Consider the following 121896-nt stretch of genomic DNA (forward strand, 5'->3'; position numbering starts at 1 on the left):
CGTCTCTTTCCTCCCCCCCCCCCCCCCCCTCCCAAAAAAAAAAATTCGGCTGGGGGTCAATTGAAAATGTCAAAACTGAGATTGATATTTGTTAGACAAAGGGTGTTAATGATGATGGAACCAAGGCAGATGGAGTTGAGATACAGATCAGCCATGATCTCATTGAATGATCATCTTCTGTTCCTATGTTCCAGTTCGAGTATTTCGCAGATAAGATTTTTTTTAAATGCTCCAGGTCCCTCCTTTTTTGAGATCCCTGTGGTGCCTCCCAACTAATTTGACACATCTGATAAATATTTATGTGCAGGGGAAGCTTTCCAGGATTGTTGTATTTGAGTAAAGATTAAAAGTTTCCATGTGGGAGGTATTGGTTAAATTACCTGATTGCAGCATAATTCTGTCCCTTTATCTAATGCTGCAAGTATTTGGCAGTGATGTGCATTGGCTGATAGCTCTCACCTGGAACTTTTTTTTCTTGGTGCACAGCCGAAGCAGCGAGCAAAAAAGCTTTCCTTGTGCTCCGAGCTAGAATTGGACATTGTGCCAGGAGTAGGTGACTGTAGAATTCAGAGTGACCAAAAGGGAGAAAGCTGAGAAGTTTAAACTTGTTCTTTTTTTGCACGAAGAAATTCAATCTGCACTTTCTTGGGAGCTAAAATTTGATGGGTAGGTTTTACTCTTGTGTGGAAAAGCTGTGCAGTACTTTGCGGTGCGAGCTGATCTCTCTTTAATAGGGCTGAACAACAGGTCTCAGGACATGTTGCAAACGAGAGGGTTTCTGAGCATCTCCGCTTCCCACTGCAGCGCCAAACGTTTGTCTGAACAATCGCCATTTCCGAAAGCACTTTCCAATTTACATTTTATTATGGGTTTTCAAATTGGTTGAAATAATGCGACCATGACTTAGCATTTCCTAAGCTCCCAAATAATTTGTTGCAATTTTGTTCGCCTTATGGTCCCTTTTCTGTCTTCCTCACAGGCCCCTGCGAACTTTGCTTCCGAGAAAATAGGCAAGACCGTCCAGCCCATAAGTGCCAAATAATTGTGAGCATCTTATCCTTTGATGAAATCTCCTTCAGCCTGGAGCGATTGCTAAAATGCCCCGCTCACCCTAAACCAGGGCACGATCTGACAATGTGATCACATCATTCATCAATTGAATTTACTGGAACAATTCACACATGCAACTTAATTAATCAAAGTACTTAAAAATGAGGCTATAATTGCGAGCATTGATGTGTAAACTTACTTCAGTGTGCGTGTGCAGCACACTAACTATCTGGCATGCCATTTTCCTTATTAACCGTCAGTCGTTAGCAGAACCTTCTTGTGAACTCCCCACTCTGCATCCATGCGGAACCACATCTGGAATGGCATTCCAATCCTGTGCCAGTGCCTTTGGTTCATCACCCTAGAAATTTGGGCCTGCCTGGCCAGGACAGTCCCAGCGTGTGGTCAAACATATCCAATTGCCAAGAACAATTTTTTGATTGTCTTAATTTTGCTGAAAATGCTCCTCCAGCCAAGTCCCCGTGAATTGCCGTAATGCTGATTTGGGACCCTGATTCAGGAAGGGGTTCTGTTGTGACCTGGTGGTCACATCCTGTTCCAATTTTCAACCCTCGTCCGTTCTTTTCGGGATCATCGGTTCCCAAATTTCCAGCTGAGCAGCAATTCTGATTCATGTTATCGGTGAGTTCGGACACTCAGCCTCTCAAAGGATCGTCACCATCCGAGCAAAATTCCTCTGGGAATATTGTTGATGTGTCAGCTTCCAGTACCACTGCCCCATGGGGGCCGTTCCAGACCGAGGATATGATCTGCCAGAGAACTTTGGGGATAACTGATCGGGAACCTGTCTCCAGGCATAATGACCACTGAGGACCATTGTGGCGGATGCTTTCAAACAGCGATGAGTGCCAGCGCCATGGTGGGCTTTGCAAATCCGATGTGAGTATTTCATCTCTCCATGTAATCTTCACAAAAGGATCCATTTTTTGGGTCAATTTAAGACAACAGTCCATACCATCAGCCGTCTGCGCCCAAACCTCTGCAATTCCCTCCCTAAAACCTCTTCCTCTCATTGAAGACCTGACTCTTTGACCAAGCTTTCGGTCACCTGTCCAAATGTCTCCTCCATTGGCTTGGTGTCAAATTTGGTCTGAATATGCAGCTGTGAAGCACCTCGGGACGTTTTACTAAGTTAGCGGTGCTATATGAAGGCAAGCTGATGCTCACAAATTATTTGACATCCTCTCGAACTGTGTTGCAGCCAGAAACTCGCAACGGTCCCGCAGTTGCTCGGAGGTTTGAAAAAAAGACCAGGGATATTGGAAATCTGAAATAAACACACAAGATGCTGAAAATACCAATCAGGATCTGAAAGAGAAAGGGAACTTACTGATTTGGGTGTAACCCTTTAGCTGGCCTCATGATGGGTTCTGGCCATCGTGCACCTAAGGTTATGAATGCCGAAAGGAGCGCATTTATTGGACAGCTACAATAACTCTTCATTATGGGCCGCATCACTCTGTGTATCAATGTCTGGCCAATCCGAGCGCACATTTTTTTGTATTGGAACATTTGGTTTTCCAGCAAGCTGCAACTGAACTTTGTGCGCCTGAGGCAGTAATCACAAGGGAGCAGTGTATCTCGGGGTTATCAGATTGACAGGGGAGATGAGAACAACTCAGTTCTTCTGAGACTCGAAGTGGGTCGATCTGTGAACCGGACGGGATTGGGCGTTAGCTGGGGTTCATCTTCTGGAGTTCGGTTGGGTTTTGTTCGGGTTCTGCCAGACTTTTCACTTTCCATTTCTTGATTTGTGTTAATCTAAGAACCCTTGACCAAGCAAGTTGCACATGACATGGGCCACTGGACAGAGCTGTCTGGGTGGGTTCGGATTGGTTGAACAAGTGCTGTGGATGACTTCCATTCAAAATGAATGTGTAGAGACCCAATTCAGGCGAAACCACCTTCTGCTGAATTGAAATAATGGGCATTAAGCAATAGTGTTAGTGGATATTTAAACCCAAGTTCTCTTGCATTGGCATTTTTGTGCAGATTATAACGAGTCCCGCAGTAGATAATGGATTATTCTGCGAACTCCATATTCAACACTAATATATCCCAACTCATATCCCACTGTGAAAAGTTGCTCCTTCGCTCTCTGTTTTATTTGCTTATCTTTGTATAAAAGTCCAAGTGAAATATTCAAGGAACTTTGTTCTTAGTACTTGGCCAGCCTCAAACTGTACTGTGTAGCTCAGACCTCCGGGTCAGTCACTCAGTGGACTCATTCCCGCACTGTTGCAGACTGGTTCAAGTTTTGTGGTTGACCAAGGCAGCAAAACATGGACTTTAAAAAAAAGGCTACAGAATGGTCAACTTCGCGGGTGGGGGTCTCGCCCCTATCACCGAGACAAAAGTATTGATTTGGCAAGCCGTCAAGTTGCAGAACTGGCCTGCTGTTTTACTTAATACTTGGATGAAGGGTTTATGACCAGGGGGAGGGAAGAAAAGAGAATATCCAGGGTGTTCTGCGTCTTTCAAAGAAATCAAACAATTCCGAGTAACGGGGGTTCAATCTGTCACATATTCAATCATGGTTTGAAATAAAGTGGATTCCTGAAAAGATTCCAAAAATTGATGCACGTCAACTGCCAGGATAAAAACATTGGGTTTACCCAAGACCACTGGACTTGAAGAGAGTGCAGATTGGTGCTATGGTCGAATAGAAACTGCCCAGCAATGTATGGGAGATACTGCAAGAAACCCAGATGTGGAGCAATTTGCCTTTTTTAATCATCATTTTCCCTCCAAACAGTACAGGTTGGCTCATGGGAGTTGACACAAGGTTTCTCGAACTGTTAACTGCAATTAAAACTCCACCGGATGTTTCAGAACCCAAGCGTTGTGTTCGAATTCTGAATTTTTGGTGATTTGAAGTTTGCTTTTACCTGTCACTATTCTTGTGTGTTTCGCCGAACTGGTGACGTTCGGAAATAACGCTTGGTCTTGGTGCAGTGAGAAGGATGATTTCAGCGGCCGAGCAATTCCATTGCTCAGAATGATCATTCTGTCTCTGTCCCACTATCCGCCGTGCATCATCCCCCAGATAAAAGAGCAGGCGGGTGATTTTGCTCAGAGGCACCTTCAGCATTCAAAGATGCCGAAAGACCGTGCCATGAATGCTTTCCCCGCTGCCAGGTCCCGCTGCGATCAACCCAGTGGCCGAGCCCCAGCTTTATGGAAGGCAGAGAGTGGGGACAGTCCTGTATCCGAGACCTGTCCTCCTGAGGCAGTGAAATCAGGTAGCACCACGGGGCTGCCCAATTCTAGCCAATGCTTCGATATCCAGATGTATCTCCTTGTTTCTGTGAACGCTAAGTCCTTTTTTTTGGAGGACAAGTGAGCTTGATCGATTTTAAAACCCTGTAGGTGGTGGGAGGAAGACAAGACTGAGGAGGGGAAGGGGTTCACAGCCTGACTTTCAACACCGTGAGTTACAGAGAAAAGAGGGATGGGGAGAGGGAGGAAGAAGGGAGAGAAATGGAGAGCGGCAAGGGCCAGTCATACCGCCAACAGAGAGGGACAGTGGTCAGTCATACCGCCAACAGAGAGGGACAATGGTCAGTCATACCGCCAACAGAGAGGGACAATGGTCAGTCATACCGCCAACAGAGAGGGACAATGGTCAGTCATATCACCAACAGAGAGGGTCAATGGTCAGTCATATCACCAACAGAGAGGGACAATGGTCAGTCATATCACCAACAGAGAGGGACAATGGTCAGTCATACCACCAACAGAGAGGGACAATGGTCAGTCATACCGCCAACAGAGAGGGACAATGGTCAGTCATACCGCCAACAGAGAGGGACAATGGTCAGTCATACCGCCAACAGAGAGGGACAATGGTCAGTCATATCACCAACAGAGAGGGTCAATGGTCAGTCATATCACCAACAGAGAGGGACAATGGTCAGTCATATCACCAACAGAGAGGGACAATGGTCAGTCATACCACCAACAGAGAGGGACAATGGTCAGTCATATCAACATCAGAGAGGGACAATGGTCAGTCATATCAACATCAGAGAGGGACAATGGTCAGTCATACCGCCAACAGAGAGGGACAATGGTCAGTCATATCACCAACAGAGAGGGACAATGGTCAGTCATACCGCCAACAGAGAGGGTCAATGGTCAGTCATATCACCAACAGAGAGGGACAATGGTCAGTCATATCACCAACAGAGAGGGTCAATGGTCAGTCATATCACCAACAGAGAGGGACAATGGCCAGTCATATCACCAACAGAGAGGGACAATGGTCAGTCATATCACCAACAGAGAGGGACAATGGTCAGTCATACCGCCAACAGAGAGGGACAATGGTCAGTCATATCACCAACAGAGAGGGTCAATGGTCAGTCATATCACCAACAGAGAGGGACAATGGTCAGTCATATCACCAACAGAGAGGGACAATGGTCAGTCATACCACCAACAGAGAGGGACAATGGTCAGTCATATCAACATCAGAGAGGGACAATGGCCAGTCATATCACCAACAGAGAGGGTCAATGGTCAGTCATATCACCAACAGAGAGGGACAATGGCCAGTCATATCACCAACAGAGAGGGACAATGGTCAGTCATATCACCAACAGAGAGGGACAATGGTCAGTCATACCGCCAACAGAGAGGGACAATGGTCAGTCATATCACCAACAGAGAGGGACAATGGCCAGTCATATCACCAACAGAGAGGGACAATGGCCAGTCATATCACCAACAGAGAGGGACAATGGTCAGTCATATCACCAACAGAGAGGGACAATGATCAGTCATATCACCAACAGAGAGGGACAATGGTCAGTCATACCGCCAACAGAGAGGGACAATGGTCAGTCATACCGCCAACAGAGAGGGACAATGGTCAGTCATATCACCAACAGAGAGGGACAATGGTCAGTCATATCACCAACAGAGAGGGACAATGGTCAGTCATATCAACATCAGAGAGGGACAATGGCCAGTCATACCACCAACAGAGAGGGACAATGGTCAGTCATATCACCAACAGAGAGGGACAATGGTCAGTCATATCACCAACAGAGAGGGACAATGGTCAGTCATATCCCCAACAGAGAGGGACAATGGCCAGTCCTGTCACCAACAGAGAGGGACAATGGCCAGTCGTGTCGCCAACAGAGAGGGACAATGGCCAGTCATATCACCAACAGAGAGGGACAATGGTCAGTCATATCACCAACAGAGAGGGACAATGGTCAGTCATATCACCAACAGAGAGGGACAATGGTCAGTCATATCACCAACAGAGAGGGACAATGGTCAGTCATATCACCAACAGAGAGGGACAATGGTCAGTCATATTACCAACAGAGAGGGACAATGGTCAGTCATATGACCAACAGAGAGGGACAATGGCCAGTCATATCACCAACAGAGAGGGACAATGGTCAGTCATATCACCAACAGAGAGGGACAATGGTCAGTCATATCACCAACAGAGAGGGACAATGGCCAGTCATATCACCAACAGAGAGGGACAATGGTCAGTCATACCACCAACAGAGAGGGACAATGGCCAGTCATATCACCAACAGAGAGGGACAATGGTCAGTCATATCACCAACAGAGAGGGACAATGGTCAGTCATATCACCAACAGAGAGGGACAATGGTCAGTCATATCACCAACAGAGAGGGACAATGGTCAGTCATATTACCAACAGAGAGGGACAATGGTCAGTCATATCACCAACAGAGAGGGACAATGGCCAGTCATATCACCAACAGAGAGGGACAATGGTCAGTCATATCACCAACAGAGAGGGACAATGGTCAGTCATATCACCAACAGAGAGGGACAATGGCCAGTCATATCACCAACAGAGAGGGACAATGGTCAGTCATACCACCAACAGAGAGGGACAATGGCCAGTCATATCACCAACAGAGAGGGACAATGGTCAGTCATATCACCAACAGAGAGGGACAATGGTCAGTCATATCACCAACAGAGAGGGACAATGGCCAGTCATATCACCAACAGAGAGGGACAATGGTCAGTCATATCACCAACAGAGAGGGACAATGGTCAGTCATATCACCAACAGAGAGGGACAATGGTCAGTCATACCACCAACAGAGAGGGACAATGGTCAGTCATACCGCCAACAGAGAGCGGCAATGGCCAGTCATGTCACTAACAGAGAGGGACAATGGTCAGTCATATCACCAACAGAGAGGGACAATGGCCAGTCATATCACCAACAGAGAGGGACAATGGTCAGTCATACCACCAACAGAGAGGAACAATGGTCAGTCATACCGCCAACAGAGAGCGGCAATGGCCAGTCCTGTCACTAACAGAGAGGGACAATGGTCAGTCATACCACCAACAGAGAGGGACAATGGTCAGTCATACCACCAACAGAGAGGGACAATGGTCAGTCATACCACCAACAGAGAGGGACAATGGTCAGTCATATCACCAACAGAGAGGGACAATGGTCAGTCATATCACCAACAGAGAGGGACAATGGTCAGTCATACCGCCAACAGAGAGGGACAATGGCCAGTCATATCACCAACAGAGAGGGACAATGGTCAGTCATATCACCAACAGAGAGGGACAATGGTCAGTCATATCACCAACAGAGAGGGACAATGGCCAGTCATATCACCAACAGAGAGGGACAATGGTCAGTCATACCACCAACAGAGAGGGACAATGGTCAGTCATACCGCCAACAGAGAGCGGCAATGGCCAGTCCTGTCACTAACAGAGAGGGACAATGGTCAGTCATATCACCAACAGAGAGGGACAATGGCCAGTCATATCACCAACAGAGAGGGACAATGGTCAGTCATACCACCAACAGAGAGGGACAATGGTCAGTCATACCGCCAACAGAGAGCGGCAATGGCCAGTCGTGTCACTAACAGAGAGGGACAATGGCCAGTCCTGTCACCAACAGAGAGGGACAATGGCCAGTCGTGTCGCCAACAGAGAGGGACAATGGCCAGTCATATCACCAACAGAAAGGGACAATGGTCAGTCATACCACCAACAGAGAGGGACAATGGTCAGTCATACGGCCAACAGAGAGCGGCAATGGCCAGTCCTGTCACTAACAGAGAGGGACAATGGTCAGTCATATCACCAACAGAGAGGGACAATGGCCAGTCATATCACCAACAGAGAGGGACAATGGTCAGTCATATCACCAACAGAGAGGGACAATGGTCAGTCATACCACCAACAGAGAGGGACAATGGTCAGTCATATCAACATCAGAGAGGGACAATGGCCAGTCATATCACCAACAGAGAGGGTCAATGGTCAGTCATATCACCAACAGAGAGGGACAATGGCCAGTCATATCACCAACAGAGAGGGACAATGGTCAGTCATATCACCAACAGAGAGGGACAATGGTCAGTCATACCGCCAACAGAGAGGGACAATGGTCAGTCATATCACCAACGGAGAGGGACAATGGCCAGTCATATCACCAACAGAGAGGGACAATGGTCAGTCATATCACCAACAGAGAGGGACAATGATCAGTCATATCACCAACAGAGAGGGACAATGGTCAGTCATACCGCCAACACAGAGGGACAATGGTCAGTCATACCGCCAACAGAGAGGGACAATGGTCAGTCATATCACCAACAGAGAGGGACAATGGTCAGTCATATCACCAACAGAGAGGGACAATGGTCAGTCATACCACCAACAGAGAGGGACAATGGTCAGTCATATCAACATCAGAGAGGGACAATGGCCAGTCATATCACCAACAGAGAGGGACAATGGTCAGTCATATCACCAACAGAGAGGGACAATGGTCAATCATACCACCAACAGAGAGGGACAATGGTCAGTCATATCAACATCAGAGAGGGACAATGGCCAGTCATACCACCAACAGAGAGGGACAATGGTCAGTCATATCACCAACAGAGAGGGACAATGGTCAGTCATATCACCAACAGAGAGGGACAATGGTCAGTCATATCCCCAACAGAGAGGGACAATGGCCAGTCCTGTCACCAACAGAGAGGGACAATGGCCAGTCGTGTCGCCAACAGAGAGGGACAATGGCCAGTCATATCACCAACAGAGAGGGACAATGGTCAGTCATATCACCAACAGAGAGGGACAATGGTCAGTCATATCACCAACAGAGAGGGACAATGGTCAGTCATATCACCAACAGAGAGGGACAATGGTCAGTCATATCACCAACAGAGAGGGACAATGGTCAGTCATATCACCAACAGAGAGGGACAATGGTCAGTCATATTACCAACAGAGAGGGACAATGGTCAGTCATATGACCAACAGAGAGGGACAATGGCCAGTCATATCACCAACAGAGAGGGACAATGGTCAGTCATATCACCAACAGAGAGGGACAATGGTCAGTCATATCACCAACAGAGAGGGACAATGGCCAGTCATATCACCAACAGAGAGGGACAATGGTCAGTCATACCACCAACAGAGAGGGACAATGGCCAGTCATATCACCAACAGAGAGGGACAATGGTCAGTCATATCACCAACAGAGAGGGACAATGGTCAGTCATATCACCAACAGAGAGGGACAATGGTCAGTCATATCACCAACAGAGAGGGACAATGGTCAGTCATATTACCAACAGAGAGGGACAATGGTCAGTCATATCACCAACAGAGAGGGACAATGGCCAGTCATATCACCAACAGAGAGGGACAATGGTCAGTCATATCACCAACAGAGAGGGACAATGGTCAGTCATATCACCAACAGAGAGGGACAATGGCCAGTCATATCACCAACAGAGAGGGACAATGGTCAGTCATACCACCAACAGAGAGGGACAATGGCCAGTCATATCACCAACAGAGAGGGACAATGGTCAGTCATATCACCAACAGAGAGGGACAATGGTCAGTCATATCACCAACAGAGAGGGACAATGGCCAGTCATATCACCAACAGAGAGGGACAATGGTCAGTCATACCACCAACAGAGAGGGACAATGGTCAGTCATACCGCCAACAGAGAGCGGCAATGGCCAGTCATGTCACTAACAGAGAGGGACAATGGTCAGTCATATCACCAACAGAGAGGGACAATGGCCAGTCATATCACCAACAGAGAGGGACAATGGTCAGTCATACCACCAACAGAGAGGAACAATGGTCAGTCATACCGCCAACAGAGAGCGGCAATGGCCAGTCCTGTCACTAACAGAGAGGGACAATGGTCAGTCATACCACCAACAGAGAGGGACAATGGTCAGTCATACCACCAACAGAGAGGGACAATGGTCAGTCATACCACCAACAGAGAGGGACAATGGTCAGTCATATCACCAACAGAGAGGGACAATGGTCAGTCATATCACCAACAGAGAGGGACAATGGTCAGTCATACCGCCAACAGAGAGGGACAATGGTCAGTCATATCACCAACAGAGAGGGACAATGGTCAGTCATATCACCAACAGAGAGGGACAATGGTCAGTCATATCACCAACAGAGAGGGACAATGGCCAGTCATATCACCAACAGAGAGGGACAATGGTCAGTCATACCACCAACAGAGAGGGACAATGGTCAGTCATACCGCCAACAGAGAGCGGCAATGGCCAGTCCTGTCACTAACAGAGAGGGACAATGGTCAGTCATATCACCAACAGAGAGGGACAATGGCCAGTCATATCACCAACAGAGAGGGACAATGGTCAGTCATACCACCAACAGAGAGGGACAATGGTCAGTCATACCGCCAACAGAGAGCGGCAATGGCCAGTCGTGTCACTAACAGAGAGGGACAATGGCCAGTCCTGTCACCAACAGAGAGGGACAATGGCCAGTCGTGTCGCCAACAGAGAGGGACAATGGCCAGTCATACCACCAACAGAAAGGGACAATGGTCAGTCATACCACCAACAGAGAGGGACAATGGTCAGTCATACCGCCAACAGAGAGCGGCAATGGCCAGTCCTGTCACTAACAGAGAGGGACAATGGTCAGTCATATCACCAACAGAGAGGGACAATGGCCAGTCATATCACCAACAGAGAGGGACAATGGTCAGTCATACCACCAACAGAGAGGGACAATGGTCAGTCATACCGCCAACAGAGAGCGGCAATGGCCAGTCCTGTCACTAACAGAGAGGGACAATGGTCAGTCATACCACCAACAGAGAGGGACAATGGTCAGTCATACCGCCAACAGAGACGGACAATGGTCAGTCATACCACCAACAGAGAGGGACAATGGTCAGTCATATCACCAACAGAGAGGGACAATGGTCAGTCATACCGCCAACAGAGAGGGACAATGGTCAGTCATATCACCAACAGAGAGGGACAATGGTCAGTCATATCACCAACAGAGAGGGACAATGGTCAGTCATATCACCAACAGAGAGGGACAATGGCCAGTCATATCACCAACAGAGAGGGACAATGGCCAGTCGTGTCGCCAACAGAGAGGGACAATGGCCAGTCGTACCGCCAACAGAGAGCGGCAATGGCCAGTCCTGTCACTAACAGAGAGGGACAATGGCCAGTCCTGTCACCAACAGAGAGGGACAATGGCCAGTCGTGTCGCCAACAGAGTGGTTCAATGGCCAGTCGTACCGCCAACAGAGAGCGGCAATGGCCAGTCCTGTCACCAACAGAGAGGGAAAATGGCCACTCCTGTCACCAACAGAGAGGGACAATGGCCAGTCGTGTCGCCAACAGAGAGGGACAATGGCCAGTCGTGTCGCCAACAGAGAAGGACAATGGCCAGTCGTACCGCCAACAGAGAGGGACAATGGCCAGTCGTACCGCCAACAGAGAGCGGCAATGGCCAGTCGTACCGCCAACAGAGAGGGGCAATGGCCAGTCGTGTCGCCAACAGAGAGGGACAATGGCCAGTCGTACCGCCAACAGAGAGCGGCAATGGCCAGTCCTGTCACCAACAGAGAGGGACAATGGCCAGTCCTGTCACCAACAGAGAGGGACAATGGCCAGTCCTGTCACCAACAGAGAGGGACAATGGCCAGTCGTGTCGCCAACAGAGAGGGACAATGGCCAGTCGTGTCGCCAACAGAGAGGGACAATGGCCAGTTGTACCGCCAACAGAGAGGGACAATGGCCAGTCGTACCGCCAACAGAGAGCCGCAATGGCCAGTCATACCGCCAACAGAGAGGGACAATGGCCAGTCGTACCGCCAACAGAGAGGGACAATGGCCAGTCGTACCGCCAACAGCGAGGGGCAATGGCCGGTCGTACCGCCAACAGCGAGGGGCAATGGCCAGTCGTATCGCCAACAGAGAGGGTCAATGGCCAGTCGTACCGCCAACAGCGAGGGGCAATGGCCAGTCGTACCGCCAACAGAGAGGTTCAATGGCCAGTCGTACCGCCAACAGAGAGGGGCAATGGCCAGTCGTACCGCCAACAGCGAGGGGCAATGGCCGGTCGTACCGCCAACAGAGAGCGACACCGAGAATTGCAAGTCACTCTTACATTCACTGTATTTGAGGACATTTGAAAAAGGCAGGAATCTAGTTATAATTAGTCACACACGTGGGAGGGCATCGGGCAAAATGCTGATTGGGCTTTAGGAAAAATGAATAATTGATGATCTGAGATATGTTGATAAATTGTGATTTTCTTCTAAGGAGAGGGTGGTTGGTTGGAGCGTGCAGTGTAAACTGAAAGATTCTTTATCTTGGCAATCTTTCTCTTCTCCACTCTCACACACAAGCTTGTCTCTTCATTTTATTGAGAGACGACAATGGTCAGTGCTCTCTGAATCTTCCCCTCTCTCACTTTCTGAGCTCCGATAACATTGTCTTCTTCACCCTTCCCATCGCCCTCCCTCTGTCGGAATCGAAGTCGCGGATTGGAGTTCATTCTTTCCCAAGTCCTCAGCTCTGTGGGTCCCGTCACCTCCCTCGGTCCCTCTTTCCTCCCACACACCGGAGGCTTGCTCGGGCGTATTTCATTCCCTGACTTGATCTGATCTGCTTTCAGTGTTGGTGTTATCCTGCACTTTTGGCTTAGCCCTTCACCCTGGCTTCTCAATTCAAAAAAAAAATCCCCCTCAATGTGCACTGAGCATGCAGGTCCCAGTAATCAATCCACAGGCCAGTGCCTGAAGTCTGGCAAGAGATTAAGAAATGTGAAAAATGGGTTGAAATCTAAACAAAGTCGACCCAGCGACCGCAGACACGAGGGCCACTCAAAGGATCCTGTCATTCTGGGCCAGGGTCCTTCAATCAGCCTGTTGCTTTTAATTTCTGGAGAGCTCTGAACCAAATTCCAAGATCACCACAAGAAAGGCAACGGGACAATTCAAGATGTTCTGGCGATAATCACATGTCATTCATATCCATTTATTATTGGAGACATTTGCGTAGCAAGGCGCAGCCCGAACCTTTATCTCGCGTCCAAAAGTTGAATAAATTGCTGCTTGCTGTGACACGTTCTCATTCCCCTGCACCAGTCTATTTATTTTTCTCCCAAAGTTTTTCCCCTTAATAAAACACAGATGACTTGTGCTCACCACAGAAATGCTGGGAATTTTCTGCTGCTCCATTGTTTTTCTAAGGCTGTGTGTTTTATGTAAAGGTTAAACGTAACAGTCAGGTCCATCAATTTTCTCTGTTTGCCAACAGTGGGGAGGTCAAACTTTCACATAAACATGCGTAACACGAACATTTTTGTTGAGTGGCGCATGAGTATTTATTCTTCAGTCTTCCAGTTGAGGTCCTTGCAAGAGTAAAGGGGAAACAACGAGGGCAGGATGTTAACCGTCCGGCTTCCCTTTCCCGCTGAAGTGAGTTTTATCTCTGCTCATTCCTTGATTGCAAATGCCCCAGAGCTTTGCACCCTGTATTCCAAATGCCAACGATCTGATTTAAACACTCTGAGTTGTAAATTGCTGCCGAAACTGAGCTGGTCAGATGGTCATTTTACAAATTGGACACTCAATACGATGCTCCATTACTGCCCCCAACCCTGCAACTCCCCAGTCCAGTGTAGGGCCCTCTGGTGCCATAAGAGGCAGAAACCCTGAACACATTTAAAAGGGACTTGGATGGGCACTTAAAGTGCCCTAACCTACAGGGCTAGGGACCAAGAGCTGGAAAGTGGGATGAGGCTGGAGAGCTTCTTTCTTTGGCCGGCACAGACACGATGGGCCGAATGTAACTTTCTCTGATTCTGAGAAGGAGAAGTGGTGCCATGGCCTTAATGGTGAGAGACTCTCTTGTCGCAGATGGAATTTGTCTGAATCAAACCACCTGCACTGGGGTGAGAGAGGATCGTGTTGGTAACTGGCCTGCTGCAAAGCCAAGTTTTTAAATGAATTAATTATTGCTCTCTGAAAATAGCCGTGTCTGAAAAGTCGATGTCTTCATGACACACCATGTCTCAGCAAGACCTTGAAAGATGATTGAAGATGCCTCTGGAACGCACTCAAACAGAATGATCGAAACAGCAGCAGCAGCAAAGCATTCCCAAGGCTCAATTCAGTCACTCCATCTGTGATTCCTTATTCTCACAAACACTGGTGAATTTTGCCTCTTACACATCTGAATAAAGACGACCTGATTTTCTCTCACTGTCTTAATAGTTCAGGATTCTCTTGTAAGTTGTATAAAAGGTAAAAGATCCCTTTTTATCTTTTAAGTTCAAAGAATTCAAAAGAATGGGAACTCAGACGGCCATCGTCAAATTTGGTGCTAAAACTGTCCCGGAATGGTGGGCAGGCGGTTTCTGAAAGCCCCTCATGTGCAGTGTCGAAACATTCAACTTGAACCCAGTCTAATAAAGTCTGACTGGTGATCTTGCTCGTGCTGAAGAAAGGCTCACCACGTTTCAACTTCCCAGCAAGTCTCTGGTCGCCCCTGATAGCAGTGCTGGGGCTGCAACGCCCGTGCTCCGCCAATAGATCACAGATAATTGTTCCAATCGATACCAGTCGGGGGGGGTTGACTGGCTGGAGAGGAGGACATGGAAGAGAAAAGAGCCAATCTGCAAGAGCATCAGACAGGACAATGGGCTGTCAATACACCGTGCAGCCCAATGCAAAGCTTGGAGTGCAGGGATGGAGTGAAAGGACACAAAGGAAGATGCCATGTTCTGGTTTGACTCGGATGAGCTGCTTGTGTTTTGTGTCTTGGGTAAAATTAAGTTGCAGTTGGTTGTACTTTTGTTTGAGAAAACTTAGTCAAGGACCAAGGGCCATGGTGTGCGGGACGCCAAGGGTCACGGTGTGGGACGCCAAGGGTCACGGTGCGCGGGAGGCCGAGGGCCACGGTGCACGAGAGGCCGAGGGCCACGGTGTGGGATGCCAAGGGTCACAGTGCGGGACGCCAAGGGTCACGGTGCGCGGGAGGCCGAGGGTCACGGTGCGCGGGAGGCCGAGGGTCACGGTGCACGGGAGGCCGAGGGCCACGGTGCGCGGGAGGCCGAGGGTCACGGTGCGCGGGAGGCCGAGGGCCTCGGTGCGGGGGACGCCGAGGGCCACGGTGCGCGGGACGCCGAGGGCCGCGGTGCGGGGGAGGCCGAGGGCCACGGTGCGCGGGACGCCGAGGGCCACGGTGCGCGGGACGCCGAGGGCCACGGTGCGTGGGAGGCCGAGGGCCACGATGCGCAGGAGGCCGAGGGCCACGATGCGCGAGAGGCCGCGGGCCGCGGTGCGGGACGCCGAGGGCCGAGGTGCGCGGGAGGCCGAGGGCCGCGGTGCGCGGGAGGCCGAGGGCCGCGGTGCGCGGGAGGCCGAGGGCCGCAGTGCGCGGGAGGCCGAGGGCCATGGTGTGGGACGCCGAGGGCCACGGTGCGGGGGAGGCCGAGGGCCGCGGTGCGCGGGACGCCGAGGGCCACGGTGCGCAGGAGGCCGAGGGCCGCGGTGCGGGAGGCCGAGGGCCGCGGTGCGCGGGACGCCGAGGGCCACGGTGCGGGGGAGGCCGAGGGCCACGGTGCGCGGGAGGCCGAGTGCCACGGTGCGGGGGAGGCCGAGGGCCACGGTGCGGGAGGTCGAGGGCCACGGTGCGCGGGAGGCCGAGGGCCACGGTGCGCGGGAGGCCGAGGGCCACGGTGCGGGAGGTCGAGGGCCACGGTGCGCGGGAGGCCGAGGGCCACGGTGCGCGGGAGGCCGAGGGCCACGGTGCGGGAGGTCGAGGGCCACGGTGCGCGGGAGGCCGAGGGCCACGGTGCGGGAGGTCGAGGGCCGCGGTGCATGGGAGGCCGAGGGCCGCGGTGCACGGGAGGCCGAGGGCCGCGGTGCGGGGGAGGCCGAGGCCCACGGTGCGCGGGACACCGAGGGCCGTGGTGTGGGATGCCGAGGGCCACGGTGCGTGGGAGGCCGAGGGCCACGGTGCACGGGAGGCCGAGGGCCGCGGTGCGGGGGAGGCCGAGGGCCGCGGTGCGCGGGAGGCCGAGGGCCGTGGTGTGGGACGCCGAGGGCCACGGTGCGTGGGAGGCCGAGGGCCACGGTGCGCGGGAGGCCGAGGGCCACGGTGCGCGGGACGCCGAGGGCCACGGTGCGGGAGGCCGAGGGCCGCGGTGCGGGGGAGGCCGAGGGCCGCGGTGCGGGGGAGGCCGAGGGCCGCGGTGCGTGGGAGGCCGAGGGCCGCGGTGCGTGGGAGGCCGAGGGCCGCGGTGCTTGGGAGGACGAGGGCCGCGGTGCGCGGGAGGCCGAGGGCCGCGGTGCGCGGGAGGCCGAGGGCCGCGGTGCGCGGGAGGCCGAGGGCCACGGTGCGCGGGACGCCGAGGTTGAAAAGAGGAGTTACATGAGAAAGAAATGATCCAGTGACACCAAGCTTGTTTTTTGAAAACCTGTCGGTTGTGGGAGAAGGAGAAGACAGAGTGGAGTTCGGAGCTCCAATGTTTTGATGTCCAGGTAAAGAATGAATTCGGGTGATAAGTCTCGATTTTAAAGTGGTGAGTATCCCGTCTTTCGAATGAGATGTGAAACCGAGGCCCCGTCTGCCTCTAAGGTGGGTCTGAAAGATCCAATGGCAATATTCAAAGAAGAGCTGGGGGGTTCTCCCCTGTGTCCTGGCCCATATTTATCCCTCCATCAACATCACGAAAACAGATTAACTGCTCATTATCATATTGCTGTTTGTGGGATCTTGCTGTGCACAAATTGGCTGCTGCGTTTCCCACATTACAACAGTGACTGCACGTGAAAAATACTTGATTGGTTGTAAAGCACGTTGGGACATCCTGAGGTGGTGAAAGGTGCGATTGAAATGAAAGGCTTTGTTTTCTATCTTTTTCTTTCCTTCTTTTTATCTTTGTTTTTTTCCTTCCTTCAGAGAAACAATTTACATTTCTCCCTCAGGACGTCCAAGAGCAACTTCACGACCTGTGAGTATGAAGTGCAGTCACTGTTGTTATGTAAGCAAATAATTTGCGCACAGCAAGTCTCTCACACAGCAAATGGATGATCAGATAATGTGTTTTTGGTGGTGTCGTTGAGAGAGGAATGTTGGCCAGGACGCTCCCTGCTTCTCTTCGAATAGCACCGAGGAATGTTTTTTTTATAACTGAACAAGCGGGGACCTCAATTTAATAACACAGCTGAAATGTGCCATCCCCGCGCACTCCCTCAGGACTGCACTGACATGCCAGCCGAGATTACGTGCTTAAATCTAGGAGTCGGGCCTCGAACCCGTGACCTTCAACCTCAGAGCTGAGAGCAGGACCAACCGTCGGAGTTTAGGGGGAGCAGTTATTGTGATTAAATTATCAGAGAAACAATAAAGGTTGAGACCAAGCTATTATTTTTAGTTGTCACTGAACTGACACAGATCAGCAATAAAATTAGTGTCATGTTAAGGGGGAAGAAAGCTTTGATTACAAGGTATTACTGTAACCTAATGCTTATCAGAAGCCTTAACATTGTTATTGTCTGTATATGATGATGTCATCCTGATACAAGAGCACTCTTATGAGTCATTATAAGATCGGACACATTGAGCTGAAAGCAAAATGACAAGGTTTGGTAATTAAATCCGCACCCTCAGTGCAGCAGCACAATCCACAATCAGTCACAAAGTGCAGAATTTCCAAAGTCCAGGGTGTTTTCAGTGGTGCCTTACAGATCAAGACAAAGATAATTTACACCATTGACTTCAATAACTTCGGATCACAACCACTGCTCCCATTTTATCGGTCAGCAGGTGCTGGGAATGGTTCTGCTGCTGCCATTTACAGCTACTCCTGATCAATCGTTCGTTTCTTAACCTGTCTCATTCCCACCTTCCTTGCCTTTTGTCATTTAATCCCTCCTGCCCTCTCCCCTATCACAGACCTTTGTTCTTTCCTCCCCTTCCCTCCTTCCCCCCCACTTTCCCTGGCTCTGGACTTGCTCAAAAACTTTAACTCTTTTAACATCTTCCAGTTCTGACGAAAGGTCTTCGACCTGAGATGTTAACTCTGTTTCTCTCTCCACAGATGCTGCCTGATTTACTGAGCTTCTCCAGCATTTTCTGTTTTGAGTTCAGATTTCCAGCATCCGCAGTATTTTGCTTTTGATTTGTTGAAGCCAAAGTTAATGTTTGATGTACATCAGTTGTTCAAGTGTGATTAATGACAGGGGTGTACAGAAATTAGTCACTGTTGGAAAATGTCAGGGTATCCAGGTTTGCTGACGATACAAAGCTAGGTGGGAAAGTAATCTGTGAGGAGGACACAAAGAGTCTGCAAAGGAATATAGACAGGTTAAGTGAGTGGGCAAGAAGGTGGCAGTTGGAGTATAATGTGGGGAAAAGTGAAATTATCCACTTAGTTCGGAAGAATAGAAAAGCAGAATATTTTTTAAAAGATGAGAAACGAAGAAATGTTGGCAGTCAGAGGTGTTCTCCTCTTTGAACTAAGCCAGTAACCGTAACCGGTGACCTCCGGTCAACAGAGGGATTTGGGTGTCCTTGTACACGAATAACAGAACGTTAACATGCAGGGACAGCAAGCAATTAGGAAGATAAATGGTATGTTAGCCTTTATTGCAAGGGGGTTGGCGTATAAGAGAAAGGAGGTTTTGGTGCAATTATACAGGGTTCTGGTGAGTCCACACCTGGAGTGTTGTGTACAGTTTTGATCTCCTTACCGAAGGAAGGATATACTTGCCTCAGAGGCGGTGCAATGAAGGTTCACTAGATTGATTCCTGGGATGAGAGGGTTGTCCTGTGAGGAGAGATTGATTAGAATGGGCCTATGCTCACTGGAGTTTAGAAGAATGAGAGGTGATCTCATTGAAACAAATAAAATTCTTCGAGGGCTTGACAGGGTAGATGCTGAGAGGTTGTTTCCCCAGGCTGGAGAGTCTAGAACTAGGGGGGCATCGTCTCAGGATAAGAGGTCGGTCATTGAGGACTGAGATGAGGAAAAATTTCTTCACTCAAAGGATTGTGAATCTTTGGAATTCTCTACCCCAGAGGGCTGTGGGTGTTCAGTCGTTGAGTATATTCAAGGCTGAGATCAATAGATTTTTGGACACCAAGGGAATCAAGGGATATGGAGATCGGGCGGGAAAGTGGAGTTGAGGTTGAAGATCAGCCATGATCTTATTGAATGGCGGAGCAGGCTCGAGGGGCCGTATGGCCTACTCCTGCTCCTATTTCTTATGTTCTTATTACCTGGAGTTCTGGAGCAGAAGAACAAGATCACATTTTTTCCGTGGTCCTTCTGGACATTGTAATTCTTCTGTTAATAGAGAGAGCACATTCCAGGTATAGGAGACCGTAGCCCTGAGGCATGGTGACATTCTTGGGCACCGATATGGTTGTGTGTGGGCCCTTCCAGATGTGTTGGTACCAGCCGAGCTTGTAGCCTTGTCTGCAAAGAGCTTGGTGCTCACTCAACAGAAAACATGTCAACTTAAGAGTGACAGGGTCAAGAACCACCCTCTTGAGCACAGGAAACCAACAGCAAGGAGAAAACATTATCTAGTGACTCAATGGGGGGCTGAGTGGGTATTGAGAGTTTGGTTCAGTCTCCAGACATGGTAACTCACGCACCGTGGTTTAGTACAGTGACAATCAGTAGGGGAGAACTAACCTGCCTCATGGTGGTCTGAACACATCTCATCCCCTCTATCAGTGGGCGAACAAGTCAACACTTGGGAGCGGTTCTGCTTCACATCGATGGGCCGAGCCAAGCTCGAATGACCAACAAGAGCATCGCTGTGAATTGGCCGTCACACACCCCCTGTGTCCTGTGGGAACTTTTCCTGACCCCCGTCCTGCTCAAACACAAGAAGTCATCAGAATTATGAGGCTGCACTAAATTTCCACTTGAGCAATGGTCAACCTATCAATACGAATGCTGGACCTTGTGCTCTGTGACTGTGCTCCAGTATTGCGGTTCAGGACACGGTGCTGGCGATGGGCTTTGTGCGCCATCTGCTGTTCGTTTCAGACATTTTGCTGGTGAAGGGTCTTGGATCTGATCAACAAGCAAGATCCTTTGTGTTTCATAACTGTCAATATTTCCAGGAGCAGCGTAAAGAAGTGCCAGTTAAGCTGGTGTGTTTAAGGAACAACATCGGATCAAGAATGATCGGGGAGACAGTGGGACACTGACTTTCGGGGCCAAGATGAGCTGTGCAGGCAGCAGAAGTGAAGTTTACTGTTGACTTGGGTTACAATCACTGCGAAGTCGTGGTGAAACAAGTGGTTATTAACTCTGCCATTGAGCAGTACAGGTGTCACTGGACAGTAGGTGTGTGATGTACAGGTGTATTTGGACAGTCGGTGTGTGATGTACAGGTGTCACTGGACAGTAGGTGTGTGATGTACAGGTGTCACTGGACAGTAGGTGTGTGATGTACAGGTGTATTTGGACAGTCGGTGTGTGATGTACAGGTGTCACTGGACAGTAGGTGTGTGATGTACAGGTGTCACTGGACAGTAGGTGTGTGATGTACAGGTGTCACTGGACAGTAGGTGTGTGATGTACAGGTGACACTGGGCATTAGGTGTGTGATGTCCAGTTCTTACTGGACAGCAGGTTTATGATGCACCGCTGACACTGGGCAATAGTTGTGTGATGTACAGGTGTATTTGGACAGGAGGTGTGTGATGTACCGGTGTCACTGGACAGTAGGTGTGTGATGTGGTGGTGTCACTGGACAGTAGGTGTGTTCTGTACTGGTGTCACTGGACAGTAGGTGTGTGATGTACAGGTGTCACTGGACAGTAGGTGTGTGATGTACAGGTGACACTGGGCATTAGGTGCGTGATGTCCAGTTCTTACTGGACAGTAGGTTTATGATGTACCGCTGACACTGGGTAATAGGTGTGTTCTGTACAGGTGTATTTGGACAGTAGGTGTGTTCTGTACTGGTGTATTTGGACACTAGGTGTGTGATGTACAGGTGACACTGTACAGTATGTGTGTGATGTACCGGTGTCACTGGACAGTAGGTGTGTGATGTACAGGTGTATTTGGACAGTAGGTGTGTGATGTACAGGTGTCACTGGACAGTAGGTGTGTGATGTACAGGTGTATTTGGACAGTAGGTGTGTGATGTACAGGTGTATTTGGACAGTAGGTGTGTGATGTACAGGTGTATTTGGACAGTAGGTGTGTGGTGTACAGGTGTATTTGGACAGTAGGTCTGTGATGCACCGGTGTCACTGGACAGTAGGGGTGTGACATACAGGTGTATTTCGACAGTAGGTGTGTGATGTACAGGTGTATTTGGACAGTAGGTGTGTGATGTACAGGTGTCACTGGACAGTAGGTGTGTGATGTACCGCTGTCACTGGACAGTCGGCGTGTGATGTACAGGTGTCACTGGACAGTAGGTGTGTGATGTCCAGTTCTTACTGGACAGTAGGTTTATGATGCACCGCTGACACTGGGCAATAGTTGTGTTCTGTACAGGTGTATTTGGACAGTAGGTGTGTTCTGTACTGGTGTATTTGGACACTAGGTGTGTGATGTACAGGTGACACTGTACAGTATGTGTGTGATGTACCGGTGTCACTGGACAGTAGGTGTGTGATGTACAGGTGTATTTGGACAGTAGGTGTATGATGCACCGGTGTCACTGGACAGTAGGGGTGTGACGTACAGGTTATTTGGACAGGAGGTGTGTGATGTAAAGGTGTCACTGGACAGTAGGTGTGTGATGTACAGGTGTCACTGGACAGTAGGTGTGTGATGTACAGGTGTCACTGGACAGTAGGTGTGTGATGTACAGGTGTCACTGGACAGTCGGTGTGTGATGTACAGGTGTCACTGGACAGTCGGTGTGTGATGTACAGGTGTCACTGGACAGTAGGTGTGTGATGTACAGGTGACACTGGGCATTAGGTGTGTGATGTCCAGTTCTTACTGGACAGTAGGTTTATGATGCACCGCTGACACTGGGCAATAGTTGTGTTCTGTACAGGTGTATTTGGACAGGAGGTGTGTTCTGTACTGGTGTATTTGGACACTAGGTGTGTGATGTACCGGTGTCACTGGACAGTAGGTGTGTGATGTACCGGTGTCACTGGACAGTAGGTGTGTGATGTACAGGTGTCACTGGACAGTAGGTGTGTGATGTACAGGTGTATTTGGACAGTAGGTGTGTGATGTACCGGTGTATTTGGACAGTGTGTGTGAGATGTACAGGTGTATTTGGACAGTAGTTGTGTGATGTACAGCTCTCACTGCGCAGTAAATGTGTGATGTACAGGTGACACTGGGCATCAGGTGTGTGATGTCCAGTTCTTACTGGACAGTAGGTTTATGATGTACCGCTGACACTAGGCAATAGGTGTGTTCTGTACAGGTGTATTTGGACAGTAGGTATGTTCTGTACTGGTGTATTTGGACACTCGGTGTGTGATGTACAGGTGACACTGTACAGTATGTGTGTGATGTACCGGTGTCACTGGACAGGAGGTGTGTGATGTACAGGTGTATTTGGACAGTAGGTGTGTGATGCACCGGTGTCACTGGACAGTAGGTGTGTGATGTACAGGTGTATTTGGACAGTAGGTGTGTGATGCACCGGTGTCACTGGACAGTAGGGGTGTGACCTACAGGTGTATTTGGACAGTAGGTGTGTGATGTACAGGTGTATTTGGACAGTAGGTGTGTGATGTACAGGTGTATTTGGACACTAGGTGTGTGATGTATAGGTGTCACTGGACAGTAGGGGTGTGACGTACAGGTGTATTTGGACAGTAGGTGTGTGATGTACCAGTGTCACTGGACAGTAGGTGTGTGATGTACCGGTGTCACTGGACAGTAGGTGTGTGATGTACAGGTGTCACTGGACAGTAGGTGTGTGATGTACCGGTGTCACTGGACAGTAGGTGTGTGATGTACATCATGTACAGGTGACACTGGGCATTAGGTGTGTGATGTCCAGTTCTTACTGGACAGTAGGTTTATGATGTACAGCTGACACTGGGTAATAGGTGTGTTCTGTACAGGTGTATTTGGACAGTAGGTGTGTTCTGTACTGGTGTATTTGGACACTAGGTGTGAGATGTACAGGTGACACTGTACAGTATGTGTGTGATGTACCGGTGTCACTGGACAGTAGGTGTGTGATGTACAGGTGTCACTGGACAGTCGGTGTGTGATGTACAGGTGTATTTGGACACTCGGTGTGTGATGTACCGGTGTCACTGGACAGTAGGTGTGTGATGTACAGGTGTATTTGGACAGTAGGTGTGTGATGTACAGGTGTATTTGGACAGTAGGTGTGTGATGTACAGGTGTATTTGGACAGTAGGTGTGTGGTGTACAGGTGTATTTGGACAGTAGGTCTGTGATGCAGCGGTGTCACTGGACAGTAGGGGTGTGACATACAGGTGTATTTGGACAGTAGGTGTGTGATGTACAGGTGTATTTGGACAGTAGGTGTGTGATGTACAGGTGTCACTGGACAGTAGGTGTGTGATGTACAGGTGTATTTGGACAGTAGGTGTGTGATGTACAGGTGTCACTGGACAGTAGGTGTGTGATGTACAGGTGTCACTGGACAGTAGGTGTGTGATGCACAGGTGTCACTGGACAGTAGGTGTGTGATGTACAGGTGTCACTGGACAGTAGGTGTGTGATGTACAGGTGTCACTGGACAGTCGGTGTGTGATGTACAGGTGTCACTGGACAGTAGGTGTGTGATGTACAGGTGTCACTGGACAGTCGGTGTGTGATGTACAGGTGTCACTGGACAGTAGGTGTGTGATGTACAGGTGTCACTGGACAGTAGGTGTGTGATGTACAGGTGTCACTGGACAGTAGGTGTGTGATGTACAGGTGTCACTGGACAGTAGGTGTGTGATGTACAGGTGACACTGGGCATTAGGTGTGTGATGTCCAGTTCTTACTGGACAGTAGGTTTATGATGCACCGCTGACACTGGGCAATAGTTGTGTTCTGTACAGGTGTATTTGGACAGGAGGTGTGTTCTGTACTGGTGTATTTGGACACTGGGTGTGTGATGTACCGGTGTCACTGGACAGTAGGTGTGTGATGTACAGGTGTCACTGGACAGTAGGTGTGTGATGTACAGGTGTATTTGGACAGTAGGTGTGTGATGTACCGGTGTATTTGGACAGTGTGTGTGAGATGTACAGGTGTATTTGGACAGTAGTTGTGTGATGTACAGCTCTCACTGCGCAGTAAATGTGTGATGTACAGGTGACACTGGGCATCAGGTGTGTGATGTCCAGTTCTTACTGGACAGTAGGTTTATGATGTACCGCTGACACTAGGCAATAGGTGTGTTCTGTACAGGTGTATTTGGACAGTAGGTGTGTTCTGTACTGGTGTATTTGGACACTAGGTGTGTGATGTACAGGTGACACTGTACAGTATGTGTGTGATGTACCGGTGTCACTGGACAGGAGGTGTGTGATGTACAGGTGTATTTGGACAGTAGGTGTGTGATGCACCGGTGTCACTGGACAGTAGGGGTGTGACGTACAGGTGTATTTGGACAGTAGGTGTGTGATGTACAGGTGTATTTGGACAGTAGGTGTGTGATGTACAGGTGTATTTGGAAACTAGGTGTGTGATGTATAGGTGTCACTAGACAGTAGGGGTTTGACGTACAGGTGTATTTGGACAGTAGGTGTGTGATGTACCAGTGTCACTGGACAGTAGGTGTGTGATGTACCGGTGTCACTGGACAGTAGGTGTGTGATGTACAGGTGTCACTGGGCATTAGGTGTGTGATGTCCAGTTCTTACTGGACAGTAGGTTTATGATGTACCGCTGACACTGGGTAATAGGTGTGTTCTGTACAGGTGTATTTGGACAGTAGGTGTGTTCTGTACTGGTGTATTTGGACACTAGGTGTGTGATGTACAGGTGACACTGTACAGTATGTGTGTGATGTACCGGTGTCACTGGACAGGAGGTGTGTGATGTACAGGTGTATTTGGACAGTAGGTGTGTGATGTACAGGTGTATTTGGACAGTAGGTGTGTGATGTACAGGTGTATTTGGACAGTAGGTGTGTGATGTACCGGTGTCACTGGACAGTAGGTGTGTGATGTACAGGTGTATTTGGACAGTAGGTGTGTGATGTACAGGTGTATTTGGACAGTAGGTGTGTGGTGTACCGGTGTCACTGGACAGTAGGTGTGTGATGTACTGGTTTCACTGGACAGTAGGTGTGTGATGTGCAGGTGTATTTGGACAGTAGGTGTGTGGTGTACCGGTGTCACTGGACAGTAGGTGTGTGATGTACTGGTTTCACTGGACGGTAGGTGTGTGATGTACAGGTGACACTGGACAGGAGGTGTGTGATGTACAGGTGTATTTGGACAGTAGGTGTGTGATGTACAGGTGTATTTGGACAGTTGGTGTGTGATGTACCGGTGTCACTGGACAGTAGGTGTGTGATGTACAGGTGTCACTGGACAGTAGGTGTGTGATGTACAGGTATATTTGGACACTAGGTGTGTGATGTACCGGTGTCACTGGACAGTAGGTGTGTGATGTACAGGTGTCACTGGACAGTAGGTGTGTGATGTACAGGTGTCACTGGACAGTAGGTGTGTGATGTACACGTGTCACTGGACAGTCGGTGTGTGATGTACAGGTGTATTTGGACAGTAGTTGTGTGATGTACAGCTCTCACTGCACAGTGAATGTGTGATGTACAGGTGACACTGGGCATTAGGTGTGTGATGTCCAGTTCTTACTGGACAGTAGGTTTATGATGTACCGCTGACACTAGGCAATAGGTGTGTTCTGTACAGGTGTATTTGGACAGTAGGTGTGTTCTGTACTGGTGTATTTGGACACTAGGTGTGTGATGTACAGGTGACACTGTACAGTATGTGTGTGATGTACCGGTGTCACTGGACAGGAGGTGTGTGATGTACAGGTGTATTTGGACAGTCGGTGTGTGATGCACCGGTGTCACTGGACAGTCGGTGTGTGATGTACAGGTGTATTTGGACAGTAGGTGTGTGATGCACCGGTGTCACTGGACAGTAGGGGTGTGACGTACAGGTGTATTTGGACAGTAGGTGTGTGATGTCCAGGTGTATTTGGACAGTAGGTGTGTGATGTACAGGTGTATTTGGACAGTAGGTATGTGATGCACCGGTGTCACTGGACAGTAGTGGTGTAACGTACAGGTGTATTTGGATAGTAGGTGTGTGATGTACAGGTGTATCTGGACAGTAGGTGTGTGATGTACAGGTGTATTTTGACAGTAGGTGTGTGATGTACCGGTGTATTTGGACGGTAGGTGTGTGATGTACAGGTGTCACTGGACAGGAGGTGTGTGATGTACAGGCGTCACTGGACAGTAGGTGTGTGGTGTTGGGATATGGGCCAAAGACAAGTATATGGAGTTAGATCACAGATCAGCCATGATCTTATAAAATGGCGGAACAGGCATGAGGGGCTGAATGGCCTACTCCTGTTCCTATGTTCCTGTGCACAGCTCTCACTGGACAGTCGGTGTGTGATGTACCGGTGTCACTGGACAGTAGGTGTGTGATGTACAGGTGTATTTGGACAGTAGGTGTGTGATGTACAGGTTTCACTGGACAGTAGGCGTGTGATGTACAGATGTCACTTGTCAGTCGGTGTGTGATGTACAGGTGTTACTGGACAGTAGGCGTGTGATGTACAGATGTCACTTGTCAGTCGGTGTGTGATGTACAGGTGTTACTGGACGGTAGGTGTGTGATGTACAGGTGTATTTGGACAGTAGGTGTGTGATGTACAGGTGTCACTGGACAGTAGGCGTGTGATGTACAGATGTCACTTGTCAGTCGGTGTGTGATGTACAGGTGTTACTGGACGGTAGGTGTGTGATGTACAGGTGTATTTGGACAGTAGGTGTGTGATGTACAGGTGTCACTGGACAGTAGGTGTGTGATGTACAGGCATCACTGGACAGTAGGTGTGTGATGTACCTTGTCACTGGACAGTAGGTGTGTGATGTACCGGTGTCACTGGACAGTAGGTGTGTGATGTACAGGTATCACTGGACAGTAGGTGTGTGATGTACTGGTGTCACTGGACAGTAGGTGTGTGATGTACAGGTATCACTGGACAGTAGGTGTGTGATGTACTGGTGTCACTGGACAGTAGGTGTGTGATGTACAGGTATCACTGGACAGTAGGTGTGTGATGTACAGGTGTCACTGGACAGTAGGTGTGTGATGTACAGGTATCACTGGACAGTAGGTGTGTGATGTACTGGTGTCACTGGACAGTAGGTGTGTGATGTACCGATTTCACGGGACAGTAGGTGTGTGATGTACCGATTTCACTGTACATTAGTTGTGTAATGTACAGGAGTCACTGGTCAGTCGTTGTGTGATGTACAGGTGTCACTGGTCAGTAGGTGTGTGATGTACCAATGTCACTTGTCAGTAGGTGTGTGATGTACAGGTGTCAATGGACAGCAGGTGTGTGATGTACCGGTGTCACTGGACAGTCGGTGTGTGATGTACAGGTGTCACTTGTCAGTAGGTGTGTGATGTACAGGTGTCACTGGACAGACGGCGTGTGATGTACTGGTGTATTTGGACAGTAGGTGTGTGATGTACCGGTGTATTTGGACAGTAGGTGTGTGATGTACCGGTGTATTTGGACAGTAGGTGTGTGATGTACCGGTGTCACTGGACAGTAGGTGTGTGATGTACAGGTGTATTTGGACAGTAGGTGTGTGATGTACCGGTGTCACTGGACAGTAGGTGTGTGATGTACAGGTGTCACTGAACAGTAGGTGTGTGATGTACAGGTGTATTTGCACAGTAGGTGTGTGATGTACCGGTGTCACTGAACAGTAGGTGTGTGATGTACAGGTGTATTTGGACAGTCGGTGTGTGATGTACAGGTGTATTTGGACAGTAGGTGTGTGATGTACAGATGTCACTGAACAGTAGGTGTGTGATGTACAGGTGTATTTGGACAGTAGGTGTGTGATGTACAGGTGTATTTGGACAGTAGGTGTGTGATGTACATGTGTATTTGGACAGTAGGTGTGTGATGTCCCGGTGTCACTGGACAGTAGGTGTGTGATGCACCGGTGTCACTGGTCAGTAGGTGTGTGATGTACAGGTGTCACTGGACAGTAGGTGTGTGATGTACAGGTGTCACTGGACAGTAGGTGTGTGATGTACATGTGTATTTGGACAGTAGGTGTGTGATGTACCGGTGTCACTGGACAGTAGGTGTGTGATGTACAGGTGTCACTGGACAGTAGGTGTCTGATGTACAGGTGTATTTGGACAGTCGGTGTGTGATGTACCGGTGTCACTGGACAGTAGGTATGTGATGTACAGGTGTATTTGGACAGTAGGTGTGTGATGTACTGGTGTCACTGGACAGTAGGTGTGTGACGTACAGGTGTATTTGGACAGTCGGTGTGTGATGTACAGGTGTATTTGGACAGTAGGTGTGTGATGTACCATTGTCACTGGTCAGTAGTTATGTGATGTACAGGTGTATTTGGACAGTAGGTGTGTGATGCACCAGTGTCACTTGGCAGAAGGTGTGTGATGTACAGATGTATTTGCACAGTAGGTGTGTGATGTACAGGTGCATTTGGACAGTAGGTGTGTGATGTACAGGTGTATTTGCACAGTCGGTGTGTGATGTACAGGTGTCACTGGACAGTAGGTGTGTGATGTACAGGTGTATTTGGACAGTAGGTGTGTGATGCACCAGTGTCACTTGGCAGAAGGTGTGTGATGTATGGTGTATTTGGACAGTAGGTGTGTGATGTACAGGTGTCACTGGACAGTAGGTGTGTGATGTACTGGTTTCACTGGACAGTAGGGGTGTGACGTACAGGTGTCAATGGACAGTAGGTGTGTGATGCACCAGTGTCACTTGGCAGAAGGTGTGTGATGTACAGGTGTCACTGGACAGTAGGTGTGTGATGTACAGGTGTCACTGGACAGTAGGTGTGTGATGTACTGGTTTCACTGGACAGTAGGGGTGTGACGTACAGGTGTATTTGGACACTCGGTGTGTGATGTACCGGTGTCACTGGACAGTAGGTGTGTGATGTACAGGTGTTACTGGTCAGTCGGTGTGTGATGTGCAGGTGTCACTGCGCTGTAGCTGAGTGATGTACAGGTGTCACTGGACAGTAGGTGTGTGATGTACAGGTGTCACTTGGCAGAAGGTGTGTGATATACAGGTGTCACTGGACAGTCGTTGTGTGATGTGCAGGTGTCACTGGACAGTAGGTGTGTGATGTACAGGTGTCACTTGGCAGAAGGTGTGTGATATACAGGTGTCACTGGACAGTCGGTGTGTGATGTACCGGTTTCACTGTATATTAATTGTGTGATGTACAGGAGTCACCGGTCAGTCGGTGTGTGATGTACAGGTGTCACTGCGCTGTAGGTGTGTGATGTACGGGTGTCACGGGACAGTAGGTGTGTGATGTACAGGTGTATTTGGACAGTAGGTGTGTGATGTACAGGTGTCACTGGACAGTAGGTGTGTGATGTACAGGTGTATTTGGACAGTAGGTGTGTGATGTACAGGTGTATTTGGACAGTAGGTGTGTGATGTACAGGTGTCACTGGACAGTAGGTGTGTGATGTACAGGTGTATTTGGACAGTAGGTGTGTGATGTACAGGTGTATTTGGACAGTCGGTGTGTGATGTACAGGTGTCACTGGACAGTAGGTGTGTGATGTACAGGTGTATTTGGACAGTAGGTGTGTGATGTACAGGTGTATTTGGACAGTAGGTGTGTGATGTACAGGTGTATTTGGACAGTAGGTGTGTGATGTACATGTGTATTTGGACAGTCGGTGTGTGATGTACCGGTGTATTCGGACAGTAGTTGTGTGATGTACCGGTGTATTTGGACAGTGTGTGTGAGATGTACAGGTGTATTCGGACAGTAGTTGTGTGATGTACAGCTCTCACTGCGCAGTAAATGTGTGATGCACAGGTGACACTGGGCATTAGGTGTGTTCTGTACAGGTGTATTTGGACACCAGGTGTGTGATGCACCGGTATCACTGGACAGTAGGTGTGTGATGTACAGATGTCACTGGTCAGTTGATGTGTGATGTACAGGTGTCACTGCGCTGTAGGTGTGTGATGTACAGGTGTCACTGGACAGTAGGTGTGTATTTGGACAGTAGGTTTGTGATGTACCGGTGTATTTGGACAGTAGGTGTGTGATCTACAGGTGTATTTGGACATTAGGTGTGTGATGCAACGGTGTCACTGGACAGTAGGTGTGTGATGTACAGGTGTATTTGGACAGTAGGTGTGTGATGCACCAGTGTCACTTGGCAGAAGGTGTGTGATGTACAGGTGTATTTGGACAGTAGGTGTGTGATGTACAGGTGTATTTGGACAGTCGGTGTGTGATGTACAGGTCTCACTGGACAGTAGGCGTGTGATGTACAGATGTCACTTGTCAGTCGGTGTGTAATGTACAGGTGTCACTGGACAGTAGGTGTGTGATGTACAGGTGTATTTGGACAGTAGGTGTGTGATGTACAGGTGTATTTGGACAGTAGGTGTGTGATGTACAGGTGTATTTGGACAGTAGGTGTGTGATGTACAGGTGTCACTGAACAGTAGGTGTGTGATGTACAGGTGTATTTGGACAGTAGGTGTGTGATGTACAGGTGTATTTGGACAGTAGGTGTGTGATGTACATGTGTATTTGGACAGTAGGTGTGTGATGTACCGGTGTCACTGGACAGTAGGTGTGTGATGCACCGGTGTCACTGGACAGTAGGTGTGTGATGTACAGGTGTATTTGGACAGTCGGTGTGTGATGTACCGGTGTCACTGGACAGTAGGTATGTGATGTACAGGTGTATTTGGACAGTAGGTGTGTGATGTACTGGTGTCACTGGACAGTAGGTGTGTGACGTACAGGTGTATTTGGACAGTCGGTGTGTGATGTACAGGTGTATTTGGACAGTAGGTGTGTGATGTACCATTGTCACTGGTCAGTAGTTATGTGATCTACAGGTGTATTTGGACAGTAGGTGTGTGATGCACCAGTGTCACTTGGCAGAAGGTGTGTGATGTACAGGTGTATTTGCACAGTCGGTGTGTGATGTACAGGTGTATTTGGACAGTAGGTGTGTGATGTACAGGTGTATTTGCACAGTAGGTGTGTGATGTACAGGTTTCACTGGACAGTAGGCGTGTGATGTACAGATGTCACTTGTCAGTCGGTGTGTGATGTACAGGTGTTACTGGACAGTAGGCGTGTGATGTACAGATGTCACTTGTCAGTCGGTGTGTGATGTACAGGTGTTACTGGACGGTAGGTGTGTGATGTACAGGTGTATTTGGACAGTAGGTGTGTGATGTACAGGTGTCACTGGACAGTAGGCGTGTGATGTACAGATGTCACTTGTCAGTCGGTGTGTGATGTACAGGTGTTACTGGACGGTAGGTGTGTGATGTACAGGTGTATTTGGACAGTAGGTGTGTGATGTACAGGTGTCACTGGACAGTAGGTGTGTGATGTACAGGCATCACTGGACAGTAGGTGTGTGATGTACCTTGTCACTGGACAGTAGGTGTGTGATGTACCGGTGTCACTGGACAGTAGGTGTGTGATGTACAGGTATCACTGGACAGTAGGTGTGTGATGTACTGGTGTCACTGGACAGTAGGTGTGTGATGTACAGGTATCACTGGACAGTAGGTGTGTGATGTACTGGTGTCACTGGACAGTAGGTGTGTGATGTACAGGTATCACTGGACAGTAGGTGTGTGATGTACAGGTGTCACTGGACAGTAGGTGTGTGATGTACAGGTATCACTGGACAGTAGGTGTGTGATGTACTGGTGTCACTGGACAGTAGGTGTGTGATGTACCGATTTCACGGGACAGTAGGTGTGTGATGTACCGATTTCACTGTACATTAGTTGTGTAATGTACAGGAGTCACTGGTCAGTCGTTGTGTGATGTACAGGTGTCACTGGTCAGTAGGTGTGTGATGTACCAATGTCACTTGTCAGTAGGTGTGTGATGTACAGGTGTCAATGGACAGCAGGTGTGTGATGTACCGGTGTCACTGGACAGTCGGTGTGTGATGTACAGGTGTCACTTGTCAGTAGGTGTGTGATGTACAGGTGTCACTGGACAGACGGCGTGTGATGTACTGGTGTATTTGGACAGTAGGTGTGTGATGTACCGGTGTATTTGGACAGTAGGTGTGTGATGTACCGGTGTATTTGGACAGTAGGTGTGTGATGTACCGGTGTCACTGGACAGTAGGTGTGTGATGTACAGGTGTATTTGGACAGTAGGTGTGTGATGTACCGGTGTCACTGGACAGTAGGTGTGTGATGTACAGGTGTCACTGAACAGTAGGTGTGTGATGTACAGGTGTATTTGCACAGTAGGTGTGTGATGTACCGGTGTCACTGAACAGTAGGTGTGTGATGTACAGGTGTATTTGGACAGTCGGTGTGTGATGTACAGGTGTATTTGGACAGTAGGTGTGTGATGTACAGATGTCACTGAACAGTAGGTGTGTGATGTACAGGTGTATTTGGACAGTAGGTGTGTGATGTACAGGTGTATTTGGACAGTAGGTGTGTGATGTACATGTGTATTTGGACAGTAGGTGTGTGATGTCCCGGTGTCACTGGACAGTAGGTGTGTGATGCACCGGTGTCACTGGTCAGTAGGTGTGTGATGTACAGGTGTCACTGGACAGTAGGTGTGTGATGTACAGGTGTCACTGGACAGTAGGTGTGTGATGTACATGTGTATTTGGACAGTAGGTGTGTGATGTACCGGTGTCACTGGACAGTAGGTGTGTGATGTACAGGTGTCACTGGACAGTAGGTGTCTGATGTACAGGTGTATTTGGACAGTCGGTGTGTGATGTACCGGTGTCACTGGACAGTAGGTATGTGATGTACAGGTGTATTTGGACAGTAGGTGTGTGATGTACTGGTGTCACTGGACAGTAGGTGTGTGACGTACAGGTGTATTTGGACAGTCGGTGTGTGATGTACAGGTGTATTTGGACAGTAGGTGTGTGATGTACCATTGTCACTGGTCAGTAGTTATGTGATGTACAGGTGTATTTGGACAGTAGGTGTGTGATGCACCAGTGTCACTTGGCAGAAGGTGTGTGATGTACAGATGTATTTGCACAGTAGGTGTGTGATGTACAGGTGCATTTGGACAGTAGGTGTGTGATGTACAGGTGTATTTGCACAGTCGGTGTGTGATGTACAGGTGTCACTGGACAGTAGGTGTGTGATGTACAGGTGTATTTGGACAGTAGGTGTGTGATGCACCAGTGTCACTTGGCAGAAGGTGTGTGATGTATGGTGTATTTGGACAGTAGGTGTGTGATGTACAGGTGTCACTGGACAGTAGGTGTGTGATGTACTGGTTTCACTGGACAGTAGGGGTGTGACGTACAGGTGTCAATGGACAGTAGGTGTGTGATGCACCAGTGTCACTTGGCAGAAGGTGTGTGATGTACAGGTGTCACTGGACAGTAGGTGTGTGATGTACAGGTGTCACTGGACAGTAGGTGTGTGATGTACTGGTTTCACTGGACAGTAGGGGTGTGACGTACAGGTGTATTTGGACACTCGGTGTGTGATGTACCGGTGTCACTGGACAGTAGGTGTGTGATGTACAGGTGTTACTGGTCAGTCGGTGTGTGATGTGCAGGTGTCACTGCGCTGTAGCTGAGTGATGTACAGGTGTCACTGGACAGTAGGTGTGTGATGTACAGGTGTCACTTGGCAGAAGGTGTGTGATATACAGGTGTCACTGGACAGTCGGTGTGTGATGTACCGGTTTCACTGTATATTAATTGTGTGATGTACAGGAGTCACCGGTCAGTCGGTGTGTGATGTACAGGTGTCACTGCGCTGTAGGTGTGTGATGTACGGGTGTCACGGGACAGTAGGTGTGTGATGTACAGGTGTATTTGGACAGTAGGTGTGTGATGTACAGGTGTCACTGGACAGTAGGTGTGTGATGTACAGGTGTATTTGGACAGTAGGTGTGTGATGTACAGGTGTATTTGGACAGTAGGTGTGTGATGTACAGGTGTCACTGGACAGTAGGTGTGTGATGTACAGGTGTATTTGGACAGTAGGTGTGTGATGTACAGGTGTATTTGGACAGTCGGTGTGTGATGTACAGGTGTCACTGGACAGTAGGTGTGTGATGTACAGGTGTATTTGGACAGTAGGTGTGTGATGTACAGGTGTATTTGGACAGTAGGTGTGTGATGTACAGGTGTATTTGGACAGTAGGTGTGTGATGTACATGTGTATTTGGACAGTCGGTGTGTGATGTACCGGTGTATTCGGACAGTAGTTGTGTGATGTACCGGTGTATTTGGACAGTGTGTGTGAGATGTACAGGTGTATTCGGACAGTAGTTGTGTGATGTACAGCTCTCACTGCGCAGTAAATGTGTGATGCACAGGTGACACTGGGCATTAGGTGTGTTCTGTACAGGTGTATTTGGACACCAGGTGTGTGATGCACCGGTATCACTGGACAGTAGGTGTGTGATGTACAGATGTCACTGGTCAGTTGATGTGTGATGTACAGGTGTCACTGCGCTGTAGGTGTGTGATGTACAGGTGTCACTGGACAGTAGGTGTGTATTTGGACAGTAGGTTTGTGATGTACCGGTGTATTTGGACAGTAGGTGTGTGATCTACAGGTGTATTTGGACATTAGGTGTGTGATGCAACGGTGTCACTGGACAGTAGGTGTGTGATGTACAGGTGTATTTGGACAGTAGGTGTGTGATGCACCAGTGTCACTTGGCAGAAGGTGTGTGATGTACAGGTGTATTTGGACAGTAGGTGTGTGATGTACAGGTGTATTTGGACAGTCGGTGTGTGATGTACAGGTCTCACTGGACAGTAGGCGTGTGATGTACAGATGTCACTTGTCAGTCGGTGTGTAATGTACAGGTGTCACTGGACAGTAGGTGTGTGATGTACAGGTGTATTTGGACAGTAGGTGTGTGATGTACAGGTGTATTTGGACAGTAGGTGTGTGATGTACAGGTGTATTTGGACAGTAGGTGTGTGATGTACAGGTGTCACTGAACAGTAGGTGTGTGATGTACAGGTGTATTTGGACAGTAGGTGTGTGATGTACAGGTGTATTTGGACAGTAGGTGTGTGATGTACATGTGTATTTGGACAGTAGGTGTGTGATGTACCGGTGTCACTGGACAGTAGGTGTGTGATGCACCGGTGTCACTGGACAGTAGGTGTGTGATGTACAGGTGTATTTGGACAGTCGGTGTGTGATGTACCGGTGTCACTGGACAGTAGGTATGTGATGTACAGGTGTATTTGGACAGTAGGTGTGTGATGTACTGGTGTCACTGGACAGTAGGTGTGTGACGTACAGGTGTATTTGGACAGTCGGTGTGTGATGTACAGGTGTATTTGGACAGTAGGTGTGTGATGTACCATTGTCACTGGTCAGTAGTTATGTGATCTACAGGTGTATTTGGACAGTAGGTGTGTGATGCACCAGTGTCACTTGGCAGAAGGTGTGTGATGTACAGGTGTATTTGCACAGTAGGTGTGTGATGTACAGGTGTATTTGGACAGTAGGTGTGTGATGTACAGGTGTATTTGCACAGTAGGTGTGTGATGTACAGGTGTCACTGGACAGTAGGTGTGTGATGTACAGGTGTATTTGGACAGTAGGTGTGTGATGCACCAGTGTCACTTGGCAGAAGGTGTGTGATGTACAGGTGTATTTGGACAGTAGGTGTGTGATGTACAGGTGTCACTGGACAGTAGGTGTGTGATGTAGTGGTTTCACTGGACAGTAGGGGTGTGACGTACAGGTGTCAATGGACAGTAGGTGTGTGATGCACCAGTGTCACTTGGCAGAAGGTGTGTGATGTACAGGTGTCACTGGACAGTAGGTGTGTGATGTACAGGTGTCACTGGACAGTAGGTGTGTGATGTACTGGTTTCACTGGACAGTAGGGGTGTGACGTACAGGTGTATTTGGACACTCGGTGTGTGATGTACCGGTGTCACTGGACAGTAGGTGTGTGATGTACAGGTGTCACTGGTCAGTCGGTGTGTGATGTGCAGGTGTCACTGCGCTGTAGCTGAGTGATGTACAGGTGTCACTGGACAGTAGGTGTGTGATGTACAGGTGTCACTTGGCAGAAGGTGTGTGATATACAGGTGTCACTGGACAGTCGTTGTGTGATGTGCAGGTGTCACTGGACAGTAGGTGTGTGATGTACAGGTGTCACTTGGCAGAAGGTGTGTGATATACAGGTGTCACTGGACAGTCGGTGTGTGATGTACCAGTTTCACTGTATATTAGTTGTGTGATGTACAGGAGTCACCGGTCAGTCGGTGTGTGATGTACAGGTGTCACTGCGCTGTAGGTGTGTGATGTACGGGTGTCACGGGACAGTAGGTGTGTGATGTACAGGTGTATTTGGACAGTAGGTGTGTGATGTACAGGTGTATTTGGACAGTAGGTGTGTGATGTACAGGTGTCACTGGACAGTAGGTGTGTGATGTACAGGTGTATTTGGACAGTAGGTGTGTGATGTACAGGTGTATTTGGACAGTAGGTGTGTGATGTACAGGTGTATTTGGACAGTAGGTGTGTGATGTACAGGTGTCACTGGACAGTAGGTGTGTGATGTACAGGTGTATTTGGACAGTAGGTGTGTGATGTACAGGTGTATTTGGACAGTCGGTGTGTGATGTACAGGTGTCACTGGACAGTAGGTGTGTGATGTACAGGTGTATTTGGACAGTAGGTGTGTGATGTACAGGTGTATTTGGACAGTAGGTGTGTGATGTACAGGTGTATTTGGACAGTAGGTGTGTGATGTACATGTGTATTTGGACAGTCGGTGTGTGATGTACCGGTGTATTCGGACAGTAGTTGTGTGATGTACCGGTGTATTTGGACAGTGTGTGTGAGATGTACAGGTGTATTCGGACAGTAGTTGTGTGATGTACAGCTCTCACTGCGCAGTAAATGTGTGATGCACAGGTGACACTGGGCATTAGGTGTGTTCTGTACAGGTGTATTTGGACACCAGGTGTGTGATGCACCGGTATCACTGGACAGTAGGTGTGTGATGTACAGATGTCACTGGTCAGTTGATGTGTGATGTACAGGTGTCACTGCGCTGTAGGTGTGTGATGTACAGGTGTCACTGGACAGTAGGTGTGTATTTGGACAGTAGGTTTGTGATGTACCGGTGTATTTGGACAGTAGGTGTGTGATCTACAGGTGTATTTGGACATTAGGTGTGTGATGCAACGGTGTCACTGGACAGTAGGTGTGTGATGTACAGGTGTATTTGGACAGTAGGTGTGTGATGCACCAGTGTCACTTGGCAGAAGGTGTGTGATGTACAGGTGTATTTGGACAGTAGGTGTGTGATGTACAGGTGTATTTGGACAGTCGGTGTGTGATGTACAGGTCTCACTGGACAGTAGGCGTGTGATGTACAGATGTCACTTGTCAGTCGGTGTGTAATGTACAGGTGTCACTGGACAGTAGGTGTGTGATGTACAGGTGTATTTGGACAGTAGGTGTGTGATGTACAGGTGTATTTGGACAGTAGGTGTGTGATGTACAGGTGTATTTGGACAGTAGGTGTGTGATGTACAGGTGTCACTGAACAGTAGGTGTGTGATGTACAGGTGTATTTGGACAGTAGGTGTGTGATGTACAGGTGTATTTGGACAGTAGGTGTGTGATGTACATGTGTATTTGGACAGTAGGTGTGTGATGTACAGGTGTATTTGGACAGTCGGTGTGTGATGCACCGGTGTCACTGGACAGTAGGTATGTGATGTACAGGTGTATTTGGACAGTAGGTGTGTGATGTACTGGTGTCACTGGACAGTAGGTGTGTGACGTACAGGTGTATTTGGACAGTCGGTGTGTGATGTACAGGTGTATTTGGACAGTAGGTGTGTGATGTACCATTGTCACTGGTCAGTAGTTATGTGATCTACAGGTGTATTTGGACAGTAGGTGTGTGATGCACCAGTGTCACTTGGCAGAAGGTGTGTGATGTACAGGTGTATTTGCACAGTAGGTGTGTGATGTACAGGTGTATTTGGACAGTAGGTGTGTGATGTACAGGTGTATTTGCACAGTAGGTGTGTGATGTACAGGTGTCACTGGACAGTAGGTGTGTGATGTACAGGTGTATTTGGACAGTAGGTGTGTGATGCACCAGTGTCACTTGGCAGAAGGTGTGTGATGTACAGGTGTATTTGGACAGTAGGTGTGTGATGTACAGGTGTCACTGGACAGTAGGTGTGTGATGTACTGGTTTCACTGGACAGTAGGGGTGTGACGTACAGGTGTCAATGGACAGTAGGTGTGTGATGCACCAGTGTCACTTGGCAGAAGGTGTGTGATGTACAGGTGTCACTGGACAGTAGGTGTGTGATGTACAGGTGTCACTGGACAGTAGGTGTGTGATGTACTGGTTTCACTGGACAGTAGGGGTGTGACGTACAGGTGTATTTGGACACTCGGTGTGTGATGTACCGGTGTCACTGGACAGTAGGTGTGTGATGTACAGGTGTCACTGGTCAGTCGGTGTGTGATGTGCAGGTGTCACTGCGCTGTAGCTGAGTGATGTACAGGTGTCACTGGACAGTCGTTGTGTGATGTGCAGGTGTCACTGGACAGTAGGTGTGTGATGTACAGGTGTCACTTGGCAGAAGGTGTGTGATATACAGGTGTCACTGGACAGTCGGTGTGTGATGTACCAGTTTCACTGTATATTAGTTGTGTGATGTACAGGAGTCACCGGTCAGTCGGTGTGTGATGTACAGGTGTCACTGCGCTGTAGGTGTGTGATGTACGGGTGTCACGGGACAGTAGGTGTGTGATGTACAGGTGTATTTGGACAGTAGGTGTGTGATGTACAGGTGTCACTGGACAGTAGGTGTGTGATGTACAGGTGTATTTGGACAGTAGGTGTGTGATGTACAGGTGTATTTGGACAGTAGGTGTGTGATGTACAGGTGTCACTGGACAGTAGGTGTGTGATGTACAGGTGTATTTGGACAGTAGGTGTGTGATGTACAGGTGTATTTGGACAGTAGGTGTGTGATGTACAGGTGTCACTGGACAGTAGGTGTGTGATGTACAGGTGTATTTGGACAGTAAGTGTGTGATGTACAGGTGTATTTGGACAGTAGGTGTGTGATGTACAGGTGTATTTGGACAGTAGGTGTGTGATGTACATGTGTATTTGGACAGTCGGTGTGTGATGTACCGGTGTATTCGGACAGTAGTTGTGTGATGTACCGGTGTATTTGGACAGTGTGTGTGAGATGTACAGGTGTATTCGGACAGTAGTTGTGTGATGTACAGCTCTCACTGCGCAGTAAATGTGTGATGCACAGGTGACACTGGGCATTAGGTGTGTTCTGTACAGGTGTATTTGGACACCAGGTGTGTGATGCACCGGTATCACTGGACAGTAGGTGTGTGATGTACAGATGTCACTGGTCAGTTGATGTGTGATGTACAGGTGTCACTGCGCTGTAGGTGTGTGATGTACAGGTGTCACTGGACAGTAGGTGTGTATTTGGACAGTAGGTTTGTGATGTACCGGTGTATTTGGACAGTAGGTGTGTGATCTACAGGTGTATTTGGACATTAGGTGTGTGATGCAACGGTGTCACTGGACAGTAGGTGTGTGATGTACAGGTGTATTTGGACAGTAGGTGTGTGATGCACCAGTGTCACTTGGCAGAAGGTGTGTGATGTACAGGTGTATTTGGACAGTAGGTGTGTGATGTACAGGTGTATTTGGACAGTAGGTGTGTGATGTACAGGTCTCACTGGACAGTAGGCGTGTGATGTACAGATGTCACTTGTCAGTCGGTGTGTAATGGACAGGTGTCACTGGACAGTAGGTGTGTGATGTACAGGTGTATTTGGACAGTAGGTGTGTGATGTACAGGTGTATTTGGACAGTAGGTGTGTGATGTACAGGTGTATTTGGACAGTAGGTGTGTGATGTACAGGTGTCACTGGACAGTAGATGTGTGATGTACCGGTATCACTGGTCAGTGGGTGTGTGATGTCCCGGTGTCACTGGACAGTAGGTGTGTGATGTACAGGTGTATTTGGACAGAAGGTGTGTGATGTACAGGTGTCACTGGACAGTAGGTGTGTGATGTGCAGGTTTATTTGGACAGTAGGTGTGTGATGTACAGGTATATTTGGACAGTAGGTGTGTGGTGCACCAGTGTCACTGGACAGTAGGTGTGTGATGCACAGGTCTATTTGGACAGTAGGTGTGTGATGTACCGGTGTCACTGGACAGTAGGTGTGTGATGTACAGGTGTATTTGGACAGTAGGTGTGTGATGTACAGGTGTATTTGGACAGTAGGTGTGTGATGTACAGGTGTATTTGGACAGTAGGTGTGTGATGTACAGGTGTCACTGGACAGTAGATGTGTGATGTACCGGTATCACTGGTCAGTGGGTGTGTGATGTCCCGGTGTCACTGGACAGTAGGTGTGTGATGTACAGGTGTATTTGGACAGAAGGTGTGTGATGTACAGGTGTCACTGGACAGTAGGTGTGTGATGTGCAGGTTTATTTGGACAGTAGGTGTGTGATGTACAGGTATATTTGGACAGTAGGTGTGTGGTGCACCAGTGTCACTGGACAGTAGGTGTGTGATGTACAGGTCTATTTGGACAGTAGGTGTGTGATGTACCGGTGTCACTGGACAGTAGGTGTGTGATGTACAGGTGTATTTGGACAGTAGGTTTGTGATGTACAGGTATTTTTGGACAGTAGGTGTGTGATGTACAGGTGTCACTGGACAGTAGGTGTGTGATGTACAGGTATATTTGGACAGTAGGTGTGTGATGTACCGGTATATTTGGACAGTAGGTGTGTGATGTACAGGTGTCACTGGACAGTAGGTGTGTGATGTACAGGTGTATTTGGACAGTCGGTGTGTGATGTACAGGTATATTTGGACAGTAGGTGTGTGATGTACAGGTGTCACTGGACAGTAGGTGTGTGATGTACAGGTGTATTTGGACAGTAGGTGTGTGATGTACAGGTATATTTGGACAGTAGGTGTGTGATGTACAGGTGTCACTGGGCAGTAGGTGTGTGATGTGCAGGTGTCACTGGACAGTAGGTGTGTGATGTGCAGGTGTCACTGGACAGTAGGTGTGTTATGTTCAGGTGTCACTGGACAGTAGGTGTGTGATGTACCGATGTCACTGGTCAGTCGGTGTGTAATGTACAGGTGTCACTGGACAGTAGGTGTGTGATGTACAGGTGTATTTGGACAGTAGGTGTGTGATGTACAGGTGTATTTGGACAGTAGGTGTGTGATGTACAGGTGTATTTGGACAGTAGGTGTGTGATGTACAGGTGTCACTGGACAGTAGATGTGTGATGTACCGGTATCACTGGTCAGTGGGTGTGTGATGTCCCGGTGTCACTGGACAGTAGGTGTGTGATGTACAGGTGTATTTGGACAGAAGGTGTGTGATGTACAGGTGTCACTGGACAGTAGGTGTGTGATGTGCAGGTTTATTTGGACAGTAGGTGTGTGATGTACAGGTATATTTGGACAGTAGGTGTGTGGTGCACCAGTGTCACTGGACAGTAGGTGTGTGATGTACAGGTCTATTTGGACAGTAGGTGTGTGATGTACCGGTGTCACTGGACAGTAGGTGTGTGATGTACAGGTGTATTTGGACAGTAGGTGTGTGATGTACAGGTATATTTGGACAGTAGGTGTGTGATGTACAGGTGTCACTGGACAGTAGGTGTGTGATGTACAGGTATGTTTGGACAGTAGGTGTGTGATGTACCGGTATATTTGGACAGTAGGTGTGTGATGTACAGGTGTCACTGGACAGTAGGTGTGTGATGTACTGGTGTATTTGGACAGTCGGTGTGTGATGTACAGGTATATTTGGACAGTAGGTGTGTGATGTACAGGTGTCACTGGACAGTAGGTGTGTGATGTACAGGTGTATTTGGACAGTAGGTGTGTGATGTACAGGTATATTTGGACAGTAGGTGTGTGATGTACAGGTGTCACTGGGCAGTAGGTGTGTGATGTGCAGGTGTCACTGGACAGTAGGTGTGTGATGTGCAGGTGTCACTGGACAGTAGGTGTGTTATGTTCAGGTGTCACTGGACAGTAGGTGTGTGATGTACCGATGTCACTGGTCAATAGGTGTGTGATGTACAGGTGTCACTTGGCAGAAGATGTGTGAAGTACAGGTGTCAGTGGACAGAAGGTATGTGATGTACCGATGTCACTGGTCAGTAGGTGTGTGATATACAGGTGTCACTTGGCAGAAGGTGTGTGATGTACCGATTTCACTGTACATTAGTTGTGTCATGTACAGGAGTCACTGGTCAGTCGTTGTGTGATGTACAGGAGTCACTGGTCAGTAGGTGTGTGATGTTCAGATTTCACTGGACAGTCGGTGTGTGATGTACTGGTGTCACTGTATAATAGTTGTGTAATGTACAGGAGTCACCGGTCAGTTGGTGTGTGATGTACCGGTGTCACTGGTCAGTCGGTGTGTGATGTACAGGTGTCACTGCGCTGTAGGTGTGTGATGTACAGGTGTCACTGGACAGTAGGTGTGTATTTGGACAGTAGGTGTGTGATGTACCGGTGTATTTGCACAGTAGGTGTGTGATCTACAGGTGTATTTGGACATTAGGTGTGTGATGCAACGGTGTCACTGGACAGTAGGTGTGTGATGTACAGGTGTATTTGGACAGTAGGTGTGTGATGCACCAGTGTCACTGGACAGTAGGTGTGTGATGTACAGGTGTCACTTGGCAGAAGGTGTGTGATGTACAGGTGTCACTGGTCAGTTGGTGTGTAATGTACAGGTGTCACTGGACAGTCGGTGTGTGATGTACAGGTGTCACTGCGCTGTAGCTGAGTGATGTACAGGTGTCACTGGACAGTAGGTGTGTGCTGTACAGGTGTCACTTGGCAGAAGGTGTGTGATGTACCGGTTTCACTGTATATTAGTTGTGTAATGTACAGGAGTCACCGGTCAGTTGGTGTGTGATGTACCGGTGTCACTGGTCAGTCGGTGTGTGATGTACAGGTGTCACTGCGCTGTAGGTGTGTGATGTACAGGTGTCACTGGACAGTAGGTGTGTATTTGGACAGTAGGTTTGTGATGTACCGGTGTATTTGGACAGTAGGTGTGTGATCTACAGGTGTATTTGGACATTAGGTGTGTGATGCAACGGTGTCACTGGACAGTAGGTGTGTGATGTACAGGTGTATTTGGACAGTAGGTGTGTGATGCACCAGTGTCACTTGGCAGAAGGTGTGTGATGTACAGGTGTATTTGGACAGTAGGTGTGTGATGTACAGGTGTCACTGGACAGTAGGTGTGTGATGTACAGGTGTCACTTGGCAGAAGGTGTGTGATGTACAGGTGTCACTGGTCAGTTGGTGTGTGATGTACAGGTGTCACTGGACAGTCGGTGTGTGATGTACAGGTGTCACTGCGCTGTAGCTGAGTGATGTACAGGTGTCACTGGACAGTAGGTGTGTGATGTACAGGTGTCACTTGGCAGAAGGTGTGTGATGTACCGGTTTCACTGGTCAGTCGGTGTGTGATGTACAGGTGTCACTGCGCTGTTGGTGTGTGATGTACAGGTGTCACGGGACAGTAGGTGTGTGATGTACAGGTGTATTTGGACAGTAGGTGTGTGATGTACAGGTCTCACTGGACAGTAGGCGTGTGATGTACAGATGTCACTTGTCAGTCGGTGTGTAATGTACAGGTGTCACTGGACAGTAGGTGTGTGATGTACAGGTGTATTTGGACAGTAGGTGTGTGATGTACAGGTGTATTTGGACAGTAGGTGTGTGATGTACAGGTGTCACTGGACAGTAGATGTGTGATGTACCGGTATCACTGGTCAGTGGGTGTGTGATGTCCCGGTGTCACTGGACAGTAGGTATGTGATGTACAGGTGTATTTGGACAGAAGGTGTGTGATGTACAGGTGTCACTGGACAGTCGTTATGTGATGTACAGGTCTATTTGGACAGAAGGTGTGTGGTGCACCAATGTCACTGGACAGTAGGTGTGTGATGTGCAGGTGTATTTGGACAGTAGGTGTGTGATGTACAGGTATATTTGGACAGTAGGTGTGTGATGTACAGGTGTCACTGGACAGTAGGTCTGTGATGTACAGGTATATTTGGACAGTAGGTGTGTGATGTACCGGTATATTTGGACAGTAGGTGTGTGATGTACAGGTGTCACTGGACAGTAGGTGTGTGATGTACAGGTGTATTTGGACAGTCGGTGTGTGATGTACAGGTATATTTGGACAGTAGGTGTGTGATGTACAGGTGTCACTGGACAGTAGGTGTGTGATGTACAGGTGTATTTGGACAGTAGGTGTGTGATGTACAGGTATATTTGGACAGTAGGTGTGTGATGTACAGGTGTCACTGGGCAGTAGGTGTGTGATGTGCAGGTGTCACTGGACAGTAGGTGTGTGATGTGCAGGTGTCACTGGACAGTAGGTGTGTGATGTACCGGTGTATTTGCACAGTAGGTGTGTGATCTACAGGTGTATTTGGACATTAGGTGTGTGATGCAACGGTGTCACTGGACAGTAGGTGTGTGATGTACAGGTGTATTTGGACAGTAGGTGTGTGATGCACCAGTGTCACTTGGCAGAAGGTGTGTGATGTACAGGTGTATTTGGACAGTAGGTGTGTGATGTACAGGTGTCACTGGACAGTAGGTGTGTGATGTACAGGTGTCACTTGGCAGAAGGTGTGTGATGTACAGGTGTCACTGCTCAGTTGGTGTGTAATGTACAGGTGTCACTGGACAGTCGGTGTGTGATGTACAGGTGTCACTGCGCTGTAGCTGAGTGATGTACAGGTGTCACTGGACAGTAGGTGTGTGATGTACAGGTGTCACTTGGTAGAAGGTGTGTGATGTACCGGTTTCACTGTATATTAGTTGTGTAATGTACAGGAGTCACCGGTCAGTTGGTGTGTGATGTACCGGTGTCACTGGTCAGTCGGTGTGTGATGTACAGGTGTCACTGCGCTGTAGGTGTGTGATGTACAGGTGTCACGGGACAGTAGGTGTGTGATGTACAGGTGTATTTGGACAGTAGGTGTGTGATGTACAGGTGTCACTGGACAGTAGGCGTGCGATGTACAGATGTCACTTGTCAGTCGGTGTGTAATGTACAGGTGTCACTGGACAGTCGGTGTGTGATGTACAGGTGTATTTGGTCAGTAGGTGTGTGATGTACAGGTGTATTTGGACAGTAGGTGTGTGATGTACAGGTGTATTTGGACAGTAGGTGTGTGATGTACAGTTGTATTCGGACAGTAGTTGTGTGATGTACAGGTGTATTTGGACAGTAGGTGTGTGATGTACAGGTGTATTCGGACAGTAGTTGTGTGATGTACAGCTCTCACTGGGCAGTAAATGTGTGATGCACAGGTGACACTGGGCATTAGGTGTGTTCTGTACAGGTGTATTTGGACACCAGGTGTGTGATGTACTGGTATCACTGGACAGTAGGTGTGTGATGTACCGGTATCACTGGTCAGTGGGTGTGTGATGTACCGGTGTCACTGGACAGTAGGTGTGTGATGTACAGGTGTATTTGGACAGTAGGTGTGTGATGCACCGGTGTCACTGGACAGTCGTTATGTGATGTCCAGGTGTATTTGGACAGAAGGTGTGTGGTGCACCAGTGTCACTGGACAGTAGGTGTGTGATGTGCAGGTGTATTTGGACAGTAGGTGTGTGATGTACAGGTATATTTGGACAGTAGGTGTGTGATGTACAGGTATATTTGGACAGTAGGTGTGTGATGTACCGTGTCACTGGGCAGTAGGTGTGTTATGTTCAGGTGTCACTGGACAGTAGGTGTGTGATGTACCGATGTCACTGGTCAGTAGGTGTGTGATGTACAGGTGTCACTTGGCAGAAGATGTGTGAAGTACAGGTGTCAGTGGACAGTAGGTATGTGATGTACCGATGTCACTGGTCAGTAGGTGTGTGATATACAGGTGTCACTTGGCAGAAGGTGTGTGATGTACCGATTTCACTGTACATTAGTTGTGTAATGTACAGGAGTCACTGGTCAGTCGTTGTGTGATGTACAGGTGTCACTGGTCAGTAGGTGTGTGATGTACAGATGTCACTTGTCAGTAGGTGTGTGATGTACAGGTGTCACTGGACAGTAGGTGTGTATTTGGACAGTAGGTGTGTGATGTACTGGTGTATTTGGACAGTAGGTGTGTGATCTACAGGTGTATTTGGACATTCGGTGTGTGATGCAACGGTGTCACTGGACAGTAGGTGTGTGATGTACAGGTGTGTTTGGACAGTAGGTGTGTGATGCACCGGTGTCACTGGACAGTCGGTGTGTGATGTACAGGTGTCACTGGACAGTAGGTGTGTGATGTACAGGTGTATTTGGACAGTAGGTGTGTGATGTACCGGTGTCACTGGACAGTAGGTGTGTGATGTACAGGTGTATTTGGACAGTAGGTGTGTGATGTACCGGTGTCACTGGACAGTAGGTGTGTGATGTCCAGGTGTATTTGGACAGTGGGTGTGTGATGCACCGGTGTCACTGGACAGTAGGTGTGTCATGTCCCGGTGTCACTGGACAGTAGGTGTGTGATGTACAGGTGTCACTGGACAGTAGGTGTGTGATGTACAGGTGTCACTGGACAGTAGGTGTGTGATGTACAGGTGTATTTGGACATTCGGTGTGTGATGTACCGGTGTCACTGGACATTAGGTGTGTGATGTACAGGTGTATTTGGACAGTAGGTGTGTGATGCACCGGTGTCACTGGACAGGAGGTGTGTGATGCACGGTGTCACTGGACAGTAGGTGTGTGATGTACAGGTGTCACTGGACAGTAGGTGTGTGATATACAGGTGTATTTGGACAGTGTGTGTGTGATGTACAGGTGTATTTGGACAGTAGTTGTGTGATGTGCAGCTCTCACTGCGCAGTAAATGTGTGATGTGTGACACTGGGCATTAAGTGTGTGATGTCCAGGTCTTACTGGACAGTAGGTTTATGATGCACCGCTGACACTGGGCAATAGGTGTGTTCTGTGCAGGTGTATTTGGACACTAGGTGTGTTCTGTGCAGGTGTATTTGGACACTAGGTGTGTGATGTACAGGTGACACTGTACAGTATGTGTGTGATGTTTCGGTGTATTTGGACAGGAGGTGTGTGATGCACCGGTGTCATTGGACAGTAGGGGTGTGATGTACAGGTGTATTTGGACACTCGGTGTGTTCTGTGCAGGTGTATTTGGACAGTAGGTATGTCCTGTACTGGTGTATTTGGACACTAGGTGTGTGATGTACAGGTGACACTGTACAGTATGTGTGTGATGTACAGGTGTATTTGGACAGCAGGGGTGTGATGTACTGGTGTCAATGGACAATCGGTGTGTGACGTACAGGTGTATTTGGACAGTAGGTGTGTGATGTACACGTGTATTTGGACAGTAGGTGTGTAATGTACAGGTGTCACTGCGCTGTAGGTGTGTGAGGTACAGGAGTCACTGGACAGTAGGTGTGTAATGTACAGGTGTCACTGGACAGTAGGTGTGTGATGTACCAATGTCACTTGTCAGTAGGTGTGTGATGTACAGGTGTCACTGGACATTAGGTGTGTGATGTACAGGTGTCACTGCGCTGTCGGTGTGTGATGTACAGGTGTCACTGGACAGTCGGTGTGTGATGTACAGGTGTCACTGGACAGTCGGTGTGTGATGTACAGGTGTCACTGGACAGTCGGTGTGTGATGTACAGGTGTCACTGGACAGTAGGTGTGTGATGTACCAATGTCACTTGTCAGTAGGTGTGTGATGTACAGGTGTCACTGGACAGTAGGTGTGTGATGTACAGGTGTCACTGGACAGTAGGTGTGTGATGTACAGGTGTCACTGGACAGTCGGTGTGTGATGTACAGGTGTCACTGGACAGTCGGTGTGTGATGTAAAGGTGTCACTGGACAGTAGGTGTGTGATGTAAAGGTGTCACTGGACAGTCGGTGTGTGATGTACAGGTGTCACTGGACAGTCGGTGTGTGATGTACAGGTGTCACTGGACAGTCGGTGTGTGATGTACAGGTGTCACTGGACACGAGGTGTGTGATGTACAGGTGTCACTGGGCAGTCGGTGTTGAACATATTGTCCTCTTCCTGATTCATGTCCCCCTCTCCTGCAGCTTCTTGTTCGAATCCTTAACTCGTCCTTGCACACCTCCCGCCACACTAAACCGCTCCTGATCAATGTTATGAACATTCTCTGTCGCGATGACGATGATGCATTATCTCTCCTTGTCCTCTCTGCAGCCATTGAGATGGCCAACCACACCATTTCCCTCCAACACCTCTCCTTCGTTGCCCACCACTGTGCGATTCCCTTTGCTTGTAATGGCATCATTGTTTCTCATGCATTTGTGCAGCTTGATGTGACACAAATGAAGTGTTTGAAGAAACAATTCTCTTGGGAGATTTCCAACAATGAGCAGCAGGAGTTTCCTCATTGGAATCTTTTGACATTAAAGGAGCAGCAACATACGGGATGTTTTAATAAATCATCATTCCTGAGACATCTATGATTTTTAACCAAATTGACCAGTGACAACCTCTCATCAGACACTGGGTTTGTTGTGAAATGAGTCCGCCTTTTCTTCATTAAACTGGAAGGAGATGCTGGGTTGCCCCAGTGTCATCAAACAATATAAATCTAACAAAAGTGCCCCCTTTTCAGAGGGGCAAAACTAATGGAAAACTCAACCGTAAAATAAAGGAAACTTATAAAATTAAATAATATTCTTTGCAGCATCCAGCATGCCCCCCGGTCGTGGGAAGGCCTCAAGCGGACCAGTGGGCACCTCCTCCAGGACCACCCGGGCACGGACAGGGTTGCGGAAGAGAGGCAGGCGGGCAGAGCGACCACCCCCATGGGCAAGTGTGTAAAATGAGTCCGGTGAGACACTTTAATGTGTCCAGAAGGTTTAGCCAATGTAAAACACACACACTATAAAAAAAAACACCCAGTGCTTCCACACCCCCAGTGCCAAACCCAACCTTGCAAGATATAAAAAGGCGACAATTGAACGCCCTCCCAGCGGCTGGACCAGTGAGAAGACGGCGGAGGAAGTGTGGGATTAGCCCGTACGCAGTGTGGCCTCGAGTGGAATGGAAGTGAAGAGGCTGTGGGCTGGAGGGGCCGAGGTGGGCTTGTCAGCACGTGTTATGGAGGTGGGGGTGACTGGAGCTCAGAGTCGGTCCCCACCGTGTGGGCCTGTGTTGGGCCATTCTGTTGAAAGCTTTGTGGTGTCACTCTGGTCTCGGTTGTGAATCATTCCCATCGTGGTCTGCGGTTTCACGAAGATGGGGTGAAGCGAGGGACCGACATTAGCCGGGCCTGAGGTTGCGGGGCCGGGGGTGGGGGGAGAGGCAACTGATCCTCGTGCTTTCTTTGCAGTCGCCGAAGATCAGTTTTCAACCCCAATAACTTTTAAGGAGGGTTGTCCTGGAGTCTCCAGGAATTAAAGATTCATCTCCCAGATGCTGTAGCGAGGAAAACCCAGGAGGAAGAATAACACTGGGGCCATTCGAAAAATCATTTTTTCATTTTCTTTGAACACTTTTGTTTGTTAGCTGTAAAAATATTGGCGATGGATCTGGGCAGGTGGTGGGAGGTCATGTGGTGAAACCTCCATGGATACGTCCACCCAGGGTTGGCAACTCGAAATGCCAATAACTTGCATCTGCACAGTGCCCTTAATGTGGAAACACGTCCAAAAGTACATCACAAAGTCCTCATCAAAAAATGGGCACGAAAATAAGGGAAGAAATTCTCTTTTTTTATTTTCAAAACTGGGGTTTTGGTTGAAGATTCATATTTCAGACGTATCTGTACAGTTTACTCAGAACCCAGTGGCTGGCAGTCCAGCTGACGACTCGAGGCACTTGCCCAGCACGAAGTAAAGAAACCCAGTTAGATGTTGGTTGCTGCTTCCCCAGATTCACCACTTTGGGTTCTGGAAATGGAGTATTTAACCTCTGCTGATTGATGTGCCAATGACCCCCTTGTCGGGGTAAAAACACGAGCACTGTTTGTCAGAAACTGAATTGTTCTTATCAAAAGGATGAATTGACCATAAAGGTTCAGCACTGCACCAAACCTTGTCCTGGCCACAGAAGGCCTGGACTGTGATAAGCACAATCAATGTTTCTACAGTTCCACAAAGTCCATAGAATTGCTGTAAAATGTATCTGACCTGAAAAGATACAAAGGTGACAATCGATTGCACAAAATGGTCACACAAGGTCAAAAAAAACACAAATCACAAAGTATTGTTGACTTGTGTGCTTGAATGCAGGATTGCAAATGTTGCACCCCTGTTCAAAAAAGGGAGAGGGATAAAGCCAGCAATTACAGGCCAGTCAGCCGAACGTCGGTGGTGGGGAAACTTTGAGACAGTAATCCAGGACAAAATTAATTGGTGCTTGGAAAAAGTATGGGCTAATAAATGAAAGTCAGCACGGATTTGTTTCAGGAAAATTGTGTTTGACTAACTTAATTGAGTTCTTTGATGAAGTGACGGAGAGGGTTGATGAGGGTAGTGAGATTGATGTGCATCTGGATTTTCAGAAGGCATTTGATAAAGTACCACATCATGGACTTCTTAGCAAAATTAAAGTCCATGGGATTAAAGGGACAGTGGACATGGATACAAAATTGGCTAAGGGACAGAAAGCAGAGAGAAGTGGTGAATGGTTGTTTTTCAGACTGGAGGGAAGTGTCCAGTGGTGTTCCCCAGTGGTCAGTATTGGGATCACTGCTCTTTTTGACAGACATTAATGACATGGACTTGGGTGTGCAGAGTCTAATTTCAAAGTTTGCAGATGACATGAAACTCGGAAATGTGGTAAACAATGTGGACGATAGTTACAGACTTCAAGAGGACAGAGACAATCTGGTAAAATGGGCAGACACATGGCAGATGACATTTAAGGCAGAGAATTGTGAAGTGATGGATTTTGGGAGGAAGAATGAGGAGAGGCGATAAAAACTAAATGGTACAATTTTAAAGGGGGTGCAGAAGAGATTGAGTTGAATGGTACCAGGGGTTAAATACTTGCGTTACATGGAGAGACTGGAGAAGCCGGGGTTGTTCTCCTTCGAGCAGAGAAGGTTAAGAAGCAATTTGATAGAGGCGTTCAAAATCATGACGGTTTTGATAGGGTAAATAAGGAGGAACTGTTTCCAGAGGCAGAAGGGTCGGGAACCAGAGGACACAGATTTATGGTAATTGGCAAAAGAACCAGAGGTGAGATGAGGAGAATTTTTTAACGCAGTGAGTTGTTATGATTTCGAATGCACTGCCTGAAAGGGTGGTGGAAGCAGATTCAATAGTAACTTTCAAATGCGAATTGGATAAATACATGAAGGGAAAAAATTTACAGGGCTATGGGGAAAGAGCAGGGGAGTGGGACTAATTGGATAGCTCTTTCAAAGAGGAGCAGGCATGATGGGCTGAATGGCCTCCTTCGTGTTGTATTATAACATGATACTATGACTTGGGAAGACAGATTTAATTTTTCTTGGTCACGGCATCACTCACAAATAGTTGGATGGAAATTGTTCCGAATTCACTCATTTGGGAGTCAGTATAAAGTTTCACGTGTGGTTGCCTCTTTTTTACTGGATTTTCTCAACTTATTTCAGAACATACCAATCATGTAATTCATACATGTTAAGGAGTCGTGATGTATGTGAGCAAAGGTGGAGGATGCAATAACCCAAATGGTTTCCTTTCTCTTGTAGGTTTTTAAAGCGGAGTCTGGATTGATCGGGCCTTTGCTGGAACTGTGAAACTTCTTGGCAGCCTGAAAATGGACTGAAGCTCCAGCAGTTCATTCAGCAATTTTCCTGTTGAAGTACAAAGTGTAAACAGTTCTACTTTTTCAGTCGATTCAGTCAGACTCCCAAGTTTATTTCTGGATTTGTGGCATCGACCCATCACCTCTTCAATCAGCCCTGAGAGAGAGAGGAGACCAACTTCCAACAGAGTGGGCTTTTCCATACCTTCTAGTGTGGGCTGAATTTAAACCTGGGCTGTTCTCCCCTTCCTGTTTGATGGATGGACCCATCATTGTGGCTGAAGGACAAGTTAGGACAGATGTGGCTTCTCACCCTGCATCATGGATGGCTGGCCATCAACACCAATCACAAACTGGAAGCTCTTGCCTCAATCTGTCTTCAGGAAATTCTTGAAGTTTGTGTATAACTCGGACAAAAAAGGACCGAGTTTTGTTTCAGTGTAAACGGAAAAACCAGAACTCATTTTGTTCTGAATTCACTGGTTATATATGATTTTGTATTGGTCAGATGGATTTTGTTGCCTTGTACTGCTTCAGTGCTTGAATAAAGTGAGGTGAGCTCTCAGTTTGTAAACCCAACCCTCAGTGCCTGTCCCTAATGGAAATAATGAAGCTGAAAGCTCAGCTCTGGTCCTCTTCAGTTTGTGCTGAATTTGCATCCTTGAGAATTGGGACTGATGAATCAAGGTCACAGGGTAACCAGTGCGCAGCTTGTTAAAGGATGGACAAGGTCAGTGATTTTAGTGTTTCTGCTTATTTAAAACTGGTTTTATAATCCCACTCATCCCTTCTCTCGAAGGGAGCAACTCACGTTGGGTGGACATTTCCACAAATCCAAATCTTTGGTCCCTTGCCCAAGTTGAGCCTCCTTCGTATATAAGCTGAACCAGTGAATGTCGATTTCAATGGGGGGGGGGTTGTGGGGGAGGAGGCATTCCAGCCGAGCCTTTCCTGTTCTTATTTTAATTGGACATTTTTAAAAAAAATTAATTTTTATTTTTTTCAGTCTCTTTTATCCAGAGAGCTGGGGATCTGGAGTTATTGAAGCTCTGTCTAATAGTAGAAATGTACAGCTGCTGGTGTGACAGAGCTTTATAATGGGAAAACCCCATTGAAGCGCCATCCAGAAACACAACAGAACGGAAAAGTCCAAATAAAGAGTGTGTGACGGAGAACAAACTGAAGATTTTGCTTGTGATTTTCAAGGTTTGGCACTGACGTGTAACATAGGATAAAGGACAGTGAATTTTTTGAGGTTGGGGTTGGCTGACTGTTGACAGAATGGATCCTTCGTCAGTGGGAGTGGGCCACTCAAATTTCGCTCTTTCCATTTGCTGATGGTTGTGCAAAGTTTTTTTTTAACATGAATGTCAAATTTCAAGAGATAAAAGCCCAAAAAAAAAAGTTTCTCTCAGCCGTAGTGTCTGGTGGCCGTGCGGTTTGAGAGCTGACCTTGGATAGGAAAGGTCTGAGGTTCAAGTCCAGGTTAGGGACAAGATAGAACAGAATAGGAAAGGTTAGATTAATAATTTAATGGGGGTGAGTGAGCTGAAGACTTGTTTCGATCCAATGGAAGCTTGAAGATGACTGCAGGGAGTGCCACCAGATACTGTGGGTTTTACTGCTTTCTGTAATTAAAAAAAATAGAAAAAGCAAACAAAGTATACCATGGGATTTGAACCCACAAGGGTCCAACTGCAAAGCCAGCACCTTAGCACAAGGCCATTTAAGTTTTCACAACAAAATGCTTTTGGAACTTATACTTATCTTTCAGTTAGCACAATGTTCGTCAACTCAATGATAAATGGATTGGAGAAACATCTCCACTTCACACTTGGAGTTGGTGTAGAGGTAAAGTCCAAGTTTCCCAATCTCTTGTTCTGGGGTTCAAATCCCAGACCAGTTTTAATTTAACTTTAGTTTGTTACTATTTAATTTACATAATAAACAATTGTTTCATTGGATGATTGTTTAAATAATGGTAACAATTAATTCTGTTTGATTTGATGGAGGTCAATGCATTTTTCATCTCCAAAACCCAGAGTCTGGAAGGGTCCCAGTCAACAGCCACCATCTTGGTTGAGTGAATCCAGTTTGTTGGCAGCTTCTTAACTTGCACTGAGGTTCTGTTTCTTCATTCACGAACAGCCTTGGAGCAAGACTGGAACTCTGCTTGAGCAACACTCAGTGATCGCTCTTCAACCTGACTGACTCCAGTGAGCACCATTTTATAATCTCCACCTGCACTTTGAGTGATGGAGACTGTGAAACAGCTCTCCCTCAACTGGGCAAATACATCAGGGATCGAATGGTGCATCAGCTGAAGGGTCACGACCAGAATGTTGGAGACTGAAGTCCAAGAACTTCCAAATCTAATGCTCAATAATCAATGTTTGGTCAGAAAGAACTTGTATTTCTGGAGCGCCTTTCACCACCTCAGGATGTCCCAATGAACATCACATCCAACAAAGTATTTTTGAAATGTGGTGACTGTTGTGGCAGCCAATTTGTGAAAGGAAAACTACATGGGAATTGGGAACTTACATTAATAAATCTCCATGTACACACTTCAGCACAGTAATAACGGATTTATTTCAACAAGTCACCATTTACTTTTCATCACTAATCTGTAAATCACATGATTTTGAAAGTTCCATTTCTCATTAAAGTGCATGTTTTCAGGTCAGGATACAATCAGTCAGCTGCTTCTCCACACAACAGCCCCATCTCAAGTAATCCACCTCTACTTCCTCCTACGTTCTGGCCACTCGTCAGAAAGATGCTCCATCTCACCAGATAAATCAGCCTGTGAAACAAATGTGTTTCTCCAGTTTAAATCTGTGTTGCAATTTTTGGTGCAACATGGTTTCTGCTTGTGGGCTTTGAACAGTTTGCTTCTGAGCAGAGATCTTAACCTCCATTTTTACAGTGGATTTCTGTCCCATCCTTTAAGGATCCCCCCTCATGCCATTTAAAATATTGTAGAAAAAATTACCAAATATACTTGAACGAATTAAGCTGTTTAAATTAATTATTTAAATCATGGTAATAATTATTCTTAGATGTATCTATTTGATGCGATGGGGCTGCATGTACTTTTCAGATCTGAAATCCAGAGCACTGCAGAGCCCCATTCAACAGCCACCATTTTGGTTAATCTAACCCAGTTTGTCAGCTGCTTCTGAAGAACATAAGAAATCGGAGCAGGAGGAGGGCACACGGCCCCTCGAGCCTGCTCCGCCATTCATTAAGATCATGGCTGATCTTCGACCTCAACTCCACTTTCCCGCCCTACCCCCATTTCCCTTGATTCCCTTAGTGTCCAAAAATCGATCGATCTCAGTCTTGAATACAGCGATGCCCATATCCCATCAACGAATAAAAAAAAATATTTAACGACTGAGCATCCACAGCCCTTTGGGGTGGAGAATTCCAAAGATTCACAACCCTCTGTTTAGAAATTTCTCCTCATCTCAGTCCTAAATGGCCAGCCTCTTATCCTGTGACGATGACCCCAAGTTCTGGACTCTCCAGCCAGGGGAAACAGCCTCTCAGCATCTACCCTGTCAAGCCCTCTAAGAGTTTTATACGTTTCAATGAGATTACCTCTCATTCTTCTGAACTCCAGAGAAAGAGGCCCATTCTAATCAATCTCTCCTCACAGGACAACCCTCTCATCCCAGGAATCAATCTTGCCAACCTTCGTAGCATCCCCTTCTGAAGCAATCAAATCTTTCCTTCGAGAAGGAGACCAAATCTGTACACAGTACTCCAGGGTCTCTCTGGGGCCTGATATAATTGCAGCAAGACCTCCTTACTCTGAAACTCCAACCCCCTGACAATAAAGGCTAACATACCATTTACTTTCCGAATTGCTTGCTGTACCTGCACATTAACATTCTGTTATTAGTGTACGAGGACACCCAAATCCCTCTGACTGCCAACATTTCTTAGTCACTCACCTTTTTAAAAATATTCTGCTTTTCTATTCTTCCTGCCAAAGTGGATAATTTCACATTTCCCCAAATTATACTCCAACTGCCACCTTCTCACCCACTCACTTAACCTGTCGAAAGCCTGTCTTTAATTTGAATTAAAGCAGATGCAAAGGAACTTCCATATCATGCCCACTGAAGCATGTTACGTGCAGTTGAATATTGATTGTCGAGTTTGGAGTACCAATTCTGCACTTTGCTGAGTTTCGGCCCAGTTTCCGAACATTTCTTTGACTTTTTCTGCAACTTTTTCTTGACAAGAAACGGCAACTAACACCAATGTGGGATTGTTGTGGCAATTCCTCCCGTGTGCTGCCAAAATGGGCAATAAAGTCAGGCCCAACGTGCAGCAATTTTGGGTAAGAATCTGAGTAAACATGGAATGAGAACAGGCCATTCAGCCCATCAAGGCCATTCTTCTCTCAGTCCATGCACAATCTACCCCCTTGTGGACTCTGCCCCACCCATTAATCAGAGGGAAAGTTCTTCATAAATAACCCCGAAGCACTTACCTAAACCGATTCAACCTTTCCAGCATTTTCTGTTTTGATTTCAGATTTCCAGCATCCACAGTATTTTGCTTTTGATTATCATCGTTTGCACCTCCTGGTTTCAGACTAACTGGTGCCCTGTGCAGTGAAAATTGGAAATGAGAGGGAGAGGACACAGGTTGCTGTAATAACATTAGCATCCCACAAGGTGCCACTGTCGTCTGTCGACACCTGAACATGGTTTAACTTCAAGATCAATGAAAATTCTAACACAACCAACCTGCTGCTTTTCATTTGTCGGACTGGGGTAAATGTCAGTTTACTGAACTTCTTTATATTTTAGTTTTTTCAGTATATTCTTCAGCCTTTAGATAAAGTGTGAATGGATTCTTTGTTTGGTGTCTGTCATGCACCAGACGCCATCCTACAACTTATCCGCTTCATCCTGGATCACAATGTCTTCACCTTCGATAACCAGTTCTTTACTCAAACACACGGAACAGCCATGGGGACCAAATTTGCACCCCAATACGCCAACATTTTCATGCACAAGTTCGAGCAGGACTTCTTCACTGCACAGGACCTCCAAGCAACACGATACACTAGATACATCGACGACATTTTCTTTCTATGGACCCATGGCGACGAATCACTGAAGAGACTACACGATAACATCAACAAGTTCCATCCCACCATCAAGCTCACCATGGACTACTCCTCAGAATCAGTTTCTTTCTTGGACACACGAATCTCCATCAAAGACGGGCACCTCAGCACCTCACTCGACCGCAAGCCCACAGACAACCTCACGATGCTCCACTTTTCCAGCTTCCACCCTAACCACGTCAAAGAGGCCATCCCCTATGGACAGGCCCTGCGAATACACAGGGTCTGCTCAGACGAGGAGGAATGTGATGGACACCTACAGACGCTGAAAGACGCCCTAGTAAGAACGGGATATGACGCTCGACTCATCGATCGACAGTTCCGACGGGCCACAGCGAAAAATCGCATAGACCTCCTCAGGAGACTAACACGGGACGCAACCAACAGAGTACCCTTCGTCGTCCAGTACTTCCCCGGAGCGGAGAAACTACGCCATGTTCTCCGCAGCCTTCAGCATGTCATCAATGACGACGAACACCTCGCTATGGCCATCCCCACACCTCCACTACTCGCCTTTAAACAGCCACCCAACATCAAACAGACCATCGTTCGCAGCAAATTACCCAGCTTTCAGGAGAACAGCGTCCACGACACCACACAACCCTGCCACGGTAACCTCTGCAAGACATGCCAGATCATCGACACAGATACCACCATCACACGAGAGGACACCACCCATCAGGTGCATGGTTCATACTCCTGTGACTCGGCCAACGTTGTCCACCTCATACGTTGCAGGAAAGGATGCCCCAGAGCATGGTACATTGGCGAGACCATGCAGACACTGCGACAACGGATGAACGGACACCGCGCAACAATCGCCAAACAGGAGGGTTCTCTCCCTGTCGGGGAACACTTCAGCAGTCAGGGACATTCATCCACCGATCTTCGGGTAAGCGTACTCCAAGGCGGCCTTCGAGACACACGACAACGCAAAATCGTCGAGCAGAAATTGATAGCCAAGTTCCGCACCCATGAGGACGGCCTCAACCGGGATCTTGGGTTCATGTCACGCTACACGTAAGCCCACCAGCGAACAAAAGCTATCTGTTTTTAATATAACGGGTCATTTGCTGGCTTTCTCTGCCTTCCGGATGTTTCTGCCTCTCTCTCTCTTTTTTTTCCTGTTCGTTTTTTTTGTTGAATGTATATTCGGGGGTTCTGCAGGTGACACCTCTCTGTCTGAACACGGTGATTGCCTCGGCAACGGGCAGTTGCAGGGGCAGTCTGTAATCACCATGTATTGTTCTCTGATTTATAAATGCGTAGGCTTCGAGGAATTCCTGACATTTACCTGAGGAAGGAGGAAGCCTCCGAAAGCTTGTAGATTTCAAATAAAATCGTTGGACTATAACTTGGTGTTGTAAAATTGTTTACAATTGTCAACCCCAATCCATACCGGCATCTCCACATCATGCACCATACATACAGTGGTTCAGAACTTCCATTGTAATGGCGCAACTACGTTGTAGATTTACGCCGCAGAAGTCCCAGGAAATTATGGCCCAAGTGATTTACACCACACCATAATCTCCTGGGACTCATTGTTTCCCTTGCTGAAACAGTGAACAGTTAATTATCATAGCTCCGTCCCCATTAAAATCAGTGGCAATGGCGAATCTGCTGAATGACCGTGACTTTGATCATCGCGGCCTCTCAGACTGTTACAGAATGGTGCGGGAGGGCTCAGTATGTTTGGTGGAATCACAGGAATCTTAGTTTACTGTTTAAATATGTTTTCAATTCGACACGCAAACAAATTTATAATTGTTGTTAATTTCACTTCATTACCATGTATATTTCTGATCGGGCAGTTTTGTAACTTACTGCCAGCTGTTAGATGTTTGGCTTCAATTGAATATTTTTAGTAATTTACCATCAATCACATTTACAGCTGTGCATCTATTGGGCCGAATAATAATAATTTCTTTAATAAGCAAAATACATCTATTTAACCATTGTCTGATGACATGTCACAACACCACAGTGTAAAAAGAATCAGACAATAAAGTGTTTTGACTGCAATGGATCTGTTGGGAATTTGGGTTAGAACTTGGAGACTAATAGCTCAGCATTACTTGCATGATAAAATTCACTTCAAACGTGTCTCCCTCTCGATCTTGTTTATGCCTAAACACAATGTGTTTCATATCATTATCCGATTGTATTCTCTTTCCTCCATCTCTTGGCATTCACTTTCATTTCTGCTTGAGAAGCCTCACTCTCCAGAACTGGATTTTGTATCCTGTAATTATTGGTTTCCATCAATGATATATGTCTGTAACTTAACTATAATTATCCTTTCAAATTAACACAGGAACCCATTTAAAAGAGGCAACATCACTTCTGGGTATCAGAATACAGCTGCTTTTGAGATTCGACAAATTCTTTCTTTTTATATTTAACTCATTTTTTTGATCAGATCGATCAAAGCAGAGGCCACATTTCTGAAGGTTTAATGTAATACAAATGTGAAAGTTATTTATCCGAAATTATTTCTCGTACTATTAAATACTATAGGAATTTAGGAACAGGAGAAGGCCATTCAGCCCCTCGAGCCCGCTCCACCATTTGATAAGATCGTGGCTGATTAGTGATCTCGCTCCATATACCTGCCTTTGGCCCATATCCCGTAATACCTTAGCTTGGCAAAAAGCTATCTATCTCAGACTTAAATTTAGTAATTGAGCTAGCATCAATTGCCGTTTGCGGAAGAGAGTTCCAAACTTCTACCACCCTTTGTGTGTAGAAATGTTTTCTAATCTCACTCCTGAACGGTCTGGCTCTAATTTTTAGACTGTGCCCCCTACTCCTAGAATCCCCAACCAGCGGAAATTGTTTCTCTCTACCCACCCTATCTGTTCCCCCTGATATCTCATAAACTTCGATCAGATCACCCCTTAACCGTCTAAACTCGAAAGAATACAACCCCAATTTGTGTAATCTCTCCTCGTAACTTAACCCTTGAAGTCCGGCTATCATTCCAGTAAACCTGCGCTGCACTCCCTCCAAGGCCAATATGTCCTTCCGAAGGTGCGGTGCCCAGAACTGCTCACAGTACTCCAGGTGCAGTCTAACAAGGGTTTTGTGTAGCTGCAGCATAACTTCTGCCCCCTTGTACTCTCATCCTCTCGGTATAAAGGCCAGCATTCCATTAGACTTATTGATTATTTTCTGCACCTGTTCATGACACTTCAATGATCTGTGAACCTGAACCCCGAAGTCCCTTTGGACATGCACTGCTTTTAACTTTTTACCATTTAGAAAGTACCTGTTCTATCCTTTTTGGACCAAAGTGGATGACCTCACATTTGCCTACATTGAATTCCATTTGCCACAGTTTTGCCCATTCACCTAATCTATCAATATCGCTTTGTAATTTTACGTTTTCATCAACACTGCTTACAATGCCACCAATCTTTGTGTCATCGGCAAACTTAGATATGAGACTTTCTATGCCTTCATCCAAGTCGTTAATAAATGTGGCCCCAAGACAGATCCCTGCAGGACTCCACTAGTCACATCCTGCCAATGTGAGTACCTACCCATTATCCCTACTCTCTGTCGCCTTTCGCTCAGCCATCTTCCTAACCAGGTCTGTACTTTTCCCTCGATTCCATGGGCTTCTATCTTAGCTAACAGTCTCTTATGTGGAACTTTATCAAATGCCTTCTGGAAGTCCATCTAAATAACATCCATTGCAGATACTGTAATCAAAAAACGAGGGCAGTCCTTGAAACACAGAAATTGCCTCTTGGAGTGAACACTTTTCTGAACTTCTTTCTGCTGTCAATCAGCAGTAAAGTATCGAACTGTTAAAAATCCACAGTTGATAGAAACATAGAAAATAGGAGCAAGAGTAGGTCATTCGGCCCTTCGGGCCTGCTCCGCCATTCAAAATGATCATGGCTGATCGTCTAACTCAGTACCCTGTTCCCGCTTTTGCCCCATATCCCTTGATCCCTTTAGAATTAAGAAATATATCTATCTCCTTCTTGAATACACCTAATGACTTGGCCTCCACTGCCTTCTGTGGTAGAGAATTCCATAGGTTCACCACCCTCTGAGTGAAGAAAGTTCTCCTCATCTCTGTTCTAAATGGCATACCCCGTATCCTGAGACTGTGACCCCTGGTTCTGGACTCCCCAGCCGTTGGTAACATCCTCCCTGCATCTACTCTGTCTGGTCCTGTTGGAATTTTATATGTTTCGATGAGATCACCTCTCATTCTTCTAAACTCGAGTGAGTATGGGCCTCGTCGACCCAATCTCTCCTCATACGTCAGTCCTGCCATCCCAGGAATCAGTCTGGTAAACCTTTGTTGCACTCCCTCCATGGCAAGGACATCCTTCTTCAGATAGGGAAACCAAAACTGCACACAATACTTCAGATGTGGTCTCACCAAGGCCCTGTATAACTGCAGTAAGACATCCCTGTTCCTGTACTCAAATCCTCTTGCAATGAAGGCCAACATACCATTCGCCTTCCTAACTGATTGCTGCACCTGAATGATCGCTTTCAGCGACTGGTGTACAAGGACACCCAGGTCTCGTTGCACCTCCCCTTTTCCCAATCTATCACCATTCAGATAATAATCTGCCTTTCTGTTTTTACAACCAAAGTGGATAACCTCACATTTATCCACGTTATACTGCATCTGCCATGTTCTTGCCCACTCACCCAACTTGTCTAAATCATATTGGAGCCTCTTTGCATCCTCCTCACAGCTCACATTCCACCCCAGCTTTGTGTCGTCTGCAAACTTGGAAATGTTACATTTAGTTCCCTCATCCAAATCATTGATATATATTGTGAATAGCTGGGGCCCAAGCACAGATCCCTGCGGTAACCCACGAGTCACTGCCTGCCACCCAGAAAAAGACCCGTTTATTCCTACTCTCTGTTTCCTGTCTGTCAACCAATTCTCAATCCATGCCAGTATATTCCCCCCAATCCCATGTCCTTTAATTTTGCACACTAACCTCTTGTGTGGGACCTTATCAAAAGCCTTCTGAAAATCCAAATGCACCACATCCACTGGTTCTCCCCTATCTATTCTACAAGTTACATCCTCAAAAAACTCCAGTAGATTTGTTAAGCATGATTTCCCTTTCATAAACCCATGCTGACTTTGTCCAATCCCATTAATGCCCTCCAAGTGTTCTGTTATCACATCTTTTATAATTGACTCTAGCATTTTCCCCACCACTGATGTTAGGCTAACTGGTCGTAATTCCCTGTTTTTTCTCTCCCTCCTTTTTTAAATAGTGGGGTTACATTTGCCACCCTCCAATCTGTAGGAACTGTTCCAGAGTCGATAGAATTTTGGAAGATGATCACCAATGCATCCACTATTTCCAGGGCCACTTCCTTTAGTACTCTGGGATGTCGATTATCAGGCCCTGGGGATTTGTCAGCCTTTAGCCCCATTAATTTCCCTCACACTATTTTTTTTACTAATACTGATTTCCTTCAGTTCCTCCCTCTCACTAGACCCTTGGTTCCCTAACATTTCTGGCAGGTTATTTGTGTCCTCCTTTGTGAAGACAGAACCAAAGTATGTTTATTACTGAAGATTGGAGGGTAGCAAATGTTGTGCCTTTGTTTAAGAAGGGCGGCAGGGAAAAGCCTGGGAACTACTGACCGGTGAGCCTGACATCTGTAGTGGGTAAGTTGTTAGAGGGTATTCTGAGAGACAGGATCTACAGGCATTTGGAGAGGCAGGGACTGATTAGGGACAGTCAACATGGTTTTGTGAGAGGAAAATCATGTCTCACGAATTTGATTGAGTTTTTTGAAGGGGTAACCAAGAAGATAGATGAGGGCTGTGTAGTAGACGTGGTCTACATGGACTTTAGCAAAGCCTTTGACAAGGTACCGCACGGTAGGTTATATAAGGTTAAATCTCACGGGATCCAAGGTGAGGTAGCCAATTGGATACAAAATTGGACTGACGACAGAAGACAGAGGGTGGTTGCAGAGGGTTGTTTTTCAAACTGGCGGCCTGTGACCAGCGGTGTGCCTCAGGGATCGGTGCTGGGTCCGCTGTTATTTGTTATTTATATTCATGATTTGGATGAGAATTTAGGAGGCATGGTTAGTAAGTTTGCAGATGACACCAAGATTGGTGGCATTGTGGACAGTGAAGAAGGTTATCTAGGATTGCAACGGGATCTTGATAAATTGGGCCAGTGGGCCGATGAATGGCAGATGGAGTTTAATTTAGATAAATGTGAGGTGATGCATTTTGGTAGATCGAATCGGGCCAGGACCTACTCCGTTAATGGTAGGGCGTTGGGGAGAGTTATAGAACAAAGAGATCTAGGAGTACAGGTTCATAGCTCCTTGAAAGTGGAGTCACAGGTGGATAGGGTGGTGAAGAAGGCATTCAGCATGCTTGGTTTTATTGGTCAGAACATTGAATACAGGAGTTGGGATGTCTTGTTGAAGTTGTACAAGACATTAGTAAGGCCACACTTGGAATACTGTGTACAGTTCAGGTCACCCTATTATAGAAAGGATATTATTAAACTAGAAAGAGTGCAGAAAAGATTTACTAGGATGCTACCGGGACTTGATGGTTTGACTTACAGGGAGAGGTTGGATAGACTGAGACTTTTTTCCCTGGAGAGTAGGAGGTTTCGGGGTGATCTTATAGAAGTCTATAAAATAATGAGGGGCATAGATAAGGTAGATAGTCAAAATCTTTTCCCAAAGGTAGGGGAGTCTATAACGAGGGGACATAAATTTAAGGTGAGAGGGGAGAGATACAAAAGGGTCCAGAGGGGCAATTTTTTCACTCAAAGGGTGGTGAGTGTCTGGAACAAGCTGCCAGAGGCAGTAGTAGAGGCGGGTATAATTTTGTCTTTTAAAAAGCATTTGGACAGTTACATGGGTAAGATGGGTATAGAAGGATATGGGCCAAGTGCAGGCAATTGGGACTAGCTTAGTGGTATAAACTGGGCGACATGGACATGTTGGGCCGAAGGGCTTGTTTCCATGTTGTAAACTTCTATGATTCTATGTGTTTAATTGTTCTGCCATTTCTTTGTTCCCCATTATAATTTCCCCCATTTCTGACTGTAAGGGACCGACATTTGTCTTCACTAATCTTTTTCTCTTGACATATTTATAGAAGCTTTTACAGTCAGTTTTTATGTTCCCTGCTAGTTTATTCTCAGACTCTATTTTCCCCCTCTTACTCAATCTCTTTGTCCTCCTTTGCTGAATTTTGAACTGCTCCCAATCCTCTGTCTTATCGCTTTTTCTGGCAATTTTTTTGTCTCCTCTTTGGATCTCATACTCACCCTAATTTCTTTTGTCAGCCACGGTTGAGCCGCCTTTCCTGTTGTATTTTAGTGCCAGACAGGAATGAATAATTGTTGTAATTCCTGCACATGTTCCCAGCCATAGCCTTGGAATAGTGTGTGAGTTGCAGAAGAACGCTTATTTTCCGAATAACGTTATGCAAACATTTATTCACTATTTATTACTGTTTATAGCTTTTAGTAATTGGCTAGTAACTGACATTTACAGACACTTTAAACTCAGACTACCAATAACACAGAGTCGAAACTCACACTGTCCTGAACACAGACATTCCACTCACACTGCCATTAATACAGACGGACTAAACTCACACTGCCAATAATACAGATGGTCTAAACTCTCATTGCCATTAATACAGATGGTCTAAACTCACACTGCCAATAATACAGATGGTCTAAACTCTCATTGCCATTAATACAGATGGTCTAAACTCACACTGCCATTAATACAGACGGACTAAACTCACACTGCCATTAATACAGACGGACTAAACTCACACTGCCATTAATACAGACGGACTAAACTCACACTGCCATTAATACAGACGGACTAAACTCACACTGCCATTAATACAGATGGTCTAAACTCTCATTGCCATTAATACAGACGGACTAAACTCACACTGCCATTAATACAGACGGACTAAACTCACACTGCCATTAATACAGACGGACTAAACTCACACTGCCATTAATACAGACGGACTAAACTCACACTGCCATTAATACAGACGGACTAAACTCACACTGCCATTAATACAGACGGACTAAACTCACACTGCCATTAATACAGACGGTCTAAACTCACACTGCCATTAATACAGACGGTCTAAACTCACACTGCCATTAATACAGACGGACTAAACTCACACTGCCATTAATACAGATGGTCTGAACTCACACTGCCATTAATACAGACGGTCTAAACTCACACTGCCATTAATACAGACGGACTAAACTCACACTGCCATTAATACAGACGGTCTAAACTCACACTGCCATTACTACAGACGGACTAAACTCACACTGCCATTAATACAGACGGACTAAACTCACACTGCCATTAATACAGACGGTCTAAACTCACACTGCCATTAATACAGACGGACTAAACTCACACTGCCATTAATACAGACGGACTAAACTCATACTGCCATTAATACAGACGGTCTAAACTCACACTGCCATTAATACAGACGGACTAAACTCACACTGCCATTAATACAGATGGTCTAAACTCACACTGCCATTAATACAGACGGTCTAAACTCACACTGCCATTAATACAGACGGTCTAAACTCACACTGCCATTAATACAGACGGACGAAACTCACACTGCCATTAATACAGATGGACTAAACTCAAACTGCCATTAATACAGATGGTCTAAACTCACACTGCCATTAATACAGACGGACTAAACTCACACTGCCATTAATACAGACGGACTAAACTCACACTGCCATTAATACAGACGGACTAAACTCACACTGCCATTAATACAGACGGACTAAACTCACACTGCCATTAATACAGACGGACTAAACTCACACTGCCATTAATACAGACGGACTAAACTCACACTGCCATTAATACAGACGGACTAAACTCACACTGCCATTAATACAGACGGACTAAACTCACACTGCCATTAATACAGACGGACTAAACTCACACTGCCATTAATACAGACGGACTAAACTCACACTGCCATTAATACAGACGGACTAAACTCACACTGCCATTAATACAGACGGACTAAACTCACACTGCCATTAATACAGACGGACTAAACTCACACTGCCATTAATACAGACGGACTAAACTCACACTGCCATTAATACAGACGGACTAAACTCACACTGCCATTAATACAGACGGACTAAACTCACACTGCCATTAATACAGACGGACTAAACTCACACTGCCATTAATACAGACGGTCTAAACTCACACTGCCATTAATACAGACGGTCTAAACTCACACTGCCATTAATACAGATGGTCTGAACTCACACTGCCATTAATACAGACGGTCTAAACTCACACTGCCATTAATACAGACGGACTAAACTCACACTGCCATTAATACAGACGGTCTAAACTCACACTGCCATTACTACAGACGGACTAAACTCACACTGCCATTAATACAGACGGACTAAACTCACACTGCCATTAATACAGACGGTCTAAACTCACACTGCCATAAATACAGACGGACTAAACTCACACTGCCATTAATACAGACGGACTAAACTCACACTGCCATTAATACAGACGGACTAAACTCACACTGCCATTAATACAGACGGACTAAACTCACACTGCCATTAATACAGACGGACTAAACTCACACTGCCATTAATACAGACGGTCTAAACTCACACTGCCATTAATACAGACGGACTAAATTCACACTGCCATTAATACAGACGGTCTAAACTCACACTGCCATTAATACAGACGGACTAAACTCACACTGCCATTAATACAGACGGACTAAACTCACACTGCCATTAATACAGATGGTCGAAACTCACACTGCCATTAATACAGACGGACTAAACTCACACTGCCATTAATACAGACGGTCTAAACTCACACTGCCATTAATACAGACGGACTAAACTCACACTGCCATTAATACAGACGGACTAAACTCACACTGCCATTAATACAGACGGACTAAACTCACACTGCCATTAATACAGACGGTCTAAACTCACACTGCCATTAATACAGACGGTCTAAACTCACACTGCCATTAATACAGACGGACTAAACTCACACTGCCATTAATACAGATGGTCGAAACTCTCACTACCTTTCATCGACACTCAAAACTAATACTTATTCCAATGCAGGTGAAGAGATGGAAGAGGAGCAGGCTTTACAAACTTTAAAATAGATTGCTGTCATTGCAATTGATCATAAAATTAATCATCAGCATGAGCTGATGAATTTCTTCAACGTAAACATTCCACCTCCTGCTAATTTTGTGAATGAGATCACAGTGACATGAGAAAATATATTCCAGATTGATAGCATTACAGACTCAGGCCATTCATCTAACGCAAGGGACAATTGTTCCCTGAAAATTGAAATCAAAATTTGTTTTTGTTCTCCCATTCAACTTTTAAGTGAATTTGGAAATCAGAAACTTGTTCCCCATCATTTTGTACCAGACACGTAAAGTGTTGTGACATCATAAAACACAAGGGGCCCGATATTAGGAGGGAGGCGGGTTGGCAGTGCGGGGGTCAACTGGGCGTGTGGGTAACGTGCCCAGTAAAATCGGTGGGTTCCCCATGCGATCGTAAGTAAATTGAAGCCACTCACCTTGGCTTCCGGGTTTCGGGCTGGAAAGTTGTGCAGCGGACGGACTGTGCACCCACATCAAAGGCTGTCAGCTGGAGGATCCCTATTTAAAGGGGCAGTCCTCCACTGATTAATGCTGCTGAAAGGAGCCAAAATTACAGCATGGAGCAGCCCAGGGGGAAGGCTGCTCCCAGGTTTCATGATGCCTCACTCCAGGTCCTCCTGGACGGAGTGAGGAGGAGGGGGAGGACAGAGATCTTCTTCCCAGCGGACAGGAGGAAGTGGCCTGCCTCTGCCACCTGGCTCGAGGTGGCAGAGGAGGTCACCAGCACCACCAACATATCATGCACCTGCATACAGTGCAGGAGGTGCATCAATGACCTAAGTAGGCCAGCCGAAGTGAGTACACTTACTCATTCCCCTACACTCCGTCTGCCACATCACCGCCCCCACCCCACATCTCCTTCTGCACTGCCAACACTACTCTGTCACATCACCCCTCATACCCACTCAAAGCTCATCCTCACCTTACCTGCACTAACTCACCTCGCCAGTACTCATCCCACCACTACCACTCAACCCAATCATCATAAAATCTCATGGCTCTGTCTCATGCTCACCCTCCGATGCATCTCTTCTACGGTCAGCCTCACCCAACCTGCCACTACCTGTGCTGCAGCCACAGGGCATGCATCACGTATGTGTAGTAGGAAGCGTAAGGCAAACGTGTCGTGAGCATGAAGGGGATGCACAAGGGTGTTTGAGGGCTTGTCATGGTTTTTACTTATATTTGATTTCTGATCAACTCACATTACATATTATGTTGTCATCACTACTGCCACGTCGGAACACAGGAACATCGGAACAGGAGTAGGCCATTCAGCCCCTCGTGCCTGCTCTGCCATTTGATAAGATCATGGCTGATCTGTGATCTCGCTCCATAGACCTGCCTTTGGCCCATATCCCTTAATACCTTTGGTTGCCAAAAAGCTATCTATCTCAGATTTAAATTTAGCAATTGAGCTCGTATCAATTGCCGTTTGCAGAAGAGAGTTCCAAACTTCTACCACCCTTTGTGTGTAGAAGTGTTTTCTAATCTCACTCCTGAAAGGTCTGGCTCTAATTTTTAGACTGTGCCCCCGACTCCTAGAATCCCCAACCAGCGCAAATAGTTTCTCTCTATCCACCCTATCTGTTCCCCTTAATATCTTATAAACCTTGATCAGATCACCTCTTAACGTCTAAACTTGAGAGAATACAACCCCAATTTGTGTAATCTCTCCTCATAACTTAACCCTTGAAGTCCGGGTATCATTCTAGTAAACCTGCGCTGCACTCCCTCCAAGGCCAATATATCCTTCCGAAGGTGCGGCGCCCAGAACTGCTCACAGTACTCCAGGTGCGGTCTAACCAGGATTTTGTATAGCTGCAGCATAACTTCTGCCCCCTTGTACTCTTGTCCTCTGGATGTAAAAGCCAGCATTCCATTAGACTTATTGATTATTTTCTGCACCTGTTCATGACACTTCAATGATCGATGTACCTGAACCCGAGTCCCTTTGGACATCCACTGTTTTTAACTTTTTACCATTTAGAAAGTACCCTGTTCTATCCTTTTTTGATCCAAAGTGGATGACCTCACATTTGTCTACATTGAATTCCATTTGCCACAGTTTTGCCCATTCATCTAATCTATCAATATCCCTTTGTAATTTTATGTTTTCATCTACACTGCTTACAATGCCACCAATCTTTGTGTCATCGGCAAACTTAAATATGAGACTTTCTATGCCTTCATCTAAGTCGTTAATAAATATTGTGAATAATTGAGGCCCCAAGACAGATCCCTGCGGGACTCCACTCGTCACATCCTGCCAATGTGAGTACCTACCTATTGTCCCGACTCTCTGTCGCCTTTCGCTCAGCCAACTTCCTAACCAAGTCTGTACTTTTCCCTCGATTCCATGGGCTTCTATCTTAGCTAACAGTCTCTTATGTGGGACCTTATCAAATGCCTTCTGGAAGTCCATATAAATAACATCCATTGACATTCCCCATGCCCACTACTTTAGTCATCTCTTCAAAAAATTCAATCAGGTTTGTCAGGCACGACCTACCTTTCACAAATCCGTGCTGGCTCTCTCTGATTAACTGAAAATTCTCGAGGTGTTCAGTCACCCTATCCTTAATTATAGACTCCAGCATTTTCCCCACAACAGATGTTAGGCTAACTGGTCTATAATTCCCTGGTTTCCCTCTCTCTCCTTTCTTAAAAAGCGGAGTGACATGTGCAATTTTCCAATCCAGAGGGACAGTTCCTGAATCTAGAGAACTTTGAAAGATTATAGTTCGGGCATCCGCAATGTGCTCACCTACTTCCTTTAAAATCCTGGGATGGAAACCATCTGGTCCTGGGGATTTGTCACTCTTTAGTGCTATTATTTTCTTCATTACTGTTGCTTTACTTATGTTAATTTTATAGAGTCCCTGTCCCCGATTCAATATTAGTTTTCTTGGGATTTCCGGCATGCTATCCTCTTTTTCTACTGTAAATACTGACGCAAAGTAATTGTTCAACACGTCCGCCATTTCCCCATTGTCAATGACAATATCCCCACTTTCAGTTTTTAAGGGGCCAACACCACTCCTGACCACCCTCTTTTTCCTAATATAACAGTACAAGTTCTTCGTATTGGTCTTGCCATTTTTGACTGGCTTGTGCAATAATGCCCTTTCACGAGGTTCTGCATGAACACCCTTGACGCCACCCATTCGGTCACCCTACAGTGGGGGTGTGTGTAGTTGCACGACTACTTTGTGCAGGTGCCTGTTGAGCAGCACTGTGTTGCGTCGCTCCACGTGGTGGAGGTGGATGGCATGCCTGGCGAGGCTGGTGATGTTGGTCGTCCTCCAATGGAGTGATGAATGCAGCAATGGACTCCCCCCCTCCCCCAATCCGGACGGAGTGAGTGTGAGGGGGTCCATAAAGTAAGTAAATGTGTTTGGACAGCAGAGTTTAGGGTATTATTTAATAATTTGGAGTGTGGAGACAATGGTGAGGCAGGCAAAACTTTGTCTGAGGTGACAGAGTGCTCTGCTGCAATGAATGAGGGTTTACCCCGCACCTGTTCAATGGACCTTTGCAGCTGCCACTGACTGCAACACGTCTGTTTAAACAGGGAGTGTTTCCCCCAGCATGGGAAACAGGCTCTGGGTAGTCCAAAATCCGAATCCTCCTGAAATCTCCAACTAATGAGGTCTGTAAACGACCTCAAGTACCCAGATAATGATCTTAAATGGGATCCCGCCGGCTTTGATTGCCGGTGGGAGTCCCGCATGCGGGGGTTGTGCGCGCACCGATTTGCATCATTGGGGAACCCGGAAGTGGGCAGGTTGGAGCCGGGCTCTGGACCCACTCCGGGAATCCCCAATTTTAGAAGCCCCCCCACCATGAACGCACCCGCACGGCCATCCGAAAATTGACCCCAAGATATTCAGTTCCCACTGATACTACGATGGAGACTGAACTTACTGCCTGATGTCACTTTTCAGAGATGACAAGTTATGGTTACTGGGCCAATCGTACTTCACATCTCAATCAAAAAAAAATGGTTGTGAAGCAGCAAAAGAAGCACTCACTTTTCTGGCTCCTATGCTTTTCTTCCTATTACTGAACATGATGTGCAGAGAAACAAGATTAACAATTAAAAAATAATGAACAAAATGATCAATTACCTTCTTGCAGTTTCCATGGCAGTCTCTCCCTTTTCCAGAAACTCCTTCATGGTTCTAGGTAGGGAGCTATCAAATAAATTCAGATCAATGACATTCCCTCCATCCTTCTCCTCTATTCCCACTCTCACTCCATTCTGATCGTCATCAGTCAGGAACTGGACGAGCCTCATCCTCCAACCCTTGGACACTGACAGAGGCCTCACCTGGAAACAACAGCTGTGCTTCGTCCAAATGCTCCCAGGTCTGGCTCGGACCAAACGTAGAATTGCAGTTGTCTTAGCGAGAACCTGCTCTGCAATACTGAATACGGTCATTTAATCAACTTTGTAAGAACTTGTAGATGGAAAAATTGCTCTTTATTAAAGTTTCACAATCATTTTCAAGACACTGATTATGTTGGAGGTGTGTGAGCAGTTCAAGATATCCCATCATAGGGAAGATATTCCAGCTGTCGACAGGATGCAGTAAAGATTCACTTCCAAATAAGAGGTTTTTATTAATTGGAGTTTATTTTCACTGGAACGGAGAAGGTTAAAGGAGGAATGCAATAGGGGTTTTCTCGCTGAGCCAGATTGGTCACAACTTTGACTTCCCATTTCACCCCAAGCTGAGCTTCCAACACCATATCTTGTCCATCACAAAGACCATCTACTTCCACCTTTAACATCGCCTGCTTTTACCCCTACCTCAGCGCATCTGCCACTAAACCCTCATCGATGCCTTTGTGACATCTCGTCTCAATTATTCCAATGCTGTCTTGACTGGACTGCCAACCTCCACACTCTGTAAACTTCAGCTCATCCAAAACTCTGCTGCCCATATCCAATTCCGCAAAAAGTCCCACTCGCCCATCACACCTGTCCTCGCTGGTTCCTCGTCGCCAACACTTCAAATTTAAAACCCTCTGAGGCCTCGCCCCCACCCTATCTCTGTAACCTTCTCCAGTATTTGAACTGCACTCAAACTTTCCATTCCTCTGACTCCAGACTCTTGCATATCCCTCTGCCCTTTACCCCACTATTGGCACCCGTACGTTCAGCCGCCAAAGCCCTACGCTCCGAAGTTCCCTTCTTACATGTTTTCACCTCTCCACATCCCTCTCATCCTTTACGACTATCTCTAAAAACCACCTCTTTGACCGAGCTTTTGGTCATTCCTCCGAATATCCCCACCTGTGGCTCAGTGGCCATTTTGTTCCTTATATCTCGGTGAGGCATCTTCTGAAAAGGTGCTTGAAAAATACAAGTTATTGTTGCTAATCGCAAAAGGTTGCTTTCATTGGTTAGTGAATCAGTTACAAGGGGGTGTGGACTCAGGGCTATCACCAGACGAACAAAAGGGGTATTTACGAGACATTTGTTCACAAAGAGTTGTTGGAAGGTAGATTCCAACACCACAATGGTGATTGAAGCAGAGATGATAACATCATTTGAAAGCAATTAGACAGGTGTTTGAAATGGAAGAATATGGAGAAATGGCCGGGGAATGGGATTAAAGTTGACATCTCCAGCTGAAGAGCTTTCCCCAACACAGGCACATTGGGATAAATGAACTCCTTCTGTGCTGAACATTCTTTCATCCACGAAGAGGGTGGGATGTTTCTTTCTTGGGTATTATTTTTAACAAAATTGAACTGGAGCGACAGGGCTGTAAACACTGGAAATGTTGGACGTGACCTTTATGATCAGCAAGAATGAAACAAGGTGGCTGCCAACCAAAATAAAAATGTAGAGAGTTGTGTTTATTTTTAAAAGCAATGTCCAGCCAAACATGTCACTGTTGATACATAACAAGTCATTGCCAATCCTAATAAGTGACAATTCACAGGTTGGTTTTAGCTGTAACAATAATAAAACAATGTGCATTTCGATAGATTTCGAAAAATGTTCTGCAGCACTTCACAGATCAATGGACACTGATCGGGAGAGAAAAGATTTTCTCTCCCGAAGAGGAAATCTTCAGTCAGCTTTTAAAAGGAGGGAGCTCCAGAAAGCACCTGAAAGAGTAGACACCAAAGGTGAACCAAATAGGACTGGAAGTGAGGAGTAGACCAATGGGGATGCTCGCTGAAGATTGCAGTGTTCAGTTCCATTCGCAACCCCTCAAATAACGAAGTAGTCCGAGCCCGCATGCAGCAAGACCTGGACAATATCCAGGCTTGGGCTCACAAGTGGCAAGTAACATTTGTGCCAGACAAGTGCCAGGCAATGACCATCGACAACAAGAGAGAGTCTAATCACCTCCCCTTGACATTCAACAGCATTACCATCACCGAATCCCCCACCATCAACATCCTGGGGGTCACCATTGACCAGAAACTTAACTGGACCAGCCACATAAATACTGTGGCTCCAAGGACAGGTCAGAGGCTGGGTATTCTGCGGCGAGTGACTCACCTCCTGACTCCCTAAAGCCTTTCCACCATCTACAAGGCACAAGTCAGGAGTGTGATGGAATACTTTCCATTTGCCTGGATGAGTGCAGCTTCAACAACATTCAAGAAACTCGACAGCATCCAGGCCAAAGCAGCCCACTTGATTGGGACCCCATCCACCACCTTCACCACTAGCATACTGTGGCTGCAGTGTGTACCATCCACAGGATGCACTGCAACAACTCGCCAAGGCTTCTTCGACAGCACCTCCCAAACTCGCGACCTCCACCACCTAGGACAAGGGCAGCAGGCACATGGGAACAACACCACCTGCACGTTCCCCTCCAAGTCACACACCATCCCGACTTGGAAATATATCGCCGTTCCTTCATCGTCGCTGGGTCAAAGTCCTGGAACTCCCTTCCTAACAGCACTGTGGGAGAACCTTCAGCACATGGACTGCAGCGGTTCAAGGTGGTGGCTCACCACCACCTCCTCAAGGGCAATTAGGGATGGGCAATAAATGCCGGCCTCACCAGCGACGCCCACATCTCATGAACGAATAAAAAAAAAAGTGCCAGAGGAAAGGAATAAAGAACATCATGGGGTGAGGCTATGAGGAGCCTTTTTTCCCTCAGTTACTGCCCCAGTGACAGTCTGTAAACCAAGTGAGAATTGGTTTGGAGGGTGCACTGTCTCCCAGTGCAGGGACCCCATTGTGACATTGGCTTGCTGGTTTATCTGGAGGCGAGTCGAAAGCACCGTCCACTGACAGGTCCACTATGCATGTATCCCATTACTGAGCCAGAGGAGCACGTCAGTGGGGAACAATAACCTGCCCTTATCAAGATCTTTTGTCTGTAAAAGCTGCCCACGTGATATCTAAAATAAGTAGGAATTGAAAAGTGTGATGTCCAGCCATACGCTCTGATGACATGAAGGTGGTTGGTACAACACTAGCTGTTATGTGTTGGTCTTTCCACTATGTTGAAGCCAGAGATCTAATACATGAGTTTTGTGCTTAACACACTTAGATTGTGAAGAGGCAAGCAGGTGCTGAAGTGATGCACCTTCAATGAACTGAGCCACCGTTCTGTGCATTTTTGTTGCCCATCTTGTGATCAAGAGGATAATGGCAATACATTAACAATATTTCTGGGAAGTGAGCTACGCTGATGATCATTTAATGGACTAACAGAACTCAACAAAATTAAACCTGTCTTTATTCCATCATTTCCCATGTCACTTTAATTCAAAAATGGCACAACAGAAGAAAATGACAACCTCTCTAACAATTGAATTTTCAAATCATCATTATCTACTTTGTGCCAACCATACTTCTTGCTGTTAACATCTGGAGGGAACTGGCTGTATTTGGTTTCCATCTGGGCAACAGTGACTAACACATTGAAACAAACACCATCTGTCTTCCCAGGCTCTGCTCCACTGTGCTGCAATCCCAAAATGCCATGTATTTTCACCTTGACCTGTGAATCCCTCAAGCACTCCTTGGTCAGTCTATCGATGGCCATTTCTATGCTGCAAGATAGATCAGCTGAGGAAGAGCCACAAGCAGTCACAGGGAAATGAGGATAGCCCTGATTGTTAGTCAACAGCCACAGTTCATTGTCTTTGTTGAGGAAGGCTGCCACTACTCTGTGGCACACAACTGAACAGGGCAACTCCACAGGAATAGTCATTGGATGAGAAGCTTTCTCCTTGTGTTTCACAGCAAATGAGATCAAATTTAAGATGTCCCTGGCTCTTAGTGGAAGAGGTGACACTCTGTCCCACCATCTCGCCTGCAAGGATTCTGCATCGCTCTCTGAGGTGCTCTTCAAATTTCCTCCTAAAATTGAACAACACTTACATCAACATTTGACAAATAATTCAACTATTGAAATACCCCCGAGAACATAATCCCGCCCAGCTATGTGCTGAAACATACAATTTTTATTGAAGCCACTAGAAGTACAAGACAATTGGAAAAACTCTCAACACTAATCTATGCTTAACAATGCCTATGAAAACTATGTAAACAATGTTGAAAACAAAAAGTTGAGACAAGAATCATATCTATAAAGTGTTATCTTAATGATAGAAGCAAAGGAATGTCAACATTAACAGTACACTATTTACAAAGGTGCTGCATGTAATTGCTACCATGAGTTACACACTAAATTCCCTGCAAAACTACACCTTTCCACTCAGCAAGTTATTAGCAATTCTATTTTCAGCATTGAAGTTTGTGGTATCCATTTCCGACTCACTTTTAAAAAAAAATGAAAACCCATTGGCTGCTCACAGAACCAGAGTCCCAAACATTTCACTCTTCGAGAATAGCTCAGATGCCCAGACAAAACCTTTCCCATTATAATGTGTTACCTGATGTGTACACTACAGTACCTGCAGCACATTACACAACACAGCTGCCATAACATTGTCCAAAAACATCTCTGGAGACCACATCCCTGAAAATTCCAATCTCCCATCAAAATGATTGCACTCACAATTTGTTAATTGAAATAAAACTTCATTCAGAACGACACTCACTATCTTTCTCCCCTCCTCATGATGCTCCAGCCCCCCTTCCCCAAAAAAGAAGAAATCCAAACCTGTAGCTCTGGCCAGGAAAACAAAACGGATCCATCGCGGACCTCTCTCCTCTACGCTCAGCAGGGTGTAGGGCTCGCACTCCAAACCTGTTTCTTCTTCAACCTCTCTCTTCACCGCCTCGACAATAGTTTCATTTTGTTCCATTCTCCCTGCTGGCAGGTACCACTTGCCATAACAATCCGGCTTTGCTTCCTGCATCATCACCACTTCTTTCTGCACGTTTAAATAAAAAGGAAAATCAGTCACACAGGCTGTAATTGAAGTCTTTACAGGGAAAAAAGGGGGCCCCACCCCTCAATGTGATCTTCAATCAAACAACTATAACGTTGCCTTCATCAGCACATTGCTAGACTTTTCTAAATCCTACACACCAAGCTGGCAGGGCAGAGATGTCACAGGAGCAGCCAGAAGCTGACCATCAATTGCAAGCCTTTTAATCTCAGAGCTGTGTCCCAGCCACAACCCAACTCCACACATCGACCCCAACATGTACACACATTGGCAGCATGTGTGTTGAATACCCTTGCAACGGTACCCCAGAACCAATCAGTGCCTTGTCTCTCCTATGATTGCTGCACTTATTTTCAATCGTGTAATATTGCATGTGACAAACTAAAGCTGGTTCAGAACACTCAGCTGCTAAGAAACACAACTATTAATCAATGCAACGCACAAGAAGCATTAATGGCCAACGTCACTGCAAAGCACAGCAACTATGTTGTCTGCTCTCACCTCTCTAAAACCAGCTCTTCTCGATTGCACAAAGATGAACATTCGGAACGAGACCCCAGTCCGAGCAGTTTGGGTCCAAGCTCTTACACTGTTGGGCAGTAGAAAGTGCAGGACTAATGTTTTAAATCACCTTCATGGTTCTTCTGTTGCCCACCCCAAAACAACAACAACTTGCACTTTCAATGTGAAAAACATCCCTAGATAAGCAAAAGGAAAATGGATGCTGAGTCAAAAGGGGAGCTGTCTGGAGGGGTGACTGAAAGCTTGGTCTAACAGATAGGATTCGAGAGTGTTTTTAAAGGAGGAGGAGGAGAAAGAAACAGCGACAACATACAAACATCTCTTTACATAGGCTAGATGCACATCAACAGGAAAGGAGTCCCAAGGACCACACACATCTCTACCATCTTATCAGGCCTGACTCTAGCATGTCTTATCAGGCCAGGGTGTAACAATGACTCTCCGCTTACCTGCTCGTTCAGTATTACTGCAGCGACGATGTAGCAAACTGTTTTCCGTACAGCTACCGGCACCACTTCATCCGGGGGTGAGTCGTACTCCTGCACCTCCAAGCCCTCTCCTTTCAAAAGGAGCTCCAGTCGATTTTCGATTAAGTCCATATCTCTTCATAAAAAGACATTTTTCAACAAATTTTCTTCCAAAGACCAGCTAACCACATAAAAATACTTAAAAAAACAAACAAAATTGTACTGCACGTTCACGGACAATCGAACTATTACATGTACTGAAGGAAACACAAATAGCCACAAAAACAGTGCAATAATATTAAAAATATAAGGTCACATTAAGAAACAACCGTAGTTCTTCAATGGGCGAGTAACTGGAGGAACTACCTGTCAGAGTACAAAGCCATACAGACCTGAAGGTTGCAGTTAGATAACTGTTCTGAGTTACCTGATCAGTTTGGCACTGCAACTGGACTCAGTGCCTCTCTTCCAGGGAGGAAAAATTCCAACTGGATTCCTGTTCCTGATCGTTATCCAACAAGAGTCAGCGCCTTTCAAAGAGGAGGGAAGAGAATTAGGCTTAAAAAAGAGGCAATGCCAACACAACAAATCTGAAGAGGCTCACAATGGCTTAACTGGACCATGATGTGGAGATGCCGGTGATGGAATGGGGTTAACAATTGTAAACAATTTTACAACACCAAGTTATAGTCCAACGATTTTATTTTTAATCCCACAAGCTTTCGGGGGCTTTCCCCTTCCTCAGGCTGTGTGAAAAAGACCGCCTTTTCCAACTTGGTGTTGTAAAATTGTTTACAATTGTTAACCAGACCAGGCATTATAGATACTGGGAGCCTTAGTGCAGGGCAGTAACTCTTTCATTAGTGGCTCACCTCCAGACATCACAAATCCTCTCCACTGAACTACCAAGTTCATCGGGTGTGAGATGGAAGAGTCACCACCAGCCCAACAACACTCAGAAGGTTCGACACAATGCAGAACAGTTTGATCGGATATTGGATTCAATATCCACCCCCTTCCCCCACAGGCACACCATAACTGCAATTATGTACCTTTTATAAAGGATGTGATAACAGGACACTTGGAAAATATCAACAGGATTCGACAGAGTCAACATGGATTTATGAAAGGGAAATCATGTTTGACAAACTTACTGGAGTTTTTTTTGAGGATGTAACTGGTAGAATAGATAAGGGAGAACCAGTGGATGTGGTTTATTTGGATTTGCAGAAGGCCTTTGATAAAGTCCCACCCAAGAGGTTAGTGTGCAAAATTAAAGCACATGGGATTGGTGGTAATATACTGGCATGGATTGAAAATTAGTTAACAGACAGGAAACAGAGAGTAGGAATAAATGGGTCTTTTTCGGGGTGGCAGGCAGTGACCAGCAGGGTACTGCAGGGATCAGTTCTTGGGCCCCAGCTATTCTCAATAGATGTTAATGATTTGGATGAGGGAACCAAATGGAATATTTCCAAGTTTGCTGACGACACAAAACTAGGTTGGATCGTGAGTTGTGAGGAGGATGCAAAGAGGCTTCACAGCGATTTCGACAAGTTGAGTAAGTGGGCAAATACATGGCAGATGCAGTATAATGTGGATAAATGTGAAGTTATCCACTTTGAAGGAAAAACAGAAAGGCAGAGTATTATTTAAATGGTGATAGATTGGGAAATGTTGATGTACAGAGGGACCTGGATGTTCTTGTACACCAGTCACTGAAAGCAAACATGCAGGTGCAGCAAGCAGTTAGAAAGGCAGATGGTATGTTGGCCTTCATTGCAAGAAGATTTGAGTGCAGGAGCAAGGATGTCTTACTGCAGTTGTACAGGGTCTTGGTGAGACCACACCTGGAGCATTGTGTGCCATTTTGGTCTCCTTACCCAAGAAAGGATATACTTGCCATAAAGGCAGTGCAGCAAAGATTCACCAGACTGATTCCTGGGATGGCAGAACTGTCGTATGAGGAGAGATTGGGTCGACTCGGCCTGTATTCACTCAAGTTTAGAAGAATGAGAAGGGATCTCATTGAAACATATAAAATTCTGATAGGACTGGACAGACTGGATGCAGGGAGGATGTTTCCCCTGGCTGGGGGTTCCAGAACAAGGGGTCATAGTCTCAGGATACGGGATAGGACATTTAGGATTGAGATGAGGAGAAATTTCTTCACTCAGAGGGTGGTGAACCTGTGGAATTCTCTACCACAGAAGGCTGTGGAGGCCAAGTCACTGAATATATTTAAGAAGGAGCTAGATAGGTTTCTCGACACAAAAGGCATCAAGGGGTATGGGGAGAGAGTGGGAATATGGTATTGAGATAGAGGATCAGCCATGATCATATTGAATGGCAGAGCAGGCTCAAAGGGCCGAATGGCCTACTCCTGCTCCTAGTTTCTATGTTTCTATCGACAGGATGCCTGCAACTTACCGAGCTTACCTCGGCAGCACTGCCAAGAAGGACATGTGCAGCAATATCATGGGAACAACACCACCTCCAAGTCGCACACCATCCTGATGGGGCCATAGATCACTGTTCCTTCAATTTCCAAACTAACACTATAATCACAAGGATTACATTGGTTCAAGCAGAAGATCCACCATCACCTTCTCAGGGCAACTCGGGATAAGCAAGAAATGCAGCTTTGTCCAGTGATTTTAAAAAAACCCACAAAATATACTACAGAATGGGATCTGCTCTAAAAGAGCCTGAATGACCTGCTTTATCACACTAAACCCAATCTTCATGATCCCCCACCTTGGCCAGGGGACTTACAAGGAGGATTTTGCTGATGACCAGGGAATGCAAAAGGACATCAGTGGACAAGCAATGCCATTCTGCCCACAGGAAATCAGAATATGAAAAAGTTTTTTAAAAATGGGAATGCAGATTAAAAATGGGAATGCAGATTATGCATCTTTACACATTATATAGAATCTGCAACACAAAAGCAGGCCATTCGGCCCAACTGGTCCATGCTAGTGTTTTTGCTCCACACGAGCCTCCTCCCACCCCTCTTCATCTCACCCTATCAGCATATCCTTCCATTCCTTTCTCCCTCGTGTGATTATCCAGCTTCCCCTTAAATGCACCCATGCTAATCGCTGCAACTACTTCTTCTTACATTTACTACCGTACATTTTTAATTGGGGACAAAAAACTTGAATGCCCATCTTGGGCAAGCACAAAACCACCGGAGCTTGGCCCTGCATTGTGTAGATGGAAATAAAAGCCTCCCATTAAAGATGCGGCGAGACTCGGCCCGGGAGCAGCTGCTGATGTTGCGGCATCAGTTTCACTCCCAGTGCGGGGCGGCCCTGCTCCAAACCCCGGAGGCCGCAAGCGGCTCTTTCTCCCTCGGCACGATTCCCCGGCTGATTCCCCCAGGCCCGGCCCTGTCCTGTCCTTCTCCTGCCCGCTTGCTTACCATTTCCTCCCCCACCGCCTGGCCGCAAGGGTCCTGGTCCGGCTCAGGCTCCTCCAACACACCGCAGGCCAGGCCCGGTTGTCAAGGGACACCGGTTAAATAATCCCCGCCCCCTTCCTCTTCTGATTGGCGTCAGCCGGTTTTATCGCGTCTGTGACCCAACTGGAGCGCCAGCTGTCATTGGTCCATTCAGATGTCAATCACTCCCCAGACCTGGCTGTCAATCAAAGGAGGCTGAAAGGATGCAACACTCAGATTTTCAAGCGCTCTGTGTCAGGAATGGAGCAATAACTGAACTGCAAAGTGCATTAAAGAATGGATATACGTTCTGAAAATTATTTGATAAATTGTCACTGCATTTTTTTTTGCTGTCCCACTGAAAAGCAGTGGGACACAGCGTTTGTTGCACTGTGTCAGCTGTGGTTCAATCGGAAGCAAGCGCTCTGACATCTGAGGTTGTTGGTTCAAGTCCTGCTCTGGGGACTTCAGCACAAAATCCAGGCGAATACTCTTTTGCAGGCAACCATTTAGAGCCTTCCCACCACTGTATACCGAGGGGCTGCAATCAGGGAAACCCCCCCACCACAATCCCCCCGGCAGAATGTAAAATTAATTGCCGTAATGTACCTGTAATGAATCTGTAATCAATAATCTGTATTGATTTTAATGCAAGGAGACACCCCAGAGTGTCATGAACTGTAATTATGTACAATGTGTTCATTGAACTGCACTTGATGTTACCTGCAAATTGTATAATCTGTATTGTGTCTGTTTGGAATGTGATATGACAACTGTGTTGTATGTTTTGCTGCAAATTTTATGAATAAAGTATATTTTTGGAAAAAAAATACTCCTTTGCAGTCCTGACGGAGTGCTGCACTGTCTGAGGTGCCTTTTTTATGAAATGTTGAACCTGAGGCCGTGCCTGCCCTCTCAGGTGGAGGGAAAAGATCCCATGGCACTATTTTGAAGAAGAGCAGTGGAATTTGACCTGCTGTCCTCGTCAATATTTATCCCTCAACCAACACCACAAAAACAGATTATGTGGTTATCATCACATTGCTGTTTGTGGGATCTTGCTGTGTGCGAATTGGCTGCTGTGTTTCCTGCATCACAACAGTGACTGCACTTCAAAAGAGTCCTTCATTGGCTGTAAAGCGCTGTGAGACGTTGTGAAAGGCGCTATATAAATGCAAGTCTGTTTATTGAATAAGATTGAATTTAACCCCTATCGAAATTAATGAACAATTACCTGCTGTACTTTGGTTTAAATAAAACCCGTGCAAAGAAGAAACAGTCCAAGTTCAATGCTTCAAAGCGCAGTGCAATCCCCAGTGGATGAAAGGGCGGGATTGGCGCGTGCGCAGTGCGGTCTCGCTGGGCGGGGTTGGCGCGTGCGCAGTGCGGTCTCGCTGGGCGGGGTTGGCGCGTGCGCAGTGCAGTGCAGTGTTGGCGGCAGGCTGGAGCGGATGGAAGTGCGGAGGCTGAGGCCTTGAGGGGCCGAGGTGGGTTTGTTCGCACCGTGTTGGGTTGGTGGGGATGACTGGCTGTCGGTGTCCCCCCCCCCCGCCCCCACCACCACCTCCGCTCGTGTCACTCTGGGTTGTGAATAATTCCCACAGTGGTCAGCGACTGTACTGAAGTGAGGGGCCGACATGAGCCGGCCCTGGGGGCGGGAGAGGAGGAGAGGAGAGGGGGGGGGGGGATGGAAGTGATTCTCGTCGTTTCTTTGCATTTGCTGATGATCAGTTTTAAACCCCAGTAACTTTTCAGTGGGGGGGTTGCCAACTCTCCAGGATTGTCCTGGAGTCTCCAGGATTGTCCTGGAGTCTCCAGGAATTAAAGATTCATCTCCCGGATTCTGCTGTGTGCAAAACCCAGGAGAAAGAATAGTAATAGGGCCATTCGAAAAAAAATGTTCTTTGATTTTCTTTGAATATTTGATTATTAGCAATAAAGATATTGGAGGTGGGACTGGGTCGGGCAGTTGGAGGTGGGAGGTCATGTTATGAAACCTCCACGAATATGTCCCCCCAGAGTTGGCAACCCTAAATACCAATAACTTTAATGTGGAAAGACGTCCAAAAGTACCACAGAGCCCTTATCAAAAAATGGGCACTAAAATAAATGATGAAATTCACTTTCATTTTCAAAACTGGAGTTTTGGTTTCAGATTCATATTTCAGATGTATCTGGACAGTTTACTCAGAACCCAAGTGGTTGGCAGTCCAACTGACTACCAGAGGCACTTGCCCAGCACTCAGTAAAGAAATCCATGATGTGGAGATGCCGGTGATGGACTGGGGTTGACAATTGTAAACAATTTTACAATACCAAGTTGTAGTCAAACGATTTTATTTGAAATCTACAAGCTTTCGGAGGCTTCCTCCTTCCTCAGGTAAATGTCAGGAATTCCTCGAAGTCTACGCATTTATAAATCAGAGAACAATACATGGTGATTACTGACTGCCCCTGCAACTGCCCGTTGCCGAGGCAATCACCGTGTTCCGACAGAGAGGTGTCACCAACAGAACCCCCGAATATACATTCAACAAAAAAAACAAACAGGAAAAAAAAACAATTGTAAACAATTTTACAACACCGAGTTATAGTCCAACAAATTTATTTTAAATTCCACAAGCTTTCGGAGGCTTCCTCCTTCCTCAGGTGGTGTGGAAATGAAATTTTTGAATCCTTCGCATTTGAAAATCACAGAACAATGCCTGGTGATTACTGCCCGTTGCCAAGACAATCACAGTGAGCAGACAGAAAGGTGTCACCGAAAAGGTCACCGAATATACAAACCCCCCAAAAAAAAGAGAGAAGGAAGACAGTCAATGACCCGTTATATTAAAAACAGATAACATTTGTTCGCTGGTGGGGTTACGTGCAGTGTGACATGAACCCAAGATCCCGGTTGAGGCCGTCCTCATGGGTGCGGAACTTGGCCATCAATTTCTGCTCAACGATTTTGCGTTGTCGTGTGTCTCGAAGGCCGCCTTGGAGTATGCTTACCCAAAGGTCGGTGGCTGAATGTCCATGACTGCTGAAGTGTTCCCTGACAGGGAGAGAACCCTCCTGTTTGGCGATTGTTGCGCGGTGTCCGTTCATCCGTTGTCGCAGCGTCCGCATGGTCTCGCCAATGTACCATGCTCTGGGGCATCCTTTCCTGCAACGTATGAGGTAGACAACGTTGGCCGAGTCACAGGAGTATGAACCGTGCACCTGGTGGGTGGTGTCCTCTCGTGTGATGGTGGTATCTGTGTCGATGATCTGGCATGTCTTGCAGAGGTTACCGTGGCAGGGTTGTGTGGTGTTGTGGACGCTGTTCTCCTGAAAGCTAGGTAATTTGCTGCGAACGATGGTTTGTTTGAGGTTGGGTGGCTGTTTAAAGGCGAGTAGTGGAGGTGTGGGGATGGCCATAGCGAGGTGTTCGTCATCATTGATGACATGTTGAAGGCTGCGGAGAACATGGCGTAGTTTCTCCGCTCCGGGGAAGTACTGGACGACGAAGGGTACTCTGTTGGTTGCGTCCCGTGTTAGTCTTCTGAGGAGGTCTACGCGATTTTTCGCTGTGGCCCGTTGGAACTGTCGATCGATGAGTCGAGCGTCATATCCCGTTCTTACGAGGGCGTCTTTCAGCATCTGTAGGTGTCCATCGCGTTCCTCCTCGTCTGAGCAGACCCTGTGTATTCGCAGGGCCTGTCCATAGGGGATGGCCTCTTTGACGTGGTTAGGGTGGAAGCTGGAAAAGTGGAGCATCGTGAGGTTGTCTGTGGGCTTGCGGTAGAGTGAGGTGCTGAGGTGCCCGTCTTTGATGGAGATTCGTGTGTCCAAGAAAGAAACTGATTCTGAGGAGTAGTCCATGGTGAGCTTGATGGTGGGATGGAACTTGTTGATGTTATCGTGTAGTCTCTTTAGTGATTCCTCGCCGTGGGTCCATAGAAAGAAAATGTCGTCGATGTATCTGGTGTATAGTGTTGGTTGGAGGTCCTGTGCAGTGAAGAAGTCCTGCTCGAACTTGTGCATGAAAATGTTGGCGTATTGGGGTGCGAATTTGGTCCCCATGGCTGTTCCGTGTGTTTGGGTAAAGAACTGGTTATTGAAGGTGAAGACATTGTGATCCAGGATGAAGCGGATGAGTTGTAGGATGGCGTCTGGAGATTGGCTGTTGTTGGTGTTGAGTATTGATGCTGTCGCAGCGATGCCGTCATCGTGGGGGATACTGGTGTCGAGTGTTAAAAAAAACAGAGAGAGAGGCAGAAACATCCGGAAGGCAGAGAAATCCAGCAAATGACCCGTTATATTAAAAACAGATAGCTTTTGTTCGCTGGTGGGCTTACGTGTAGCGTGACATGAACCCAAGATCCCGGTTGAGGCCGTCCTCATGGGTGCGGAACTTGGCTATCAATTTCTGCTCGACAATTTTGCGTTGTCGTGTGTCTCGAAGGCCGCCTTGGAGTACGCTTACCCGAAGGTCGGTGGCTGAATGTCCCTGACTGCTGAAGTGTTCCCCGTCCAGTTAGATGGTTGATGCTTTCCCAGATTCACTTTTGCTTTTGGAAATGGAGCATTTAACCTCTGCTGATGGATGTGCCACTGACCCCTTGTGAGGGTAAAAACACGAGCACTGCTTTTCAGAATTGTTCTTTTCAAAAGGATGAATTGACCATAAAGGTTCAGCACTGCACCAAACCTTGTCCTGGCCACAGAAGGCCTGGACTGTGATAAGCACAATCAATGTTTCTACAGTTCCACAAAGTACATCGAATTGCTGTAAAATATATCTGACCTGAAAAGAAATGGCAAAGGTGACAATCTATTGCACAAAATGGTCACACAAGGTCAAAGAAATCACAAAGTGTCGTTGACTTATGTGCTTGATTGCAGGATTGCAAATGTTGCACCCCTGTTCAAAAAAAGTGGAGTGGGATAAAGCCAGCAATTACAGGCCAGTCAGTCCAACATCGGTGGTGGGGAAACTTTGAGACAGTAATCCAGGACAAAATTAATTGGTGCTTGGAAAAAGTATGGGCTAATAAATGAAAGCCAGCACAGATTTGTTAAAGGAAAATTGGGTTTGACTAACTTGATTGAGTTCTTTATGGAAGTAACAGAGGGGGTTGATGAGGGTACTGCGGTTGTGGACTTTTAAAAGGCGTTTGATAAAGTACCATATCATAAACTTGTTAGCAAAATTGAAGCCCATGGGATTAAAGGGGAAAGGGGCAAGTGGCTGTGTGGAGATGAAATTGGCTTAGGGACAGAAAGCAGTGGTGAATGGTTGTTTTTCAGACTGGAGGGAAGTGTCCAGTGGTGTTCTTCAGGGGTCAGTATTGGGACCACTGCTGTTTTTGACATAAATGACCTGGACTTGGGTGTACAGGGTGTAATTTCAAAGTTTGCAGATGACACGAAATTTGGAAATGTGGTCAACAATGTGGAGGATAGTAACAGACTTCAGGAGGACATAGACAGACTGGTGAAATGGGCAGACACATGGCAGATGAAATTTAACACACAGAAGTGTGAAGTGATACACTTTGGTAGGAAATATGAGGAGAGGCAATATAAATTAAATGGTACAATTTTAAAGGGGGTGCGAGAACATAGAGATCAATTGTTTTGATCTCAGCCATTACAGAGACCTGGTTGCAAGGTGACCAAGGTTGGGAACTAAATATTCCAGGGTATTTGACTTTTCAAAAAGACAGACAAAATGGAAAAGGAGGGGGTGCAGCCCTGATAATAAAGGATGACATAAGATCTGTAGTGAGAAAGGATTTTGGCTCAGAAGATCAGGAAGTAGAATCAGTATGGGTGGAGATTAGAAATAGCAAGGGGCAGAAAACACTGGTGGGAGTAGTTTATAGACTAACGGTAGTTAGACTGTTGGACAGAGTTTCAATCAAGAAATAAGAGGAGCTTGTAACAAAGGTAATGCAATAATTGTAGGGGACTTAAATCTTCACAGACTGGGCAAATCAAATTGTGCAAAAGTCGTTTGGAGTACAAGTTCATGGAATGCATTTGAGACAGTTTCCTAGAATAATACGTCGTGGAACCAACCAGGGAACAGGCTATTTTAAATCTTGTCTTGTTTTATGAGACAGGGTTAATTCGTAATCCCATAGTAAGGGATCCTCTGGGGAAGAGTGATCATAATATGATAGAATTTCGCATTGAGTTTGAGAGTGAAGTACCTAAGTCTGAAACTAGAGTCTTAAACTTAAAGCCAATTACATCGGTATGAGGGGCGAGTTGGCTCAGGTAAGATTGGGAAATTAGATTAAAAGATATGATGGTAGATAAGCAATGGCGAACATTTGAAGAAATATTTCATAATTCTCAATGAATATACATTCCCCTGAAAAATAAAAATTCCACAGGAAAAGTGATCCATCCGTGGCTAACTAAAGAAGTTAAGGATAGTTTTAGATTAAAAGAAGAGGCTTGTAATGTTGCCAAGAAGAGTAGTGAGCCTGAGGATTGAGAGACTTTTCGAAGCCAGCAGAAGATGACCAAAAAATTGATAGAGGGAGAAAATAGAATATGAGAGTAAACTAGCAAGAAATATAAAAACAGATTGTAAGAGCTTCTACAAGTATGTAAAAAGGAAGAGAGTATCAAAAGTAAATGTGGGTCCCTTAGAGGCTGAGACAGGAGAAATTATAATGGGGAATAAGGAGAGAGCAGAGATGTTAAACAAATATTTTGTATCTCTCTTCACAGTAGAAGACACAAAAACATACCAGAAATAGTGGGGAACCAAGGGACTAATGAAAGTGAGGAACTTAAAGTAATTAATATTAGGAAAGAAAAAGTACTGGAGAAATTAATGGGATTAAAAGTCGACAAATCCCCTGGACCTGATGGCCCACATCCTTGGGTTTTAAAAGAGGTGGCTGCAGAGATAGTGGATGCATTGGTTGTGATCTTCTAAAATTCCCTGGATGCTGGAACAGTCTCAGTGGACTGGAAGGTAGCAAATGTCACACTGCAACTCAAGAAAGGAGAGAGAGAGAAAACAGGGAACTTCGGGCCAGTTGGTCTGACATCAGTCGTCGGGAAAATGCTGGAATCCATTTTTAAGGACGTGGTAACATGGCACTTAGAAAATCATACCACACGGACTGCAGCGGTTCAAGAAGGTGGCTCACCACCACCTTCTCAAGGGCAATTAGGGATGGGCAATAAATGCCGGCCTCGCTAGCAACGCCCACATCCCATGAACGAATAGAAAAAAATATGATTAGGCAGAGTCAACATGGTTTTATGAAAAGGAAATCGTATTTGACAAATCTGTTCATTTTTTGAGGATGTAATTAGCAGGGTAGATAAAGGTGTTGACCGGAAGTCACCGGTTAACGGTTTTGGCTTAGTACACAGAGGAATACACAGAGGAAGAGTCAATTCTCTCAATTCTCAATATTAACGTTATTAGATCATGTACATACCGCTTATACGTCTGGTTCGATATAATGTGGAGATGCCGGTGATGGACTGGGGTGGACAAATGTAAGGAATCTTACAACACCAGGTTATAGTCCAACAAATTTATTTTAAAATCACAAGCTTTCGGAGACGAGCATTCATTCATCTGACGAAGGAGATAATCTCCGAAAGCTTGTGATTTTAAAATAAATTTGTTGGACTATAACCTGGTGTTGTAAGATTCATTACATTAGTTAGATATAGGCATGCAGTTTACACAGTTTTATACTCAAACTGGGATTTAAACGCACACCCACTAGGTTTATATATAAACCTAGTCTATAAACCTTTATATATAAAAGAAAAAGGGTGGCTAAGGCAAACGTAGGTCCTTCAGAGGATGAGACCGGGAAATTAATGGTGGGAAACATGGAGATGGCAAAAATGCTGAACAAATATTTTGTTTCAGTCTTTACGGTAGAGGACACTAAGAATATCCCAACACTGGACAAACAGGGGGCTCGAGGGGGGAGGAGCTAAATACGATTAAAATCACTAAGGAATTGGTACTCAGTAAATTGATGGGACTCGAGGCGGATAAATCCCCTGGACCTGATGGCTTACATCCTAGGGTCTTGAGGGAAGTGGCAGTAGGGATTGTGGATGCTTTGGTAATTTTCCAAAATTCTCTGGACTCGGCAAAGGTCCCGGCAGATTGGAAAACTGCCAATGTAACACCCTTATTTAAAAAGGGTAGTCGGCAGAAGGCTGGAAATTATAGACCAGTTAGCTTAACATCTGTGGTGGGTAAAATTTTGGAGTCTATTATTAAGGAGACAGTAGCAGAACATTTGGATAAACATAATTTAATAGGACAAAGCCAGCATGGCTTTACGAAGGGGAAGTCATGTCTGACAAATTTGCTTGAGTTCTTTGAGGATATAACGTACAGGGTGGATAAAGGGGAACCAGTGGACGTAGTGTATTTGGACTTCCAGAAGGCATTCGACAAGGTGCCACATAAAAGATTATTGCTCAAGATAAAGAATCACTGGATTGGGGGTAATATTCTGGCATGGGTGGAGGATTGGTTATCTAACAGGAAGCAGCGAGTTGGGATAAATGGTACATTCTCGGGCTGGCAACCTGTAGCCAGTGGTGTTCCGCAGGGGTCGGTGCTGGGTCCCCAACTCTTTACAATCTATATTAACGATTTGGAGGAGGGGACCGAGTGTAACATATCAAAGTTAGCAGATGATACAAAGATTGGAGGGAAAGTAGAGAGTGAGGAGGACATAAAAAACCTACAAGGGGATATAGACAGGCTGGGTGAGTGGGCGGAGATTTGGCAGATGCAATACAATATTGGAAAATGTGAGGTTATGCACTATGGCAGGAAAAATCAGAGAGCAAGTTATTATCTTAATGGCAAGCAACTGGAAAGTACTGCAGTACAAAGGGATCTGGGGGTCCTAGTGCAAGAAAATCAAAAAGTTAGTTTGCAGGTGCAGCAGGTGATCAAGAAGGCCAACGGAATGTTGGCTTTTATTGCTCGGGGGATAGAATCTAAAAACAGGGAGGTATTGCTGCAGTTATATAGGGTATTGGTGAGACCACACCTGGAATACTGCATACAGTTTTGGTGTCCATACTTAAGAAAAGACATACTTGCTCTCGAGGCAGTACAAAGAAGGTTCACTCGGTTAATCCCAGGGATGAGGGGGTGGACATATGAGGAGAGGTTGAGTAGATTGGAACTGTACTCATTGGAGTTCAGAAGAATGAGAGGCGATCTTATTGAAACATATAAGATTGTGAAGGGGCTTGATCGGGTGGATGCGGTAAGGATGTTCCCAAGGATGGATGAAACTAGAACTAGGGGGCATAATCTTAGAATAAGGGGCTGCTCTTTCAAAACTGAGATGAGGAGAAACTTCTTCACTCAGAGGGTAGTAGGTCTGTGGAATTTGCTGCCCCAGGAAGCTGTGGAAGCTACATCATTAAATAAATTTAAAACAGAAATCGACAGTTTCCGAGAAGTAAAGGGAATTAGGGGTTACGGGGAGCGGGCAGGAAATTGGACATGAATTTAGATTTGAGGTTTGGATCAGATCAGCCATGATCTTATTGAATGGCGAAGCAGGCTCGAGGGGCCGATTGGCCGACTCCTGCTCCTATTTCTTATGTTTCCCTGACTAACACTCCCTGAGTATTAAGATTTAAACGCACACCCACTAGGTTTCTCTGACCAACACTCCATGAGTGGTCACAGAATAGAAAGGATATTATATTACCCGGAAAGGAGAGATAACGCTGGCCAGGCAATTCGCTCTCTCACTCTCGACGTTGTCTCTACGTCCCTGACGTAGGGTCCCTACTTCCACAATGGTTAGTCTCCGGAGTCTCCCTCACAAACAAACTGGGACCAAGCCTGCAATTCTTCAGTTTTATTCCCAAGTCTGTCTTTTCGAATGATGCTGTCTTCTCTGGTTGGCTAAAAGTTGCTGGAGTGGTCGGTGTCATCCCCTGATTGGCTCTGTTCCAAGGGGCTAGGTAGCATCACCTCAATACTCCTTTCCTAAATAAGGATTGGTGTCTCATCACAGCTCCTTTGTCCCTCTAAGAAGCGGAACGAATTCAAACCGGTTCTGGCCAGTTCAGACCAGTGACTGAACTCCAGGTCAACTTAGTTCAAAAGTCAGTGTCTTTGTTAGCACTTCGAATTAACCTCAATAGGTTTCTGCAGCCTCTGGCCAACAAAGGGGAACCAATGGATGTAGTATATTTGGATTTTCAAAAGGCATTTGATAAGGTAACACATGAAAAGTTGTTACACAAGATAAGGGCTCATAGGGTTGGGGGTAATATATTGGCATGGATAGAGGATTGGTTATCGGACAGAAAACAGTGTAGGAATAAACGGGTCATTTTCAGGTTGGCAGGCTGTTACTAGTGGTGTGCCACAAGGATCAGTGCTGGGGCCTCAGTTACTTGCAATCTATATTAATGACTTAGATGAAGGGATTGAGTGTAATGTATCCAAGTTTTCTGACGGTACAAAGATGGGTGGGAAAGTAAGCTGAGAGGAGGAAACAGAGTCTGCAAAGGCAGGTTAATCAGGTTAGGTGAGTTGGCGAGCAGTTGGAGGACAATGTGGGTAAATGTGAAATTATCTATTTTGGTCGGAAGAATAGAAAAGCAGAATATTTTTTTAAATGGTGAGAAAGAATTAAATGTTGGTGTTCAGAGGGATTTGGGTGTCCTCGGAAACGAAGCACAGAAAGTTAACATGCAGGCACAGCAAGCAATTAGGAAGGCAAATGGTATTTTGGCCTTTATTGCAAGGGGGTTGGAGTACAAGAGTAAGGAAGTCTTGCTGTGATTGTACAGGGCTTTGGTGAAACACATGGAGTGCTGTGGACAGTTTTGGTCTCCTTACCAAAGGAAGGATATACTTGCCTCAGAGGCAGTGCAACAAAGGTTCACTAGATTGATTCTTGGGTTGAGAGGGTTGTCCTGTGAGGAGAGATTGAGTAGAATTGGCCTATGCCCACTGGAGTTTAGAAGAATGAGAGGTAATCTCAATGAAACATATATTCTGAGAGGGATTGACAGGGTAGATGCTGAGGCTGTTTCTCTGGCTGGAGAGTCTCGAACTGGGGGGGCATAGTCTCAGGATGAGGGATCGGCCATTGAGGACTGAGATGAGGAGAAATTTCTTCTCAGAGGGTTGTGAATCTTTGGCATTCTCTACCCCAGAGGGCTGGCGATGTTTAGTCATTGAGTACATACAAGGTTGAGATAGATAGACTTTTGGACTCTAAGGGAATTAAGGGATATGGAGATTGGGCGGGAAACTGGAGTTAAGGTCGCATATCTGCCATAATCTTATTGAAAGGTGGAGCAGGCTCGAGGGGCCGTACATGCACTCCCAGGTTCTTATGACCTGGGGGTGTATGTGCACAAATCTTTGAAGGTGGCAGTTCAAGTTGAGAAGGCTGTGAAAAAGCACATGAGATCCTTGGCTTTATTGATGGAGGCAAAACCTTTATAAAACACTGGTTCGGCCCCAGCTGGAGTATTGTGGCCAATTCTGGGCACTGCACTTCAGGAAGGATGTCAAGGCCTCAGACAGGTTGCAGAAGAGATTTAGTAGAATAGTACCAGGGATGAAGGACTTCAGTTATGTAGAGAGACTGGAGAAGCCAGGGTTGTTCTCCTTCGAGCAGAGAAGGTTCAGAGGAGATTTGATAGGCGTATTCAAAATAATGAACGGTTTTAATAGTGAATAAGCAGAATCTGTTTCCAGTGGCAGAAGGCTAAGTCACAAGAGGACACAGATTTATGATAGTTGGCAAAAAGATGAGATGAGTATGTATAAAGTTTCATGCTGTAGTTGCTTTTTTATTGGATTTTCTTAACTTTTTTGAGAATATGCCAAGCCTTGACATGTTAAGGAGTAGTGATGTATGTGAGCAAAGGTGGAGGATGCAATAACCCAAATGGTTTCCTTTCTCTTGTAGGTTTTTAAAGCGGAGTCTGGATTGATAGGGCCTTTGCTGGAACTGTGAAACTTCTTGGCAGCCTGAAAATGGACTGAAGCTCCAGCAGTTCATTCAGCAATTTTCCTGTTGAAGTACAAAGTGTAAACAGTTCTACTTTTTCAGTCGATTCAGTCAGACTCCCAAGTTTATTTCTGGATTTGTGGCATCGACCCATCACCTCTTCAATCAGCCCTCAGAGAGAGAGGAGACCAACTTCCAACAGAGTGGGCTTTTCCATACCTTCTAGTGTGGGCTGAATTTAAACCTGGGCTGTTCTCCCCTTCCTGTTTGATGGATGGACCCATCATTGTGGCTGAAGGACAAGTTAGGACAGATGTGGCTTCTCACCCTGCATCATGGATGGCTGGCCATCAACACCAATCACAAACTGGAAGCTCTTGCCTCAATCTGTCTTCAGGAAATTCTTGAAGTTTATGTATAACTCGGACAAAAAAGAACGGAGTTTTGTTTGTGTAAATGGAAAAACCAGAACTCATTTTGTTCTGAATTCACTGGTTATATATGATTTTGTATTGGTCAGATGGATTTTGTTGCCTTGTACTGCTTCAGTGCTTGAATAAAGTGAGGTGAGTTCTCAGTTTGTAAACCCAACCCTCAGTGCCTGTCCCTAATGGAAATAATGAAGCTGAAAGCTCAGCTCTGGTCCTCTTCAGTTTGTGCTGAATTTGCATCCTTGAGAATTGGGACTGATGAATCAAGGTCACAGGGTAACCAGTGCGCAGCTTGTTAAAGGATGGACGAGGTCAGTGATTTTAGTGTTTCTGCTTATTTAAAACTGGTTTTATAATCCCACTCATCCCTTCTCTCGAAGGGAGCAACTCACGTTGGGTGGACATTTCCACAAATCCAAATCTTTGGTCCCTTGCCCAAGTTGAGCCTCCTTCGTATATAAGCTGAACCAGTGAATGTCGATTTCAATGGGGGGGGGGGGGATTGTGGGGGAGGAGGCATTCTAGCCAAGACTTCAATTTTAATTTAATAAAAACTGAATTTTTAAATTTAATTTATCTTTCTGTCTCTTTTATCTCTGCCTTTTAATCATACCCTGTCTTTATTTTGCTTTCTCCAACTGATTCTACACTTGAATTCACTGTTGCAGCTTCCACTTCCTGGTTCTGACTGCGCGGCTTGTCAAGGATGCTTCAAGCTGATTGGTTGAGGGGAGAGAGTGATCCTTTCCCTGCTCTCACAGCTGACAGAAGCCCAGGAAAGACTGCTGCACTTTTTGCAGCTCACCATTGAAGCAAGTTGGTGCCCAGTGGGTGTGATTGGTTTTGGGGTGAGTTCATAACTGAAGAGCGGAGGTCGAGGTTCGTTCGCTGCTCAGCTCATTTCACGCATAGCTAGTTGCAAAGCTTCAGATGTGTACATAAATATTTATAAGGGTACTTCTCCAATGGCTTATCTCATAGTTTGAGGTCTAAAGCATGACTGATGCTCAGCTGCCAACCAAGTCTGTCTCTTTAGGGCCTGTTGAAGAACTGCCAGTGGAGAAGTGGTATGAACTGGTTATAGAATCATAGAAAGTTATGGCACAGAGGGAGGCCATTCGGCCCATCGTGTCCATGCTGGCCGAAAAAGAGCTATCCAGCGTAATCCCACTTTCCAGCACTTGGTCCGTAGCCCTGTAGGTTACGGCACTTCAAGTGCACATCCAAGTACTTTTTAAATGAGTTGAGGGTTTCTGCCTCTCCCACCCTTTCAGGCAGTGAGTTCCAGACCTCCACCACCCTCTGGATGAAAAAAATTCTCCTCAGCTCCCCTCCAATCCTTCTACCAATTACTTTAAATCTATGCATCCTGGTCACTGAACCCTCTGCTAAGGGAAATAGGTCCTCTCTATCTGGTCCTGTCATAATTTTATATCTTTCAATTAAATCTCCCCTCAGCCTCCTTTGTTCCAAAGAAAACAACCCCAGCCTTTCCAATCTTTTCTCATTGCTAAAATTCTCCAGCCCTGGCAACATCCTCGTAAATGTCCTCTGTACCCTCTCTCGTGCAATCACATCTTTCCTGTAATGTTGAATCCAGGTCATAGTTGCTTCTAAATCATTGAAATTAATCAGAGAGCAGTTGTAACTGCTTGTAAATTTCAGGCACCAGTGACTGGCTTTCTTTGCATCTGTAACTGTCATGAATCCCCAAGATGTGGGTGAATATAATACAGAGCAGCCTGCTCTTCACTGAATGATTTGAAATGGAGAACTGAAGATTGAATAATGCCATGTTACTCCTGTGTGTTTACAATACAACTGAATCAATCCTGAAAATAATAATCTAGCATTTTTCGTCCCATTATGCTTCACGGATGCCTGAACCTTTAACAGTTTTAGACTGGAATAAGATGAACTCCCCTTTCTGTGTGCATACAGTTCCCTTGCAGCATCATCACTTGGGTAAGGTAGGCTGGCATCAGTGGGAATGGTTCAGTTGGTAAATGCAGCACATGGTGGTGTGGTGGTTTATGGCAACAGGTGCAGCAAACCTCCTGTGGGTGAGAATGCATACGTAGTGCCCCTTTAATGAAAATGCCTACGTGGCAAAGGAGCAGAATGCAATATGGTTAGGCAAGGGTTAATTAATTGGTAGCTGAGGTTGGAACAGTGGGCCCCCCTTCCAGGCCACATGTTTGCGTAGTCAGCAGGCCTGCATTGTCTCATCAATGTAGGAGTCTTTGATGTGATTCAAGGACTGGTCTGAATGTCTCCATGTTTATGGCAGATCAATATAGGTAACGAGCTTAGCCAAAGTTGAAAGACATTCCAGGTTGGGAGATAAGGAACAGAAGGAACAGGGAAGAACATTCCAAGTTGGAAGGTGAGGAAGTATCCCCTTTGATGTCTAACAGCAGCATGATCAGCACATGGACGATTTATGATTGGCCGGAAATAATGTAACCTCGCATGGCAACCTCTGCCCGGCTTATGATTGGTGTTGACCCTCGTTAAGTATGTTCCAACCCTATTGATTAGTATAAAAACGTGTGGATTTCTGTATGTTGTTGTTCTTGCTCTGCCAGCATGGAGGGACTCTATCAGGAGTCCAAATCAATGCTGCAGACTAAGAACCCTGCTATTAAAGATGTGTTGAACTTTAAAATGTATTCGACTTCAGTTTTTACTGAACCAGACTGAGGGGAAAGAATCCGGATCGTCATGGGCACCACATGCTGAATGTCCTCTTCATCACATTGTCTGCAGTTCACAAGAAAAAGGTTGTTCAGCCAATCTTAGTTCATCCATACAGTGTAACCTTAAAATCCTTCCTTTGCGGCATCCAATTGTTTCTTAAACAATTCTGGGGTTTCACCTCCACGACTCTAGTTGGATATCGTTCCACGTGTTGTGTGACGAGCTTCCTGATATCAGTCCTAAATGTGTCTTTGACCAGTTTCAACATTTGGCCCCTTGTCCTGCTCTCAATTTAATTTTTTAGATTCAGCTTTTCGATACCATTCATTCAATCTTATATAGCTCAAAAAGATCACCTCACAAGATACCTTATTTAAAGGTTGAAAAGCCCAAATCTCTCCAGTCTTTTCCTGTAAGTCAGACCTTTGACACTCGGGATCAGTCTTGTGACTCTTTGCTTTGCTTCCAGTGTTTGAATGTGTCTCAGTGATCAGACTGAACATGGTATCAAGGTGTGGTCTGATCAAAGCATGATACACGCTGTTCACTATCCCACTGTCTTGGTTATTCTGCAGTTCAATGTTCCATTGACTTAGTTCATTGCTGCTCGATGTTGGTTGGATATGCTGTGTGTTGCCCACTTGGACTGGTAGGTTTCTTTCAACGTCATCCGTGGCTATTTCAACTCCATTCAGTGTGTGTGTTGCCTTTTGTTCTTTCCTATGTGTTGCACTTTACTCTTGCCTGCATTAAATTTTATCTCCATTTGTTTTGTCCATTTACATATTTTGTTCAGCTCATGGAGCTGTCTTGTCCGATTCCACTGCCTCTCCTAGTTTGGTATCATCTGCAAATTTGGCCAATTTGCATTGGATTTCTGAATCCAAGTCATCGGTGTAAATTCGAAGCAATAATGTTCCCAACATCAATTTTTGGGCACATCACCCGTTACTTTCCTCCACCTTGCTGTAATTCCTCTGAACAAGTGCCTGTTGTTTTGTATCCTTCAGCCAATTTCTTATTCATACCCAAGATTTACCCTGAATTCCCACAGTTTTGAGCTGAAATATTAGCCCTTTGTGTGGAACTTTGGACAAATGCCTTCTGGAAGTCTTGGCACGACATGTTGGAAGGCTTTCGAGAGTCCACTTGGGCTGTCACTTCCTCAAAGAAGTCAAGGAGTTAGAGACATTTATGAAGAAAAGCAAGTTCCAGAGGCCCCTCAAGTTTATTCGTACTGTAGTTGATGTTTCAACATAAGAAGGTGGCTGATAACAGGATGAGCATTCACATGAGTCGCAGAGATGAGAATCAAAAACAACCAGCAGAAGTGCTTAATATTTCTCAAACTTCCTAACCAGTTTTTAACCCTGGCACAAGAAATAGGTAGATGTGACTGCTCTAACCGATTTCCAGTCAATGCATCTTACATTTTTTAAATGCTACCGCCCAAACTCCCAGGTGTCGTCACATCGACAGCATGGTGGGTTTGCTGTCTTCCCCAGCTGCTGTACTATTGAACCAAATGAGAAAATTGTTTTCTTAGACTAACTGGTCTAGGAATGTAGTCTCCCTGTTGCTGCATACTCATTTTAACCTGGTACCACATTAACTAATGTACTTTGTATAGCTGTGGTTACGGGTGTACTTAGGGACTGTGCTAGAATGTTGCACTACCTTTGGTGCTGGTCCTGGTCTTAGTTTGAGTACTGAACACCCTGGTGATAAAAACACCTCATCCAGCACGAGTTGTGTTTTACTACACCCATGTTCCTACATAAAAGGTGTTGAAATTCTGTTTAACTTGAAATCACAGTAGTTAGATACTTGTCTCCCTTGTGACCGACTCCATCCTTCTCCCTGGCCACTGTCTGAGCCTGAGCCAGACCGTTTGCAACTTTGACGTCCTATTTGACCCTGAAAGGAGCTTTCAACCACATATCCGCTCCATCACCAAGACCGCCAACTTCCACCTCCATACTATTGCCCGTCTCCGCCCCTGCCTCATCTCATCTGCTGGTGAAACCCTTATCCATGCCTTTGTTACCTCCAGACTTGACTATTTCAATGCTCTCCTGGCTGGCCTCCCATCTTCCATTCTCCATAAACAAGCTCTTCCAAAACTCTGCTGCCCGTATCCGAACTCGCACCAAGTCCTGTTCTCACTGACCGACATTGGCTCCCGGTCCGGGAATGCCTTGATTTAAAAATTCTCATCCTTGTTTTCAAATTCCTCCGTGGCCTCGCCCCTCTCTATCTCTGTAACCTCCTCCAGCCCGACAACCCTCCAAGATCTCTGCGCTCTTCCAATTCTTGCCTCTTGCGCATCCTTGATTTTAATCACTCCACCATTGGTGACCATGCCTTCAGCTGCTTAGGCCCTAAGCTTTGGAATTCCCTCCCTAAACCTCCCTTTTAAGACGCTCCTTAAAACCTACCTCTGACCAAGCTTTCGATCACCTGTCCTAATATCTCCTTATGTGGCTTTTGTTTGATTGCTCCCGTGAAGCGTCTTGGGATGTTTTACGATGTTAAAGGCGCTATATAAATGCAAGTTGTTGTTTCCAAATAAATCTGAGACCAGATTCCATCAGCTGATATCCAAGGACTGTATTGTTAGTATCAGTTGTATTGCGAGGCACCGGAGTGCAGGTTCAACCATGCCCTGGACATTCTGGTGTCCAAAACAGTCTGACTTCATGGACATTGATCTATTGCAGATCAGTTCAGAGTAAAACATGGAATAGTTTCCAGACGTGAGGCTCTAAATAACGAAAGGAGAATCAGAAGTAAACATTTTCATTGAGAAGATTAAGAGTGGACATAACACCGAATGTCCAGGGCGCGGTTTAAAATGACTTTGGAACAGGTCTGAACTGAGATTAGAATCATTGGAGAGTGTTTTGTTTCCTCACAAAATAGTGTTGAAAGACACCCAGCTGAAAAGCAGGTGATACGGTTAATTTTTTACTCCAGAACATGCATTTCCTCCCATCAGTACCATAGATCATCCTGGCAACTTGAAATGCTTCCCCCTTAAAACTGTCAAATGGAAAAGGTTTGTTCATTTCATAGCGTGACCATGAAACCCTCTCCTGTTATACTTTAATTGTAAACAATTTTACAACACCAAGTTATAGTCCAGCAATTTTATTTTAAATTCACAAGCTTTCGGAGGCTTCCTCCTTCGTCAGGTGAACGATGTGAAAATGAAATCCTCGAAATGAAATCGTATTTATAATTCACAGAACAATGCTTGGTGAGTACAGACAGTTTTTTCAACTGCCCGTTGCCAAGGCAATCATTGTGCAGACAGACAGGTGTTACCTGCCAGGTCTCACAGAATATACAAATCACCAAAAAAAAACAACAAACAAAAAAAAAGAGATAGAGAGGGAGAAACATAGAAAAGACAGCAACTGACCCGTTATATTAAAAACAGATAACATTTGTTCGCTGGTGGGGTAACGTGTAGCGTGACATGAACCCAAGATCCCGGTTGAGGCCGTCCTCATGGGTGCGGAACTTGGCTATCAATTTCTGCTCGACGATTTTGCGTTGTCGTGTGTCTCGAAGGCCGCCTTGGAGTACGCTTACCCGAAGGTCGGTGGATGAATGTCCATGACTGCTGAAGTGTTCCCCGACTGGGAGGGAACCCTCCTGTTTGGCGATTGTTGCGCGGTGTCCGTTCATCCGTTGTCGCAGCGTCTGCATGGTCTCGCCAATGTACCATGCTCTGGGGCATCCTTTCCTGCAACGTATGAGGTAGACAACGTTGGCCGAGTCACAGGAGTATGAACCGTGCACCTGGTGGGTGGTGTCCTCTCGTGTGATGGTGGTATCTGTGTCGATGATCTGGCATGTCTTGCAGAGGTTACCGTGGCAGGGTTGTGTGGTGTCGTGGACGCTGTTCTCTTGAAAGCTAGGTAATTTGCTGCGAACGATGGTCTGTTTGAGGTTGGGTGGCTGTTTAAATGCGAGTAGTGGAGGTGTGGGGATGGCCATAGCGAGGTGTTTGTCCTCATTGATGACATGTTGAAGGCTGCGGAGAACATGGCATTCCTTAACTTTAAGGCATTCCTTACCCTGCTCTGTCTCCAGCTCTCTGATTACCACTACAACCTCTCAACTGCCTTTGGCAGGAAATCCTCATGATGTGGACCAGATTCTCGTTGGGTGCCTGGAACGTCTCATTCACCAGTTAACATACCCTTGGGTTCCTGTGGTCATAAATTCTTTATGTTCCAAAGTCCTACCCTGCCGGCAGTAGTTTCAGCTCACGGGCTCACTGAAGCTCAGGGTTTGGTGGTTGATTGAACTCTTTGGTTTACGGTCAGAGCAGCTTTACAACCACAATCTTTGTTCCAGCCTAAACTCAGTGTTAGCATCGCAGTAATTTGTTTTCCCACCACCTTCCGTTTTGCCCACTGAATTACTGTAGTGCGGACAGGCAGAGTTCCACATCGGAGATCAATACCACCAAGGACTTTATTTTCTTGAGTGAACAAAGACTGAGCTAAACCATCACACCCAGCAAACCAGACTGTAAAATGCATCCCCTCCAGTGGTCAGGAATCACCAGGAAATATGGAATCTATCCTGCCTTATCCTGTGTTTAGCAAGCATTGTACAAATTGTCTGAGGATTACTGACCTGACAGATCACTGTTCCTACATCAAAAGAAAAACAGATGTAGTCTCAGAGCACACATTCCAAGGTCCTGTTTGTTTCTGGGGGTTAATACTGGTAGAGCTGTTCCTGTGATGTTATTACCATCATGATGCTGATTTATTGAATGTCTTGGGATTCTAGTATAGATCCAATAGCAGTGAAGTCGGAATAGTTTGAAGTTGTGCTACTCAGCTTGGCATCGAAGACAACTTTCTAGATTCCTTAAAATAGACGTAATTTATTTACTCGCGGATCTTCCATCATGTTATTGACAGGAATTTGGAGGCGGTTCTAGAGAAAGGAGTGAGTAAAGAGGAGACAAAAGGTAGGAAACAAACTTCAGAGTCTAAAAAAAGGAGAGAAAATTAAATTTTAAATTTAATTGTTTAAAAAAAATTGAAAAAATGTTAAAAGGTAAAACTAAACTTCTTTTAAGAATGCTAATGGATAAATGAAAGCCAGCATGTTAAAGGCAAATTGTGTTTGACTACTTGATTGCGTTCTGTGATGAAGTAACGAAGAGGATTAATGAGGGTGGTGCAGTTGATGCAGTATATACGGACTTTTAAAAGGCTTTTGATAAAAACCACGTAATAAACTTGTTGGCAAAATTGAAGCCCATGGGATGAAAGGATCAGTGGCTGTGTGGATATGAAGTTGGCTCAGGGACAGAAAGCAGAGAGTCGTGGTGAATGGACGACTCCTCTTCATTCGTATGTTCTTAATCCATATGAATGGTTGTTTTTCAGATTGGACGGAAGTACAGTGGTGTTCCCCAGAGGTCGGTATTAGGACTACTGCTCTTCTTGATATATATTAATGACCTAAACTTGGGTATACACGGTATAATTTCAAAGTTTGCAGATGACACGAAGCTCGAACATGTAGTAACCAGTGGGGAGGATAGTAACAGACTTCAGGAGCACATAGATAGATTAGTGAAATGGGCAGATGAAATTTATTGCAGAGAAGTGTGAAGTGATTCATTTTGGTAGGAAGAATGAGAAGAGGCAATATAATGTTACAATTTTAAAGGGGGTGCAGGAACAGAGAGACCTGGGGGTTTATGTACACAAATCTTTGAAGATGGCAGGACAAGTCATGAAGGCTGTTAAAAAGGAATACGGGATTCTTGGCTTTATAAATAGAGGCATAGAATACAAAAACAAGGAAGTAATGCTGGACCTTTATAAAATACTAGTTAGACCCCAGCTAGAGAATTGTGTTTTTTTTTATTTGTTCATGGGATGTGGGCGTCGCTGGCGAGGCCGGCATTTATTGCCCATCCCTAATTGCTCTTGAGAAGGTGGTGGTGAGCCGCCTTCTTGAACCGCTGCAGTCCGTGTGGTGAAGGTTCTCCCACAGTGCTGTTAGGAAGGGAGTTCCAGGATTTTGACCCAGCGACGATGAAAGAATGGCGATATATTTCCAAGTCAGGATGGTGTGTGACTTGGAGGGGAACGTGCAGGTGGTGTTGTTCCCATGTACCTGCTGCTCTTGTCCTTCTAGGTGGTAGAGGTCGTGGGTTTGGGAGGTGCTGTCAAAGAAGCCTTGGTGAGTTGTTGCAGTGCATCCTGTGGATGGTACACACTGCAGCCACAGTGCAGCGGTGGTGAAGGGAGTGAATATTTAGGGTGGTGGATGGGGTGCCAATCAAGTGGGCTGCTTTGTCCTGGATGGTGTCGAGCTTGTTGAGTGTTGTTGGAGCTGCACTCATCCAGGCAAGTGGAGAGTATTCCATCACACTCCTGACTTGTGCCTTGTAGGTGGTGGAAAGGCTCTGGGGAGTCAGGAGGTGAGTCACTCGCCGCAGAATACCCAGCCTCTGACCTGCTCTCGTAGCCACAGTATTTATGTGGCTGGTCCAGTTAAGTTTCTGGTCAATGGTGACCCCCAGGATGTTGATGGTGGGGGATTTTGGCACACTTTCGGAAGGATGTCAAGACCTTAGAGAGGGTGCAGAGGAGATTTGCTTGAAAGGTACCAGGGATGGGGGACTTCAGTTATGTGGAGAGTTGAGAGAAGCTGGGATTGTTTTCCTTAGAGCAGAGAAGGTTAAGGAATAGCGGTGTTCAAAATCATGGTGGTTTTGATAGAGTAAATAAGGAGAGGCTGTTTTCACTGGCAGAAGGGTTGGTAACCAGTGCACACAGATTTAAGGTAATTGGCAAAACAACCAGGGGGGAGGTGAGGAGACATTTTTTACACAGTAAGTTGTTATGATCTGAAATGAAAGGGTGGTGGAAGCAGATTCAGTAGTAACTTTGAAAAGGGAATTGGATAAATACTTGAAAAGGAATAATTTGCAGGGCTATGGGGAAAAGCAGGAGAGTGGGGCAAATGGGATAGCTCATTCAAAGAACTGGCACAGGAACGATGGGCCGAATGGCTGCCTTCTGTGCTGTATCATTCTGTGATCCTATGAAAATTTTCGTAAGCAAAGACCAACGTGGCAAAACAGTGTCTCTGGGACAATTTCTAGAAAGCTGGGGATCTGGAGTTATTGAAGCTCTGTCTGATCGTAGAAATGTACAGCTGCTGGTGTGTCAGAGCTTTATAATGGGAAAACCCGATTGAAGCGCCATCTCGAAACGCAACAGAACGGTAAAGTCCAAATAAAGTGTGTGACGTAGAACAAATTGAAGATTTTGCTTGTGATTTTCAAGGTTTGGCACCTACGTGTAGCATAGGATAAAGGACAGGGAATTTTGGGGGGTTGGCGTTGGCTGATTCTTCAGAGAATGTATCCGAGGTAAGTGGGCCACTCAAATCCAACCCTTTCCATTTGCTGATGGTTGTGTGAAGTTTTTTTTTTGACATGAATGTCAAATTTCAAGAGATAAAAGCCCCCCAAAAAAAGTATCTCTCAGCCGTAGTGTCTGGTGGCCATGCGGTTTGAGAGCTGATCTTGGATAGGAAAGGTCTGAGGTTCAAGTCCAGGTTAGGGATAAGATAGAATAGGAAAGGTTAGATTAATAATTTAATGGGGGTGAGTGAGCTGAAGACTTGTTTCTATCTAATGGAAGCTTGAAGACGACTGTAGGGAGTGCCACCAGATACTGTGGGTTTTACTGCTTTCGATAATTAAGAAAAAAATAGAAAAAGCAAACAAAGTATGCTGTGGGATTTGAACCCACAAGAGTCCCACTCCAAAGCCAGTACCTTAGCACGAGGCCATTTAGGTTTACACAAACTAACCTTTTTGGAACTTATACTTATCTTTCAGTTAGCACAATGTTAGTCAACTCAATGATAAATGGATTGGAGAAACATCCATCTCTAACACTTGGAGTTGGTGTCGAGGTAAAGTCCAAGTTTCATAATCCTTTGTTCTGGGGTTCAAATCCCAGAGCAATTTAACTTTAGTTTGTAACTATTTAACTTACATAATAAACAATTGTTTCAATTGGATGATTATGTAAATAATGGTAACAATTAATTATCTATTTGATTTGATGGAGGTCAATGTACTTTTCATCTCGAAAACCCAGAATCTGGAAGGGTCCCAGTCAACAGCCACCATCTTGGTTGAGTGAATACAGTTTGTTGGCTGCTTCTGAATTTGCACTGAGATCCTGTTACCTCATTCACCAACAGCTCAGAGGAATACTCAGTGATCGCTCTTAAATCTGACTGACTCTAGTGAGCACCATTTTATAATCTCCACCTGCACTTTGAATGATGGAGACTGTGAAACAGCTCTCCCTCAACTGGGCAAATACATCAGGGATCGAATGGTGCATCAGCTGAAGGGTCACCACCAGAATGTTGGAGACTGAAGTCCAAGAACTTCCGAATCTAATGCTCAATAATCAATGTTTGGTCAGAAAGAACTTGTATTTCTGGAGCACCTTTCACCACCTCAGGATGTCCCAATGAACATCACATCCAACAAAGTATTTCTGAAATGCAGTGATTGTTGTGGCAGCCAATTTGTGCCCAGTTAGGTTCCACAAACAGAAATGCATTAAATGACCAGATGATCTGTTTAATGATGTTGGTTGAGAGATAAACGTTGGCCAGGACACCTGCTCTTCTTTGAATAATTGTGCTGTGGGATTTTTTACGTTCACCTGAGAGACCAGATTGAACCTTGGTTTTACATCATGGGAATTGGGAACTTACATTAATAAATCTCCATGTACACACTTCAGCACAGTAATAACGGATTTATTTCAACAAGTCACCATTTACTTTTCATCACTAATCTGTAAATCACATGATTTTGAAAGTTCCATTTCTCATTAAAGTGCATGTTTTCAGGTCAGGATACAATCAGTCAGCTGCTTCTCCACACAACAGCCCCATCTCAAGTAATCCACCTCTACTTCCTCCTACGTTCTGGCCACTCGTCAGAAAGATGCTCCATCTCACCAGATAAATCAGCCTGTGAAACAAATGTGTTTCTCCAGTTTAAATCTGTGTTGCAATTTTTGGTGCAACATGGTTTCTGCTTGTGGGCTTTGAACAGTTTGCTTCTGAGCAGAGATCTTAACCTCCATTTTTACAGTGGATTTCTGTCCCATCCTTTAAGGATCCCCCCTCATGCCATTTAAAATGTTATAGAAAAAATTACCAAATAAAGTTGAACTAATTAAGCTATTTAAATCAAGGTAGCAATTATTCTTAGATGTATATATTTAATGTGATGGGACTGAATGTACTTTTCAGTTCTGAAACCCAGCGAATTGCAGAGCCCCATTCAATAGCCACCATCTTGGTTTATCTAACTCAGTTTGTCAGCAGCTTCTTAAGTTCTTAAGAACACAAGAAATAGGAGCACACGGCCCCTGAGCCTGCTCCACCATTCAATAAGATCATGGCTGATCTTCAACCTCAACTCCACTTTCCTGCCCGACCCCCATATCCCTTGATTCCCTGAGTGTCCAAAAATCTATCTATCTCAGTCTTGAATATACTTAACGACTGAGCTTCCACAGCCCTCTGGGGTAAAGAATTCCAAAGATTCACAACCCTCTAAGCAAAGAACTATTTCCTCATCTCAGTCCTAAATGGCTGAGCTCTTATCTTGAGAATATGACCCCTAGTTTTAGACTCGTCAGCCAGGGTAAACAGCCTCTCAGCATCTACCTTGTCAAGCCCTCTAAGAGTTTTATACGTTTCAATGAGATTACCTCTCATTCTTCTAAACTCCAGAGAAAGAGGCCCATTCTAATCAATCTCTCCTCACAGGACAACCCTCTCATCCCAGGAATCAATCTTGCCAACCTTCGTAGCATCCCTTCTAAAGCAAGTATATCCGTCCTTAGGTAAGGAGACCAAATCTGTACACAGTCCTCCAGGGTCTCTCTGGGGCCTGATATAATTGCAGCAAGACCTCCTTACTCTAAAACTCCAACCCCCTGACAATAAAGGCTAACATACCATTTACTTTCCGAATTGCTTGCTGTACCTGCACATCAACATTCTGTTATTAGTGTACAAGGACACCCAAATCCCTCTGACTGCCAACATTTCTTAGTCACTCACCTTTTAAAAAATATTCTGCTTTTCTATTCTTCCTGCCAAAGTGGATAATTTCACATTTCCCCACATTATACTCCAACTGCCACCTTCTCACCCACTCACTTAACCTGTCGATAGCCTGTCTTTAATTTGAATTAAAGCAAATGCAAAGGAACTTCCATATCATGCCCACTGAAGCATGTTACGTGCAGTTGAATATTGATTGTCGAGTTTGGAGTACCAATTCTGCACTTTGCTGAGTTTAGGCCCAGTTTCCGAACATTTCTTTGACTTTTTCAACAACTTTTTCTTGACAAGAAACGACAACTAACACCAATGTGGGATTGTTGTGGCAATTCCTCCCGTGTGCTGCCAAAATGGGCAATAAAGTCAGGCCCAACGTGCAGCAATTTTGGGTAAGAATCTAAATAAACATGGAATGAGAACAGGCCATTCAGCCCATCAAGGCCATTCCTCTCTCAGTCCATGCACAATCTACCCCCTTGTGGACTCTGCCGCACCCATTAATCAGAGGGAAAGTTCTTCATAAATAATCCCCAATCCTCAAAGATAATCAAACAAAACTCTAGAATCTTCTCCATCCACATACCTCTGTTATTTAACCCTGGTTCACTGTCACCCAGACACTGCCCCCTGTCCCCAGCACTCTCATGTATTATTCAAACATTGCTCATTAAAAATAATTTGATACCTTCCGTGAACGTAATCTGAAAACAGTGAGGATCCAAGTGACAACATTCCTTTAGGTTCCGATTTCATCGATTTCACATTCCACAGTGTCTCCACGCTGCAAGAAATTCAAACAAAATTAGCAGCACATTTTATCTGTTGAAGGTAGAGAGACTTTACAGAGCTGGTGAACATTACAAAAATAAACAAACTGACTTTGATTACGAACAGGGTTTGTAAAGGTGACAGGTTCACTCATTGTCATTATTCTGTGGAATCCAGATCATTTTGAACTTAATGGGTCAGTCAACCCGCTGATCTTTCAGGCAGCAATTCCAGGCTCCACTATCTCTCGACAGATGGCACCATGATCCTTTCAATCAGCAAATGAGGGAGGATTCATTCTGAACCTGCTCGTTAGGAGGCATTTCAGATTGGCCACTGCTTGATGAAGCAACTTGCCCTGCCCCAGTACCTGGCTTCTGGAAAGCCTTCCCTGAATAAACTCCAAAATAAACTGAAATCTCACTCCATCAGAGTGCATCTTGCAATTACTGTGGGTTTTAGTAGGTTTTTTCAGAAAGGCTGTAACATCGCCCTAACATTATATTTATGATATGGGCATGGAACCCTGCCCAACACATTTTCCCTATGCTCGCCTCTTCAAACCTCTGTGTTCCTGTGAATGAAGATTAAAATGGTAGGTCCTGGTGATGCTCGTTTCTGCAATGAATCATTTACTCGTCTCTGCAATAAACCATTTACTCATCTGGCACAACAACCTGGCTGAACTTAAACGCCATTTTTTCCTACCTAGGGGAATTTCTTTTGCGACAGAAGTCAGTGTTCTCACTTCCATCCATCTCCTGGAGCTGGAATGTGGGTTTCTGATTTATATATTCCAAGAGTCTCTTGCCCTGTATATGGACAACCAGCCAGCCCTCTCTCTAAGACTCTGCACCTTCTTATAGCCCATGTGGACAAGTGGTCTGGGGTCTGCTATTTTTAAATAGAGACTTCGCTGCAGGTGTTCCTCAGGGAAGCATCCTTGACCCAACCATCAGCTGCTTCATCAATGACCCTCCTTCCATCATAATGTCTGGAGAGGGACTGTTTGCTGATGATTCTATAATGTTCAACTCCATTCGCAATTCCTCTGATAATGAAGTAGCCCATGGCAGCCAACATAAGGAATTGGATAACTTCCAGGTTTAGGCTGTTAAGTGCCAGGTAATATTCACAACTCACAAGTGCCAGACAATGACCATCTCCAACAAGCAATGGCCCAACCACCTCCCCCTGACCTTCAATGACACCGCCATGGCCGAGTCCCCCACCAACTACATTGGGAAGGAGGAGGTCACCATTAACCAGAGGCTTAACTGGACCAGCCTTATCAATAATGTGGCTACAAGAGCAGCGCAGAAGCTGTGACGAGTGGCTGACCTCTTGACCCCTCAAAGCCTCTCCACCATCTACAAGGCTGAAGTCAGGAGTGTGATGGAATACCTGGATGGATTCAGCCGCAGTAACACGTCTCTGTTTTGATTTCAGATTTCCAGCATCCACAGTATTTTGCTTTTGATTATCATCGTTTGCACCTCCTGGTTTCAGACTAACTGGTGCCCTGTGCAGTGAAAATTGGAAATGAGAGGGAGAGGACACAGGTTGCTGTAATAACATTAGCATCCCACAAGGTGCCACTGTCGTCTGTCTACACCTGAACATGGTTTAACTTTAAGATCAATGAAAATTCTGACACAACCAACCTGCTGCTTTTCATTTGTCGGACTGGGGTAAATGTCAGTTTACTGAACTTCTTTATATTTTAGTTTTTTCAGTATATTCTTCAATCTTTCGATGAAGTGTGAATAGATTCTTTGTTTGGTGTCTGTCATGCACCATACATACAGTGGTTCAGAACTTCCATTGTAATGGCGCAACTACGTTGTAGATTTACGCCACAGAAGTCCCAGGAAATTATGGCCCAAGTGATTTACACCACACCATAATCTCCTGGGACTTTCTCGTTGTTTCCCTTGCTGAAACAGTGAACAGTTAATTATCATAGCTCCGCCCCCATTAAAATCAATGGCGATGGCGAATTTGCTGAATGACCGTGACTTTGATCATCGCGGCCTCTCAGACTGTTACAGAATGGTGCGGGAGGGCTCAGTATGTTTGGTATAATCACAGGAATCTTAGTTTACTGTTTAAATATGTTTTCAATTCGACACGCAAACAAATTTATAATTGTTGTTAATTTCACTTCATTACCATGTATATTTCTGATCGGGCAGTTTTGTAACTTACTGCCAGCTGTTAGATGTTTGGCTTCAATTGAATATTTTTAGTAATTTACCATCAATCACATTTACAGCTGTGCATCTATTGGGCCGAATAATAATAATTTCTTTAATAAGCAAAATACATCTATTTAACCATTGTCTGATGACATGTCACAACACCACAGTGTAAAAAGAATCAGACAATAAAGTGTTTGACTGCAATGGATCTGTTGGGAATTTGGGTTAGAACTTGGAGACTAATAGCTCAGCATTACTTGCATGATAAAATTCACTTCAAACGTGTCTCCCTCTCGATCTTGTTTATGCCTAAACACAATGTGTTTCATATCATTATCCGATTGTATTCTCTTTCCTCCATCTCTTGGCATTCACTTTCATTTCTGCTTGAGAAGCCTCACTCTCCAGAACTGGATTTTGTATCCTGTAATTACTGGTTTCCATCAATGATATATGTCTGTAACTTAACTATAATTATCCTTTCAAATTAACACAGGAACCCATTTAAAAGAGGCAACATCACTTCTGGGTATCAGAATACAGCTGCTTTTGAGATTCTACAAATTCTTTCTTTATATATTTAACTCATATTTTTGATCATTTCTGAAGGCTTAATGTAATACAAATGTGAAAGTTATTTATCCTAAATTATTTCTCGGACTACTAGATACTGTAAATTGAAAAACTAGGGCCATCCTTGAAACACTGAAATTGCGTCTTGGAGTGAACACTTTTCTGATCTTCTTTCTGATGTCAATGAGGGGTAAAGTACAGCACTGTTTAAAATCCACAGTAATAGTGTGCGAGTTGCACAAGAACGCTTATTTTCTGAATAATCTTCGTTCTTATGCTTATTCAACATTTATTGCTATTTATTTCATTTAGTAATTTGCTAGTAGCTGACATGAACAGACACTTTAAACTCAGACTGCCATTAACGCAGATGGTCGAAACTCAGACTGCCATTAACGCAGATGGTCGAAACTCAGACTGCAATTAACGCAGATGGTCGAAACTCAGACTGCCATTAACGCAGATGGTCGAAACTCAGACTGCCATTAACGCAGATGGTCGAAACTCAGACTGCCACTAACGCAGATGGTCGAAACTCAGACTGCCACTAACGCAGATGGTCGAAACTCAGACTGCCATTAACGCAGATGGTCGAAACTCAGACTGCCATTAATGCAGATGCTCCACCCGCACTGCCACGAGCGCGCACTCCACCCGCACTGCCACAAGCGCGCACTCCACCCGCACTGCCACAAGCGCGCACTCCACCCGCACTGCCACAAGCGCGCACTCCACCCGCACTGCCACAAGCGCGCACTCCACCCGCACTGCCACAAGCGCGCACTCCACCCGCACTGCCACAAGCGCGCACTCCACCCGCACTGCCACAAGCGCGCACTCCACCCGCACTGCCACAAGCGCGCACTCCACCCGCACTGCCACAAGCGCGCACTCCACCCGCACTGCCACAAGCGCGCACTCCACCCGCACTGCCACAAGCGCGCACTCCACCCGCACTGCCACAAGCGCGCACTCCACCCGCACTGCCACAAGCGCGCACTCCACCCGCACTGCCACAAGCGCGCACTCCACCCGCACTGCCACAAGCGCGCACTCCACCCGCACTGCCACAAGCGCGCACTCCACCCGCACTGCCACAAGCGCGCACTCCACCCGCACTGCCACAAGCGCGCACTCCACCCGCACTGCCACAAGCGCGCACTCTACCCGCACTGCCACGAACACACACACTCTAAACTCAGACTGCCATTAACGCAGATGGTCGAAACTCAGACTGCCATTAACGCAGATGCGCCACCCACACTGCCACAAGCGCACACTCCACCCACACTGCCACAAGCGCACACTCTACCCACACTGCCACAAGCGCACACTCTACCCACACTGCCACAAGCGCACACTCCACCCACACTGCCACAAGCGCACACTCCACCCACACTGCCACAAGCGCACACTCCACCCACACTGCCACAAGCGCACACTCCACCCACACTGCCACAAGCGCACACTCTACCCACACTGCCACGAACACACACACTCTAAACTCACACTGCCATTAACTCAGATGGTCTAAACTCACTACCTTTACTACAGATGGTCCAATCTGACACTACCATCACTACAGATGGTCCAATCTCACACTACCATCACTACAGATGGTCCAATCTCACACTGCCATCAATACAGATGGTCTAAACTCACTACCATTACCACAGATGGTTTAATCTCACACAGCCATTAATATAGATGGCCTAAACTCACACTGCCATTAGCACAGGTGGTCCAAAAGCATACTGACATTAACAAACACTCAAAAGTCACACTGCCACTCATACATATAATTGAAACTCTCACTGCCTTTCACAGAGAAGTTGCAGCCTCACACTGCCATTAACATCGGCATTCAAACCTCACTGGCATTAACCGACTCATACTTATTACAGTGTCGGTGAAGAGACATAAGAGGAGCAGGCTTTACAATGGATTGCAGTCCCACACCTGTGATCATAAAATTAACCGTCAACATGGGCTCATGAATTTCATCCGATTACTGAATATGATACGTAGAGAAACAATATTAACAATTAAAAAATAATGAACAAAATGGTCAATTACCTTCTTGCAGTTTCCATGGCAGTCTCTCCCTTTTCCAGAAACTCCTTCATGGTTCTGGGTAGGGAGCTATCAAATAAATTCAGATCAATGACATTCCCTCCATCCTTCTCCTCTATTCCCACTCTCACTCCATTCTGATCGTCATCAGTCAGGAACTGGACAAGCCTCATCCTCCAACCCTTGGACACTGACAGAGGCCTCACCTGGAAACAACAGCTGTGCTTCGTCCAAATGCTCCCAGGTCTGGCTCGGACCAAACACAGAATTGCAGTTGTCTTGGCGAGAACCTGCTCTACAATACTGAATACGGTCATTTAATCAACTTTGTAAGAACTTCTAGATGGAAAAATTGCTCTTTATTAAAGTTTCACAATCATTTTCATGACCCTGATTATGTTGGAAGTGTGTGAGCAGTTCAAGATATCCCATAATAGGGAAGATATTCCAGCTGTCGATAGGATGTAGTAAAGATTCACTTCCAAATAAGAGGTTTTTATTAATTGGAGTTTATTTTCACTGGAACAGAGAAGGTTAAAGGAGAAATGTAATAGGGGTTTTCACACTGAGCCAGACTGGTCACAACCTTGTCTTCCCATTTCACCCCAAGCTGAGCTTCCAACACCATATCTTGTCCATCACAAAGACCATCGACTTCCACCTTTAACATCGCCTGCTTTTACCCCCACCTCAACGCATCTGCCACTAAACCCTCATCCATGCCTTTGTGACTTCTAGTCTCGATTATTTCAATGCTGACTTGGCTGGACTGCCAACCTCCACACTCTGAACTTCAGTTCATCCAAAACTGTGTTGCCCATATCCAATTCCGCACAAAGTCGCACTCGCCCATCACACCTGTCCTCGCTGGTTTCTCGTCACCAACACTTCAAATTTAAAATTCTTATCCTCCTGTTTAAAATCCTCTATGGCCTCGCCCCTCCCTATCTCTGTAAACCTTCTCCAGTATTCAAACTGCACTCAAATTTTCCATTCCTCTGACTCCAGACTCTTGCATATTCCTCTCCCCTTTACCCCACTATTGGCAGCTGTAACTTCAGCCGCCAAAGCCCGATGCTCCGACATTTCCTCATTAAACCCCTTCACCTTTCTTCATCCCTCTCACCCTTAAAGAGCATGCCTCAAACCCACCACTTTGACCAAGCTTTTGGTCATTCCTCTGAATATCCCCACCTGTGGCTCAGTGGCCATTTTGTTGCTTATATCTCGGTGAGGCATCTCCTGTAAAGGTGCTTTGTAAATACAAGTTATTGTTGCTAATCGCAAAAGGTTGTTTTTCATTGGTTTGTGAATCAGTTACACGGGGTGTTGACTCAAGGCTATCACCAGACGAACAAAAGGGGTATTTACGAGACATTTGTTCACAGAGAGTTGTTGGAAGGTGGATTCCAATACCACAATGGTGATTGAAGCAGAGATGATAACATCATTTGAAAGCGATTAGACAGGTGTTTGAAATAGAAGAATATGGAGAAATGGCCGGGGAATGGGATTAAAGTTGACATCTCCAGCTGAAGAGCTTTCCCCAACACAGGCACATTGGGATAAATGAACTCCTTCTGTGCTGAACATTCTTTCATCCACTAACATAGGGTGAGATGTTTCTTTATTGGGTATTATTTTCAACAAAATTGAACTGGAGCGACAGGGCTGTAAACACTGGAAATGTTGGACGTGACCTTTCTGATCAGCAAGAATGAAACAAGGTGGCTGCCAACCAAAATAAAAATGTAGAGTTGTGTTTATTTTTAAAAGCAATGTCCAGCCAAACATGTCACTGTTGATACATAATAAGTCATTGCCAATCCTAATAAGTGACAATTCACAGGTTGGTTTTAACTGTAACAATAAAAAAACAATGTGCATTTCAATAGATTTAGAAAGATGTTCTGCAGCACTTCACAGATCAATGGACACTGATCGGGAGAGAAAATGTGAGGTGGAAATCTTCAGTCAGCTTTTAAAAAGGAGGGAGCTCCAGAAAGCAAAGGTATGGTGGCTGAGAGAGTGGACACCAAAGGTGAACCAAATAGGACTGGAAGTGGGGAGCAGACAAGTGTCAGAGGAAAGGAATAAAGAACATCATGGGGTGAGGCTATGGGGGGCATTTTTCCCCCCAGTTACTGCCCCAGTCTCAGTCTCCAAACCAAGTGACAGGAAGTTGCAGGGTGGAATTGGTTTGGATGGTGCACTGTCTCCCTGTACAGGGAGCCCATTGTGACATTGGCTTGCTGGTTTAGTTGGAGGCGAGTGGAAAGCACCGTCCACTGACAGGTCCACTACGTATGCGTCCCAGTACTGAGCCAGAGAAGCACGTCTGGGGAACAATAACCTGCCCTTATCAGGATCTTTTGTCTATTTGTCAAAGCTGCCCACACGATAACTAAAATAAGTAGGAATTGACAAGCCGTATATCCGTCAATAAACTCTGATGACATGAAGGTGGTTGGTACAACACTGGCTGTTATGTGTTGGTCTTTCCACTATGTTGAAGCCAGAGATCTAATACGTGGGATTTGTGCTTAACACACTTGGATTGTGAAGAGGCAAGCAGGTGCTGAAGTGATGCACCTTCAATGAACTGAGCCACCGTTCTGTGCATTTTTGTTGCCCATCTTGTGATCAAGAGGATAATGGCAATACATTAACAATATTTCTGGGAAGTGAGCTACGCTGATGATCATTTAATGGACTAACAGAACTCAACAAAATTAAACCTGTCTTTATTCCATCATTTCCCATGTCACTTTAATTCAAAAATGGCACAACAGAAGAAAATGACAACCTCTCTAACAATTGAATTTTCAAATCATCATTATCTACTTTGTGCCAACCATACTTCTTGCTGTTAACATCTGGAGGGAACTGGCTGTATTTGGTTTCCATCTGGGCAACAGTGACTAACACATTGAAACAAACACCATCTGTCTTCCCAGGCTCTGCTCCACTGTGCTGCAATCCCAAAATGCCATGTGTTTTCACCTTGACCTGTGAATCCCTCAAGCATTCCTTGGTCAGTCTATAGATGGCCATTTCTATGCTGCAAGATAGATCAGCTGAGGAAGAGCCACAAGCAGTCACAGGGAAATGAGGATAGCCCTGATTGTTAGTCAACAGCCACAGTTCATTGTCTTTGTTGAGGAAGGCTGCCACTACTCTGTGGCACACAACTGAACAGGGCAACTCCACAGGAATAGTCATTGGATGAGAAGCTTTCTCCTTGTGTTTCACAGCAAATGAGATCAAATTTAAGATGTCCCTGGCTCTTAGTGGAAGAGGTGACACTCTGTCCCACCATCTCGCCTGCAAGGATTCTGCATCGCTCTCCGAGGTGCTCTTCAAATTTCCTCCTAAAATTGAACAACACTTACATCAACATTTGACAAATAATTCAACTATTGAAATACTCCCGAGAACATAATCCCACCCAATGTGCGAAAACATACAATTTTTATTGAAGCCACTAGAAGTACAAGATAATTGGAAAAACTCTCAACACTAATCTATGCTTAACAATGCCTATCAAAACTATGTAAACAATGTTTAAAACAAAAAGTCTTAATGACAGAACCAAAGGAATGCCAACATTAACAGTACACTATTTACAAAGGTGCTGCATGTAATTGCTACCATGAGTTACACACTAAATTCCCTACAAAACTACACCTTTCCACTCAGCAAGTTATTAGCAATTCTATTTTCAGCATTGAAGTTTGTGACATCAATTTTCTACTCACTTTTTTAAAAAAAATGAAAACCCATTGGCTGCTCACAGAACCAGAGTCCCAAACATTTCACTGTTAAAGAATAACTCAGATGCCCAGACAAAACCTTTCCCATTATAATGTGTTACCTGGTGTGTACACTACAGTACCTGCAGCACATTACACAACACAGCTGCCATAACATTGTCCAAAAACATCTCTGGAGACCACATCCCTGAAAATTCCAATCTCCCATCAAAATGATTGCACTCACAATTTGTTAATTGAAATAAAACTTCATTCAGAACGACACTCACTATCTTTCTCCCCTCCTCATGATGCTCCAGCCCCCCTTCCCCAAAAAAGAAGAAATCCAAACCTGTAGCTCTGGCCAGGAAAACAAAACGGATCCATCGCGGACCTCTCTCCTCTACGCTCAGCAGGGTGTAGGGCTCGCACTCCAAACCTGTTTCTTCTTCAACCTCTCTCTTCACCGCCTCGACAATAGTTTCATTTTGTTCCATTCTCCCTGCTGGCAGGTACCACTTGCCATAACAATCCGGCTTTGCCTCCTGCATCATCACCACTTCTTTCTGCACGTTTAAATAAAAAGGAAAATCAGTCACACAGTCTGCAATTGAAGTCTTTACAGGGAAAAAAGGGGGCCCCACCCCTCAATGTGATCTTCAATCAAACAACTATAACTTTGCCTTCATCAGCACATTGCTAGACTTTTCTAAATCCTACACACCAAGCTGGCAGGGCAGAGATGTCACAGGAGCAGCCAGATGCTGACCATCAATTCTGTAGACATGGGGATGGTGCCAGAGGATTGAAGAATTGCAAATGTTACACCCTTGTTCAAAAAAGGGTGTAAAGATAAACCCGGCAACTCCAGCCCAGTGAGTTTAACCTCGGTGGTCGGGAAACTTTTAGAAACAATAATCCGGGACAGAATTTGCAGTCACTTGGACCAGTGCGGATTGATTTGGTAAAGCCAGCACGGATTTGTTAAAGGCAAATCGTGTTTAACTAACTTGATAGAGTTTTTTGATGAGGTAACAGAGGGTCGATGAGGGCAATCTGGTTGATGATGTGTGTATGGACTTTTAAAAGGCGTTTGATAAAGTGCCGCTTAATAGGCTTGTCATCAAGACTGAAGCCCATGGAATAAAGGGGGCAGGAGCAGCATGGATACAAAATTGGCTAATTAACAGGAAACAGACAGTCGCGGTAAACTGTTTTTCAGACTGGAGCGAGGTGCACAGTGGTGTTCCCCAGGGGTCGGGACTAGGACCACTGCTTTTCTTTACTTGGACTTGGGTGTACAGGGCACAATTTCCAAATTTGCAGATGACACAAAACTTGGAAGTGTAGTAAACAGCGAGGAGCATAGTGATAGACGTCAAGGGGATCGAGACAGGCTGGTGGAATCGGCAGTGAAATTTAACGCAGAAAAATGCGAGGTGACACATTTTGGTAGGAAGAATGAGGAGAGGCAATATAAACTAGAGGGCACAATTCTAAAAGGGGTACCGGAACAGAGAGATCTGGGAGTTTATGTGCACAAGTCGTTGAAGGTGGCAAGGCAGGTTGAAAAACAGTTAAGAAAGCATACGGAATCCTGGGCTTTATAAATAGAGGCATAGAGTATGAAAGCAAGGAAGTCATGATGAATCTTTATACAACGCTGGTTCGACCACAACTGGAGTATTGTGTCCAGTTCTGGACACCGCACTTTCAGGAAGATGTGAAGGCCTTCGAGAGGGTGCAGAAAAGATTTACTAGAATAATTCTCGGAATGAGGGACTTCAGTTACGTGAATAGATTGGAGAAGCTGCGGTTGTTCTCTCTTGAGCAGAGAAGATTGAGGGGAGATTTGATAGAGGTATTTAAGATCATGAAGGATTTGGACAGAATAGATCAAGAGAAATTGTTCCCATTGGGAGAAGAGTCAAGAACCAGAGGACATCGACTTCAGGTGATTGGCAAAAGAACCAAAGGTGACATGAGGAAAAACTTTTTTACACAGCGAGTGGTTAGGATTTGGAATGCACTGCCTGAGGCAGATTCAATCATGGCTTTCAAAAGGGAACTGGATAAGTACTTGAAAGGAAAAAATGTGCAGGGCGACAGGGATAGGGCGGGGGAGTGGGACTAGTTGGATTGCTCTTACATCGAGCCGGCACGGACTCGATGGATCGAATGGCTTCCTTCCGTGCTGTAACCTTTCTAGAATTCTAAGATACGATAATTCCAAACCTTTGAATCTTGGAACTGAGCCCCAGCCACAACCCAACTCATCATCCCAACATGTTCACACATTGGCAGCATATATGTGTGACCTTGCAACGGTACCCCAGAACCAATCAGTGCCTTGTCTCTCCTACAATTGCTGCACTTATTTTCAATCGTGTAATATTGCATGTGACAAACTAAAGCTGGTTAAGAACAGTCAGCTGCTGAGAAACACAACTATTAATCAATGCAAAGCACAAGAAGCATTAATGGCAAATGTCACTGCAAAGCACAGCAACTATCTTGTCTGCTCTCACCTCTCTAAAACCAGCTCCACTAGATTGCACAAAGATGAACATTCGGAACGAGACCCCAGTCCGAGCAGTTTGGGTCCAAGCTCTTACACTGTTGGGCAGTAGAAAGTGCAGGACTAACGTTTTAAATCACCTTCATGGTTCTTCTGTTGCCCACCCCAAAACAACAACAACTTGCACCTTCAATGTGAAAAACATCCCTAGATAAGCAAAAGGAAAATGGATGCTGAGTCAAAAAGGGAGCTGTCTGGAGGGGTGACTGAAAGTTTGGTCTAACAGACAGGATTAGAGAATGTTTTTTAAAGGAGGAGAAAGAAACAGCGACAACATACAAAACATCTCTTGACATAGGCTAGATGCACATCAACAGGAAAGGAGTCCCAAGGACCACACACATCTCTACCATCTTATCAGGCCTGACTCTAGCATGTCTTCGGGCCAGGGTGTAACAATGACTCTCCGCTTACCTGCTCGTTCAGTATTACTGCAGCGACGATGTAGCAAACTGTTTTCCGTACAGCTACCGGCACCACTTCATCCGGGGGTGAGTCGTACTCCTGCACCTCCAAGCCCTCTCCTTTCAAAAGGAGCTCCAGTCGATTTTCGATTAAGTCCATATCTCTTCATAAAAAAGACATTTGTCAACAAATTTTCATCCAAAGACCAACTAACCACATAAAAATACTTAAAAAAACAAACAAAATTGTAGTGCAGGTTTACAGACAATAGAACTATTACATGGAAACACAAACAGCCACAAAAACAGTGCAATAATATTAAAAATATAAGGTCACATTAAGAAACAACCGTAGTTCTTCAATGGGCGAGTAACTGGAGGAACGACCTGTCAGAGTACAAAGCCATACAGACCTGAAGGTTGCAGTTCGATAACTGTTCTGAGTTACCTGATCTCAGTTGGGGCATCAGTTTGGCACTGCAACTGGACTCAGTGCCTCTATTCCAGGGAGGAAAAATTCCAACTGGATTCCTGTTCCTGATCGTTATCCAACAAGAGTCAGCGCCTTTAGAAGAGGAGGGAAGAGAATTAGGCATAAAAAAGAGGCAATCCCAACACAAATCTGAAGAGGCTCACAACGGCTTAACTAGACCAATGTAAGGAGTCGTACAACACCAGGTTATAGTCCAACAGCTTTATTTGAAGTCGCAAGCTTTCGGAGCTTTCCTCCTTCGTCACCTGACGAAGGAGGAAAGCTCCGAAAGCTTGCGATTTCAAATAAAGCTGTTGGACTATAACCTGGTGTTGTACGACTCCTTACATTTGTCCACCCCAGTCCATCACCGGCATCTCCACATCTTAACTCGACCAGGCATTATAGATACTGGGAGCCTAAATGCAGCGCAGTAACTCTTTCATTAGTGGCTCACCTCCAGACATCACAAATCCTCTCCACTGTCTACCAAGTTCATCGGGTGTGAGATGGAAGAGTCACCACCAGCCCAACAACACTCAATTAGGTTCAACACAATGCAGAACAGTTTGATCGGATACTGGACTAAATATCCACCCTCTCCCTCCACGGGCACACCATAACATCAAGTATGTAGTATCTACAAGATGCACTGCAGCAACTTGCCAAGCTTACCTCAGCAGCACTGCCAAGAAGGACATGAGCAGCAGCATCACGGGAACAACACCACCTCCAAGTCGCACACCATCCTGAGGGGGCCATAGATCACTGTTCCTTCACTGTCCTTCAATTTCCAAACTAACACTATAATCACAAGGATTACATTGGTTCAAGCAGAAGATCCACCATCATCTTCTCAGGGCAACTTGGGATGGGCAAGAAATGCAGCTTTGTCCAGTGATTTAAAAAAAATACTACAGAACAGGATCTGCCGTGAAGGAGCCAGAATGACCTGCTCCTTGTTCCCCCACCTTGCCCAGGGGACCTAGGTGGAAGACATCGCTGTTGACAAGGGATTGCAAAGAGACATTAGTGGACAAGCAATGCCATTCTGTCTGCAGGAACTTAAAATGTCACAAAGTTAAAACAAAAATCAATACCTGCAGTTTGTGCATCTTTGCACATCACATAAAATCTACAGCACAAAAGCAGGCCATTCGGCCCAACTGGTCCATGCTAGTGTTTTTGCTCCACACGAGCCTCCTCCCACCCCTCTTCATCTCACCCTATCAGCATATCCTTCCATTCCTTTCTCCCTCGTGTGATTATCCAGCTTCCCCTTAAATGCACCCATGCTAATCGCTGCAACTACTTCTTCTTACATTTACTACCGTACATTTTTAATTGGGGACAAAAAACTTGAATGCCCATCTTGGGCAAGCACAAAACCACCGGAGCTTGGCCCTGCATTGTGTAGATGGAAATAAAAGCCTCCCATTAAAGATGCGGCGAGGCTCGGCCCGGGAGCAGCTGCTGATGTTGCGGCATCAGTTTCACTCCCAGTGCGGGGCGGCCCTGCTCCAAACCCCGGAGGCCGCAAGCGGCTCTTTCTCCCTCGGCACGATTCCCCGGCTGATCCCCGAGGCCAAGCCCTGTCCTTCTCCTGCCCGCTTGCTTACCATTATCCTCCCCCACCGCCTGGCCCCAAGGGTCCGGCTCAGGCTCCTCCAACACACCGCAGGCCAGGCCCGGTTGTCAAGGGACACCGGTTAAATAATCCCCGCCCCCTTCCTCTTCTGATTGGCGTCAGCCGGTTTTATCGCGTCTGTGACCCAACTGGAGCGCCAGCTGTCATTGGTCCATTCAGATGTCAATCACTCCCCAGACCTGGCTGTCAATCAAAGGAGGCTGAAAGGATGCAACACTCAGATTTTCAAGCGATCTGTGTCAGGAATGGAGCAATAACTGAACTGCAAAGTGCATTAAACAATGGATATACGTTCTGAAAATTATTTTATAAATCGTCACTGCATTTTTTTTTGCTGTCCCACTGAAAAGCACACGTTTGTGTTTGAAATCCAGACCCTGCCTTTAAGACTGCAGTGATGCTGCACTGCTGGTCTGAGAATGTAATGCAAAGCACAGCATGGGTAGAAACAAAAACAGACAATGTTGTAAACACTCAGCAGGTCAGGCAACATCTGTGGAGAGAACAG

General features: G+C 46.1%; 3 protein-coding genes and 3 long non-coding RNA genes across 11 annotated transcripts; 3 read left to right on the forward strand and 3 right to left on the reverse strand.

The window, feature by feature from the left end:
- The first annotated feature begins 15282 nt into the window (after window positions 1-15282).
- On the forward strand, window positions 15283-16845 carry LOC137336041 (putative per-hexamer repeat protein 5). Its single transcript, XM_068001543.1, has one exon. The coding sequence runs from the start codon at window positions 15283-15285 to the stop codon at window positions 16843-16845; it is 1563 nt and encodes a 520-aa protein (XP_067857644.1).
- Window positions 16846-55024: 38179 nt separating this feature from the next.
- Window positions 55025-81742, reverse strand: LOC137335795 (8-oxo-dGDP phosphatase NUDT18-like). 3 transcript variants are annotated; one of them, XM_068001209.1, is made up of 7 exons: window positions 81626-81742; window positions 78626-78728; window positions 78181-78334; window positions 76978-77191; window positions 71989-76211; window positions 56959-57075; window positions 55025-55257 (listed from the first exon to the last, which is right to left on the reverse strand). In XM_068001209.1, exons 3-5 carry the CDS (start codon window positions 78328-78330, stop codon window positions 75610-75612), a joined length of 966 nt encoding a protein of 321 aa, XP_067857310.1. In that variant the 5' UTR covers window positions 78331-78334; window positions 78626-78728; window positions 81626-81742; the 3' UTR covers window positions 55025-55257; window positions 56959-57075; window positions 71989-75609. The 3 variants fall into 3 exon arrangements, with proteins under 3 accessions (XP_067857310.1, XP_067857313.1, XP_067857312.1); XM_068001212.1 differs by lacking the exons at window positions 78626-78728; window positions 81626-81742 and adding an exon at window positions 77711-77798 and having other exon boundaries at window positions 78181-78269; XM_068001211.1 differs by lacking the exons at window positions 78626-78728; window positions 81626-81742 and adding an exon at window positions 77711-77907 and having other exon boundaries at window positions 78181-78269.
- A 1309-nt stretch (window positions 81743-83051) lies between these two features.
- LOC137336141 (uncharacterized) lies at window positions 83052-96723 on the forward strand. The gene is made up of 2 exons (XR_010966582.1): window positions 83052-83130; window positions 93583-96723. It is a non-coding gene; the product is annotated as an uncharacterized lncRNA (long non-coding RNA).
- A 4975-nt stretch (window positions 96724-101698) lies between these two features.
- LOC137336142 (uncharacterized) lies at window positions 101699-110131 on the forward strand. Its single transcript, XR_010966583.1, has 3 exons — window positions 101699-101751; window positions 102176-102207; window positions 109137-110131. It is a non-coding gene; the product is annotated as an uncharacterized lncRNA (long non-coding RNA).
- On the reverse strand, window positions 105581-109206 carry LOC137336143 (uncharacterized). Its single transcript, XR_010966584.1, has 3 exons — window positions 109092-109206; window positions 107605-107700; window positions 105581-105813 (listed from the first exon to the last, which is right to left on the reverse strand). It is a non-coding gene; the product is annotated as an uncharacterized lncRNA (long non-coding RNA).
- Window positions 110132-114278: 4147 nt separating the features above from the next.
- Window positions 114279-121469, reverse strand: LOC137335796 (8-oxo-dGDP phosphatase NUDT18-like). Of its 4 annotated transcripts, XM_068001214.1 has the most exons (6): window positions 121360-121469; window positions 120416-120544; window positions 119717-119833; window positions 119279-119432; window positions 116639-116852; window positions 114279-115905 (listed from the first exon to the last, which is right to left on the reverse strand). In XM_068001214.1, exons 4-6 carry the CDS (start codon window positions 119426-119428, stop codon window positions 115304-115306), a joined length of 966 nt encoding a protein of 321 aa, XP_067857315.1. In that variant the 5' UTR covers window positions 119429-119432; window positions 119717-119833; window positions 120416-120544; window positions 121360-121469; the 3' UTR covers window positions 114279-115303. The 4 variants fall into 4 exon arrangements, with proteins under 4 accessions (XP_067857315.1, XP_067857314.1, XP_067857316.1 ...); XM_068001213.1 differs by lacking the exon at window positions 120416-120544; XM_068001215.1 differs by lacking the exon at window positions 120416-120544 and having other exon boundaries at window positions 119682-119833.
- Between the last annotated feature and the right edge of the window lie 427 nt (window positions 121470-121896).

The sequence above is a fragment of the Heptranchias perlo genome, chromosome 20 (genome assembly GCF_035084215.1).
Source record: "Heptranchias perlo isolate sHepPer1 chromosome 20, sHepPer1.hap1, whole genome shotgun sequence".
Classification (NCBI taxonomy): Eukaryota; Metazoa; Chordata; class Chondrichthyes; order Hexanchiformes; family Hexanchidae; genus Heptranchias; species Heptranchias perlo.

Coding starts and splice junctions, on each gene's coding strand:
- LOC137336041 (XM_068001543.1), top strand. CDS start 15,283: ATGGTGTGCGGGACGCCAAGGGTCACGGTGTGGGACGCCAAGGGTCAC.
- LOC137335796 (XM_068001213.1), bottom strand. CDS start 119,428: ATGGACTTAATCGAAAATCGACTGGAGCTCCTTTTGAAAGGAGAGGGC. Junction 116,853..119,278: donor CAGTAATACTGAACGAGCAG/GTAAGCGGAGAG, acceptor TTAAACGTGCAG/AAAGAAGTGGTGATGATGCA. Junction 115,906..116,638: donor TTTCCTGGCCAGAGCTACAG/GTTTGGATTTCT, acceptor GTTCAATTTTAG/GAGGAAATTTGAAGAGCACC.
- LOC137335795 (XM_068001209.1), bottom strand. CDS start 78,330: ATGGACTTAATCGAAAATCGACTGGAGCTCCTTTTGAAAGGAGAGGGC. Junction 77,192..78,180: donor CAGTAATACTGAACGAGCAG/GTAAGCGGAGAG, acceptor TTAAACGTGCAG/AAAGAAGTGGTGATGATGCA. Junction 76,212..76,977: donor TTTCCTGGCCAGAGCTACAG/GTTTGGATTTCT, acceptor GTTCAATTTTAG/GAGGAAATTTGAAGAGCACC.